The following is a 139347-nucleotide window of genomic DNA, read 5'->3' as shown; positions in this document are numbered from 1 at the left end:
GAAGGAAATGGCAACCCACTCCAGTGTTCTTGCCTGGAGAATCCCAGGGACGGGGGAGCCTGGTAGGCTGCCGTCTATGGGGTCGCACAGAGTTGGACACGACTGAAGTGACTTAGCAGTAGCAGCAGGAGCTAAGGTCAGTTTGCAAAAGATAATGACCAAGAAGCACACGAAAAGATACTCAAAGTTATTAGTCATTGTGTATATGCTCAGTCATGTCCGACTCTTTGTGGCCCCATGGGCTGTAGCCCGACAGGCTCCTCTGTCCGTGGAATTTTCTAGGCAAGAATACTGGAGTGGGTTGCCATTTCTTACTCCAGGGGATCTTTCCAACTTAGGGATGGAACCCATATCTCCTGCATTGGCAGGCGGGTTCTTTACCACTGTGTCATCTGGGAAGGTATTAGTCATTAGAGAAACGTGAAGTCGAAACCACAATGAGGTGCCCCTTCACCGTCATCAGTAGGGCTTTAATCAAAAAAATGGACAATACCAAATGATAGGAAGGATGTAGGGGAATGAGAAGTGGCTAAAATGGGGCCACCAGTATGGATGACAGTTTGCTGTTTCCTCCATCAGCCGCACCTGGAATTACTACAGGGTCACGCCCATGCGTATACCCAAAATAGTTGAAAACAGGCGTTCAGACCAGAATTTGTACATGAATGTTCCCAGCAGCTGTAGTCACTGCTGTTTTCACAGAGGTGAAAACAACCCAAATGTCCATCAACGGATGAAGGAATCAACAAAATGTGGTATACCCAATGGGAAATTATTCAGCCCCATAGAAGAGAATGGGTCCATGCTGCAACATGGAACCTTGGAAACAAGGCTGAGTGGGAGAAGCTAGATCTGAAAGATCACATATTGGATGAGCCCAGTTTTATGAACTGTCCAGAAGAGGCAAATCCACAGAGACAGAAAACAGATGAGCAGAGGTCAGGGGATGTGGGGAGGGGGGAATGGTGAGTGACAGCTACATGGGCACAGAGTTTCCTTTTGGGGTGAGGGGGGACTTCCCCGGTAGTCCAATGGTTAAGACTCCATGCTTCCAATGCAGGGGATCTGGGTTCGATCCAGGAACTAGATCCCACGTGCGGCAACTTAAGACCCAACAGAGTCAAAAAAAAAGAGATAGTGGTGATGGTACAACATTGTGAATGTACTTAATGCCACAGAATTATACATTTTAAATGGTGACCACAATCAATTTCATAATGCACAAATTTAAAATTTTTTTTAGATGATGAGAAAGCAGAGGTGTTAAGCACACGTGATTTAAAAAATAATACACATGAGGGGTTCCCTAGTTGCTCAGTGGTAAGAAATCTACCTGCCAATGCAGGAGACAAGGGTTCAGTCCCTGATCCAGGAAGATCCTGCATGCCCTGGAGCAGCTAAGCCCCCGAGCCGAAACTATTGAGCCTGTGCTCTGGAACCCGGGAGCCACAACCACTGAGCTCTCGAGCCTAGAGCCCATGCTCAGCAGCAAGAGAAGCCACCCCAGGGAGAAACCCGTGCACAACTAGAGAGTAACGTCTGCTCTCCTCAACTAGAGAGAACTCTCGCAGCGATGAAGACTCAGCACAGCCAAAGATAAATAATTTTTAAAAAACATACAGGTATTCTGTAATAACTTATATGCATGCTCAGTGGCTCCAGTCGTGTCCAGCTCTTTGCAACCCCGTGGACCCCACCAGGCTCCTCTGTCCATTGGATTTCCCAGGCAAGAGTACTGGAGTGGGTTACCATTTCCTTCTCCAGGGCATCTTCCCAACCCAGGGATCTGGACCCCCGTCTCTTATGTCTCCTGATGGGCAGGCAGCTTGTTTACCACTTGCACCACCTGGGAAACCCAACCTAAAGAATCTGAAAAATGGAGGGATATATGTATATGTATAACTGAACCACTTTGCTATACACCTGAAATGAACACAACATTGTAAATCAGCTACATCCCAATATAAAGTAAAAACTAAATTAAAAAATACACATGGCAATGTCCAAAAACAGTTAGGGAGGGACTGGTGGAGAGAAAGGCTGGAGGGAGATCTGGGGAGATGGCAGTGGAGTGAGACCCAGTCAAGGTCCCTGCTCTAAGGTTCCTGAGAGCCTAGGGTGGACCTCATGGAGATCTCACAGGTCTCTGGAGGATACAGACCCACCCCCAGGGTAGACAGGGCTGGTATGGAGGAAGCCCAGAGCAGGCACTCCACCACACAGCCTACAGTTCAGGAAGGCTTCCTGGAGGAGGAGAAGGATAAAGAGGGGTCTGATAGAAGAGACTGGATGGGGAGGAGTGTGGGTCTAGAGTAGAAAAGGAGCCTAGAATTTCTTCTTCTTTTTTTTAATTAATATTTATTTATTTGGCTGCACCAGGTCTTAGTTGGGACACATGGGATCTAGTTCCCTAACCAGGGATCAAACCCAGGTCCCTGCACTGGGAGCTGGGAGTCTTAGCCACTGGACCATCACGGAAGTCCTAGGAGCCTGGAATTCCTAAAGCACAGATCAGCCTTGACACTCCCCTGATGGAAACCCTCCCAGGGATCCTCAGGGCCCTTGGGTGAAAGTCCACACTCCAGAATTACCTGGCCTGCATTCATTCAGTACACCCTCTCTGAGCAGCTACTGTGAGCCCCTGCCCTGCACCAGTAATGCTGGGGAGGAGACAGGCCCCGCCTGCCTTCATGGGACTCAAACCGCCGCGGGGGAGACAGGTGTGAAACAAACCATTTCCCAGCCTGACCGGTGTTAGTCTGATGGCTGCTATGGGAGTGAACCCAGCCCCCAGGGGGTTCCCCACTTCTATTATTCCTGAGGGGCTATTTCACAGTTTTTACAGAGTATTGCCTCTGTTGTTTGTATCTTAAAGATCTGTTCTCTTATAAACAAGGTTCTCCTGTATAGCACGGGAAAGTATGTGCAATATCCTATGACAAAGCATAATGGAAATGAATGTGGAAAAGAACTTGAAAAAGAATGTCTAGGAGCGTCCCTGGGGGTGTGAAGAGTCCACCTGCCAATCCAGAAGACACGGGTTTCATCCCTGATCTGGGAGGATCCCACATACCTCGGGCAGCTGGGCCCATGTGCCACGACTGTTGAGCCTGTGCTCCAGAGCCAGGGAACCACAATTACTGAAGCCCATAACCAGAGAGAAGCCCTGGCAGCAACCACGACCCAGCACAGCCAAAAATTAAGAAATAAAATATTTTTTAAAACTCTTACAAAAAGAATGTCTATATACATATCACTGAATCACTTTGGTGTACAGTAGAAATCAGTATTGCTAAACCAACTCTACTTCAGTAAAATAAATTGTTAAAAATTTGTCCTTTCATTCAAGTCTTTTTTCTTCCTTTGATGGGTTTCCCTGGGGCTACCTTAGGCTCACACCAAGCTACAAAATTCATGAAGTCCAGTTACTATTTCCCCAACATGCATTACAATAAATCACCTGGAAATCATCCCTAATGCTACTTTGGGAACCTGGTGACCTGCACTCTGGAGATTAAGGGAAAACTTCCTGAAGGGAGCCCATTGTAAGCTAAGACTTGCAAGATAAATGGAGTTAGACAAGGGTGGAGGGGAGCAACAGGTGCAAAGGCCCAGAGGTGGCAGAGACAGGGAAAGAAGGCTGGTCAGGCTGCTGGCGTCTTGAGAGCTCAGCTGCATGAGGCTGAGGGACTGAGTGACCTTACACCGGAGGTTTCGAGTTTGATCTCAAAGGTCACACACAGTCATTGATGGGTTTGTTGTCATTGTCATTATTACTTGTAATTGCCAGGCAATTCACATACCATAAAACTCACTTGTTTAAAGTGATCCATTCCAAGGTGTTTTTTTTTTTTTAATAAGGACTTTAAAAAATTATTTATTTGTGTTTGACTGCACCAGGTCTTTGTTGCTTCAAGGGTTTTTCTCTTGCAGCCAGCAGGGGTTACCCTCTGGTTGCAGTGCTCAGGCTTATCACTGCAGTAGCTTCTTTACTTCCGGAGCACCGACTCTAGGGCACTGGGCTTCAGTAGTCGAAGCACATGGGCTCCAGGGTGCAGGCTCAGTAGCTGTGGCCCAAGGGTTTTGCTGCCCCGAGGTATGTGGGATCTTCCCCGACAAGGGATGGAACCGATGTCTCCCGCTTTGCAAGGCAGATTCTTAACCACTGGACCACCAGGGAAGCTGCTCCATGGTTTATTGTATATTCATTCACAGGCTTGCCCTACCATCACCACTATCTAGTTCCAGAACATTTCCATCATTCCAACAAGAAACCCTGTATCGTTAGCAGTTCCTTCCTATCCCCCACCCTCCCCACCAACCCTAAGCAACCACTAATCTGTTTTCTGTCTCTACCAATTTGTCCATTCTGGACCTCTCGTATAAATGAAATCCTGCCACATGTGGCCTCTGTGTCTGGCTTCTTTCACTTTGCATAATGTCTCTTTTTATTTTTTAGCTCTGCCTCATGGCTTATGGGAACTTAGTTCCCTGACCAGGGATTGAACCTGGAACCCTGGCAGTCAGAGTGCAGACTCCTAACCACTGGACCACCAGGGGATTCCCAGCATAACGTTTTCAAAGTTCATGTATGCTATAGTGTGAGTCAGAATTTCATTCCTTTCAATGGCTGAATAATATTCCACTGTAGGGCCTCCCAAGGTAATAGAAATAAAAGCAAAATAAACAAATGGGACCTAGTCAAACTCACAAGCTTTTGCACAACAAGGGAAACCATAAGCAAAATAAAAAGACAACCTATGGACTGGGTGGAGAAGGAACCTGCAACCTACTTCAGTATTCTTGCCTGGAAAATCCCATGGACAGAGGAGCCTGGTGCGCTATTACAGTCCATGGGGTCGAAAAAGAGCTGGACATGACTTAGCAACTAAACAACAACAACATGGATTGGGAGAAAATATTTGTAAATGATGCAACTGACAAGGGCTTAATTTCCAAAATATACGAACAGCTCATACAACTTGAAAACAAAAAAAATCAAACCTATCAAAAAATAGACAGAAGACCTACATAGCATTTCTCCAAAGAAGATACGGATGGCCAATAAGCAGATGAAAAGATGTTCAACATCGCCAAAAATTATCAGAGAAATCCAAATCAAACCTACATTGGGGTATCATCTCATGCCAGTTAGAATGGCCATCATTAAAAGTCTACAAATAATAAATGCTCGAGAGGGTGTGGAGAAAAAGAAACCCCCGCACATACACACTGTTGGTGGGAATATAAACTGGTGCGGCCACTATGGAGAACAGCATGGAGGTTCTTCAAAAAACTAAACACACACACACACACACAGAGAAACTAAAAATAGAGTTCCCTTATGATCCAGCAATCCTACTCCTGGGCCTATATCCGGAAAAAACTCTAATTTGAAAAGATGCATGTACCCCCATGTTCATAGCATCGCTATTGACAAGCAACCTAAGTGTCCATCCAGAGATGAATGGATAAAGAAGGGGTGGTACATGTATACAATGAAATAGTGTGCGCATGCTCGGCTGCTCAGGTGTGTCCAACTCTGCAACCTCATGGACTCTAGCCCGCCAGGCTTCTCTGTCCATGGGATTTCCCAGGCAAGAATACTGGAGTGGGTCGCCATTTCCTCCTCCAGAGGATCTTCCTGACCCAGGAATTGAACCCATGTCTTCTGCCTCTCCTGCATCAGCAGGCGGAATCTTTACTGCTGAGCCTCTTGGGAAACCCACAGTGGAATAGTACTTAGCTATAAAAAGAATTAAATAATGACATTTGCAGCAAAATAGTTGGACCTACAGATTATTATACTAAGTGGAGTAAGTCAGAGACAAACGGCAAATGACATCACTTATATGTGGAGTGTAAAGTGTATGATACAAAGGACCTTATTTACAAAACAGATTCACAGACGTAGAAAACAGACTCCTCCTTCCCCAAGGGAAAAGACAGGGAGGGATAATTAAGAGTTTGGGATTAGCAGATACAAACTACTATATATAAAATAGATAAACAACAAGGGCCTACTGTGTGGCCCAGAGAACTATATTAAATATCGTATAATAAACTATAATGGAAGGATACATATATATATAGAGAGAGAGAGAGAGACACACACACACACATATATATATGTGCATGCGTGCTAAGTTGCTTCAGTCATAGGGTGACTCTTTGCCACCCTATGGACTGTAGCCCGCCAGGCTCCTCTGTCCATGTGATTCTCCCTGCAAGAGTACTAGAGTGGGTTGCCATGCCCTCTTCCGGGGGATCTTCCTGACCCAGGGGTCGAATCTGTGTCTCTTATGTCTCCTGCATTGGCAGGCAGGTTCTTTACCACTAGCATCACTTGGGAAGCCTATATATATATACACACACACACACATATATAACTAAATCCCTGCTGTATATCTGAAACTAACACAACATTGTAAATCAACTTCATTTCAATTTAAAAAATTTCCACTATTGGCATATACCACCTTTGGTTTAGGACTTCCCTGGTAGCTCAGCTAGTAAAGAATCCACCTGTATTACAGGAGACCCCGGTTTGATTTCTGGGTCAGAAAGATCCGCTGGAGAAGGGATAGGCTACCCACTCCAGTATTCTTGGGCTTCCCTGGTGGCTCAGCCGTTAAAGAAGCCGCCTGCAACGCGGGAGGACTTGGGTTTGATCCCTGGGTCGAAAAGATCTGCTGGAGAGGGGAAAGACTATTTACTCCAGTATTCTGGCCTGGAGAATTCCATGGACTGTATAGTCCATGGAGTCAGAAAGAGTTGGACACGACTGAGCAACTTTCACTTCACCTTTGGTTTATCCATTCATCAATAGACAGATATTTAGGTTGTTTCTGCTTTTCGGCTGCTGTGAATAGTTCTGCTTTGAACCTTGGTGTATAAGGGTTTGTGTGGACATAGATTTTCCTGTCTCTTGGGTATCTACTGGGAGCGGGATGAATGGTTTGTTTTGCTGATATGTTTTTCACCAGATATAAGATCAAACAATGGAAGACAATCAAGAAGAGTGAAAAGAACTCCTCTTTCCTAGGTTTGTCAGTCAATAATATTTTGCCACATGTGTTTTATCTCTTTTCTGAGTATTTGAGAGTCAGTGGCAAACATCCTGTCCCTTGGTCCCTATAAATACTTCAGCATGGGGCTACAGAACAAAGACATTCTCTTCAGGAGCCCCAGAACAGTCATCAGCATCAGGAAATGTAACACTGATACAACAGTACGATTGTTTAATCCGCAAATTCAGATCTCTCGCCTCACTTCAATAACGCCCTTTATAGCCATGTTTTCCCCCAATTCAGGGTCCCATCCTGGATTGTGCAATGGACTGAGTCATGTCACCGAAAAATCTTAGGAAGGAAGGCATCTGATCCGCTTTACCCCTTCTTTGCCTCCTGTTGGCTGACTGGGGAGCAGAGATGGAGGGGTCAGCAGGGAATCTCGAAGACCAGGGAGAAGCTGGCGCTCACAGTGAGAGACAGAAATTCAGGCAACAGATGGATCTCAGTTCAAATCTTTGTCAGTCATTCGGTAACCGTGACCTTGGGCAACTGTGACCCTGAGGCAGTCTGAGCCTCAGTTGTCTCGTGGGGAAAAAGGAACTAAGCCCCTGGCTCCCTGGGAGGACTGGTGATGTACCAAGCACAGACCCAGCACATCAGGTGGAGTCAGTCCCCGACCCGGCTCCTGTCGTGGCCATTCAGCCCTGTCATCTCCAGGACCAGGGCAGCGCAAATGCTGCAGCTCTTCAGACGAGGTTGCTTTTCAGATCCTCACAACAAACACCCATCTAAGCAGATAGTTTTATCACTAACCTATAGAAGTGAGTCATTCTTGTTTTTTTTGTGGTCACGCTGTATGCAAGATCTTATTTCCCAGATCAGGGATCAAACCTGCACCCCCTGCAGTGGCAGCAAGGAGTTTTTTTTAACCACTGGACCACCAGGAAAGTCACAGAAGTGAGCAAGGTGTCATAGAAGACGCGTCTTAGGTCTGTCTAGGATGATGTAACAGCAGACCATAGACCAGGTAGCTTATAAACAACAGATTTTTTTTTTTTTCTTTTAGTTTTGCAGGCTGGGAAATCCAAGATCAAGGTGCTGGCTGACTCAGTGGCTGGTGAAGTCCTGCTCCCTGGCTCACAAACAGCCACCTTCCTGCCTCGTGCCCACGGGGCAGAAGGAGTAAGAGCAGCCTCTGGGGTCTCTTTTCTAAGGGAATTTATTTTATTCATGAGAACCCCCACTGTCATGACTTAATCACTTCCCAAAGGCCCTGTCTCCGTATAACATCACACTGGAGATTAGGTTTCAAGATATAGATCTGTGGGACGAAGGGGGAACATAAACATTCAGTCTACAGCAGAAGGAAACTGAGGCACAGAGCGGTAAAGTCAGTCCCCTCCGGTCACCCAGCTAGTTCACAGCAGAACCAAGATGAATACCCAGACACTGCAGCTCACCGTGCTGCCTGCTAAGTCTCTTTAGTCATGTCCGACCCTTTGTGACCCCATGGACTGTAGTCCACCAAGCTCCTCTGTCCATGGGATTCTCTAGGCAAGAAGACTACAGTGGTTTGCCATGCCGTCCTCCAGGGGATCTTCCCAACCCAGGGATCGAACCCGCATCTGCCGTGACCCTTACTTTGCAGGTGGATTCTTTACCACTGAGCCACGGGGGATGCCCAACCACTCACCACCCCCATACATATGATTGTTGTGAATCTAAGACAGGAGATAGTGGTGACACCTGGACCAGGGTGGAGGCTTCTAGAGACAGGAGGACTGACCCACAGGGAGGCAGAAGGGTGACCGCCTGGGGGGTGGGCTAAGAAAGTGGGAGGGGTGGACTGCTGGAGAAGAAACACTTCCTCACAGGAGATGGAAGAAATAAACAAGAAGCGGGGAAGCAGGAATCAGCTTGATCCTAAAGTAAGAGGGGCGTCATCAGTGATAATGGGGGGAGGTGAGGTTGGGGACTTGAGATAAAGCAGCCCTGAAAGAAATCAAAGGGACCCACAGAAAGAAGTGAAGATTGAAATCAGAAAACAGGAACGTGGGGCATATGAAGCAACTGGACAACGGGAATCAAACTTTCCCTGACCAATGGGAAAAGAAGCAAAAATAGGAAGGGACCACTCTTCTTTGATGCTGGGAAAGACTGAAGGCAAAAGAAGTGGGTGGCAGAGGATGAGATGGCATCCTGAGATGAGATGATGAGGTGGCATCACTGACTTGATGAACATGAATTTGAGCAAATTCCAGGAGATAGTGAAAGACAGGGAAGCCTGGTGTGCTGCCATCCATGGGGTCACAAAGAGATGAGAGAGTTGAACCATAAAGAAGGCTGAGCACCGAAGAATTGGTGCTTTCGAACTGTGGTGCTGGAGAAGACTCTTGAGAGACCCTTGGACAGCAAGGGGATCAAACTAGTCAATCCTCAAGGAAATCAACCCTGAATATTCATTGGAAGGACTAATGTTGAAACTCTGATACTTTGGCCACTTGATGCATAGAACTGACTCATTGGAAAAGACCACGATGCTGGGAAAGATTGAGGGCAGGAGAAGGTGACAGAGGATGAGATGATTGGATGGCCTCACTGACTCAAGGGACATGAGTTTGAGCAAAATATAGTGAAGGATGGGAAAGCCTGGCATGCTGCAGTCCATGGGGTCACAAACAGTCAGATATGACTGAGTAATTGAACAAAAACAGCAAACGCTTCTCTACTTTGAGGCTACCCTTCTTCATCCCTCCTGTATCCAGGCCCTTTGTCGTGCGCTTTTGCAGCTCCTCCCATCAAGAGACAGAGTTTTTTTCCCTATCCCCTGAACTGAAACATACAACTTGTTTTCATCAGTAGATTGCAGATTAAGCCTTAAGAGGCTCTGAGTATTTCTCTTCTCTCTCCTTGCTGTGAGAACATGCCTAGGCTAGCTTGCTGGAGGGATGCGAGGGAAAGGTAAAGAAGAAGTGAGTCATCCTAGCTGAAGTCATTTGAAACCAGCCAGCCTCCAGTTAACCTGCCAGAGGATGATGGCGGATTCATGAATGAGCTCAGCCAAGGTCAGTGGAGCCTGGCCCAGATTAGCAGAACTGGGTCCAGATGACCCAGATAACATATAAGAAGAAAAAAAAGTTGTTCTTTTAAGCCACTAAATTTCAAGATGATTTCTTACACAGCTGTAGCTAGCTGATACAGAGGAGAGGCTGAACACTAGGATAAACATGTGGGCATTCTCAATGAATATTCTAGTATTCATCGAAAGACAAAGGAAATCCAAAATTCTCTCTTATCTTTCCTTCAACAATTCCCCTTGAAACTTATTCCAAATCCAGCTCACAGCTTGCTACTAATAATAACAAAACATGCCTTTTCCAGGGATACGATGTTAACATTTTAAGAAGGAAAGAAAGACATGGCCAAAGAGTAACAGCTTTGGAACTGAGGCCGTGTATTAGCTGAGAACTACTTTTATCACTGAAGTTAAGAACAATGGCGTGGATTTCAGAGGGACTATGATCTTGTTGAATCTCGGGAAATGAGGTGAGAAATTCTAGTGGAAATGAGAGAAGAAGCCACCCATATCACCTGTGCAAAGATGACAAATTATTTTTTTTTACATCGTTTCTTCCTTTCTGGACTCCACTCAGAGAAACTGCAAGGACTTAGGTAAGGAAGGGATGGTATTTGTGAGCCTGGATTTTCCTGTTAGGAAAAATGGGTGCCTGGGTGGCTTCAGACATAGAACACACTTGGGTTTTAGTTCCTTCATGGAAAAAGCTACACTTGGGAATCCTGGAGCCTTGTGTCTCAAACGGATGTGGGGAGACAGAGCATGGACCCATCTGCCAGGCTGGGCTGGCGCTACTTGTGCTCAGAAAACCCATCTTGTGAAGGCTGGACAATTCTCATGTTTGAAAGAAAAAAAAAAAAAAAAAAGACAAAAATCCACCCCTAAAGAAGTTTAAGTAGAGGGAGCTGAGATAACCTGTAACACATTCCTAAATCCCCCACCCTCTTTCCTGCTCACCTCAACTCCCCACCCCACAGTCTTAACTCATTCAGTAGATTTTAACGGTAGCTTCTTTTTTTTTTAGGAGAATGTCATTACAGTCTTAAAAGATTTCTTCTTTTTTACTGAAGAGTAAGTTGATTCACAATGTTAGTTTCTGCTATACAGCAAAATGGTTCCATCATTTATACATTATTTTTATACTGCTTTTTCTTTATGAGTTATCTCAAGATATTGAATACCGTTCCCTGTGCTATCCAGTAGGACCTTGCTGTTTATCCAGTCTATATACCATAGTTGGCATCTGCTAACCCCCAACTCCCAAGCCTTCCCTTTCCCACTCCCCTCCCCTCGGCAACCACAAGTCTTTCTCCATGTCCACGAGTCTTTTTCCGTTTCATGGACAGGTTCACAAGTTCATTGCGCCCTATTTTAGATTCCACATGAAAGTGATATCACGTGGTATTCGTCTTTGTTTGACTTACTTCGCTTTTTTATGATACTCTCTAGATCCATCCATGGTGCTGCAAATGGCATTATTTTGTTCTTTTTTTTATGGCCGAGCTCATTGTGTATATTTACCCCATCTCCTTTATCCATTCATTCGTCAGTGGATATTTAGATTGCTTACTCGTCTTAGCTATTGTAAATAGTGCTGCTATGAGCATTAGGGTGCCCTTTCTTAAATTGTGGCTTTCTCCAAATATATGCCCAGGAGAGGTCATATGGCATTTCTAGCTTCAGTTTTTTGAGGACCCTCCATACTGTTTTCCACCATAGTGGCACTGCAGCTTCTTTCTGAAGTCAGAGAACATGACATTGAGGAGAGCAGGCTCTGGAATGAGGCCTCCAGGTTCATACCCCAGCTCTGCCACCTACTGGCTCTGCGTCTTGAGCAAGTTAGTTAGTCTCCTCTCTGTCCCTCAGGCTCCTCGTGGGTACAGTGGGCACAGCAGCAAACCCTCGCTCACCTGGGGAGTGAATGTGAAGGGCCTAGTACACTGGTGGAAAAAAAGGAAAATGAAAGTCTGTTTAAGTCGTATCCGACTGTTTGCTACCCCATGGACTGTAGCCCGCCAGGCTCCTCTGTCCATGGAATTTGCCAGGCCAGAATACTGGAGTGGGTTGCTATTTCCTTCTCCAGAATCTTCCCGACTCAGGGATAGAACTGGTGTCTCCTGCTTGGCAGGTGGATTCTTTACCACTGAGCCACCAGGGAAGCCCGGGTGCCTTTACATTATTACTAGAAGGTCCTGTTAGGTACTGAAGACCCAGTGACCAAAATCAGCATGGCCCCCATCCTCACAGAACGAGCAGAGGAGACACGTAGTCATTAGTTACACAGTGAGGGATTTTACTACAATTAAAGTCAGAGTCATCATTTTTCACCATCTCCATACCGACCACTTGAGTCCAGGCTGCGGTCATCTGTGACATGGTCAACTGCTGGGAAACATTTTTCCAGGAGAAGGGCAGAATCAGACACCAACATCCCTGGGGGAAGGTTGGTGGGAAGCAGGATGCTCACAGGGTCTCAAAGCATCACCTCTCAGACTGCTGGCTGCAAAGAAGTTGCCTTTACTACAGATTCTTCAGTTTACACCTTTAGGCAAGAGAGTAGTAGCTAAATCTGTCCGCACCCTTCTTCCCACGAAGAGTGGAGGGGTCCCATTTTCCTTTTAGAAAGGATTGCAGCAGCTGGTGTGGGATGAGATTGTGCAGGAAGAGGGAGAAGGAGGGGGAGAAGAATTAGAAGGGGGAGCAGTAGAATAACAGAAGCGGAATGATGAAGAACAGGATGGAACCCAGGGGTTGGGGGACTGGTAATGAATGGGAAGTTGCAGGGGCTTGTGCTCTGATACTGGGCAATGAAGAGGTTCCCAAATTATGGCTTCAATCTGCACAGGGAAGTGAGGGACGTGGCCACCAGCTGGATGAGAGGGCTAGGTGGGTGGGAGGCCTGAAAGGGAACAGGTGGAATTGCAATGGGACAGAAAGCCAGCTTGCCAGAGACACAGAGAGAACATCCTGCGCCCCCTTGAGGTCTGTGATTTCTCTGGTTCAGGTTAACCCTGCTGCACTGGCAGGGCAGTTTCCTCCTGCTACGTTGTTCAGCTGGCTTGGAGAAGGCAGATGCCTGGAGTTTGGCCAGGTGCGTACATCAGAGGATGAGAGGGGCAAGGGCTTCGAGAATGCTCGAAGGAAGTGAATTCAAGGGATGAATGTGAGGACAGGAAAGTGAGGAAGGCAGGAAGGAGAGATGTGTGGCCAGGGTGGACCTCTCACACCTTCTGCAGAGCATCTTGTTTTTAATATTTCTTTGTTTGGGTGTGCCAGGTCTTAGTTTCGACATGTGGGATCTTCCATCTTCCTTGCAACATGTGGGATCTTTAGTTGCAGTATCCAGTTCCCTGACTAGGGATCAAGCCCGCTGCCCCCCTCCACCCACCCCGTATTGGGAGCAAGGAATCTCAGTCACTGGACCACCAGGGCAGTCCTCGGAAAGCGTCTTTTCCCTTCACTTCACTGGGGCTTGATTTTTCATGGTTTTCCTTCCACTTCTCTGCTTCCTCTTTTTTTCAGCAATTTCACTGATCAACTTCTCCTCAAATGCCTGTACTTTTCTGAGTCCAAATCTAGGCACCCCTTCCCCACCTTGACCCTCCTTTTCTGCCCAGGCTTCCTAAGCATCTTCACACCTTCCAGAGGTTCAGTGACCAGCTAACATTTCTGATCCCAGTATCAGAAGCACTGTTGAGAACTGTTGAAAGGATCAGGTCGGTGGTCTTCATGCAAGTCAGGCAGTGGTGGCAGGTGGAGAGGACCACGGAGGCAGCTTTATCTATCAATGGCCAAGGAAGAACGTGATGAGGACTTGACTTTTTTAAAAAACATATTTATTTACTGAATATATTTGGCTGCCCTGGGTCTTAGTTGTAGTACGCAGAATCTGTAGTTGTGGCATGTCAACTTTTAGCTTCTGCATGTGGGATCTAGTTCTCTGACCGGCGACCAAACCTGGGCCCCCTGCATTGGGAACACAGAGTCTCAGCCACTGGACCACCAGGGACGTCCCAGGATTTGACTTCTGAGATGGGCAGGTTTTCCTACAGTCACAGTAGTGATTCCCAAACTTGGCTGCATACTGTGATCACCTAGGGAAGTTTTAAAACCGAACAACGACTGGATAATGGGCTTGTCAATTAATTCATAATCTCCAGGCATGAGATACTGCACTTACCATCATGTTTGGAACTGGTGTGTAAAACTGGGTCACACCAAGGGGAGAAATTATTGGAAGATGCTGTTTGCCACCCCTAAAAGGTTTATTCTTTGCAATTATGTGTGATCAACCTTGTTAGTCACTCAGTTGTCTGACTCTTTGCAACTCATGGACTGGAGCCCACCAGGCTCCTCTGTCCATGGAATTTTCCAGGCAAGAATACTAGAGTGGGTAGCCATTCCCTTCTCCAGGGAATCTTCCTGACCCAGGGATCGAACCTGGGTCTGCTGCATTTCAGGAAGATTCTTTCTCATCTGAGCCACCAGGGAAGCCCTTAGGACAACCTTAGGACAGCTCTAATTGTTACTTGGAATATTATTCATAATAATATTGCTAAGGTGAGAATTTGAAGGATTGGGAAATCTGAATATGGACTATATATTAGATTAAAATTGCTAAACAAATCAATGTTTTGTGGATTTCTCCTCTAGCCAAGCCTAACCCAGAACCATATATGGAAGGGAATTCCGAGAAATGTGGCTCCAGGTTAGCTAAAGTGTCACAATATGGAGCCGCTGCAGGCCCAGAGTGACACTTTTGTAAATGTCCATCCGACTGTGCCTCTCCCTGCAAATAAGACTGCAGTGGATTCTAACAATTTCACAGAATACCCAAACTTCTTCCCAGAGTCCCTCAGGCTCTGGGTGGACCTCATCTGCTTCTTTAACCTCATCAGTACCCCTGAGTTGCTTGCTGTGGCCACTCTAGTCCTCTCTGACAGTTTCTTTTTCGACTGCGTTTTGCAGCATATGGGATCTTAGTTCCCAGACTGGGGATGGAACCAGTGCCCTCTGCAGTGGGAGCACCAAGTCGTAACCACTGGACTGCTGGGAAGTCCTCTAGTCCTTTTTGAGCTCCTCAGCCCTCTACTTGGTATCATGACCTTTGTGCCTGACACTCCCTTTGCCTGGAAGTTTTGCTCTAGACCTCTCCTTGATCATCTGACTCTTAACTTTGAGGTCTCAATTCAAATGCCACCTCCTCCTAGAAGTCTTCCTGGATCATGCTAAGGCAGTGCTTCTCAAAATTCAAGGTGTACATGAATCCCATGGGAATTTTGCTATTAAATTCAAGACCTCCTGCCTTAGGAGGACTGGGATAGGGCCTGGTCATCTGCATTTCTAATGAACTGGTGGTGCTGCTGGTCTGGGGACCGTGCTTTGAAAATCCAGCTTCTCAAGCACCCAGATCCTCTCCGTCACATCAGTGTGTTCATTTCTTTCACAGCTCTCATCTCCCTTTGGAATTCACTTGTTATTTATTTATTAATCCATCTCTTCCCTTATTTTGGTACCTCTTTCAAAGCACAGCACCCAAAAGACTGTCAAGGATTGAGAGGAAATAAAAGGAATTACTTGAATTGTTCCAGAGCCCAAAATCTTGCTTCCACAGCTGCACCCCCAAATCTAAAAAAAATGTTGAGCTACAAATGCTTAAACATTTTACTATAGTTTAAAAATCAAATATATCTATATTATAAAGAATAAAATGAGTGGGCCCACCATAAGGGAAAAAAATCCATTTCCTCTGCACTTCCTTTACGGGCCCTTCTCCATCTCAATTCATTTCCCTCACCTCTCAGGAGTAACTACTTTGTTAAATTTTGTGTTTCTCTTTCCTTTGCTTTTAAAAAGCCCAATTTCACTTTATTTGTGTCCCTAAACTGTATATTGTGTATTTTGGCCTCTGTTTTGAAACTTTATAAGTAAGTGGAAGCACATCTGTATTGTAGTAATTAAAACTGTCACTGCTATAAAACATTCCATTGAATCACTATTCTATACCACAAGTTATTCAGAAGAACATTTTTTCTTTTTCCTAAACTTTTGATTTTGGAGTAATTTTAGATTGAAAAGATTTTTAAATTTACAAAATGTTGGAAAGACATACACCTCCATAGACCCCTCACCCAGATTTCTCTGTCAGCTCTGACGTTACCAGAGTACATTTGTCAGAAACATGAAATCAACCCTAATCCACTACTATTAACTGAATTTCAGTTTCTGAGATTTCACTAGCTTTTCTATTAATGTCCTTTTTCTGTTCCAGAAATCATCCAATCCAACCTGATTTTTTTGGTTATTACAGACATTACTGCGTATGACTATTCTTATGTCCATCTCGAATGCATATGAACAAGTTTCTCTACCGTCAATCCCTGCATTGCTGGGGCATGGGACACAGCACATCTTCAACATTTTTTTGGCTGTGTTGGGTCTTCGTTACTGCATGTGGGTTTTCTGTAGTTGGGGTGAGTGGGGGCTACTCTCTAGCTGCAGTGCGTGGACGTCTCATTGCAGAGCACCAGCTCTCGGTAGAAGGGCTTCAGTAGTTGCAATGCATAGGCTCAGTTGCTCTGCAGCACATGGGAGTTTCCTGGACCAAGAATCACACCTGTGTCCTCTGCATTGCAAGGAGAGATTCTTAACCACTGGAGCACAAGGAAAGCCCTATGTTTTAAATTTTATTCAGTATCTCCAACTTGTTATCCAATGTGACTACCAATTTTACCCATGACCAGTACTGTGCAAGTTCCCCTTGCTATGCCTGACAGAAAAAAAAGTTTAATTTTGCCAAACTGGTGGGTGTGACCTAATATCTGTGGCTTTAATTTGCATTAAACTCTTGCTATTGTTAGGTCATTTTTCCTATTTTTTCTCTTCTATGAAATGCCTCCACATACCTTTATTTATTGGGTTGTCACATTAATTTGCAGTCTTTTAAAATAATTTCTGAATGCTCTTTTTGGTGTTGTGTTACAAGGATCTTCTCTGGCCATAAATTGCTTGGTATTTGTCAAAGGACAGAAAAAATATCACTTTCATTCAGGACCTTAAGGCTTGTTCTTAAAACTCTCATCTACTCATCGACCAGGGTACTCGTTTTCTTCCATCAGGAGGAGAGATCATACTGCTGAAACTCAGTATCTTTTAATGTTTGCTAAGTAAACAAAGAAACTCTCTTAAAGGGAGATGCTTAATGCCTGTCTTTGCATAACCTACACGGTTCCACATGACCTGCCCCGAGTTTACTCTTTGCGTACATGGTTCAAACCACTGTGGTCTCTGAAGATGGCTCCCACATCTTCCTACCTCAGGGCCTTTGCACTTGCTCCTCCCCGCAGCTAGTTTGTCTGCACCATGCAGCATCCTGGATTTTGGTTCCCGACCAGTGATTGAACCTGGGCCCCCTGCCAGGGAAGCTCAGAATCTTAACCACTGGACCGCCAGGGAAGGTGTGTACTCCGGCCCGCGCCACCCCCCCGCCCCCCCCCGCTCCCTCCCCACCCCCCGACTCCTGTCCATATTTTTATAGCTCCCTTCCTTAACCGCCTTCCAGTTTCTGCTCAGTGTAACTTTGCCAGAGAGGCTTTTACTGACCTGTATAAAATAGCATCTTCTGACACACTGTAGTGTCCTTCCTTACATTAAAAAAAAAACAACCCTATAACTACATTGTATTCTAAATGTCTTTGCCTGCCCCCACTAAAGATATGCCTGCTGTTCGGTACGTAAGCCACACGTTTGGCTATATGGAACCCTTGAAACGTGGCTAGTCTTAATTGAGATGTCCCGTCAATGTAAAATATACGCCAGATTTTAAAGTCACCCCCAAGGTAAATTATCTTTTAAAACTTTTTGTACTGATTACATGTTGAAATAACATTTAGGGTTAAATTGTATTATTAATTTCCCACTTTTTTCTAACTTTGAAAACTATGGCCACCAGAAAACAGAAAGTTATGTGGCTGGCACTTAGTGCTCGTATTATATTTCTATCAGACGGTGCTTCTCAGGAACATAAGCCAGAGCAGGGCTGTTTGACTCATACACTGCAGTATATCAGAACAGAAGCTCAATAAATATTTGCTGAATGAAGGAATCCAAAGGTGGAATGTTAGTCCTTTTCCTCTCCTCTCTGTTCTACCTACCCCAGGGATCACATTTTTTAAAACATCAAAACTTTACTATAATTTACATGAAAGTCACCCATGTAAAGTGTACAACACAAGGATTTTTAATAAAGTCATCACGTTGTGCAGTCACCCCCTACAACCTACTTTCAAAATCCATCATCCCAAGCAGATCCTTAGAGTTTCGAAACTTAGTCTCCATCCCCATCCCCCCCCCCCCCCCCCCCCGCCGCGGCAACCACGAATCTGATGTCTCTCTAGGTTTTCAGCGCAGAATTTCTAAGGAATTAAATCCCTGTCTAAGTCGTTCCAGGGTTCAAAATTCTTGACCGATCATCAACCACCCCAACTCCCAAGCCACTGCTGCTGCCGGTTTCCTCCTCTTTCCCGGTCCGGAAACACAGCTCAGCTCAGAGCCCGATCTACAGACGGCTCAGGACTTGGCTTTAAAAAGGCAGAGGAGATCGTGTCCCGCTTCGTGCTTCTCCAGCCCCACGTCTTCCCAACCCCCTGGCAGGAAGAGCTCGGTGGCCCCAAGGGAGCACACGGGCTGCCTCGAGGGTCCCACGACGCTGCGAGGGGCCCTTACTCTCACACCGACGCCCCTCAAACACACACCCTCTGAGGCTGCAGCTTAGAGCGGCCCGCGGGAAGCCAGAGTTCCCCATACTGCGTTCTAACGCCGCTCTCCAGAAACAATGGCCGGAGACGCCCGACTCTCCGCCTCTGTGTGTGGGTCGTGGGGCGCCGGCCCCTCCCCCCGCGGTCTCCTTCCCTGAGCGCCTTCACATTCTCCCGCCTTCAACCGCCCTCCTCCCAAAATGGCGACCAACTGCCTCCTTTCCCGCCTGCCGCAGGTCACCTGACCGCGCCTGGCCACGCCCCCGTGGCCACGCCCCCTTGGCGACGGCCGAATAGCCGCCGAGACAGCGCGGCCGGGCGGCACGCGCTGGGAGCCCGGGCGGCGCGAGGCGCGCGCGAGGCCGCTCTGGGCGGCGCGAGGCGGCCGGCGGCCACGTACGCGGGACTCTCCAGGGGCGGGCCCGGCTGCGCGTGCGCGCCCGGCTTGCGGGCGGCGCGGGGCCAGACAGGGGGCCGCTGGGATGCCCGAGAGGCGCGAGGCCCGGCGCGCGAGCCCCCGGGGGCGGGTAAAACCCGGTTGCTGCTGCCCCTGCCCCCTCCCCTTCCTTTCTACCCCGCCCTTTCCCGCCCCTTCCTCATTCATCAACCCCTCCCCCTTTTAAAATCTAATTCGTTTTTATGTTTCTTTTTAGGGGGGCCCAGCTCGCTTTCGAGAGGCGCAGCAGGCGCGGCGAGCGCCCCCCCACCCCGCGTCACGCACGCACCTTCTGCACCCCAACAGCTCCGGGCCCCGCTGCATTCCCGCAGCCCCTTCCCCCTTGGAGAAGACTCTCCTCAGAGGCCCCTGGCTCGCTGCACCCCCTTTTCTTTCCTACCCCGCCCCCCAGGCCCCAACTGCCCCCTCGCAGCTCCCCAGCTCGCGCCGCGGGCCCTACCCGACCTCCGCACTTTCTGCATCTCGGCCTTGCATTTGCCCTCCGCTTTTCCAGGCCCTGGTGCTAAAAATCCGCTTTCCTCCCCAAATCCCCACTTTAGAGGACCCAGATTTGTTTCTATTTAGGATCTTCCAGCAAAACCAAGAAGCCCGCCTAGACGCCTTGAATTCGCCCCTCCCCCTCCTCTTAGGAACTTCCTCTAGCAAAAGAAAAATTTTTTTTTCTCCATTGAGGATCACTTTCCAGCAAAAATTCTTTCTTCCCATGAGTCCCCCTGTTTGGAATATCTTTCCACTGATAACAAACCAACTCAGTCCTTCCGTTTTCTCTCTTGTCTGATATTTTTCTTTCCAACTCTTCCCCATCCATCCCAACACAAACCCCTTTTCATCACCTGTTCCACCTCAGTTAGGCTTCTCCCAGCAAAGCTCTCCGGGTTCCTTTCCCAGGGGAGGAAAATAAGGAAAGAAAGAAAAAATAACTCCTTGAACATCAAAATCCGTTGTCTTACCTAGATCTCCCCAGTTTAGTATTGCTTTCTTCTTTTTTCCAAAAATTACCAGTCACCCCCAGTTTCACACCTGTGCCCTTGCTTCTTTGGGGACCCAACTTCTGACAGCACCTTCCTTTCCACAACCTGCTTTCAGGGCAGAAGAAGTTGAATAAGGGTCCTGAATTTACTATCCAGCGTTCCAGGAAGAAATAGCCAATGATCTGACTGTCACTGGAACCCCTTTCTCTGGGGCCTAAACTGGGCCCCCGGTTCCCTGGGGATTGATTCACTCACTCCTTCTCCTGGTGAGTTTCCTTTCTTTGCACTTGTTGGAGAATGTCTCCGTTTTCAGATGGACTCCTTTTTCTCAGAAGGGTTTCTGATCGGTCCAAGGGTCTCTGTATCACTGGTGAAACCATTACGGAAGTTGCTGCTTTAGGAGATCAGATAAGGAAAGGGATCACTTACTGTACATTTTGACTGATCTGGAGGATTGCAGACATTTATTAGATTGATGTAGGTTTCATTATTTACTGCAAAGGAATCTCTTTCTTCTTTAGCTCAGCAATGTAGATGCCTACCAGGGATGGGCAGGTAAAGGTCCAGAGTGTGGTGAAATAAAGATTGTGTTCCCCGTCTAGTGATGCCAGCCGGTGGAAATGGCCAAGTAGAAATGTCACAACAGAGTTGCCAGAAGTTTTTGTTTTTGAGAAGAAACCATAACGCTGTCTTTATGTGAAATCTTTTGATCGATAAATGTTGAGAACCAATTTAAAAAGTTTTTAAATTCAGTGTGGGGCCCTTGCGAAACGTGTTTGCTGGCCACCAGTTTGGAATTTGGGCTTTAGGTTAGATACACAGATATATATCTGTTTGGGCCATGCATATGTGCTGGACTTTTTCCCTTCAGAGCAGCAGTTCTCAAACTTTTTTGTCTTCAGAGCCCTTTAGACTTAAAAATTATTGAAGACCCCACCCAGGGTGTTTTTGTGCATGTGAACTGTGGTTGGTTTGTTGCTAAATTGTGTCCAGCATTTTGTGACCCTATGGACTGCAGCACACCGGGCTTTTGTGTCCTACACTATCTCCCAGAGTTTGCTCAAATGCATGTCCATTGAGTCATTGATGCCATCCAACCATCTCATCCTCTGCCACCCCTTTCTTTGCCTTCAATTTTTCCAGCATCACGGTCTTTTCCAATGAGTCGGCTCTTTGCGGCAGGTGGCTGAAGAATTTATATCTGCTGATATTTGCTGTATTAGGAATTTAATAAATTTTTAAAATATGAATTCATTTAAAAATAGCAATAGTAAACCCGTTATATGTTAACCTAATTGGCACTTTTATTTCAAAAAACAACATTTAGTGAGAAAAGTGGCATTGTTTTCCATTTTTAGAGTCATCTGGTGTCTTATATCTGCTTCTGCATGCAGCCTCTTGAGATAAATCCTCTAAAGTTTCACTGAGTGTAAGAAAAGCAGATAACATGTAAATATTATTATGAAAATAGTTTTGACCTCACAGACTCCCTGAAAGACGCTTGAGGACCCCAGGGGTCCTCTCATTGTCCTCACTGTGAAAATGTTCTAGATTTTAATGATTATTTGCATTTTCTGCTAGGATCAGCTTGTGGAGTGAGAAACTTTGACATCTCTTTTCTTCATTTAGTTAATTCTGTGTGAGAATTCACTCTGGCAAGTGCAGTCATAGCCTTCTGATTCCTCAGTGTCTTTCTCTTTTCCAATAAGTGATCAGTGGAAATGAGTTAACTTTATAGTTAAAATTATATTGGTTACATGGCTAGAGGAAGATTCTTTCTTGATTGTTCACCTTAAGAATGTAAGTGCAAAATATAGGGCAGGAGTCCCAGTGTCGAGTGTGGAATCACAGCACAGTGGAATGGTGAAGTGGGCTTTGAAGGGCTTTGGAGTCAGACATCCCGGGATTGAATCCTAACTTTGATTTGGTACAAGTTACTTAACTTCTCCGCACTTTTATTTACCTCATCCATAAAATAGGGTTAATAATATAGTTTATGCCTCTAGGGTCACTGTGGAAATTAAGTGATATATACGTGATTGCAGTAGAGCCTGGAACATGATAAATCTTCAGTAAATGTGTGCTACTGTTATTATTATTATAACGCAGATGATTATGGGGGCCAGGCAGGAAGATAAGTGAGGACCACGGGAACTGGAGGCCATCACCCAGTCCAGAGATGGCCATTGCCCCTCGTGTGTGCACGCACAGTCATTCAGTTGTGTCCAACTCTTGCCACCCCATGGACTGTAGCTCGCCAGGCTCCTCTGTGCATGGGATTCTCCAGGCAAGAATAGTGGAGTGGGTTGCCATTTCCTAGTCCAGGGGATCTTCCTGACCCAGGGATCTGACCCATGTCTCTTGTGTCTCCTGCATGGGCAGGTGGATTCTTTACCACTGAGTCACCTGGGAAGCCTCTTGTCCCTCACTCTATCCTATTGTTAACTAGCAGGGAATATCAAATCTAACCATCTTTAAGAGAAGCCAGAAATTCACATATCTAGTTGAGATATTCCTGATGAAACATAAAAAAAAATGTTGCTAATCTAATTTTTAAAAACACTGTGTAGGTCGAATAGAATAGGCCTAGAGTTTATAGCAGTGTTTGGTGTGGAAAAATTAAAAAGAATTGGTGTAGGTAGGGTAAAAGCTGGAAGTTTCTCCCATCTTCCAGCTCCCAACAACCTGATGTTACCCAGACATGCTCACTGTCTCCCTGGTGACCCTGACGCAGAGAGAGAAAGAGGAAGTGCCGCTTGGGTGGGGCAGGGGGAGAGAGGGAAAGCCGACACACTAGCAGGTTAGGACTTTTCAAAGGAGGCAAGAGGTGGCACAATGGAATCCTGTCACTCATCAAGGAAAGGGATGCTGAGAGCTCCTTTGATCAGCGTTCTGTGCCCGGCAAGATGCTGTGAGAAGTATCGATACATGAGGCAGAGTTGGAAGTCATGCTGGAGAAACTGAGAGAGAATTAAACTCTAAGGTCTTTTGAGTTAAATGTTAACTGGATTGTCAGACAATTGCTTATCAGAGTTCTGATGAGGGAGAAGTAATCTCTGACTTACTTATGTTGGGAGGATTCTTCAAAGTGGAGGGGCCGTTTCGGTCTGATTTTGAAGGGTTTCATTTGGTAAAGCTGAGTGGAGAGAAAGTGGTCAAGGGAAACTGCACAAGTCAACCATAATGCACAAGTCAACCATTATAAACTCAAGTGTCTTGGGACACCTGACTGGTCCACTGCCTGGTGGTCCAGTGGCTAAGACTCTGTGCTCCCAGTGCAGGGGGCCCAGGTTCAGCCCCTGGTCAGGGAACTAGATTCCACATGCTGTAACTAGGAGTTCAAAAGATCCTGTGTGCTGCAACTAAGACTCAGCACAACCAAACATAAATATTTTTTAAAATGCAGATGTCTTGCCAGGCCCTCTTTAGAGGAGCCTGGCAGGCAGGTAAATGAGTGAGGTGGGAGGCTGTGAGCGACCAGGGAGTGGAGGGGACTGGCAGACTGGCGAGTGTACTGTGTCTAAAGGCAGCTGTGAGGACTTCCCTGGTGGTCCAGTGGTTAAGACCGCACTCCCCCTGCAGGGGGCGTGGGTTCGAGCTCTGGTCGGGGAAACTAAAATCTCATATGCTGCATGGCACAGCGAAAAAAATAGAAAATAAATAGATAGAGAAACGCAGCTCCAGCCAGTTGTTGCTTTGTAGACTCAGTGTTGACAGAGCATCAGATTTTTTCCCCCAGGTTTTTAGGTAGAGGTTGGAAACATTCTCTTAATGCAGTGTCCCGTGTGACAGCCACTAGCCACTTGCTGCTGCTGCTGCTAAGTCACTTCAGTCATGTCCGACTCTGTGTGACCCCATAGATGGCAGCCCACCAGGTTCCCCCGTCCCTGGGATTCTCTAGGCAAGAACACTGGAGTGGGTTGCCATTTCCTTCTCCAATGCATGAAAGTGAAAAGTGAAAGTGAAGTCGCTCAGTCGTGTCCAACTCTTCGTGACCCCATGGACTGCAGCCCACCAGGCTCCTCTGTCCATGGGATTTTCCAGGCAAGAGTACTGGAGTGGGGTGCCATTGCCTTCTCCAGTCACTTGCAGCTAACTTAATTAAAATTAAGTAAATCTGTCAGTTGCACCAGCTACATTTCTAGCTGCTTGTGAGCTACATGTACCCAGGGCTTGTCACTGGACAGTGCAGATTTAGAACGTTGCTACCAGCGCAGACAGTTCTTTCAGACCATGATTATCTGCCCCAAAGAGAAATCTAGGTGACGCAGAGGTAAAGAACCCGCCTGTCAGTGCAGGAGACGCAAGTGATGCAGGTTCGATCCCTGGGTCAGGAAGATCCCCTGGAGAAGGAAATGGCAACCGCCTCCAGTATTCTTGCCTGGGGGAAATCCCATGGACAGAGGAGCCTGGTCAGGCTACAGTCCACGGGGTCGCGGAGTCAGACAGGACTGAGCACCAGCACATTTCACATTTCATTTTCACTCTGTCCGAAAGAACGCCGACAGATTTTTCAACCTGATAACTAATTGGAAAATAATGAAATTGACTGTGGACTAAATGAAACATCTTTGTAGCCAGGTAGATATTCAGATTGTTCCCTGCCTCCCTGCCAAGCAGAGCTGCTGTGGATTCTATTTACCTAGTGAGCTGTGGACTTATGGCTGCTGTCTGCAGTCTTATAGTGGGTTACTTTCCCCAGAGGTGGTCGTATTTCACAGGAGACTCCCTTTGTCTTTTTACCCCCACCAGTCGTGGAATGATGGGTCTTTTTAAAAGGCAAAACTTAAAATTGCCTTGGATCCCCAGTGTTGTTTTAAATTGTTGTTGTTGTTGTTGTTTTTAACTAATGAACAAAGGTTAAGTGATGATAAAGTGTACAAGTTCCTGAAGCTTGCAGCTCTTATGCCCCTGTAGAGCCAAAGTCAGCTTGCAAATTAAATACAAACAAAGCAACCAAACTAGGGTAACTCATATTACAAATGTTACTTTAATGAGAGGGATGCTATTTTGCCAAAACTTAGCTGCTTCCTTGAGACAAAGACTTTTACAGACTATCACACCGGGCCCTTGGGGGTTTAGCACACCCTGTGGTGTCTCAGATCCCCTATCCCTTTTCTCAGTTTCAACAGCAGCAAAACCTCCACTTGTCCCATGATGTCTGTTGGCTTTAGTTGAGCCCACAAGCGTTATCATGAGCCAAATCCACCTCTGTCCTCTTCTCATTAGCCTGCAGCAATTAAAGTTGTCCCATTGGGCATTACTGGTGTTGGTGCAATTATAAACCTACCCTGGGGCATTGAAACCAAATGGTAGTAGTACAGGTGATCGGGGGCTTCCGCAGTGGCACAGTGATAGAGAAGCCGTCTGTCAGTGCAGGAGATGCAGGTTCCATCTCTGGGTTGGGAAGATCCCCTGGAGGAGGAAATGGCAACCAGTATTCTTGCCTGGAAAATCCCATGGACAGAGGAGCCTGGGCAGGCTTCAGTCCATGGGGTTGCAAAGAGTTGGACATGACTGGGCACACTCTTGCGCACACCCTAGGTGATAAAGTAGTAATCCAGTAATCCATGTATAAAGATGCTCTTCTTTTAGGTTGTTCTCAAAACAAAAGCACAAAATATCAGAACTCTTGGAAAGAGTAGTTGGACGTTTGGGAATGTCTCCAAGGGACAAGACACACTGCTCTACAGGGCCTAGGAGGGAGCTCTCTGCCTAGCAGGTGCTAAAACTTGTTGAATTGAATTATCTGTTGACAGAGCAAGAGCAAGTTCAATATTGGTTGAGTGGGGGTTTGCTTTACTCTCTGGAAAAGGATGTAGATATCAAAGCATGGCCTTTGGACTTCTGGCATGCCTGCCCAAGGTTGCAGCCAGACCAGTTTGTGGCATGGAGTGTACCAGTATGTTGGAAGGCAAGTGACTGGGCACTGGGGAAGTCAGATGCAGCCTGTCTCCCGCCCCGCCCACACCCTGCACCTTTTGTGTTTTCTAGTATAATTGGTGCAGTGCCATCTAGAGTTTAGCTTACAGGGAATCAGTATTGTGTAGCAGGTAAGAACATAAGCTCTAAAGTCCAAACATCTGGGTTTAAGATCTGGTTCAACTCCCAGTTAGGTGTGTGACTTTTGACAAATGAGTTACTGGCTCAGAGTCCCTTTTCCTCTCTGTTAAATGGAGGTGGAAAAAAAAGGAGTCGGGGGAGTAATAATAGAACCGACCTCCGGGATGTTGTGGAGAGTGAATTCATAAATGTAGAACACTTAGTGTGATGTCTAACAAGGAGAAAACACTTACGATTTGACTTTGTAAGATATTGCTTTCTGTTTCTTTGAAATACTGGTTTATGTTTTGTATTATTTGCTCATTTTTTATTGATGGGAGGTGAAAGCAATGGTTTTTTTTCCTCCTTGTTGTGCTGAGAATACTTTATAGCAGCCCTGCAGAAGCAACTTTGGAACTGGCAGAGAAATCCCCTTTGTCCTGGAATATAAACCTCTGTAATCCACATTCTCTTGTCTGCAATTTAGAATCCCCAAAAGCTCTTGAGAACGCTGAGGTGGCTGCACCCTCATTTGGTGGCCATACCTGAACTCACACGTTGCTCTTCGCCGTCTTTATTTCATTTACTCTGAGTGGTCAGGGAGTAGGGGTGGTAGTTTAGTCACTAAGTCAGATCTGACTCTTGCGACCCCCTGGACTGTAGCCCGCCAGGCTCCTCTGTCCCTGGGATTCTCCAGGCAAGAATACTGGAGTGGGTTGCCATTTCCTTCTCCAGGGGATCTTCCTGACCCAGGGATCGAACCCGGGTCTCCTGCATTGCAGGCAGTTTCTTTACCAACTGAGCTACAAGGGAAGCCCGGTGGTCAAGGCATCGATGAGGAAAGAGTGATGTGGTCACCAGGTGCTCCCCGGGCCCCCGGGGGTTGCTCACCCCTGTGGCGTATGCATTGCTTTACCTTTCTAACCTCCCCCACCCCAGATTCTGAATTCTGAGACTCCCTTGGGCCCCTGAGTTCTGGTGCAGGATTTCTGACCTGCACTGAGCCTTAATTCGAGGGCCCTCAGTAGGCTACTTACACAGACACACAGGTGGACACGTAGTGTGACACTCAGATGCTGAGGGTGCAACCGTTCTGTTACATTGCATCATGAAAAGTTTAAAAACAGACACGGCCTAGGAAACTAGACCCAAACTCCAGTTTTTCTAGGATCCGGTCCATTTGTCATCAGTGAGTCATCAAGTGTTTATTAAATGTCTCACTATGGACAGAATTACTCTGGATAGCTCAGAACAACCCAAATACCCACCCACAGATGAACGGATGGAGAAAATCCGGACAGTGGAATAGTGTTCATCCATGAACGGGAATAAAGTGATGATTCATGCCCCAGGGGGGATCAACTTAAAAAATGCTCTGCTTAGTGAAAGAAGCCAGGGAGAAAAGGCTGCATATTATTTGGTGCCGTTTATAGGCAATAGATGCCCTTCTCCATACTTTGTTGGCATGTGTCCTAATTTTTTTGTTGAAAAACTGGACGTTTTGATCATTATAATGTATGTGGTGACTCTGGTAATCAGATCCCCCCATTCCAGGCTTTGCTGATGCCCACTGTGTGTTATAATTGTTTAGTGGCTTTTCTGGGCTATTTTTATAAGGACTGTACTTTTGGTTGTGTGTGGTCAGTGAAGTCTCTCTTCTGTTAGTTGAGAGTTGACAGAGATTCCCTTCAGTTGTCCAAAGGGAATACAACCAAACAAACCCCACCTCAGGCAGCTCGTAGCCTTTGCAGCTGGGCTCTGGGTGAGAGTTGAGACGGGCCTTTGACGTTCCGCAGGCAGTTCACAACTCTGCTCCCCACGTTAACTTCCTGCTTGCACAGAACCCAGGTCAGCCGGCAGTGACAGCTAGAGCCTTCTCAGGCCTTTGCTGAGCGCTGGCCCGCCCTGGGCATGCAGCCTTCGAGATTCCCTGGAACGTGGAATGTGTGAATGGTTTTGTTTTGTTTTCTTAAATCAGCAGAAGCGCCCGGTTTGTCCACTGCTTGTGTTGTGTAGCTCTGTAGGTTCTGACTGACATGTGATGTCGTGTATCTCCTGTTACAGTCCCCCGGAGAAGGAAATGGCAGCCCACTCCAGTGTTCTTGCCTGGAGAATCCCATGGACGGAGGAACCTGGTGGGCTACAGTCCACAGGTCCCAAAGAGTCAGACATGACTGAGCGACTTCACTTTCATTTTCACTCTGAAAATCCCTCCCCTGCTTCATCTCTTCTTCCCTCTCTTCTGCCCCCGAACCCTGGCCACCACAGATCATTGTAACGTCTCTTTATAGTTTTGCCTTTTCCAGAATATCATGTAGTTGGAATCATAGAATGTACTGTCTTTTCAGACTGGCTTCCTTCACTTAGCGATACGCATTTAAGCTGCTTTCTTCCATGTCTTTTTGTAGCTTACTCGCTCCTGGCTTTTTATTGGTGGATGACATCCCATTATATGACTAACCACAGTGTATCCACTCCCCTATTGAGAGACATCTTGGTTACTTCCTGTTTGGGGCAGTCATGAATAAAGATGCTCTTAAGTTTTTGGCTCATTGGAATGGATATCTAGGAGAGGGATGGCTGGATCGTATTGTGAGACCATGTTTTATGTTTAGCTTTCTAAGAAACTACCGGTGCAGAAGGACTTTCCTGGTGGCTCAGCGGTAAAGAGTCCACCTGCAGCGCAGGAGCCGCAGGAGACGTGGGCTCGATCCCGGGGTCAGGAAGATCCCCTGGAGAAGAGCATGGCAACCCTCTCCGGTGTTCTTGCCTGGAGAATCCCATGGACAGAGGAGCCTGGTGGGCTACAGTCCATGGGGTCACAAAGAGTCAGACGTGACTGCGGTAACTTAGCACACACGCCAGTGCAGAAGTCTTTCGAAGCCCTTTTCCCCCAGAGCATCTCACTCTCCTTTCCTCCTGGTCTCAGTAGTGTCTGTGGTCAGTCTCGGTTGAATATCCTGTGCCCCCGGCTGCAGTGTCTGGTTCCTTGCCTTGAGTGTTGTTGACAGACGCCTTCTCTGTTTCCACTCTTCTCTGAGCGAGTTCTGAGTTAGAACCTTGCGTTTCTAGAAGTTTCATTTCTTCCTTTTTAAAAGCACCCTTGCCCCTTGTGTCTTTTTCTTTTCTCTACTGGGTTTTGTTGTCTCTCATCCTGTTGTTAACTAGTTCTTGCAATGCCTCTCTAGACTAGTGCATCGGGTTTTTTTCTTTTAATTTATTTATTTTTCCTGCGAGTGGCTTGACTCTTTCAGGGCCTCAGCTCTTCCCTGTGAACTCAAGGACCTGTTTCCCCTTCCATCTGTCTGTTACAGCCTCCAGGATAGTGCTCTCTAATAGAAATATAATATGAGCCAGATAATGTAATTCAAAGCAATCTCATAACCATGTTAGGAAATAAAAATAGGTAGGTGAAATTAGTTTTAATATCATATTTAAGCCAGTAGATCCAAAATGCTTTCATTTCAATGTGTAATCAATATGAAGATGAGTTATTTTTGGTACTGAGTCTTCCAAATCCAGTATGTAAATTACACTCACCACAGGTCTCAGTTTGTGGCCACATTTTCAAGTGCTTCATCACCACCTGTCACTCACTGGTGGACGTCATATTGGAGGATAGCTCCAGGCCCCATATAGGAGACTGACTTCACCTTGGGCCCACTCGTGGGCCAACTCACACCTCTGGCTTTGGGTTTCTTCATTGTTGCTGGCACCTGGGGTCTTACCTGTCTCTTGAGCCTGGCTCCCTACTAAAAATTGTCTTGTATCTCATGAGTTTATGGTTGGAGAAAGAGATCAGTTCAGTCCACCATGTCGCCAAAACCTTTTTAATTTATTCCTTACAACAGTCTCATGATGGAGATATGCTTATGCTGAATTTAGAGATGAGGCAGCTAGGGCTCGTGGTGCTTGAGTGACTGCCCAAGGTCACATGGCTGCTGAGTGGCAGAGAACAGACTGCAGGACGCATCTGTGTGAATTCCAAGTCCACACTCTGTCCACCGTGCACTTTGGCTTCTCGTAACTGTGATTCTTCCTCGTTCGTTCTCAGGAATTAGATACTATCAAGGCCTGCTGTCTCCTCCCTGACTCTGCACACAGCCCTGCTTGTCTGGAGAGTCGCTCTTGGCTGAGCCCTGGTGGTGGAGAGCCATGGACCAGTACAGCCTGGAGGACGAGGGTGCCCTTCCCTCCGAGATGCACCTCTCTTCGTATCCGGAGGACCAGGTGCTCACCTGCAGCGACGCCGTCAACCGAGACCTGGGGCCTGGCACACGGGACCTGCTCTACGCTGGCCTGAGAGGTCTGGAGCTGGACCCCAGCTTCCCGGCACCCGACACACCCAGCGAGCCGCTGGAGGACAACCTGGACACCCTGTCCCTGTACTCAGGGAAGGACAGTGACTCCACGAAGCTGCTGGAGGAGTATGTAGATCCCGAGTCTCAGACTTCCTTACAAGGTGAGGTCGTGCCCCCGGGGCCCGGGCCTGGTGGGCTGTGGAGGTCCCTGGAGGTCTAGAGCCGGTGCCTTCTCCCTCCATCTAGACCTGGGGCTGGGCGCCCTCAAGGTGCCCAAAGAGGCGGAGGAAGGAGGCCGGGCCACGTCGGGGAGCGCGCGGAAAGGCAAGCGGCAGCACAGCTCCCCGCAGAACACGCTCCTGGACTGCAGCCTCTGCGGGAAGGTGTTCAGCAGCGCCAGCTCCCTGAGCAAGCACTACCTGACGCACAGCCAGGAGAGGAAGCACGTGTGCAAGATCTGCAGCAAGGCCTTCAAGCGACAGGACCACCTGTGCGTAGGGGCCGGGTCAGGACGTCTGCTCAGGGGGCTGGGGGCATGCCTGGGCCTCAGCACCCCTCCCATCAGCCCACACCCCGCCCTGTCGAGGCCCCCAGGGGTGTGCAACCTGTGCTCAGATGCAGACTGGTCTTGAGCTGCCAGGGTTCCTGGGGCCAGACCCACTCGGCCCCAGCCCCCAAATCCACTCCAGAGAGGAGAGTGCTGCTGCGCTTGGCAGACAGGACCCTTGTGGTTTAAAGACACACCCCAGGAGCAGTTTTGTCCTGGAGGGAATTGGGCCAACTCTGTGCAGAAAGATTTGGAGCAGGTGCCTGAAGAGAACAGATCTGTGCTCTGTGAGGGATATGCATCGGGATAAGAGGCTGTGAGAGGCTATGAAATGCTTGGAATGTTCACTCTCCCCCTCCTTTTTTTTTTTAAATTCTTGATTTTAAAAAGCAAGCCCAGTGTAAGAGCAGAATTACCTTTGTTCTTCATACCTTTGAAATGATAAGGTTTTCTTGTTACTGAGGAAGGAAAGACAGACTTTGAAACAGAAAGACTTGTAAGTGAGAAGGATGATCCGTCACCTTTGGTAGCATGCCCAGGCTTACCAGGAGAGACAGTGGTAAAGAATCCGCCTGCCAATGCAAGAGACATAGGTTCAGTCCCTGGGTCAGGAAGATCCCCTGGAGGAGGGAGTGGCTACCCACTCCAGCATTCTTGCTGGGAAAATCCTATGGACAGAGGAGCCTGGTGGGCTGTAGTCCATGGGGTCACAAATGGTCGGACACGACTGAGTGGCTGAGGAGCACAGCCTGCACAGAGTATCAGTGAATCCCACTTTCATTCTGTCCTCACTGCCTAACCCTCTGCCCCCCGCCAGGGATGGGAAGCAGTTTGCTCATGTCACAGGAAGGTAACAGTTAGGGCTAGGAAGTGGGCCTCTTGACCCCTTCTCTGCTGCTTCCGTCAGATGGAAGCTAAGGGTCCACCTTTGGGGGGAGAATTTTTTTATTTATTGTGCCACATTTATTAGAACCATCCAGAGTAGGGCTGCTGGGAACCCAGAGGGTGATTTACCCATTTGCTGATTTCTATAATTAATTAATGTAGATACAAGTGTGACATAAGACATTTGTATTCATTCATATTTGCAGAAATTATAGGCAAATTTGGCTGTTTTCTAGAGAGTCTTTGCTGACTGGGCATCTGTAATTTTTTTCTTTCTGTTTTGCAATGGGGGTCACAGGTGGTTCTCTAGAGGCATCCTATGGGAAGGCAGAGATTCCTTTGTTCAAAGAAGGAGCATCCCCAAGTTAACATTTCCTTGCGTGCATTCTCCGAACTCTGGTTCTCAGGGATGCTAAAAGGGGCTCTTTGAAAAAAAGTGATTCTGTGGGCAAATAACTTGGAGAGACATGGAAAGTTAAACAGGTTCGCTTTATCTACTCTATGGCTTTTCACTTTGCTACTATGAACATCCAAGAAGTAAACAGTGATTTTTTAAAACTCACTTGCCAGCTGAGCCCAAGTCCTCAGGGAGCAACCCTGGAGACTGGTGTTGCTTTGGGGAACTCTGACTTGGCTCCCTTGATTTTTTCTCTGATTAGGAGTTTGCTTAAGGGTGAGGGAAAGAGCCCCCGTTCCAGATGACTTTGAGTCAGGGGGAGTCTTTCCTTGCGGGGTCTGAGCCCATTTTCTGCCCTGCTGGCCCCTGGGGACGTGCTTGGGTTCCTGTGATGGGCGACCTGCGCCAAGACCCCCCATGACCCAGTCCTTGTGTGCTTCCAGGACCGGACACATGCTCACCCACCAGAAGACCAAGCCCTTTGTGTGCATCGAGCAGGGCTGCAGCAAGAGCTACTGCGACTACCGCTCGCTGCGCCGGCACTACGAGGTCCAGCACGGCCTATGCATCCTCAAGGAGGTGCCCCCGGAGGAGGAGGCCTGTGGGGACTCGCCCCACATGCACGAGGTGACAGGCCAGCCCACGCCATCCGGCCTGAGGTCGCCCGGTCCCCTCCTGCCCAACCGAGACCTTCTGCGCTGCCTCGTGAACAGCATCGTCCACCACAAGATCCCTTCCCCGGGGCCGGCTGGGCCTGCGGACAGCGGCGAGGGGAGGAACGTGGCCTGCTCCTGCCCGTCCTCGTCCGGGTCCTCCTGCTGCGGCCCAGCTGGTGCCCTGGGGACCCTGGGCCCTGATGTTCTCGAGGAGCCGAGGCCCCCACGGAAGGAGCCCGCCACTGATGTGTTCACGGCCATCCACTCACAGGCGGCGGAGAGCAGCAGCCCCGACCCGGCCGAGCTCGAGCCACTCCAGCTCTCGTCCTCCCTGGAGGGCTGGCCCGAGGGCGCCCCTCTGCCCTCCTGCCTGCCTCTGTTCCGTGGCCAGACAGTCCCCACCGCTGGTTCCCAGCCATCAGGCCACAGTTTCCAGTGGCTCCAGAACCTGTCAGGGTGCCCCAAGAGCAAAGGGAACAGTGTGTTTGTCGTCCATAAGCCGCCATCCCGGGAGGGCTCTGAGCCTGGCCCTGGGCTCAGCAGCGCCTCCCCAGTGGGGGAGCCCTCGGCCGGCCTGGGGCCTGGCCCAGAGGACGTGCCGCCCTTCCCTCCCGTGCTCCTGAAGGCTCCTGGGGAGGCCTCAGGGGACCCCAGATTTGCCAGTGCCAGCGGGGATGAAGACTGCTGGGCTCCCAAGAAGGGCAAGTTTGACTGCGACTCCTTCCGGTGGCCCGGGGACCCGGGCTTGCAGGACCCTGGCTCGAAGCCCAGCAGCCTCTTGTCGGACACCACGCCGCTCTTCCGGCAGCTCTTTCTGAAGTCACAGGAGTCCCTGGTGAGCCACGAGCAGATGCAGGTGTTCCAGATGATCACCAAGTCCCAGCGGATCTTCTCCCATGCCCAGGTGGCCTCCGCTTCCTCCCAGCTCCCCACTCCCGATGGCAAGCAGGGCCCCCTGAAGCCGCTGCAGGGGCCATGGCCACAGCAGCCCCCATCTCTGATGCCTGCTGTTGACTCTCTCCATGCTGGCCCCGTGAACCCTGAGCCAGAGGGCTCCCCAGCCCGCCGGAGAAAATCCACATCCACTTTCCCTAGGGAGGCCTCACCTGGCAGCATAAGCCGGGATGCAAAGGGCGGGCCAAAAGTGGCTGCCGCTCCACCAGCCCTCACAGCATCATCCCTGGACCCTTCCGGGAACCCAGACATCTCTTCTCTGGCCAAGCAGTTGAGATCCTCAAAAGGGACCTTGGACCTGGGCGATATCTTCTCTCCCGGGGGCCTACGTCAGACCCAGTTAGGAGGGGACGAGCCATCTGGAACCCACCTCCCAGGGAAGCAGGCCCAGGCCGAGAATGGCATGGCCTCCGGGGCCACGAAAGCCGAAAAGGGCCCGGCCTGCTCCCGGGGTGGAGGCTACAGGCTCTTCTCCGGCAACTCCAGAGCGCAGCGCTTTTCAGGCTTCCGGAAGGAGAAGGTGAAAATGGATATGTGCTGTGCGGCTTCCCCGAGCCAGGTGGCCATGGCCTCCTTCTTGTCGGCCGGGCCTCCAGCAGACCCCGCCAGGGACTCCAAGTCCAAACTGACGACATTCAACAGGATCCAGGTACCAGGGCCATCTCACGGACCTAACCATACTGGAGGCAGTCTGGTCCTTACCCATTTCTGGGCTTCTGACTTGTCCAGGCACCTTGTTTAACCTCAGCGATTCCTCAGATGCAGTTGTACAGAGAGGGGGAGGGAGGGTTCAGAGAAGAGGGGGCCCCTCCCATCATCCCCCACCCCGACCCCACCGCGCGCACGTGAAGCAGGGCTTTCGAGCTGGGAGAGACACTCGGTGCCGCGTTGCTTCACTGCCCGCTTTCTGTTTGCTTCCTCCCTCCCTCTCGCTTCCTTTTGGATTTGCCTCCTTCGCGTCTTCAGAGGATGTGAAGGTAGAGCTCCTCAGCCCTCGACCTTGCTGTGTGGAATGCCCTGTCTGGTCGTGGGTCACGGGTCACGGGTCTGACTTGGCCCCCCGCTGCTGGCGGTGTGCCGGTCCGCCCTCGTGGAGCGCTCAGGTCCTCCCGCGTGGCGCCCACGAGGTCCCAGAGTAGAGGGCTCGGCCTCACCTCCTGCCGGCATTCTGAGGTCCAGCGTCCTTCCTGTCAGGCCACAGCTATCTCATCCGCTTCTTTTTTTATTATTCTTGACAGCTTTAATATTTACATGCTGTCTCACCATTTTGTTTATTTTTTGAGATTAAGTTTTCAGTTTTATATTTGGTTATTTTATTTTGGCCACGAGGCATGTGGGATGTTAGCTCCCGACCAGGGGTTGCATCCATGCCCCCTACATTGGAAGCATGCAGTCTTAACCTCTGGACCACTAGCACATCCCTGACTCACCGTTTAAAAATGTGCCATCCATTGGCTTTTGAGCATGTTTACAAGGCTGTGCACCCTGTATTTCACTGCTCTTTGCCTAAATACTTTGCTCACCCCCGAAAGACACCCCACACCCTTAGCTGTCTGCTGCAGTCTCTCCGTCCCTCCCAGCCCCTGGCGACCAGGAGTCCACCTTCTGTTGCCATGGATTTGCCTGTCTTGGACACTTCCTGTGGTTGGAATCATACACTGTGTGGCCTTTTGTGTCGTTTGCTTCTTCCACTTAGTACGATGTTTTCAGAGTCCATCCGTATTGTAGCGTGGATCAGAACTTTTCCTTTGTATTGCTCAGTAATCGTCCGTTGTACGCATACACCGTGTGGTGTTTGTCCATTTATCAGCTGATGGGCATCTGGGTTGTGTTCACTTCTTGGCCATTGTGATAGTGCTGCCGTTAACATTTGTTATTGTTTAGACATATGTTTTCATTTCTCTTGGGAGGTAACACCAGAATTGCTGGATTATAGGGTAATCCTCTCTGTTTCAGAAACTGCCAGACTTTTCCAAAACCCGTCTTACCTTCCCACTCAGAGTCTGAGGGCCCCAGCTTCTCACCAACACTTGTTATTGTCCAGCTGTTTCCTTCTACTGCAGCCAACGTAGTGGGTGGGAAGCGATAACCTGATGATGGTGTGATTTGCATTTCCCTGATGGCTAACAGTCTTGAGCACGTTTTTATGTGCTTATTGGCTATTGATACATCCTCTTTGGTTAAGTGTCTGCTCAGAGACTTTGCCCATTTTTAAGTTGGTTTGTGTTATGACTCTTGAGCTGTGAGAATTCCTTATGTATTACAGATACGAGACCCTTACCAGATACATGATTTGCAACTCTTTTTCTCCCATTCTGCCTTTTCACTTAAAAAAAAATTTTAGTTTATATTATAATTGATATGCAACACAGTGTTGGTTTCAAGTGTACAGCAAAGTGATTCAGTCACACATGTACACATATCCATTACTTTTCAGATTCTTTCCCGTGTAGGTTATTGCAGGATGCTGAGTAGAGTTCTCTGTGCTGTACAGCAGGTCCTTGTTGGTTACCTGTCTTGTGTATAGTCGTGTGTTTCTGTTCATCCCAAACGCCCTCTCCCCACCTTTCCCCTTTGGTAACCATAAGTTTGTTTTTGAAGCCTGTGACTTTTCACTTCTTGATGCTATCCTGTGAAGCACAGAAGGTTTAAGTTTTTTTTTTTAAAGAAGGTTTACGTTTTGCTGGTTTGTTCTGTCTTTGGTTTTGAGTCACCAAGAGACTGCGGCCTGCTTCAGGGTCGCTAAGAATCACACCCGTGTTTCCACTAAGCGCCTCACAGCTTTCACTCCTGCACCTCATTTCTGAGCTGCTGGCTCAGGTGTGCTTTCATCTCCAGGGTGGAAATATCTACCGGCTCCCCCACCGGGTGAAGGAGGAGAACGTGGCCGCTGGCTGGTAAGTGCTGGAGCCCCTCCCTGCCCGGCCTGGGGAGCTCAGCACCCCCGGGAGTCCCCTGCTGGCTTTGACCTACTGCCCAGGGGGCGAGCTGTGGGTGCTGCCCTCCTGATGGGGCGAGCACCAGGCCGTGGGGGATCGGGGCATCGTCTCCATTCCTTCAGTTCACCTGGAGCTGTCAGGGTATCCAGGCTTGGGGATGGAGCCCCGTTCTCCCTCTCCTGCCTCCTGACACGTCTCCCCACAGTCACCAGCACAACAGGGGCCCCACAGACTGGGCAGAGCCAAGGAGCATGTACGTTTGCAAGAACTGCAGCCAGATGTTCTATACAGAGAAGGGGCTGAACAGCCACATGTGTTTTCACAGTGACCAGTGGCCGTCACCTCGAGGGAAGCAAGATCCACAGGTGAAGGGGCGTGAGGCTGCGTTCAGCTTGCCGGAGGTGGGGGGAGGTGGGGGCCTGGCTGGGGGCTGGGAGCCAGGGCGGTGCTCCTCTGGAGGGGCCCTTGCTCCCAACCTGCTCTCTCCCTTAAAGGGCTGTCTCTTTTCCGTGTGCAGGTGTTTGGCATGGAGTTTTGCAAGCCCTCAAGACAGGTGCTGAGGCCAGAAGGGGATGGGCAGAGTCCCCTGGGAGCCAGAAAGTGCCTGGACAACCCAACCACAGCCTCTTTGGGGGTCCCTGTGTCGGTGCCTGTGGCCCCAGCAAACTGTCCCCCAGGGAGCAAGGTGGGTGCTGATCAGTCCACCTCCATCCCGCCACTTTCCACCTGCCAGTGGGAGCTGTGAGAAAAGCCCCAAACTGCTGGCTCTGGAAGAGCTTAGTTTCAAATCCATTCATTCACTCACCCTCCGCTGGACTGTCTCTGTGTCTGACCCTGCGCTGGGGACACTGCAGCAACCACAGCAGCCTGTCTCCTGGGGCTCCCGGCCCAGTGGAGTGGAGAGCCCCCATCCCCAGACAGTGACACCCAGAGTGGGCTGGGCTGGGCTGGGAGGGGAGCCGAGGGAGCTGTGGGAGCCCCAAGGGGGCACCAGAGACCAGCTTGAGCAGGCCAGGGAGGACTTCCTGGAGGAGGGGTTGTTAGAGCTGAGATCTGGAAGACGAGAAGGAGTAAGATAGGGGTGGAGGGGCAGATTGCATGGAGGTGAAAGAGCATACTGAGTTGCGCGATCAGTGAGTTTCCAAAATGGTCTGAGGGAGGGCCTTTCCTTGCGGGTGTGGATGCACGAGAAGGCTCCAGCTTCGCACACTGCCCAGCTCAGGGTCTGGGGTCTGGCGCAGGTGTGGTGGCCCTGCCCGGCCTCTGCTGAGGGCTGTGGGCACGGTCAGGCCGGGCATGCATCTCTGTGGTCACTACCTGTCCCACTCTCCTGGTGCTCTTGAGGACTGAGCCTGGGGCAGGTGGCCTCAGGTGACCCCTCGGGGTTCTGAAACCTCTTCTTGTCCAGGGACAGGAGAAGGGCGGGGACGAGAGAAACAGCAAGGAGAACAGCCAGCACCGAAAGCGGAAGAAGCGCCCCCAGCCCAAGGCACTGTTTGTCCCTCCTCTGCCCCCCACGTTCGGGCAGCCAGGCCCGGGGGGGTGTCACCAGAGCCGCCTGCGCTCCCCCGTGTTCCTGGTGGACCGCCTCCTGAAGGGGCTGTTCCAGTGCTCACCCTACACGCCGCCGCCCATGCTCAGCCCCATCCGGGAGGGCTCGGGGCTCTATTTCAACACGCTCTGTTCCACATCCGCTCAGGCCAGCCCGGACAGGCTCATCAGCACCGTGCTCAGTGAGTGAGGCTGATCCCCACCCCCTCCAGCGGTCGCGGCAGGCCAGACCCACCCCTCCGGTAGCATGTGGTCCAGGCCTATGGCCGCATCGGTCTGGTGGTCCCGTTGCTGTTCAGAACTCTCCCAGGACCATCTGGGTCCAGCAGCCTTCTAGGTGCTTATAATTTTGTAGGCAGAAAGAAAACAGAGGCCATTTAACCTAGCCACCCTTCTTCTGCCTGGTCTATTGAGTAATTTTTAAACAGCTTTGCTGCTGCTGCTAAGTCACTTCAGTCATGTCCAACTCTGTGTGACCCCATAGATGGAAGCCCACCAGGCTCCCCAGTCCCTGGGATTTTCCAGGCAAGAACACTGGAGTGGGTTGCCATTTCCTTCTCCAAGGCATGGAAGTGAAAAGTGAAAGGGAAGCTGCTCAGTCATGTCCGCCTCTTTACTGAGATGTAATTCACAGATCACAGGAGACACCCGTTTAAAGTGCACAGTGTTTGTGAGAATATTCGTCGGGTTGTGCACCCGTCACACAGTCTGATCCTAAGCATGTTCATCTCCCCAGGAGATGGGCTATATCCATGAGCAGTTACACACAGGCCCCACCGCCCCCCAGCTCCTCAGCCCTGGGCACGGCTCACCTACCGGGCTACTTTCTCTCTCTATGGGTCTGCCTTCTCTAGACGTTTCGTAGAATTGGTGTCCTGTGACGCGTGACCGTCTGTGTCTGATTTATTCACTTGGAGTAACATCTGCAGGGTTCACCCCTGTTGTAGTATGCATCAGGGCTCCATTCTTTTTGTGGATGAATGACACTCCATTGTCTGGACAGGTGACCTTTTATTTATCCATTGGTCAGTTGATGAGCATTTGGGCTGTTTTTGTCCCTTGGCTGTTGCAAAGAGCACTGGTTAAGAACCCGTAGGCATCAGTTTTTGTTGTACCTAAGTTCTGATTTCTCTTGGGTGTATGCCTCAGAGTGGAATTGCTGGTCCATAGGGTAACTGTTTAAGGAACCGCCAGACTGTTTCCCAAACTGTCATTTGACACTTCCACGAGCTCTGTATGAGAGTTCCTTGTGCTGTTGTGTACCGCAGAATTTCCTTCGTGAAGGCTGAACAGTGCCCCATTGCAGGCACACACCCACTTCCTGCATGCGTGTAGGTGCCCGTCGGGACACTGTGGTTGTCTCCACATCGTGGCTACTGTGCATAGGGCTGGAGTGGACATGGGAGTTCAGGTGTCTTTTTGAGATCTTGACTGCAATTCTTTGGGATGAATACCCAGAAGTGGGATTGCTGGACCACATGATAGTTCTGCTTTTTGAGATAATTCCATACCGTGTAGTCTTTTTTTTTTTCTTCTAATTTTTTATTTTATATTGGAGTATTTTTTTTTAAATTGGAGTATATATTCAGTTCAGTTCAATTCAGTCACTCAGTCATGTCCGACTCTTTGAGACCCCATGAATTGCAGCACGCCAGGCTTCCCTGTCCATCACCAACTCCTGGAGTTCACTCAGACTCACGTCCATCGAGGCAGTGATGCCATCCAGCCATCTCATCCTCTGTCGTCCCCTTCTCCTCCTGCCCCCAATCCCTCCCAGCATCAGAGTCTTTTTCAATGAGTCAACTCTTCGCATGAGGTGGCGAAAGTATTAGAGTTTCAGCTTCAGCATCATTGCTTCCAAAGAAATCCCAGGGCTGATCTCCTTTAGAATGGACTGGTTGGATCTCCTTGCAGTCCAACGGACTCTCAAGAGTCTTCTCCAACACCACAGTTCAAACGCATCAATTCTTTGGCACTCAGTGTTCTTTATAGCCCAACTCTCACATCCACACATGACTACTGGAAAAACCATAGCCTTGACTAGACAGACCTTTGTTGGCAAAATAATGTCTCTGCTTTTGAATATGCCATCTAGGTTGGTCATAACTTTCCTTCCAAGGAGTAAGCGTCTTAATTTCATGGCTGCAATCACCATCTGCAGTAATTTTGGTGCCTAAAAAAATAAAGTCTGACACTGTTTCCACTGTTTGCCCATCTATTTCCCATGAAGTGATGGGACCGGATGCCATGATCTTCGTTTTCTGCATGTTGAGCTTTAAGCCAACTTTTTCACTCTCCTCTTTCACCTTCATCCAGAGGCTTTTGAGCTCCTCTTCACTTTCTGCCATCAGGGTGGTGCCATCTGCATATCTGAGGTGATTGATAGATTGGAGCATAATTATTTACCGTGTTGTTTTAGTTTCAGGTGTTCAGCAAGAGTGGTTTGGTTATCCACTTATCTATTCTTTTTCAGATTCTTCTCCCATAGAGAAGCTCATTGAGTATGGTTCTCTGTGCTGTCCAGTTGGTCCTTGGCTTTCTTTGGTTCTGTTCTGTTTGTTGGGCTGCCCTGGGCCTTCCTTGCCGCGTGCGGGCTTTCTCTAGAGGCGCGCGGGGTCTGCTCTGTCATTGTGGTGTGCAGGCTTCTCACTGCGGTGGTTTCTCTCATTGCGGAGCACGGCCCCGGGGCGCATGCACTTCAGAAGTTGCAACATGCTGGCTCAGTAGTTGCGGCACACGTGGCATCTGGGATCTTCCCAGATCAGGGATTGAACCCGTGTCTGCTGCATTGCAAGGTGGATTCTTAACCACTGGGTCACCAGGGAAGTCCAGTAGGTCCTTGTTGATTATCTATTTTATATACAGTAGTGCGTCTATACCATGAAATCTTAAAGAACCTGCTTTTAGCTGCTCCAGAAAGGCACTCAGAAAGGGCCTCACGGGTCAGTTGTAGCCAGCCTTTTTGAGGCTCTTCTTTACGTGTTTTCCAGATCCCCTGGATGGCTCTTTCGGCATCTGTGTGGTAAAGGATGACACCAGGACCAGCATTGAACCGTGAGTTGGGACAGACTTAGAACCTGAGGGTCCTTCCAAAATGGGGACGCTCTTACCCTCTGCGCATTCCTGTGTGGCTCTGTCAGCACCTTCATCCCGGGGAAACCAGGTCTAGGAGAGAAGTGCTGGGCTTCTCCGGCTGTTCCCCCAGCATTCCGTCTGTCCAGACATACCATAGTCGGCTCCCTGAGGACAGAAGGCCCAGAACACGGGGTTCTGGGTAGAACTGCCGGTGGCACAGTGAGACACGCGTGCAGAGCCGTGGACTGTGGCTAGATGAAGGGGGCCTTGGGTGTAGGAGCAGGCCAGGTATCAGCACACACCTCCCCTGTCCTAGACCCCAGACAGCTGAGGCTAGAAACCTGGCGATGAAATCGGAGGAAGGAATTGAGCCTCCCTCAGGAGGCTTCTGGAACGCCTGTGTGTGTCTGTCGGGGTAACGGACACTCTGTGTGTCTGAAAGACGGCAGAGGGCATCCACAGAGCAGGGCCGTGGCCCAAGAGCAGGGCTCATGGAGCGTCTCTGCTTTACTTCCCACCTTGGTCGCGCACTGTACGTAAGTCTTGTGTGTAAGTCTTGTACACCTGTGGGCGTGTCCTCGTTTCAGACACATCAACATAGGAAGCCGGTTTCAGGCTGAAATTCCAGAGCTCCAGGACAGCTCTTTGGCTGGGATTGATGAGCACGTTGCTTCTCTGGTCTGGAAGCCGTGGGGAGATGTGATGAGCAACCCAGAAACGCAGGACAGAGGTGGCCGAGACCTTGGGGCCAGGGTCCCAAGGGCCCTCCTCTATCTCCAGAGATTTCTCCTCCCAGTTCCCACCCTGACCAAGCAGCAGTGTGCGGGGGTGGGGGTTGGAGGGTGGAGAGGCGGCCTTCAGCACAGCGCTGCTCCCGCGGCGGTCCCTGGCCCACGTCCCCTCGCTCCCGGTAGCCGGCGGGCTGCACAGAGCAGGTGCCCGGAGCAGAGTGGAGCCCTCCTCCAGGCCCTCCCTCCCCTCAGCCTGCCTTTACTAGAGGGAGGGGATGACAAGGAGCCTCTCCCACCCTAACGGTGCCCTCAGGGAGGCCTCTTCCCTGGCTTGCCCCGACCCTCTGTGTCTCCGCCCCCTCCCCTCCTGGAAACAGTGACCGAGCTTTGCAATGTGGCCTGCTCCAGCGTGATGCCCGGCGGGGGCACTAACCTGGAGCTGGCGCTGCACTGCCTGCACGAAGCCCAGGGCGATGTCCAGGTGAGGCGCAGGCGCAGGGCGGTGAGCAGGTGGGCTGGCTCGGCGTGGCCCTGGGGTGGGCGTGGCTTTAGGGCAGGCTGCCTGGTTTTTCCAAATGAATGAAGGGATGAAGGTGGGCCTCCACCTCCCGTGCCCCCTGTTCCAGGTTGCGCTGGAGACCCTCTTACTCAGAGGACCCCAGAAGCCGCGAACTCACCCTCTCGCCAGCTACCGCTACACAGGTGAGTGGAGCACGACTGCTGGCGTGGCGGGGCCTGGCTGAGGCCCCCGAGGGCCAGTCAGTGTCCACGGCAGAGCGGTGTTGTCTCAGGGTCTCACCTGCCTCCCCAGGAGGGCCTGTCCTCTCTCCGGGGGACTCCATGGGCGCCGTTCTCTAGCTGGTTCCTACCTGCTGTCCACTCATTTCCTTCTGGGCTCTGCCTGGCCGGGAAGAGGGTGCCAGGGAGGGCTGGGCGCAGGCACTCCAGCCCCGGAGTCCTCCTGCCCTTGGGCGAGTCACTTAACCAGTGGATGCCTCAGTTGTGGCATCTGTCAAGTGGGGATGGTAGTAGCCCCTACCTGCTAAGGTTTCGTGAGGATTGTAGGAGACCAAGCAAGAAAGGGGCTTAGCAGAGACCCTGGCATCTGATCGGTACCGGGTCACGGCAGCCTGAAGAAGGAGGGGCCGTGACTGTGGTCCCAGAAGAAATGCCCCCCGGCTGTTTCTTGCTAGGTTCAGACATCTGGACCCCCATGGAGAAGAGGCTCTTTAAGAAGGCATTCTGTGCCCACAAGAAGGACTTTAACTTGATACACAAGACGGTAAGCGCACACGGCAGGCTGGCATAGAGGAGGTTCCCTCACCGAGCCGAGGGCCTAGAGCCGCAGGGCCTATCGGGAGTGACTCTCCGCTCCTGCTGTGAACGACTGACAACTTTAAAAAGCCATCACTGAGAACAGCCCCAAACGGTACAGAAAAGAAGCCTGTGTTCAAAACAAAGCCCTCCAGGCCCCAGCCCACTGTCCACTGACTGTAACCTGACAGGCATTTACTGGCTGTACAGTTTACACACATATGTACACGTTCTCAAAAAATGATGAGCGTGTATATTTGATATCCTGCTGATTATCTTGCTCTTTTTAAAAAAACTGATCCACAAAACTGCACATAATTGAAGTGTAAGATTCAGTGTTTTGACGTACCTATCCCCGGTGGCTCAGCAGGTAAAGAACCTGTCTGCCAGTGCAGGAGACACAGGAAACGCAGGTTCGATTCCTGAGTCGGGAAAATCCCGTGGAGAAGGGAATGGCAGCCACTCCAGTATACTCACCTGAAAAATCCCATGGACAGAGAAGCCTGGCGGGCTGCAGGCCATGGGGTCGAAGTTCCCTCCTGCGCCTTTGTAACCTCTCCTTCCTGCCATCAACTCCTGTCTGCTTCCTGCCACTGTGAATTAGTTTGCATTTTATAGAGCTTTATAGAAATGGAGTAATCACGCAGCACGTGCTCTGCTTTGGCTTCTTCCAGTCTGCATGACGGTTTTGCGCCTCATCCACACTGTCGTGTGTGCCAGTAATTCATCAGTTTGCTGAGGAGTATTCCATTGCGTGTCCCCTTCTCTTTTTCAAAACCTTCATTCCGGGCTGCACAGGGTCTTCCTTGTGTGGGGGCTTTCTCCAGGTGCAGTCTGTGGGCTTCTCAGAGGGGTTTCTCTCGTTGTAGAGCTAGGGCTCTAGGGTGTGAGGGCTTAGCTGCTCCCCAGCATGTGGAATCTTCCCAGACCAGGGATCAAACCTGTATCCCCTGCGTTGGCAGGCAGATTCTTAACCACTGGATCACTAAGGAGGTCCCATCATGTGTCCTCTTGTGGGCCTCTTCCCTCAGTACTTACTGTAGGGCCCTGCCCAAGTGTCGCAGAGGCCATGAGGTACCCACTGCATGAGGGTGCTCTGCTTTAATTAGTCCTGATACATAGACACACGGCTCCACATGGTGTCACAGCGAATGCGTACCTCCGTGTGCATATCCCTGGAGGGAAGGGTTCCTGGGCCGGCCGTGTTGCTCAGAGTGTGCAGAGCTTAGCTGGTGTGGGCTCTGGTGGTTTCCTCTCTGAGCCCCTCACCCCTCGGAAGGAGTCTGTGATTCTCTGCCCCTTTAGCAAAGGGGCCCGCCAGGCCATAGCAGGAGAGAGTTCAGGAGGGCTTTCAAAAAGTGGCAGCTGGCCCCCTGAGGGGGAGGGGCTCTAGGGCATCGAGGCCCCACTCACTACTGCTCCTGAGGCGCTATCCATAGCCGCCTTCTGTCTTCCCCGATCAGATCCAGACAAAGACCGTAGCCCAGTGTGTCGAGTATTACTATATCTGGAAAAAAATGATCAAGTTTGACTGCGGCCGAGCCCCAGGGCCAGAAAAGAGAGTCAGGAGGGAGCCAGATGAAATAGACAGGGCGGAAGCCAAGGTAGGGGGTCTCGGGGCAGGGGGTCTGGAGTTCAGCCCGATCCGGAAGCCTGGTGCCTATCCATGCTGGGCAGGGGTGGGGGTGCTCCCAGCAGGAGGGGCTTTCCATGGGCGATGTTCCCATGGGCTCTGGGTCCATGCTGGTCCCTTAGCAGGGTGAGGGTGTGGCTCAGCACCCTTTTGTCACCACTGCCCACCCCTGCAGGTCACTTGCAGTCCTCGGGAGAGACCCAGCCACCGTCCAACCCCCGAACTAAAGATAAAGACCAAGAGTTACAGGAGGGAGTCCATCCTCAACTCCAGCCCAAGCGCTGGCACCAAGCGGAGCCCCGAGGCACCCGGGAGCGTGGAGGGCCAGGGCGCCTTTCCCTGCCGGGAGTGTGAGAGGTACTTGGCTCCCTGGAGGCACCTGCACCGCCTGCCCTCAGCCCCACTCCATCCTCTCAGGGTCCCCCCACCCACCTCCCCCTGCTCTGATCCCCATGTTCTCTGGTGCCTCTGCAGGGTGTTCGATAAGATCAAGAGTCGAAATGCCCACATGAAGCGGCACCGGCTGCAGGACCACGTGGAGCCCATCGTCAGGGTCAAGTGGCCGGTGAAGCCCTTCCAGCTGAAGGAGGAGGAGGAGGAGGAGGAGCTGGGGGCTGACATCGGGCCCCTGCAGTGGTGATTCAGGGCGGGGTGGCAGCGGGGACGAAGCAGCAAGTCTCCCCAAGGTGCCCCTCTGCCTCCCCAACCCGTCCCTGTTGCCAGGGGCCAGCCCAGCTTGCAGACACGGCGGGCACTGGGTCACGAGCCGGGGACACACGGTCATCTGACCACCGTGAAGGCCCTGCCGCTGTATCGGAGGCTCCATTCTCTTAGGTTCATAGTCTCTCCCCTTCTGTCAGTTCGCCTCTTCCTGGAGCAGTGAGGCTTGGGGAGGGAACAGGTTAGGTCTGGGTAACTCTTCAGTCTTAGCCTCCGTTTCAGGCTTTGGTTACGTTTATTCAGTAGGCCAAGATGTAGAGAATCAGTGGGAATTACCATCAGATCTCCACCACACCAAGGCCCCTCGCGGAGGGTCTCTCTGCATTCTAGATTCTGCCCCTAGTCTTGACGTGACTTGTACATTGTTAGGTTTGGTTTTTCTTTTTTTGTACGTGTCGACTTGTAAGTCTTATTAAATTGGGTTCTTAAGCAGCTCTCTTCTGGCTTCCTCGCCTATTGATCCCTTGAAGGCTTGAGTCCCTGCCCCTCCAGGAACCACAGAGACAAGTAAGCTGAGTCCCTGCCAGCATTTATTAAGCACCTGCTGTGGTTAGGCCAGACAGTGCCCAGGCCATACAATGGGGACATGGTGACCCGGAGGGACAGGGCCCCTCTCCTCACAGAGCTCACAGTTTAGGAGCGGAAGGTAGCAGTGATAAGTCAGCAAAGAGGCCAGTTTAGATATCGATCGCGGATGTGGCTCTGGCCACAGTAACAGAGGAGTCGGCCTAGGTTTACGCTCTCAGGACATGTGGTAGTGGTGTGAGCAGCGCTCTTGTGAAGGTCAGGCCTGCCAGCGGTGACCAGCGTTGGCAAGAGCAGGGACCCCCTCCTCCTCCACCAGCACCCCAGCCTTCAGAGGGCACAGGGCAGACCGCACGTCCCTCCCGGCCTTGCTTCCCTTCTTTAGAGGGAGGAAAGCTTGTGGTGGGGCTTCCCAGGGACATTAGGACATTGTCAGGTGGTGCTAGTGGTAAAGAACCCACCTGCCAGTGCAGAAGACGCGGGAGAGGCGACTTTGATCCTTGAGTTGGGAAGATCCCTGGAGAAGGAAATGGCAACCCACTCCAGTATTCTTACCTGGGAAATCCATGGACAGAGGAGCCTGGCGGGTCCATGGGGTACAGTCCATGGGGTCACAAAGAGTCAGACATGACTGAAAACACACGCACACACACACAGAAGCCCCTTGTAGCAGTGCCCAGCAGAACTCGCCTCATACCCCCTTGGCCAGGACTGTAGCCTGTGTTCTTTCTAAACTGATCCCTGGCAGCAGGAAAGGAAATGGCCAGTTATCCTGGACACGGGATCTGTCTCCAGGCCTGCAGAAAAAACAGTGTTTGCCTCAAGTTCGTTGTCACCCAATCAAAACTGGAATCCTGTTTGCCAGGAAAAGAAGAGGAAGCAGGAATGGCTCCTGTGGAGTCAGACCTTGTGTCCACCCCAAAGTGACACAAGGAAAGGGGCCAAGTCCGAGGGAGTGGCAGGGTGTGGCGGGCGCTGGTGAGTGGACGGGGAGGTGGGGTGCGCAGAGGACACCACTGAGGCTGAGACCTGGCTTCCGGGCCAGAGCGTGAAGCACAGACTGCCCTAGGAACCGGGGGAGGTGGTTCAGAGCTCCAGCTGCTATGTGGAGGTTGTGGTGGGCAAGTTGGGAAGCCAGAAGGCTCTAGGGTGAGATGATGGCCTGGGCTGGGGTAGCAGTGAAGAGAGCCAGGAACACAGGCATTAAGGATCGGGTTAGAAGCAGACTCAGACTTGGTGACGGGTCACACATCACATGGACAGCTGGTAAGGAAAAGGACAGACCAAGGCTGGCACGACAGGTTTGGGGGTTGAGCAGCTGAGTAGACGCTGTCAACTGAGATGGGGAAGAGGGACCCATCAGAGGATTGACGGCTTCAGGCATGACTGTGTCTGCTGCCTTCTGAGGGACTAGCTGGGGGAACAGGGTAAAGGGTAGTGTCAGGAGACTTCTTGGTGGCTCAGATGGTAAAGAATCTGCCCCCAGTTCAGGACACCCAGGTTCAGTCCCTGGATAGGGAAGATCCTCTGGAGTAGGAAATGACAACCCATTCCAGTATTCTTGCCTGGAGAGTTTCACGGACAGAGTCTGGCGGGCTACAGTCCGTGGGATCACAAAGAGTCGGACATGAGTGACGAACACACACACAAGGAGACTTCACAGCTCAGTAAATCTGCAAAGAGGGGGAGGGAGGAGAGCAGAGGAGGAAGCTGAGTTTGAAGCAGTGTGGATACTGCAGTTAAGGGAAAGGACCCCGGCATCAGGTGATCCGGGATTGACAGCCTGGCTCCCTGTGCCTCTGCCACCTTGGGCAAATTTCACCTCCCGTTTGGGTCTCAGTCATCTCCTTCCGTAACTGGGAAATGCCCACCCCCAAGTATCTGTGGATGAGAAATTGGAAATCAGGTATTGGCAGGTGCCTGGTGTGACCTGAGCAGCTGCCACCCATCGAGCGCAGGTGCTGTCGCTGTCATTGTGTGGGTCCCACCTTCTCAAGTGTGGCCCACTGACTGGAAATGAAAGTGGCTGGCTTCCTGGTCTGGTGGTATGTTAGGTATCTATTGCTGTGTAACAAATTAAGCTGAAACTTAATGGCTTAAAACAAATGGAAACTTTTATAGTTGTGCTGCTTAGAGGGGCAGGTAACCCAAACTGCTTGTGGTTATCCAGATTCGGCACCCCCCTCCAAATCTTATCTGTGGTCAGAATGCAGTGGCAACCGCAAGTGGTGGTCCCAAAGAGACTCTGAACTTCAGGAGAGAGCTGGGCAAGGTTTCCTGTGTGTTACCTCCCCTCAGCCAAACTCCACCCTCAGAAAAGGTTTCTCAAGCCTGAATTATCTCCATCCTGATCATTTGGGGGTCCTGGAAAAAATGCACATTCTTATGCCCTACCACAGACTTTCATAATCTGAATCGTTGGCAGTAGGGCCCTGGGACTTAAAAATTTTTTAAAGATGCTTTCTTAGTAGAGCAGTTTTTAGATTTACATGAACATTGGGAAAATGCTACAGAGAATTATCATATACCCCACACCCAATTTCCCCTCTTATTTAAACTTTTTATTAATTTATCTTTGGCTATGCTGGGTCTTCATTGCTGCAACGGCTTTCTTTAGTTGCAGTGCAAGGGCTTTGTTGCCTCTCAGCATGTGGAATTTTCCCAGACCAGGGATTGAACTCGGGTCCCTTCACTGGCAGGCAGGTTCTTAACCACTGGACCAGCAGAGGAGTCCTCCCTTACATTTATCTGACATTAGTGTATGGCATGTTTGTTACAGTTAATGAGCCAGTATTGCTATGTTTTTATTAACTAAAATCTATTCTTTATTCAGATTTCATTAGTCTTTACCCAAGGTCCCTCTTCTGTGCAAGGATGCTCCCTAGACAGGACACCACATTTAGGTTCCTCTCGGTTGTGACAGCTTCTCAGACTTGCTTTGTTTTTGATGACAGTTATGAGGAGTTGTAGTCAGGTATTTTGGAGAGTGTGCCTCAACTAGAGTTAGTCTGATGCTTTTCTCCTGATCAGAGAGTGAGGGAGACAGCAGAGGTGAAGCGCCACTGTCATCACACGTTATTAAGAGTACATAGCATCAGTGTGACTTGTCACTGTTACTGTTAACCTCCGTCACCTGGTTGACAACGTTTGTCAGGCTTCTACACTGTAAATGTAGCGCCTCCGCCCCCAGCACCGTCCTCTGCAGAAGAAAGTCTCTGTGCACAGTCTACATGAAGGAGTGGAGTCATGTTCCATCGTGAGAATGGAATATCCACATAAATTATTTGGAATTATGCACAGAATATTTGCTTATTCTCCACCATTTATTTTTCAGTCATTTATATCAGCGTGAGCTCATGGAGATTTTATAGACTGGGTTATAATCAGGTGCTACTTTGTTGTTCAAATTGTTGCAGCTTTGACTATTGGGAACTCTGAGCTCATGGAGATTTTATAGACTGGGTTATAATCCAGGGCTGCTTGTTGCTCAGATTGTTCCATCTTTGACATTGGGAGCTCTTTCGGTTGGCTCTTGTCTCTTTGATATACCTCATCGTGTGTGTGTGTGTGTGTGTGTGTGTGTGTGAGAGAGAGAGAGAGGGAAGGAGGGAGGGAGAAGGAGATTCATGGTGTGTGGGGGGGTGTGGGGGTGTGTGTGGGAGGGTGGAGGCAGAGAAATAAAGAGATGGAGGCCAGGAGACTTCCCTTCTGGAACTACAAGACGTTCCAGGCTCATCCTGTGCAATGTCCTAGAACCAGCCTTTTATCCAAGGAGCTCTCGTTCCTTTTGTTGGAGAACAAAGAGTATTAAAAACTAAGATCTGGGCGCTAGATATAATTGAACCTAAATTTTTAACAGTTTCACTAGCTTTTTTTTTTTTTAATGAAACCAGCGTTAGACAACCTCTGCTCCCCTGTGCATACCTCTAAGACATTGCAGGTTCAGTTCATAAATAATGCCAGTCACATGACTTTCCCTTTGTTTCCCAGTGCATGTAAGTTATGTTTATACTATGTGTGTATGTGTGTCAGTCGCTCAGTTGCATCCGACTCTTTGAGACCCCATGAACTGTAGCCGGCCAGGCTCCTCTGTCCATGTAACTCACCAGGAAAGACTACTTCAGTCCATTAAGGGTGCAGCAGCATTATTTTAGAAATGTATAATTTAAAAATATTTTATTGCAAAAAAATGCTAATCATTATCTGAGCCAGTCTTAATAATAACATCAAAGGTCACCAATCACAGGTCATCCTAACAAGAGTAACAAAAAACTTTAAAATATTCTGAGAATTATTAAACGTGGCATTGAGACACTAAATGAGCCAATGCTGTTTGGGAAACCGCACAGCTCTGAGAGAACTGCTTAATGCAGGATTGCCACAAACCTTCAATTTGTTTTTTTTAAAGTGTATCTTGGAAGGGCAAGAAAGCAAAGCACAATAAAATGAGATATGCAGCCTTCTCTGGTCTTCCCAAACCAATTTCAGCACAGGTCGACAGAGGGCGCAACAAAACGGAGACCGCTTTCCTTCTAACCCACTGACGCCTTTCCAAGTGAAAGAGACCTTCAGGAGGTAATGAGAGGAGGCGGGGACTAAGCTCTGCGCAAAAGAGCTGTCAAACCCAGTCTTCCGGCATGGAGCTATCACGTGACGATTAGGGAATCAGCTGACTAGGGTCTAAATTCCGCAGGGAAGTCAGACGGAGCCAAAGGCTGAAGTTGATTGGTGGAGCAGGAACACGCCCAGGAGGCGGGTCCTTGGCGGTGAGGGCTACGATTGGCTTGTGCGGAATCACGTGGGTTATCAACCAGCGCACCAGGTACCCTAAGACAGATACATGCGCATGCGTTAAAAATTGGATCGCTGATTGGAGGCCGTGAATCACGGGGCGGCGTGCCTCGGATGGAGAGGGCGTGGCCTGCGGTGCGCACGCCGCGCTACGAGGCCGTTGGTTGGCCAGCTCGAATCACGTGGTTCCTGGCCGCAGGAGGCGCGCGCCGGTGCGACGTCAACGCAGCCCACTAAGCTCCCCCGACCTGTCTCCTGCGACCCGGTCGTATCTGAGTTCTCCGAGGGCAGGGCTCCGGCGGTTTCCTGAGTACTTTTGCGGCCGCTATGGACAACTCCGGGAAGGAGGCGGAGGCGATGGCGCTGCTGGCCGAGGCGGAGCGCAAAGTGAAGAACTCGCAGTCTTTCTTCTCGGGCCTCTTTGGGTAAGAACCGCGCGCAGGGGTCGGCCGGGACCTCGGCTGAGAGGACGGAGGAGTCATGCTCTGGGGCGGCGGTAGAGGCGAAGGACTCGAGCCTAGAGGACGCGGGGGTTTGCGGGCTTACGGACATTTTCTGAGGCAGCAGAGGGTACAAGCCATGGCCAGGACGCCGGACTGTGGCACTGACAGCATGATTCGAGGAAAGACTGTCCGAGACTGTGGCAGGGCCGTGGGCTGAGTACACCCGGGCCGAGGCGAAACCATCTGGAGGCAGGAAGGGGCCCCAGGCTGGAAACGGGCCAAAGGGCCAGGGGAATACAGCCTCAGGCCTTGAAGGGAATGTGGCCTGCGGGGACCGAGGGAGCCTGGAGGGAAGCCAGGCTAGGAAGCCTTTTGGAGCTCAAGGAGAGCCTGTTTGAAAGATCCCAGACGGGAGTCTTGGGGCCTGAGACTGAGGACTTATGCCTGAGGGCGTCCCTTTTCCGAGACCTGGGGTGATGGACTTATGTGAACTCTGGCCCGGGCGTCAGGGCTAAGATGATCCTACGATTGATGAACCCAGTCTGAGTTGCGTGAAGTGTCTCAGGTGAATATGGCCCAGGTCACAGGTGACTAGTGTAAAGAGACCTGACTGCCAAGTGAGATCTGAACAGAGGAAGCTCTGGGGTGATGGAGTGAAGGCCGAAGAGGGCTGGGAGGCTGGAGACTAAGTGGGAGTGAAGCTTGGTTTAGGAACTGGTGGGATAAAAACGAGAGATGAGGGAGATAAGAAAACCTAAGGGGCCGGAGGCCTGCTGTGTGATCTTTGAGTAAAGATGGGGCATGCAGTGTGAGCAGGATGAGACTGGCATGCCCAGGTTAGGGCTGAAGGGGGCTGGGAAACAGAATCAACACCTAATGCTTGTGGCAGACATTTCACATGAGTTCATGTTGGCTTATAAGAGTTGTTCTGATGACTGTCGTTTGAGGAATTTTAGTGGCTGAGGAGGATCAAAAGCTCAGGTCAGAAGCCTAGGCTCTGCCATTTCTTGACCTTGGGCAAGCTGTTTAACTTCCCTTATTATGGGGGAGTGGTGTCTCAGAGAAACCTGTCTCAGGCATTTGCCACTAGTATTGAACTAGGCCACGTGTAAAGGGTGTAGAATTGAGCCTGGGACATGGTTATCACTCTGAAAGTGTTAGCTACCATCAGTGTCATTTCCAGGAAAGAAACAGGTATGGAGCCTGTTTGGGACTGATGGGGATCAAGGTGGGGGTTTGATGGGCGGGACTGATGGGGATCAAGGTGGGGGTTTGATGGGAGAAGTGGGGTGGGGGCTGTCAGAGCAGGGAGAGACGGTGTGATGAGTAAGGAGTTGAAAGGGGTTGGGGAAGGAATTCCGGCCATGGGGACTTGATAGGGTTAGGGGAGGGGGCTTGAGACCTCCGGTGGAGAGAGAGCCAGGGAGGACTGAGGAACGTTGTGTTGCTCTTGAGACTGGGAGGAGAGCTGCAGGGGAACAGGCGGGTGTGTAGAGTTAGGAGGAACTGTGAGGAGGGGCCATGGAACCTGGCAGCAGAGAGGCCAAGGCTGGGGAAGGGGTTTGCGGGGGAAGACTGGGGCTTTAGGAGAGACGGTGTTAGGAGGTTGGTAAGAAATGAGGAGGAGGGTTCTTCCCCGGAGAGGAGATGGGAACCGCTCATTGTTACAAGTGGTGGATAATGTTTACTTATCCACCGCAAGAACTTGAGTAACTTGGCTGAGACCTCGCTAGTGTGGAAAAACATCCGGGGCTGATGGACTGTATTGATTAGGTGAGGAATGTTTTCTTTCAGAGGCTGAGAGTGGGGAGAGCGTGTCTGTGTTTCTTCTTCCTTCACAAGGGGAGAAATTCAAGTGCAGTGCTTTGTGGTGGGGCCAAGAGCTCAGTTTTCAGTCAGGTCATGGTTTTACTGGGTGGCTTTTGGTGTCTGGTCCCTGGGGATTAGTGTACTGTTGGGCCATGCTTGGAAGGAGCAGCCAAGTCAGGGCCTGAAACACTTTGTCGCCTGGCTGGGAAGGCAAGATGAAGACTTGCTAGCACACTAGTAAAGCAGAATTGTCACATGTGATTCAGGGCTGTATTTTATCATTGGTGGGAGGTTCCTGAACTGAGAGGAAGCTGCATGAGCTTAAGGAATTCCTTGGTGAGGAATGAGCTGGGCCCCTGGGAACCCTGGGACATGCCACAGGAGTGGAGACTGGAAAGGGTGTTCCAGGCAGTGGGAATTGTCTGAACAGAGGTCTAGGGTGAGGGGAGGTTTGTCCAGAAATGATGGGGAACTGAGATCCAGAGAGACCAGGGCTGGCTCCCTGTGGGGAGAAGCCTCCACCTGGGAGGATGAGCAGGAGTTCCGGGGGTGCTCTCTGGTGGGAGAGCACAGCTCCCAACAGAGGAGGCAGCTTGAGCAAGGCCCAGATGTGTGAAGGTCAGCGTCTGAAGGTTTACTGCAGGGGGTTCTGTGTCAGCCCGTAAAGGTAGAACAGGCAGAAGGGGATGAGACTAAACAAGAACCAGGCCCCATCCCAGAGGGCTTTTTGAGAAAAGGCTTAGATTTGCGGAGGTGCTGGAGAGCACTGAGGATTTTAGTGGCCTTTTTAGGCTGTTCAGACTGCTGTAACAAAATACCATCAGCTCAGTACCTTATAACCATCAGAAACGTATTTCTCACATTTTTGGATGCAAGAAGTTCAAGGTTGTGGTGCTGACAGGTCTGGTTCCTGGCGAGGGCCTGCTGCCTCCCAGACGGCTGTTGTTTCACTGTGTCCTGGTGTCTTTTGTTAGGGCACTAATTCCAGTCATGAGGGCCCCACCCTCATGACCTAGTCACCTCCCAAAGGCCCCACCCACCTCCTCATATCATCACCCTGGAGCTTAGGATTTCCACACACAAGTTTTGGCAGGGGACACAAGAATTCAGTTCACTGGAAGGCCAGTGCTGAAGACCTCCTGTTTAGAAAGGACTCCAGCAGCTAGAGTGGGGGAGAGTGAAGGCAGTGACGGGAATAGTACCTGATAACATTTATTAAGGGCTCACTCTGACTCTGACTCAGGCCTGGGCCCGGCACTTGCTGTGCATCCTCTCGTGTGGTCCTCACAACGCCCTTCTGGAGGTGGATGTGTAGGGGTTAGAGTTGTGGATCCTTGTGCCCAGTCTTCCACTGAGTGGGCATTGGTGTTCATACCCAGGCCTGTCTCATCCCAAAGCCCTCTTGCTGCCATCCAGAGTTTTTCTTTGAGGCTCAGGCCCATTTCTGGGCACTCCGTTTAGGAGGATGCTGGCAAACTAGGCGTCTCAGGGAGTTTCTTTCCCCTGATTTCCCCGTCTTCCCCACCCACATGGCAGTTTTCTCCAAATGTCTGAAAGAAAGACGAGCAGGAGTGTTCACCCCAGAGCCTTCAGCTCCAAGAGCACTTACAGTGGTGCAGGGTTGCAGACGGAGACTGAGACCAGCATGCTGGAGCCTGTCTGCCCGAAAGGCCAGCCCAGGAGGACGTGCCTTGCGGGCAGGAACCGCTTCTGACACTTGGCCTCTGGAGCTGGGGTTGCTTGGCTTCCACGTTTGACAAGCCCCCTTTCCGGGAATGCAGGAGGGAGTGTCAGGGCTCAGCTCATCCCTCCAGCACCCACTTCCCCTTTCAGGAACCTCAGTGATGGCAGCATTCCAGTTTGAAAGGTCTCTGCTCAGATCAAAGGGCCAGGCAGGGTCGCGTCTGCCTGGGATCCAGGGCAGCCTGGTTGCCTGGGATGTTAAGCCCTTTGCCCTTTGTTGTTTCAGGGCTGCCAGACACTAGCGGGCTTTGGCGCACCAGCAGCCTGGAGGGGAGGCGGTACCAGCCGGCTCTCAGATCCAAGCTGCTTCTGTTCCTTCCTTCCTGCTGCCTTCCCCTCCCTTAGCCCCCAGACAGGGCTCAGGAGATGGGAGAGCAGCCCCAACTTCTGCCCTGGAAGCAGAAAGGTGGTGATTTCCCAAACACAGTGGAAGTGTGGAAAAGGAGAGAGGACAGGGAAAAAGCAAGATGCGCTTTTTCTTCCTTCCAGCTCCCGGTGGACCCAGACTTCCTTGCTCTGCCCCTTGGAGATTTCAGACAGTGCTTCTGTTCTCCCGGGCTTTCCCCTCCCTGACATCTCCCCCTGACTCCTGCTCCCACATCCAAAATAAAAACTTCCTTCCACTCAGATACCAGTGTGTTTAGCAAGTTTCTTCATGTGTGAAATGAAAGTCGGAGAGATACATACTCTCTCGGGTTGTTGTAAGGAGAGACTGAGGTTATGCATGTAAAGTGCTGCGATCCTGGTGGGTGCTTATTAAGTGCTTGCTGCTGTTATTAATATTAATATTAGGTATTGTGTTTAGAAGTTTAGCCTGAAGCCTTGGAGAGCTAGAGATAACAGGGTGCCATGTTGTGTGTACGGACAGCAGCCAGGAGATCATGGTGGCACGGTTCCTGCTTGAACTGTCCTTGGGCACCAGCAACCCTCAGGAGCCCTGGAGGCTGGCTTCCCTGAGACCTGCCTGACCAGAGACGGGCCAAGGTCTGGGTGGGTGTCCCCCGGGCCCTTGGTGCGCCTGGGTTGGGAATGATGGCTTCCAGACCGTTCTCCACCTGTAGAGCATGCAGAACCTCTGATGCCGGTGAATTGGGCACTGACTCACCAATCCCTGCCAACTGCCAGGATCCCCGACTCAGCATTCGGTGGCTCTTGCCCAGGTTCAGAGTGGAGGCTTTCCTGAAGGGACCCAAGGTTTCCGAGGAACCCGGCCCTTATGTCTTTGCAGTCTGGGGGTTCTGCCTCTCTTGTTGGAGGTGGTCACACAGAGGTATGGATGCTCTTGTTTAGGCTGGGGCTACTAAGAGGCAAGGGCTTCCCTTGTGGCTCAGCTGGTAAAGAATCCACCTGCAGTGCAGGAGACCTGGGTTCGATCCCTCGGTTGGGAAGATCCCCTGGAGAAGGCAAAGGCTACCCACTCCAGTATTCTGGCCTGGAGAATTCCATGGACTGTATAGTCCATGGGGTCACAAAGAGCTGGACATGACTGAGTGACTTTCACTTCACTAAGCGGCATAAACAGTTTGTTGTTTTTTTTAAGTAAATATTAGTTCTGGTTTCTTCCTTGCTGTGTGGGGTTTTCTCTAGTTGCAGCGAGCAGGGACTACTCGCCTGTTGTAGGGCACGAGCTCTCAGTGGGTGTGGCTCCTGGGCTCTAGAGCACAGGCTTAATTGTCTTGGCCTGACCCATGGCCGAGTTGCTCTGCGGCATGTGGGATCTTCCTGGATCAGGGGTCAAATCCGAATCTCCTGCATTGGCAGGTGGACTCTTTACCACTGAGGCCCCAGGGAAGCCCCAGAAACATCTTTTAAGAACGAGAACCATTGGGCTCTCTGGCTGGGATGAAGGAAACCTGTTGGGGTGCAGAGGGGATCAGCGTAAGAACCGCAGGAAGGCACCTGGCCCCTGCCTTTGAGCTCATGGTCAGGAGGGCGCTGGGATGTGCTGGGGGTGGGGTAGGTGGGAGGCCCCGGGCTCTCTGGAAAGTGGGGGAGGGGTGCCCCTTGGCTAAGCTGGGGGTGGGGAGATGAAACCCATGCCAAGATGCAGTAGGAAGTGAACAGTAGGAATCTGCGCTCTCCCCCAGCCTGGTGAGGGTGACGCTCTCGTTGGCTCAGCACCTGCTGTGTCGTGGGCACTCTCCTGGGTGCCTCCTGTGGGGTTCCTTGTGCCTCCAGCAGGCCTCCAGAGGTGGAGTCTTCTCCCCGCTTCCCGATGAGGAAGCAGAAGGAAGCAGGGGCTGGGGCACCACAAGCCGGCCCTGGAATCCAGGCCTGCCTGACCGCGCTCCCCAGATTTTCTACCGACCCCAAGCGACTCTAGACTTCCTGCTGCCGCCGGCAGCCCTTGGAGCGTCTCTCTCCTCCTTCCTATAACAGCGTCCAGTCGTGCACATGCTCCGAGCCCCGCTCTGTGCTGTGCACCAGGTATTGCGTCTCTGTTGTCTCTGAGCCTCACAGAGACACCTCCCAGGTCGGGCTCATTGTCTTCATTTTACAGATAAAGAAACTGAGGCACAGGGCTCGCTCGCCCAAGTCACGCAGCTTGCAGAGTGCCCGGGGCTGATTTCAGCCCAGGTCTCTGGGCCCCCAAGTCCATTCTCTCTCTCCCCCTTGCCCAGCCAGGCATTTCAGAGCTGGGCAGTTAGCGTGAGACACTGGCTTTTTCCCTCCCCCTGGGGCCTATGCAGTCACGGTGGGGCCAGGCCCTGCTCTGCGGGATCTTGGCACACTGCAGAGCCAGTGAGGGGCTTAGGGCGCATGGGCGGAGATGCTGAGGGATGACGGGAGACTCTGTGGCTCAGGCTCTGGACAGCCCTGTGCAGTCAGCAGTGGGGCAAGGCTGGGACCGCCTGCTGCTCCTTGGCCAGGGGGTGCCTTCTCTGTTGTCTGATGTTTCTTCACCTGCTGCACTGCAAGGAGGGCTCGGGCTCTGGGGTGTGGGGAGGGGATTGACTTAGTGAATCCCTTCCCATTAAAAAGCAGAGATATCACTTTGCTGACAAAGGTCCATATAGTCAAAACTGTTTTTCTAGTAGTCATGTATGGATGTGAGAGTTGGACCACAAGAAGGCCGAAGAATTGATGCTTTTGAACTGTGGTGCTGGAGAAGACTCTTGAGAGTCCCTTGGACAGCAGAGAGATCAAACCAGTCAATCATAAAGGAAATCAACCCTGAATATTCATTGGAAGAACTGATGCTGAAGCCCCAATACTTTGGCCACCTGATGTGAAGAGCTGGCTCCCTGGAAAAGCCCCTTATGCTGGGAAAGACTGAAGGTGGGAGGAGAAGGGGGCAGCAGGATGAGCTGGCTGGATGGCATCACCGATTCAATGGACATGAGTTTGAGCAAGCTCTAGGAGTTGGTGGTAGACAGGAAAGCCTGGCGTGCTGCCGTCTGTGGGGTTGCAAAGAGTTGAACATGACTGAGCAACTGACCAACCCCAGGCAACAGCAGCATCTACTCCTCAGGTGAGGGGGACCTGAGCAGTGCTGGCTGTTTAATCAAGAGGCGAGGCCAGAGCAGGTAGGGGCCTTGCCCCCTGCTCTTTCGAAAGACTCTCAGTCATGGAAAGGAGGCCCCTGGATTGCCGAGTGAGCGAGAGGCTTGGGCCTTGGGCCAGCCCCCGAGCTTCTGTGAGCCCCCGCCGCCTCTGTCTCCAGGCTCAGACCTGGGGGGTGACTGGGGATCACTGTGCTGTTTCAGGCAGTGCCCAGCTGGCCGCTGTACGGAGTTGTGAGGATGGACAGTGGAGAAGGAGGGGAGGGCTGGACTGACCCACCCGGGCAGTGGCTGAGAATCAAGGTGGGGACCTCCAGGCTGAGGAAAGGACCCAGGGAAGGTGGCTTGGGCACCACAAAAGGACAGGTCTTCCTTGGTGGCTCAGCTGGTAAAGATTCCTTCTGCAATGCGGGAGACCTGGGTTTGATCCCTGGGTTAGGAAGATCCCCTGGAGAAGGGAACGGCTACTCACTCCAGTATTCTGTCCTGGAGAATTTCACGGACTGTATAGTCAGTCCATGGAATCACAGAGTCGGACGTGACTGAGCGAGGACTTCAAGTGGGAGTGACTCCATCTGCATTGCCTTCTGAGGACCCCCAGAGACTGCGGGTGGGTGGGTTGTGACGTGTGACATGTTTCTGGGCTCCAGGACGTGCCCAGGGGACCGAGGAAGGAAGGAGGGAGGCTGAGAAGTTGCCCTGCGGACCCCCTGGCCCGGGTCCCACCGGGCCGTCTGTGCATTCCTGGCATGGTTCCCTCCCTCCATATGGCGGTCGCGGAGGCTGGTGGCCGTGCCTGGGAGACCTGAGACCGCTTCCTCCGCCTTGGGAGGGGGGAGAAGGCAAAGCCGAGTGGGGGTAATTATAGACCGCCCTGCTCCAGGCCGGCCCAAACCGGTTCTGTCTATTCCTGGCGTGGCTCAGAGGAGCCGTGGGATGGGAGGCGCGGAGCACAGGCGGCTTGGGGGGTTGTAGGGGGAGAGAGAGCCAGCTGCCACAGGCGCCGCCCCCTGGGCTCGTCAGTGACGCAGGACCAGCCAGCTGCTCTGGCAGTTGGGCAGGGGTCCGAGGGAGGCCTGCTTTCCTTCCCTCAGGGAATTGGTGGGTTTTGTCGGGGAGGCCGCCCTTGGATAAGTGACATGAAGTGGCCTGACCTGACTCTTGACAGCCTAGCTCCTCAGGAGAGGAGTCCTATAGTGAGTCACACAGATTTGTCACGAGGGAAGGCAGCTTGGAGAAGCAGATGAGCTGGGGTCTTCTTCTGCCCCTCCTTTCCTTTCCAGAACCCTCCTTGTTACAGGGCCCGGACCCTTCTCCTGGCTGCCAGCCTGGGGTCCCCCGCCTGCCTTTTCAGCCTTGTGGCCCGCCACTGCCTGCAGCTTAGGCGGCCCGGCCCCCTTCTCTTCCTTGACCTGGTTGGAGTTGTTCATGTCTCGGGGCCTTTGCACATGCTGTGGCTTCTGCCTGCCATGCCCTTCCCTCTTCACATGGGTGCTCCTGAGTCATCTTTGAGGACTAAGCTGAAAATCTCAATGGTCACAGAGCCTTTCTCTGACCTGCCCATTCAAGAAGCCCTCACCCCGTCCCCTCTGGCAGGGTCTTGCTGCTGTCCTGTTTACCAAGGTCAGGGCGTTCCCCTTCGTGTGCTGCTGTCCCCGCAGTGCCTGGCACATCCTCAGCGCAGAGATGTGTGTCCCCCCGGTGAACAAACGGCCTCTCCTCCGGAGTCTGCCAGGGACCTGAGGCAAAACGACCTTTGCCTTCTGTGTCTCCACTTCCACGAGGCTGGCGCTCCAGAGAGCCTCCTGTCATTGCCTAGCCAGGAACCTGGCCAGGGCCCAAGTGCAGAGGAGGCCGGCCCGGAGGCCTGAGCAGATGTTAATCCCTCTGGCTCTGCCACCCCACGGTTAGAATGACTGACCCAGCATGGAGTCGGCCCAGCTCAGCCTGGGATCATAGAATTTCAGCCCAGCAGCCAACAGACTCTGTGTCTGAGTCTGCTCCGTCCCACCGAGCCGCGGGGAGCCGCCCGGGGCTGACTCTGCTCGTGGCTGATCATCCGGCTTCGAGCCTCGCTGGGGTGGGACGGGCCATTCCTACTCATCCGGGAGCCTGAGGTTTCTCCGAGGACAGTGGGGTCTGGACGGGACTTCACTGCACCCACTGAGAAAGGAAGGGTGCCCTCAGGGATCCGTGGGAGGGGGCAGGCCTGAGAGCACGGTCAGGGAGTGCACCTGGTTCTTCCAAGAGAACCTTCCAGGGATGGTCCCCCAGGAGACCCTTCTGAAATCTCTTCTGCCTGAAGCTGGTCAGAGTTCATCGCCTTTCCAAGGCCAGAAGTGGGTTCTGAGGAAGTCACTCCACACGGGCCCCAGGCCCCCAGTGTGTTGTGCAGCTGAGGGGGAAGACAGTGGGACCCAGCAGGGCGAGTGTGGGGGAGCACGTCCTGGGGACCGCATAGGGTGGATGCAGTGTCTGTCCAGCCCCAGAGGGCAGAGGGGAGACATTTCAGCTAAAGAAGACCCTTAGCTGGTGCGACTTGGATCCAGGGGGCCAGGATACCGGTCCCGGCCAGCCCACCCTGGAGCTGTCGCGTTCTGACATCACCTGACAGGACAGGTCACTGGTGACTGCTTCCCAAGTGGTCAGTCTGGGTCAGCTTCTTTCTTCCCACACTTGCCTGATCGGCTGAGTCATCTGGGGTCATCCCTGCAAATCCTGAGTCCAGGCCCCAGCCCAGGCCTCCTGAGTGGAGTCTCCAGGTAGGGTGGCTCCGGCTTGATTATTGCAGCAGACATCTGACATGAGTCCAAAGTTATGGGCGGCTGGCCCCACTGCACTAGCAGTGATGCTCCCTGCACAGCACCCAGGATCACCCCAGACACCCTCGCCGTCTGTGGCTGGAGTCAGCAAGGTTCCAGGGCCAGTTGACAACAGATGAGGGGTGGGAGAGTGAAGACGATTTTGTGTCGTCTCATCAAAAAATACCCACCTGTTCTCTTCAAAACGCAACACTGCTTGATGTCAAGGAGGAGCGAATGTAAAATTCATTTGTTGGGACTCCTGAGCCTGTGCGTTTCATTCTCCTGAGTTACATGGGCGGTGGGCGTTGGAACACGGACACTCACACCTCGTGGGCTCAGCCTGGCTGGATTATGGAAGCTGAAACAACAGAAGGACAAGGCGGGGCCTTGCGGGTGAGGTACTAACAAAGGGCCCCCCAGTTCAGGAAGAGGTTCGTCTGTACTGCTTGGAGGTCAGAAAGCTGGGTAAAAACTGCCCATACAGGGAGCTTTATTTTTTTTCAAAAATATACCTCCCCTGAACCTTCCAGGTTACTACTGTTTCACAGTAAGTTGTTTGAAGGTTATTACTTTCCCGTTTTATTTATTTACTTATGACCTCGCCACACGGCATGCAGGATCTTAGCTCCCCAACCAGAGACTGAATCCCAGCCACGGCAGCGGAGCACCGAGTTCTGGCCACTGGGCTGCCAGGGAATCCCCATGGTTTTGCCACTTTCAACAGTCTTGTTTTGAGCATCCTTGTACCTTAGTTTCTTGGGATAAATTGCTAGCAGTGTAATTCACTCCCGGACCACGGGACCCAGTGCAAACCTTAATACTTAAATACATGCACTTTTTTTCTCAAATAGGTAAAATATGTAGATGCTTTCAAAATTCAGACAGTACTAAAAAGGAATATAAGTTTGTCCCCTACACCTGGTACCCAGTTCTACAGACCCGACCTTAGGGAAAAATATGGTAAATGTGTTCTGTGTGTGTTTTTCCAGTAATATGCTGTTGACATGTATATTTCTGGTCTCACTTTTTTTTTTTTTTAACACAAGTGGGAATTTTCAGTGTACTTACTTAAAAACAATATTTCTTACTGTGTGTGTATTATTACATACCTGCCAAGTAATGAATGGGCGATGACGTGCTTTTAGGGTTGAGAGGCCTTCACTGAAAAGCTGCAGGGTGCAAGGCACAGGGTTAAGACTGAGGAAGGGACCCAGCATCCACGGCTGGACCCCTCTCCCAGAATGCTTTGCAGTCTCATGGGGAAAAGGATTTGCAGAAAGCACGGGAGCCCCCGAGCATCTGAGCAGAAAGTGGAGGAGACTGTCGGAGGAGGGGCTTCGGGAGGTGGTCAGGAAGGGTCCCCGCCATGAGGGTGCAGCCCGGCCTGGCCCACGGAGGGCCTGGACAAACTGAGATGGGGTGGGGGCTGTCAGCTCTGTCTCCCTTGAGCCCACGTGGAGGCCCGACCTGCAGCTGGACTCGCAAAGCTGCCTTCACAGGGACGTGGGGGCCACCTTCCAGATAAGATCTTTTCCTTATCTTTTTGTCCTTTCCTTTTTCCCAGAGGCTCATCCAAAATAGAGGAAGCATGCGAAATCTACGCCAGAGCAGCGAACATGTTCAAAATGGCCAAAAACTGGAGTGGTACGTGATCCCTGCTAGAGCCCCTGCGTGGCTCTGTCTCCTCCTTCCCCTCGGCTCCCTATCCCAAAGGCCTGTCTGAGGGGTCAGCCTTGCAGGCCCCGTTCTCTAACGCCATCGCCGGCTCTACAGACCCGCTAGCTTGCTGTCTGGTCGTTTTGAGCTGGGCTATTTTATAGCTTGGGTCCCAGGGCCCGGGAGAGCAGACTTAGATGATAAGGATCAACAATAGATTATTGAATTCAGATAGACCCATGTGGATTGGTGAACTCTTTAAGGGGTTTCTTCTTAAATTCAGAATGTCAGTTTTCCAACAAGGATTGACTGGGCAGCACAGGGATCTATACTCACGATTTCATAATAGCATATAATGGAAAAGAATCAGAAAAGGCATACATATATAAGTGAGCCACTTTGCTGTACACCTGAAACTAAGACAGTATTATAAATCATACACACATCTACTTAAAAAATAGAAAAGAATTTCAGGTTTCCCCGGAAGCAGTTCTCTAATTCTTCCATCAGAGTCTGAATTCTGAGCTGAGGGACATTCAGGTGGTCCCGCAATAACATTAAACACGGCTTCATTTACTGAGCACTCCCCTGAGCACCAAGCAGGCGTTGTTTAATTCAACCGTCACAGGAGCACCATGAGGGTCAGTACCATCCGCATTTCACAGACTTGAAAACTGAGGCTCAGCCCAGCCCTTTGCCCAGCACACCAACACGAGTGAGTGGCTGAAGTAATTCAGAAGCCAGAACTCCGGCTCTGGAGCCTGAACAGCTCCCTGTGGCTTCCTGACCTTTGGCATCCCAAGTGACTGGCATTTGTGTCCCAACTCAGACTGGGGCCAGGTGACCCTGGGGAAGTTACTGGACTCTCCTCGGAGGGCAGCAGGGAAGGTAACAGTCCTGACCCCGCGGGGCCGTGGTGTGGGCTCAGCTGTCCCCACGCAGGGCGGCCGGCCCGGCATGGCAGCAGCTCCACTCCTCACTCGTGGCAGCAGCACCCCTCCCTCTGGAGGGGGAGGGAAAGCCCTTTGAGGACTCCGGTCAGCAGATTGGCAAACTGCAGGAGCGCTGACCGGTCCCCGGCCATCTGTGCGCTCACTCCAGCTGGAGCAGGACACCCGCACACTCGGACAGCATCATAAGGGCCTCTGCCCGGAAGAGGGCATCCCAGACCCCTGCGGCTCCAGAGACTCTCAGGCCCGTGTTGGTGGGCGGAGTAGCCCTTCTGATTCGGCCAGGAAGATTGCGGTCAGACCCTGGCAAGGCTGCGGCTTGAGCCGTGTCCCCCGAGGAGAGGCGGGGAGGGGCTCCTTGAGGTCTGAGGGGCCAGAGATCTGTTTGGGAACTACCTGAGGGTCTGGAGGAGAGGTTCGGAAAGCCAGTGCTGAGCCCTTCCGGGGCTAGTGTCATAACAAGGCTTCAGACGTCGGCAAGATCGTAACCAGTAAGGACCTACCGTGCAGCACAGGGAACTCTACACAGCACTCTAATGGTCTGTATGGGAAAAGGATCTAAGAAAAGTGTGTGTGTGTGTGGTGTGTGGTGTGTGGTGGGTGTGTGTGGTGTGTGTGTGTGTGTGTGGTGGGTGGGTGTGTGTGTGGTGTGTGTGTGTGTGGTGGGTGGTGGGTGTGTGTGTGTGTGTGTGTGTGTGCTCCGATACTTTGAGTGTGTGTGTGTGTGTGTGTGTGGTGTGTGTGGTGTGTGTGCACGCGCTGAAGCTCCGATACTTTGGCCACCTGATGTGAAGAGCCAACTCATTGGACAAGACCCTGATGCTGGGAAAGATTGTGGGCAGGAGGAGAAGGGGGCGACAGAGAATGAGATGGTTAGGTAGCATCATCAATTCGATGGATGTGAATTTGAACAGACTTCGGGAGATAGTGAAGGACAGGGAAGCTTTGCGTGCTGAAGTCCATGGGGTGGCAAAGAGTCGGACACAACTGAGCGCCTGAAAAACAATAATATGTATATGTAATATGTATCACTGATCCACTTTGTTGTATACCTGAAACAAACATAACATCACAACATCGTAAATCAACTATACTCCAATTAAAAAAGAAACAGCAAGATTGGATCAAGAAAATCAAGCAAAGACAGTGCTGAAACCCAGGGAGGAACTTCTGGCTTCAGACTGCAAAGGAGACCTGGCACGGGGCTACAGAGGCGGCTGTGGAGGCAGTGGGCAAAACGGGCTCTCCTCCTCTGAGAGTATTTTGGTTTCCTGAATATCAGAAGAGTTTCTCCTGAGCTTTCAGAGCATACACTGCGCCTGGAGCCAGATTCTGTGTGTATTTTTATGCTCACCCCAAAAACAAAATACCGTTAAAAGATTTCTTTTTCAATCACGTGGATGTTGCTTTACTTCTAAAATTTGTCATCTCTCTCCCTCCCCCAAATAGTCAAACAAAAATCTTAAGCCATTTCTTCCCCCTAATGATACTACCTTTCTGGAAATTCTGCACTCAAGTTTGGAGCACTTAAAAATAGGAAAGAAATCAGACAGTGAAAACCTGGGTGGCTGAGTTTAGTTTCCTGCTCTAAAGGTAGAGTATAGGGCCGGGCCCTCTTGTCCTCCTCCAAGTCAGGAATTCCATGATTTGGGCTCAGCTGGAGGAAGAGGAAGGGCAGGGGCTTCAGGACGGAGCTGGACGTGGCCATTGGAGCTCCCACTTAGCACAGGTCCCACCCCTGGAAGAGGAGGGCTCCCTCTGTCTCCCTCGAGTCACATTAGGAGATGGAGACACGGGAACAGACCTGTGGAAGGTGACAGGGTGGCTGAGTACAGGACGGCCCGGGCTTCAGGTGTGGTCGCCGCAGCTGCCCTCCACCCGTGGGCATTGTCCCCATGCACTCAAGTTCATAGGGGCTTCCCAGCCGGCTCAGGGGTTAAGAATCCACCTGCCAGTGCAGGAGACGCAGGACACATGGGTTCGATCTCTGGGTCGGGAGGATCCTCCTGGAGAAGGACGTGGCAACCCTCTCCAGCATTCTTGCCTGGAGAATCCCATGGACAGAGAAACCCGGTGGGCGACCGTCCATGGGGTGGCAAAGAGTCAGACTGAGGAGCTGAGAACCCATGTACACACTCAAGTTCACGGCGTCCACATCCCCTTTCCCTTTCTAGATGTGAACCTCCTGGGGGCCGGGACCCTGTGAGTTCTCCCCAGGGAAGACTGGAATGTGGACAGAGGAGCTAGGGAGTTAGACCAGAAGGGCTGGGAGCCGTGATGGGAGGTGAAGTCAGACTTGGAAAGGGGAGGTGGTGGGGGTGTGGTGCAGCTGGGTCTTGATTGCCACTCTCTTCCCCAGCACCCTCACCTGGCCCCAGCCCATGATGCAGTCTGGAATGCTGGTTCCAAGCTCCCGGGGCTGGGCGACAGCTTCCGGGTGGAGGTGGGGGGCACCGCTGGGATCAGGTGGCCTGAGGTCCAGGCCTGCGCTTTGGTTCCCCCAGGTCAGTCTCCTCTCTCGGGCTCACGAGAGCTCAGCCCCCTCCGCAGGCGTCATCTGAGTGGCTTCCAGAGCCTGGAGCCCCGCTCTGAGGCAGGGCCCACCCTCTTCTGTTCCAGCTGCCGGAAGCGCCTTCTGCCAGGCGGCCCAGCTGCACCTGCAACTGCAGAGCAAGCACGACGCGGCCACCTGCTTCGTGGACGCCGGCAACGCGTTCAAGAAGGCCGACCCCCAAGGTGAGGGCCTCTGTGGACCCCGAGCACCAGCTGAGCCCCTCCAGAGAAGGCCTCAGGTTTCCGCCGCACCACACCGGGTGGCACTCGCACTGTAGCTCGAGCGCTGGCTGCCTTCCGCCTGGCGTCCGTCGGCCTCTCTCTGGCTCCCAGCCCCCGCCTCCCCCTCCCGCTCTGTGCCTGCAGCTGGTGGCGCCCCTCCCGGAGCCCGGGAGCATGTGGGAGTGGGAGTTAGAGCCCAGGCCCGCCGCGTGCCCAGGAGAGAGGAAAATCTGTTCTGCTGTCAGAATTAACACGCGGAGGGGGCGGGAGGGGGTTCTGAGACCAGCCAGGTAGGAGTCTCTGCCAAAAAAGGAGCGGAAATTATCCTGACCTGGCTTCCCTTACCCCCAGAGTGGGGGGATCGGAGAGAACCTAGCAGAGGTGCGGTTGCCAGAGAGTAAGTTCCTTCAGATGAGAGCGTGTTGGGGACCGAAGCCCAGTTTGGGGCTGACTCACTGTGAGGAAACCATGTTTGTCCCCCACTGGGCTCATTTAAAGTAGATGCACAGCCCAGTGGGTACCAGACTGTTGGATCTGGGGGGCTGGAATTTTAGTTTTTCCTTTTTAATTTTGGGGCCAGACATGGGTTGCCAACTTTTAATTTTAACAAGCAAAAGGCTTTTTTTTTTTTAATGACCATCTATTGTCACTGTCCACTCACAAGAAAATGGGAAATAGGCGAATATTAATTAAAAAAAAAATAGGGAGATGCATCATCTTGGAATAAAGGCTTGTCCTTCCCAAGAGAGGGCAGTTTGCACCAGTGCCCAGGGTCTCTCCAAGGATCTGTGAGCCCCAGTTCACATGCCAGCTCGGGGGACATTGGTGGCGAATTTGTCATCGCCACCGCGACGTTTTGGTTCCCAGTCGAGGGTTTGGTGTCTGTGAGGGCCAAGTACCTGTTCTCTGTCCCCAGTCTTGCTGGGCCACTCCTCTGTAGCCGGGTGTCTCTCAGATGTTGGCCTCGATGGTCACGTGGCGCGCTCAGCCCGGCTTGAACAGAGGGGAAACCTCACGACCGGGTGTGTCCTGTTGACTCTGCCCAAAGCTCAGCGCACCTGACTGGTTAGCGCTGAGCTGCAGCAGGCCACGTGGTGATGTGGCGATGAGCCAGGGTTCAGGTCACACGGTGATGACCGTAGGTTTGTTTTCAGCTTGAATCACCCCAGAAAGTCTGTGCATCCCTCTCAGAGGGTCCCGCCCCTGCCCCAGCCTGCCTTCTTTCTGGGGAACTGGTCGACCTGGAAATGCTGCCCAGGTACCCGTGACAGACGTTGGGCCACCGCACCCGAGTGACTGGAAGGACAGGTTCCTGGGTTGGAAGCTGAGGCCGGGCTTTCAGCAAGTGCATAGGGCAGATTTGCTGTTTAAACAAGCCCCAGCGCTTCTGGTGGACAGGCCCCAGCGGGTACTAGCATGTGGCATCCTTTCCCAGCTTTTGAGCTGAGGCTTTTCAGCTAACAGCAGGCTCTGCAGCGTGTGTGGGGGGGGCACTAGGGCCCAGGTTGGGTTGTGACTCGTGCCTGGCCTCCAGAAGCACAGAGGATGGCTGAGTTGTCTAGTAGGCAGGTGGCAGTGGTTTCGTGTGACATGCCCATCGTGGGGCACAGAGGGCGACTTGGTTTGTCTCAGCGTCAGCCAGCCTGCTTCTCTGCCCTGGATGCTGAGGCCGGTAGGGGCCGGGTTTGGCACTAGGGGCAGCTCTCAGGGAACGGAAGGCCCCATGGCGCAGGGGAGAGCCTCATGGGCAGGGCCGGGGTCGGAGGTTCTTTTCGCTGAGCAGGGGGCGATGTTGGAGGGGCTCCCAGCACCTCTGCGTCATAACTGACCACCCCCCCACTCAAGGAGGGTGGGACTCACTGGTCTCCGAGGCCCATGGGAGCCTGTTCCCCTGTGACCTGGGGCCATCAGCAACGTCTTTTGGGTCTCCCCTCCCTGGTCAGGGAAAGCAGAGACCACGTGTGAGCTAAAGCACAGACGGGCCGAGCCCTACACCAGCGTGAGATAAATGTCTGGAAGGGGTGGCCCCGGCCCTTGTCAGGTGGGGTTCTGGCCTGGCCGCTCGCCTTGGGAATCAGAGCCAGAGGGCCCATGTGGATCCCTGCCGGGCTCCCCACGCAGGCCGCCGGCTCTCGGGCCCTGCTGGCCTCACCTGCCTCAGAGCCCTCCGCCTGCGTCAGCGCTTCTGCAGGGGTCCCGGAAGCCCCCCACCCGCCCCCGGACAGGCAGCTGAGCCTGTGCCTCAGGGCCGCCAGGGCCGCCAGCGGGATTCGGCGCCTGCCTTCGCGCTCCCTCTGGAGTCCGCCCTGAGCGTGGGCCGGGGTGGCCTGCCACCCCCGCGGTGGCTGGGGTGGGGAGGTGCCGTCCTAGCTGTCACTGGTCCCCGAGTTGCCCAGCCGGTTCCGGCGGCCGCTGTGAGTAGACTTGGGCCGGGGAGGCCCCTTGGCCGCCCGCTGGTAGCCAGGCGCAGGGGTGTGCACGCCCCTCGCCCTCTCCTGTCTGCTCCCCTCAGCTCCCTGCCACTCCCTGGTGTCTGCTGTGTAGCAGGCAGGTGGCATCTTCTTTCACCCATTCCACTGCTTCATGGGGTTCTGCGATTTGCCCCTCTTTTACTAAGAAGTCCCATCTCCCTGAGGCCAGTGCCTTCCCCTGTCTGGGCCTGAGCACTGCCCTCACCCCACCTGCCTCCCGGGCTCCAGGTTTCCGCAGGTGGATGGTGGGGGTCAGGTTGCTGGGGTTTGCCATGCTTGTCCAGGGCTGTGTGGGGCTGTCCACGGCTGGGGTCCCAGAGACTGGAGATAAGCTGGTTGTAGCCGGGTGTCAGCAGCTTGTCCGCTAGCGCGCCAGCTGGGGTGTCAGCTGGTAGCCTGCGCTTCCAGAGACAGCTGTCCTGGAGCGAGGGGCCTCAACCCTGTGTGAAGCCACACTGCTGGCTGCGCCTAAGCCATCCTCCCCCACAGCAGGGGCCTTTTGGCCGACAGCACTCAGGCCAGCGCCAGCGGGCCCTGGGCGGCCGCTGTGGTGGTGGCGGCGGGGCAGGGGTTCCTGTCTTGCCTGGGAGCTTCCAGCCTCTCTGCGTCCAGGGCTCTGACCTCGGCAGGGGCAGCCTTTGCCCCCTCGGCCTGCGGAGACCAAGCTGTGCGCCCCAGCATTCTGGGAGCGGGAGCCCCCAGTCGCATCCAGCCCCCCGGGGTGGGGGACGAGGCAGGACGCGGTGTGCAGACCCCGTGCGCTGCAGCCCTGCCGCCTGGCTTTTAGCATCCTCACCACTGCGCTGTTAGCTCATCAGTTGCTTCGGGAAATGCTCTGTCACAGAGCGTGTGAGAGTGTGTGTGTGTGAGAGACAGTAACACTGCTTCCTCCAGCTGTATTTGTCTGCGGCGTCCTCTCCTTTTTCTCCTTTCCTGCCCCTTTTGCCTCTTCCCTACTGCCCCAGGCTTCCACCTGTCAGCCTCACGACCTTCACCCTGTGGTGTGCATTCTCTGAATCTTTTGGGGGTCCCCCGAGGCCTTGCACCCAACCTCCCAAGCCTCCATCCCCCGGATAGTCCCCCAGCATAGCTCTCAGACACCCCTTTTTGGCCTCTGAGTTGGAGGGTGGGACTTGTGGACTCCCTGAAGGACCAGCCACAGGTCTGAGGCTAAGAGCCCCTGCTGATGCGTCTCCCTGGGCAGTGAGACCTTGAGCCCCCCTGAAACCAGGCACCGGGCCTGGGCCTTCCTGGTGGCATCTCAGCCCAGTGGGCCCTGCTGACGTTGAAGCCCTAGCGGCAGGCCAGGAGCCTTCTCGATGCCCCGGGCTGCATGAACGCTCAGCCATGCCCCAGCTCAGAGCCCACCCACCATGGTCTGTCCAGGCTCTCTGTCCTCCTCCCACCTCCCCCAACGCCCTATCCTCCCGAGACGCATTAAAATGACGTTTAAAAAACATCCACCGAGAGCTCATCTCACTCTGCTAGAAGATGCCTCCCACTCATGCTTCTCTCTCCTCCAAATAACTTGTCAAAAAAAGAGCACCTTTCTCAAAGTTCCAAATTAACGCCGCGTGAGAGGGTACGACAGAGGCGCCCCGGCGCTTCCTCCCGAGCGCCACCCACTGTGTGTGTTGTCGGCGACACCTGTGGTCTGAGGAGCTGGCAGGCAGCGGTGCCGGGGATACGGCGGAGACCCCACGGCGGGGGCCTCAGGGCACGGCACCCCGCCGCCTCCTGCCACGGTGGAGGCCAGGCAGGGACAGGCCACACGGCTGCTTCAGGGTCCCGCCATGGAAGGGTGATGGAAGGACCTTGGCTGCGGCTACCCTCTGTCCCACGGTCACTGGGAAGGTGGTGACATTGTGGTGACCCTGGGGCAGAGGGCAGCCGTATGGACAGGGCTCCCCTGAAAGCACGTGCCCAGCAGGTCACAGCCAGCAGCATGAATGAGTCAGGCCAAGTTTCCCAGGGCTCGGGGGCCCCCTGCCCGCCGTGCGTACTGAGCCCTCCACGGCGGCCCCGCGCCTCGCTTCTCTCCTCGGCCTCTGCTGAAACGACTTCACCTTCGCGTTCCTCCTCCTCACCGCCCTTGTTCTCTCTCCAGAGGCCATCAACTGCTTGATGCGAGCAATTGAGATCTACACAGACATGGTAAGGGCCGCCGCGTGTCCTGGCTCCCTCCCCTTACCCCCTTCAAGCCTGCCTATTGCCTGCCCCCCTTCCCTCGCGTCCCCTGGCCCCAGAGCAGGCGAGAGACGGGAGACGGGAGGGGAGGCAGAGGGGGGCAGGGGACTGTCACCGGCACCGGGCTGGGCTGGCTGGGTCCTCACACAGCTCCGTGCCAACCTGGCTCCTGGTGGCAGCTCCCAGCACATGAGAGGGCCGGAGGTCCTGTCTCCAGCCTCCCATAGGCCATCATTGTCCTCACTTGAAGGCATTACTGCTGTTGGGGCCCTCACGTGTCCATGGAGTTTCCCCTTCCCCAGCCTCCCCTGGCCCAGAGTAAGCTCGGCCCCCGCCGGCCCCGGGGAGCGTCCTCATCGACAGATGAGGCCCGGCTGCTGGTCCGAGCCCGGAGAGCCAGCCTGAGGCGCCAAGCCAGGCCCCATCCACGTCACGTCCACGAGGGCCGATCGCCCGTCCTGCCCCGGCGGGTCCTGCGATGCTGTGACCGTGTCGCCATCCCCGCCGGGTGCTGCAGGAGACACTGCGCTGGGCGGTTCGGTCTCCGGAGCGGCAGGCACGCTGACTGCCGCTGGGTGGAGGCGGGCAGGAGGTGCTCAACCGCTCTGGGAGCCGGCCGCCTTGGGGAAGGCCCTGGGCACCTGCGGGGGAAGCTGCAGTGCAGGTGGGGAGAAGGGCCATCTGACCACACGGGAGGGGAGGTCGGGAGGCAGGCTGTCTCTGGGGCAGTGGGGACTCTTGGCGTTTGGCCCAGAGTCCAGGGCTGTTCCTCCCGCCTCTCTGGACCAGTCACATGTGCCGCCGGGCCAGGGCCTCTGGCCAGTCCCGGTGCCCGTATTTCCCATGTCGCCCCATCTGCTGTGCCCCCATGGAGGCTGGGTGTGGGGGGGCATGCCCGCGGCCACCCAGTCAGGGCAGCACTCAGACCCGGGCCTGTCAGGCAAGAGCCTCCCTCGCAAGCCTCATGCCTCTTGGGACCCTCCTTGGCGGACCCCCATCCCATGAGTAGCCGAGGGCTGAGAATCCAGTTTCAGGGGACCGGGGGCCGAGGCGGGGGGCATGTGGTTGAGCTGGGCAGAGCACTCGGGACCCCCTCATCGCTGACGGCCCCTTCTCATGTCTCACCCAGGGCCGCTTCACCATCGCGGCCAAGCACCACATCTCCATCGCCGAGATCTACGAGACGGAGCTGGTGGACATTGAGAAGGTGGGCGGCAGGGGGCCCAGCCTGGCCAGTGGCGGGGAGGGCTGCTGCTGCCAGTCCTCTGGGACCAGTCTGGGGGCCTGGGGCGTGGCAGAGCTGCCGGACCCTCAGGCGACGAAGGCCGCCTGAGCCCCTCGCCCTCTCCCCCACCCCATGTGCCCCAGGCCATCGCCCACTACGAGCAGTCTGCAGACTACTACAAAGGCGAGGAGTCCAACAGGTACCCGGGCGCCCCCTGCCCGCTCCCGTCCCTGGCGAGGGCCCCGGGCCCCGCCACCACTGACCCCCTGCCCCTCTTTGCCCCTCTCAGCTCGGCCAACAAGTGTCTGCTGAAGGTGGCCGGCTATGCGGCGCAGCTGGAGCAGTACCAGAAGGCCATCGACATCTACGAGCAGGTGGGGACAGCAGGGTCTGAGCCCCACTCTGGGTCAGGCACTGCACCCCACCCTGCTGGCCGGTGCCCCTTCTCCCCACCTCCCACCCTCCCCCGACTTCTGTGCAGCACTCTTGGTCATCCCCACACCCTCAGCTTGGACTTGGCCTGGCTGAGCACCCTCCACGCATGACCCCTTGTGGCGTCATCGCGCTCTCCCTAGACGAGTCCTTCCCACACTGCTCACCAGGGCCTCCCGGGCAGAGCGAGGCCGACTCCCAAATGGGGAGAGAGCGGAAAGAATCCCGAGGCCCAGGATGGCTGGTAGCAGCTGAGGAGCCTGCAGAGAGGGCAGGAGGGGGCGTCCCCTGGGTATGCATGCTCCCTCCTGGGCGGGGCCCGGCCCCCTGGTGGGCTCAGTCTGGCCGGGAGACAGGCAGGCAGGTGGCCTCGGAGGAGTGCGGGGCGGGCGCCGCCTCTCATGTTCCGCAGCCTGCCGCCCCTCTGCCCACCGGCATGCCAGCCTCCTGTCAGCCCGACAGCGGGGCCACCGCCCCCATCACCCGCTTGGGTGCCTCTGGGAGCCCACGGACAGCTGGCCTCGGCCCTGGGGCCACACGCCCACCCCCAGCATGCCCCGGTCCTGGGTCTCTCAGACTGGACGCACACTTTCCCGGGGCTGGTCTCTGGCTTCCTTGCCCTCAAGGTCCTGGGTTCACAGGGCGTCACTGGGCATGGACCTAGTTCCCAGCTGTCCACCAAGTGCCTGGCAGTGATCCAGCCCTCTGGCTGCCCACTGCCTTGTGCCTACAGGTGGGGACCAACGCCATGGACAGCCCGCTCCTCAAGTATAGCGCCAAGGACTACTTTTTCAAGGCTGCCCTCTGCCACTTCTGCATCGACATGCTGAACGCCAAGGTGAGCCCAGGCCCCCAGAGTTACATACACACAGAGTTACATGCACACAGGGTGAACAACAGGCCCCGGGGGCCCCCAGAGTTATCCCCACATGGGGTGAAACGCCAAGGTGAGCCCAGGCCCCGGGGCCCCCCAGAGTTACCCACATACACACGGTGAACGGCAGGCCCCGGGCCCCCCAGAGTTACCCACACGGGGTGACCACTCCTGGAGCATTGTGTCTGTCACTACGCCAAGTCACCTCTCTGCCTCTCGGGGGGCAGGTCCCTCGCTCCCCTCTGGCCCTGGCAGCGCCTTCGGGCAGGAAATGCTTGTTCTCACCGCGTTTCTATCCTTTGCGTTTCCAACTCCCGGCTTGCTTGGTGCCAGGCATTTTCTTTTGTGGGAGCATTTTTGGAGTCCTTACTGTAACCCACGAGGTTGGCACCATGGTCATCCCATTTCACAGAGGAAGATACTGAGGCTGAGACACAGAGTCTCTCGTTCAAGGCCACGTGGCTAGTAAATTGCCCCAAGAGTCCAGACCTTTCTGACTGCTGATGTTTGAACCAGAGCCTGCCTCCCTGCCCCACCCGTCCTCAGGGCCTCTCAGCACGAGCCAGGTCAGGGTTTCCTGGGGTCTCCAGCTGCCTGCCCTCACCTACATGGTGTGCCTGAGCCCCACCCTCACTCACTCTGCGGGCCTCTGCTGGGGCAGGTGATAGCTTGGGCTTTGGAGTCAGGCCGGTTCAGATCCCCAACACGTGTCCTGAGCCCTGTGCAGGTCACTGCCATCTCTGGGTCTGTTTCCCACTTGCAGAATGGAGTCACCGTCGTTTGACCCTCCTTGGGTCCTCATGAGGGTTAGACATGAGGCGTCAGGCATGGCATGAAGTGTGTGCACCTACCCTGGGCGGGGCTGGGTGCAGGGGGAGGCCCTGAGCACCGGCCTGGGGAAGCCGCCTCCCTCCCCGGGCCCCTGTCCGCTGCCTGCCACCCTCCACCACAGCTGTCTGAAGCCAGGCTGGCGCTGATCTCAGCTCTGGGAAGCCTCTCCACCAGACACAGAGCCCCGTGTCTCTGGAGGCTGGGGTGGGCATGCAGACAGCTGACTTAGGGCTGGAGCAGCCCCAGGTCCCTGCCACTGCCGGGGGATCTTCATCAGCTTGTTCCCCTTTTGCCTTCCCTGCGTCCTCGCTGACCCTCAGCTCGCCGTTCAGAAGTACGAGGAGCTGTTCCCCGCGTTCTCTGACTCTCGGGAGTGCAAGCTGATGAAAGTGAGTGTGTGTTGCGGGGGCCTTGAGCCACTCCTCTCCCATGTCGGGGGCTTCGGCTCCAGTTAGCACAGTCATAGATCTGTACAGTGTTTCTCAGGGGGCTTATCCCCCCCCCAATCTCATCTGCCATCTGGGTCCCCATTTTCTGGATGAGACAAGACTCAAGCGTTGATGGAGCCGGGGCAGAGTGGGGAGGCTGTGGGTTCTCACGCGCACACGGGCACCCATGCGTGGGTGCTGCTCCATGTCAGTGACTTTACAAGCTGAGGGTAGGTTGGAGCACAGCCCCTTCCTCCCGCTCAGCCTGGGTACCCCTGCCTCTCACCCACGCAGATACTGTGTATGGAGCTCCTCTGGGTCAGGCCGAGGCCTGCCTGGCTCCTGAGCCCAACCCCCTGTTGTTTCGCAGAAGCTGTTAGAAGCCCACGAGGAGCAGAACGTGGACAGCTACACCGAGGCGGTGAGTGGCCGCGGGGCTGGCGGCCCTTGTCAGACGTGGTCCTGTGAATTTCCTCCTTTTTGTCTCTGGCCCTAGCCCCTGGCTGTGGATTCTTTCCTCCCGTCACCCCAGAATCCTCCCAAGTAGCCCCAAGAGGTGCAGGGAGTGGTCTCCCCGTCTTAGAGATGAGCTGGGATTCAAACTCGCGTCTGTCTGCTCCTGAAGGCCAAGGCCTCTGCACCCCTCAGAGTCCCCTGGATGAGCATTGCAGGGAGTCTCACAGCGGGCACTCTGGGTGACCCTGGGAGTGCAGGGAGGGAGTCATGTCGTGCCCCTTCCCTCGCCTCCCGGAAGGCTGGAGGCAGGTGGCCCTGGGGTGCGGGAGAGGTGGCCGTGGGAGGCCCCACTTCCAGCGGCTTCTCTGATAACAGTCTCCCCACAGAGATGCTCTCCCTGTCTTTACCTTGTTGCGAGGCATTCTGGAATTGGTAACGCAGCCTGGGTGGATCTGGATCTGTCCAGTATGACTCTCCCTGGGCGCCCCTCACGAATCATGGACCCCTGAATGATGCCAGGGACCAAGCTCGGCCGGTCCATCTCTCCCCAGACAGCTGCCCGGGGGCGGATGGCAGGAAGCTCCGCAGCAGAGCACAGAAGATGGGAGAGGGGCGAGCCCGCCAGGCGGGGGTTCTCTCTGCCCACCCCCCTCCCACCTGCCCGCAGCGCTCAGAACAGGCCTGTGCCACGTTTCCAGGCCTCAGTTTCCCATCCTTAGAACAAGAAAGCTGGACCTTCTGTTTTTCCAGCTGTAAAATCTTTTTTCCCCCCGCGGGAGCCCTCGTGTGAGCCAGTAAAGATGGAAGGGAGAGGCTCTGGCCAGGGTCAGGGCTACGCATCCCCTCGCCCCTGTTCAGGGAGGGGGTGCTGACAGGGCCGTCTAGAGGATCCTGAGCAGAGCCCGTTGGGCTGGGAGCGGGGACAGGGTGGGAGGCGAGGCGGGGCTCAGGGCGGCCGCTCACCCCCAGCCCGTCGCCCGGCGCGCAGGTGAAAGAGTACGACTCCATCTCCCGGCTGGACCAGTGGCTCACCACCATGCTGCTGCGCGTCAAGAAGACCATCCAGGGTGACGAGGAGGACCTGCGCTAAGCCCCGCGGGCCCCAGCGCCCGTCTCCCCGCCCTGCCCGCTCTCCCCCGGCCAGGCCCTCCAGCGAGGATCGCCGTGTGAGCCCAGAGCCGGGGGGTCCCGAGACCCTGGCTGCGAGACCTTCCCTCCTCCCACCGAGGACTCTGCAGCATCCCCGCGGGCTCAGCACTGCTTCGGGGGCCCGCTGGCCAGTCACCCTCTGTTCTCGCTGCATCCCTCGCCCCCTGCCCTTTATTTAAACCCCCAGAGCTGCCCTTTTCCACCCGACACACAGGCTCTCTGGCGCAGGCCTGTTCGCTGTGGGTGCTGCCGGGGGTTGGAGTCGGCATTCGGCCCCCCCCTCCTAGCCAGCTGAATGGTGGAGTCAGTGTCTCATGTCTCATCTCCACCTTCTTCCCTGGCTGAGCTCTGGGCCCGCTTAGCCACCGTGATTCGCTCTCACCGCTGGGAAGGGGGTGGCTGGTGGCTCCTTTCCCCCGCCCCACACCGGGAGCCCCCGCCTCCTGCAGCCCCGGCCTCTCAGGATGGACCCAGCCCTGGAGCTGCGAGGGTCGTCCCCACGCCCACCCCTCCGTCTCCTCCCCGCGCTTCCAGGTGTTGGTGGGAAGCCGCAGCTGCCCGAGGAAGGAAATAAAAGACAACACTTGTGCTCGAGTTTCCTTCTCCTCACCTTTCTCCCCCTCGCCCTCAGTCCTCTGTCCCGTCTTTCTGGCCCTCCTGACCACCCCCTCGTCAGCCCTCTTGGGCTCTGGGCACCCTTTGCAGGCAACAAGAGGGCAGGCTTGCCTGGCAAGACGCGCTGGGTCAGAGCCTCCCAGAGGGGAGCCCCAGCATGGTGCGTCTGGGGAGGGGCCACGGGCTTGTGGTCTTGAGGCCCGGGCCCTCTGGACCCTGGCTTCAGCTGGGGTGATGGATGGCAGTGCCCCCTCCAACCCAGAGCTGGCAGGAGGATGTGTGCAACATACAGAGGGGTGGAGGGACTTCCACCCATCGTGGTCCAGTGGTTAGAATCCACTTTTTAATGCAGGGGCCACTGGTTCAATCCCTGATCGGCGAAGAGATCACACAGGCTGTGGGACAGCTAAGCCCAGGAGCTGTAACAAAGATCACGCATGGCATGACTAAGACCTGATGCAGCCATGTGTTCTTTAAAAACAAAGAGTGGAGGCGTCTTCCCAGGTGGTCCGTTGGTTAAGAATTCATGCTTTCATTGCAGAGAACATGGATTCAGTCCCTGGTTGGGGAACTAAGATCCTGTAGTCTATGAGGTATGTAGGTGTGTATGTGAGTCACTCAGTCGCTACCAGGGCCTCTCTGCGACCCCATGGGCTATAGCCCCCCAGGCTCCTCTGTCCATGGGATTTCCCAGGCAAAAATACTGGAGTGGGCTGCCATTTCCTTCTCCAGGGGATCTTCCCAACCCAGGGATCGAACCCCAGTCTCCCGTATTGCAGACAGATTCTTTACCACCTGAGCCACCAGGGAAGCCAAGGCCAAAAAATAAATGGTGGAGGAGGCACACCAAGTCTCCCAGCCTCACGGCCCACGTCCATGCTTCCCTGGAGGGAAGGCCAGAAGCCCCAGAGGCACTGTTCCATCTGTCAGAGGCAGGGGAGGGAGCGGCCTTGGCAGGTGGAGCACAAGGACAGGTGGGTGTGGGGAGGGGGAGCGCAAACAGCAGGAACCCTTTGCCCAGGAAAGGAGGGCAGAGCCCAGCCACCTCCTCCTCCTGATCCAGCACGTGGACCTCTGTCAGTGGGCGGTCTGGTGTGCGTGTGCTTCCAGCCGGCCCTGGGCCAGGCCAGTCCCCACTGGGGGTGGGAGGACAGCCAGAGGAGGGCCAGTGCCAGAAGGCGGACTCAGTGTCACTGGCATGACATCAGGATGTGAACCGGGGCTGCCTGGAAAACCAGGGCAGGCTCCCCGGAGAGCTGCTCCAGCTTCGAGCCTAGAAGGAGCTCGGGAGAGGTTCAGGGTCACCCTGTGTCGAGAGTGGCCTCTGTGTGACACTCTGCCCTGCTCCTCTGTCCCCCTCCGCTTCTCCCACTGCTGCTGCTGCTAAGTCGCTTCAGTCGTGTCCGACTCTTTGCTACCCCATAGATGACAGCACACCAGGCTCCCCCGTCCCTGGGATTCTCCAGGCAAGAACACTGGAGTGTGTTGCCATTTCCTTCTCCAATGCATGAAAGGGAAATGTGAAAGTGAAGTCGCCCAGTCATGTCCAACTGTTAGCAACCCCATGGACTGCAGCCTACCAGGCTCCTCTGTCCATGGGATTTTCCAGGCAAGAGTACTGGAGTGGGGTGCCATTGCCTTCTCCGGCTTCTCCCACAGCTCTAATCAATTGATGATGGCTGCCTCGAGCTCAGTTAAGACTCCTGAGACCTCAGATTGATTACCAATGTCTGCCATGGCACTTGCAGAAGGCTAAGTAGTGTAGTGATTTTCAACCCTGGGTGTGCTTTAAAATCATATTAAAAGTGCTCAAGGGACTTCCTTGGTGCAGTGGTTAACAGTCTGCCTTCCAAAGCAGGAGACACAGCTTAGAACCCTGGTGGGGGAACTAGATCCCACATGCTGCAATTAAGACCTGGCACAGCCAAATAATTTTTTAAAGCCTGAAGAACACATTCTTTAGAAGTGGAAGAAGACACCCCTCCTTCCATCTAATCCCCGGGTATCTGTTAAGCACCTACTGTGTGCCATGTCCTGGCGCAGTCCCTGGAGTTACAGCATTAACCAACATAGCTAGACCTGTGTTTGACACAAACTCCTTTCTTTTCATCACCTTCCAGATCGAATCTGCCTTGGAGAACTCTTCTCATGCTTCTTAGGCAACAGTGTCCCAGGTGCTTGGCAAAGGGTCTGGTACATAGCTTGGGGATCTTAACATATTTACTAAATGGTCACTTCATGAAAAACCTTGTGGTCCAGGTATTGGCAATTTGACTGTGAACAAAGGAGATCCAGTCACTGCCTTCATGAGTTTTGCAGTCTGCACGTGCATGTGTGTATGTCCTCTTTTTGCCTGGAAGCAGGTGACAGAATATTATTCAAGGTGGCCAGGACAGCTGGCCAATTCATGTCTTCTGGAAATACCATACACAGAGTCCCCACACCGTTGATGCTCTTCTAAGGACAAACATGTATATACATGAATCCCAGAAGACATCATCCTTTCTCCAGCACTTACTATCACATCAGTCAAGGAATTTATTCTCCCCCAGCCTCCATTTCGTTTTCTATAAATTGGGGTAATAAACTTCTTTCCAGGGTTGTTGCAAGAGTTTATTGAGATAAATTCATAAAGGATATCTTGGCACAGAGTAAGTGCTCAATACATGTTGAATAAATGAAGGCAGGGAAACAAGAATAGGGTAGCTGTGAGGATTCAATGAGATCATCAGCCAACATGACTAGCATAAAGTCAGCTTTCAGTAAAGAAAGAAAAAGTGAAATGTTAGTCACTCAGTCCTGTCTGATTCTCTGGGACCCAATGGACTGTAGCCCGCCAGGTTCCTCTGTCCATGGAATTCTCCAGGCAAGAATACTGGAGTGGGTAGCCATTCCTTTCTCCAGGGGATCTTGACCAAGAGGTCAAACCCGGGTCTCTGGCATTGTAGACAAATTCTTTACCATCTGAGCCACCAAGCCTTTTTCAGTAGATAAGGTGAAGGTTATTTGCCAGGACAGATAGCTAGAACTGTTTCCTTGGGGTAAGCAGAATGCATTTCACCACTTTAAAGGTGATGGGAGAGAATCCCCTGGTGGTCCAGTGGTTAGGACTAGCACTTTCACTGCCTAGGGTCTGGTTCAATGCCTGATGGGGGAACTAAGATCCCATAAGCAGCACTATGAGGCAAAAAAAAAAAAAAAAAGTTTTAAGTGATGTGATTAAAATAATAAACTATGGCGCTATCTTGTTTGGGTTCCAACACTGCGGCTTCTAACTGATCTTAGACAAATTTCTTTGTGCCTCAATTTCTTGATTGGTCAAACATACTATGTACCTCTGTCTGCTGCTGTTGCTGCTAAGTCACTTCAGTCGTGTCCGACTCTGTGTGACCTCATAGACGGCAGCCCACCAGGCTCCCCCGTCCCTGGGATTCTCCAGGCAAGAACACTGGAGTGGGTTGCCATTTCCTTCTCCAATGCATGAAAGTGAGAAGTGAAAGTGAAGTCGCTCAGTCGTGTCCGACTCTTCGCGACCCCATGGACCTCTTAATTTGCAAATCGCAGTCGCCTCGGCCCTGAAAAGGACCAAGCAGGAGCGCGCAAGCGCGTTGAAGCAAAGTCTGGAGGGCAGCCCGGCTGGCGGCCATCTTTGTAAAGGGCAGCGACCGCAGCTTCTTCACGTAATCGGTCTGCGCGCCCCGCGGACGCCCGGCGATCCACGGGTAGAGCGGGCCGCTGTGGGGGCTCTGGGAATGAGTGGTTGAGGGACATGATGGGGGAGGCGGCCATGGCCGCAGGGCCTTGCCCGCTGCGCGAGGACAGCTTCACACGCTTCTCGTCGCAGAGCAATGTGTATGGGCTAGCAGGCGGCGCGGGCGGGCGCGGGGAACTGCTGGCCGCCACCCTTAAAGGCAAGGTGCTAGGCTTCCGCTACCAAGACCTCCGACAGAAAATCCGGCCCGTGGCCAAGGAGCTGCAGTTCAATTACATTCCCGGTGCGTGGCGCCGTCGGGCTGGGGGCTCGGAACGGAGTGTTGAGAAGGTTTCTGAGGCTCTGTCTTGGGTCAGGTCACCATGATGGGCGAACGGGATCAGGGTGATGGTGATTGAAGGGGGTCAGAGCTGGTAATCTGGAGGCACTGGGGTCAGAAGACAGGGATAAATAGGGGCCTGAAGTAGTTCGGGTTCAGGATGACTCAGAAACCAGGATTACACCTACCCTGGTGATGGTGAACAGGACCCACTGGGACCCAACAGTCATAATTTGTGGTGGTGAGAGATGACTGAGCTGTAGAGGTCAAGGGTCACCGTGGTTGGAAATATTGGGGTCACGGGCCTGCCTGAAATGTGAACTTTGAACTCTCCTCTCCCAGTGGATGCAGAGATTGTCTCCATTGACACCTTCAACAAGTCACCCCCAAAGCGGGGTCTGGTTGTGGGGATCACGTTCATTAAGGTACCCAGAGCCCATCCATCTATCCATTTTCTCCTCCTTACTGAGTCTTCCCCAAATCCCTCTTGCTGCTTCTGCCTTCCTCTGAGGCCAGTCTCCTCTCCCAGGATTCTGGGGACAAGGGCAGCCCCTTCCTTAACATTTACTGTGACTACGAGCCTGGCTCTGAGTACAACCTCGACTCCATTGCTCGTAAGTGTGGCCTGGAGGGAAAGAGGGATGAGGAGAGGGTGGGGGATGCAGTCCCATCCCCGGCACCTAACTGCCTCCGCTCCCCCTGCAGAGAGCTGCCTGAATCTGGAGCTCCAGTTCACTCCTTTCCAACTATGCCACGCAGAGTAAGTAAATCACAGGCTTGATACATTAGGGAGTGTATGTGTGCACGTGTGTGTGTGTGTGTGTATGTTGAGAGAGCAGAGGCTGTAGCATACTGAAGACCACAAACCCACCTATAAACAATCAGACTCGTTTGTTTTTTAGAGCATAGTGCATTTAAAGTAGCCATGGGCCATACTCAGCTAATGGGCTACCATTTTGCAATCCCTGAACTAGATGGTGTTAGTCACTAAGTCGTGTCCAACTCTTTGCGACCCCATGGACTGTAGCCCTCAGGGCTCCTCTGTTCGTGGAATTCTCCAGACAAGAATACTGGAGTAGGTAGCCATTCTCTTCTCCAGGGGACCTTCCTGACTCAGGGATCGAACCTGCATCTCCTGCATTGCAAGCAGATTCTTTACTGTCTGAGCCACCAGGGAACCCCCTGAACTAGATAATTTGAGAGTTAATTGAGTGCTTCATTTCCAGACCTGTAGAACTCTCAAGTTTTGATATTCTAGATTAGGGCATTCCAAGATCCAGAAATGCTTTTTTTTTCCTTGAGTTATTAGCTCTGAGATTCCAAGATCTGAAAGATCTACAGTTTGATGATTCTGAGATACTGTAATATTAAGGTCCTGGATTGGGGGCAGGAGGAGAAGGGGACGACAGAGGTTGAGATGGCTGGATGGCATCACGGACTCGACGGACGTGAGTCTGAGTGAACTCCGGGAGATGGTGATGGACAGGGAGGCCTGGCGTGCTGCGATTCATGGGGTCGCAAAGAGTCGGACACGACTGAGCGACTGAACTGAACTGAACTGAACATTATCATATCTCAAGGAGAGAGAATACAGACCATGAAGAGTACTGATGTGCTAGGATCCCAAAGTATAAGAATTCCATTCTGGAACGCCAGTGTTCTAGCACAGGAGTTGCCAAACATTTTCTATTTAGTCTGTCTCACAGCCGCTCAGGTCGGCCACTGTAACAAGAAGGCAGCCATGGACACTGTATGAATGAATATGTGTGGCTGTGTTCCAATAAAACTTTATTTACAAATCAGGGGAGGGACTCCCCTGGTGGTCCCTTGGTTAAGATTGCACTCCCACAGCCGGGGGCATGGGTTCGATCCCTGGTCAGGGAGCTAAGACCGTGCAAGCCATGTGGCATGGCCAAACAAAACAGGGAGTGAGATTTAGCCTGCAGGTCATAATTGGCCAACCTCAGGTCTATCAGATGAGAGTTTGAGAAACTGAAGTTTCTAACCCACTAATATTCTGGGTTCTATGATCTGGATAGTCTACCAATTCTCAGTCTGAATACCATGATGGCAATTTCCAAAAGTTCTAGTGTCTTGAAGGAGACAGAAAACAGAACTTCTAGAACACTGGGGTTCTAGGGTAAAGAGGTACTAGTGTTCTGAGGTTCTGCAGCCCATTCTCAGAGCTCCGTGTTCATTCCTGAACCCACATCCAGAATGAAGATTCTAGCAGGTGAGGGCTCTAGAAACAGAAGGTTCTGACATGCTGAGTTTCTGAGATTGGAAAGCTGTACCATCCTGTGATTCTTCAAGGGTCAGTTTCTACAGTTCTGCATCTTCACTGTGGATCCAGTGTTTGAAGCCTAGAATGACAGGGTTCTCGCAAGCAAGAGTTTTTTCAAGAGGAGGGTTTTAAAACTGACGAACTCTACTACACTCAAGGTCCACCATACTGGTGTTCTAGAGTTTTTTGCTTTCAGGGTTCAGGTCGGGGATCAACTAGAGACCGTGTTTCTCCTGAGTGGGAATGACCCAGCCATTCATCTGTACAAGGAGGTGAGGCGGAGGAGGCGTGGTGAGCAGAGCCCTGCTGGGGCCACCGTGGACTGGGGTCGGGGGGTCGGGGGTGGAGGGCGGTGTGTGAGACCAGCCACTGACTCCAAGCGGGTGGCGGGTCTCGGTTCCCCCAGAACGAGGGACTGCATCAGTTTGAAGAACAGCCTGTGGAAAACCTCTTCCCAGAGCTCACAAACCTGACCAGTAGGTAGGCGAGCCCCCGACAGGCCAGCAGGGACCGGGGCAGGCGGGCTCCGAGAAATCTGGGTGGTGAGAATTGAGCCCTAGGGAAATCAAGCCCAGCGGAGGCCCAAGGCTCTTCTAGGGGGAGGGGTGGGGTGGATGCTTGTAGGGAGGCGGAGATAGAGGGTGGGGGCTGGGACCTGGTGACGGCCCGAGGGCCCCTCTGTCCACCTGTCCACCCCCAGCGTCTTGTGGCTTGACGTGCACAACCTGCCCGGCACATCCCGGCGACTCTCAGCTCTGGGCTGTCAGAGCGGTTACGTTCGCGTCGCCCACGTGGACCAGCAGAGTCGAGGTGATCATGGGGCGGGGTTCGGACATGGTTAGGGGCGGGGCCTTGGGGGCGGGGCGGGCGCTCTGGGCTTGGGGCGGGGCTGGCAGTGCAGGCTGGGGGCGGGTTTGGGCGGGGCTTGGGCGAGGCTTGGGCGAGGCTTGGGCGGGGCCCGGGGCGCTCAGGGCTGGGGGTGGGTCCCGGGAAGGGGGCTCGCACTCAGTGCTGAAGGCGGGGCCCTGAGTCCTCGCCCTCCACACAGAGGTCCTGCAGACGTGGACCATCCTTCAGGACGGCCCCATTTCTCGAGTGATCGTGTTCAGCCTTTCGGCCCCCGAGGGTGAGTTCTGGGCGTGGGCTCGGCTCCCCCCACCCACGTTTGTACCCCTCTCCCTAAACGTCCTGCTCCCATCGTTCCTTCCTCCCGTCCTCCTGGGTGCCCCACTCCGACGCAGGACTTACCCTGCCCCATCTCTCCGCACACGCTCCTGAATTTCACTCCCAGCAACTTGGCCCGGTTGGTGGTCTAACCTTTAACCTGACCTTTTACCCTGAGTTGAACTTCCGCCTTCCCCTTGGTGTCTCTAACCTTCACCCCTCACTGTGCCACTTCCCCTGACCCCCGTCTCGGCCTCAGGACTTGTCATTCTGTGTCTTGCTGCCATTCAGACCCAAATTCTTCTCATGAACTCAGCACTGGCCCCGGACTCGCGGTCTCTCCTTTCCCCCCATGTGTTGATCTGTTCCTCTTATTCTGGTCTGTCCTCTCGTGTTTTTCTTTTTCTTTCTTTATTTGGCTGCGTTGGGTCTTAGTTGTGGCATGCAGGATCTTTCCTTGCTACGCACAAACCCCTCTAGTTGCGGCGCTCGGACTTGACTGCTCTGTGGCGTGTGGGATCTCAGTTCCCCAACTTGCGTCTCTTTTATTGCAAGTCAGATCCTTAACCACAGGGCCACCAGAGAAGTCCTTGGTGTTTCTCTTGGTCTGACCTCTGTGGTCTGTCTTCCATCCCTCCTCCTGTGGTTTACCCCTGATACCCCTACAGTGATCTGAGGACTTTCATATTCTCATCTAACCATGTTCTCATCTAACCTGGTGGTCTAACCTTGAATTTTGTCTTGACTTTGAGCCTCATGGCATGTGGGATCTTAGTTCTTAGTTCCCCAACCAGGATCAAACCTGCATCCGCTGCACTGGAAGCACAGTCTTAATTCCTGGGCCACCAGGGAAGTCCCCTAACCTTGGGCTTTTTAAACTGTTATCCAACACCTATTCCTCCTCCTGACCTCTGACCTCCATCCTCCTCTCGTGGTCTAACCTCTAACCCTCCACCTGTAACCAACCCATCGTCAAGGCTTCCTGCTGCTGCTGCTAAGTCGCTTCAGTTGTGTCCAACTCTAGGAGTCTAACCTGTGTTCCTCTCAGGTATGGAGGGGTGGGGAGGAGGGACCTGGGACCTGTCCGCTCACACCTCCTCGTGTCCGACTCTAGGAGTCTAACCTGTGTTCCTCTCAGGTATGGAGGGGTGGGGAGGAGGGACCTGGGACCTGTCCGCTCACACCTCCCCCACCTCTGTCCCTTCTCCAGAGATGGAGGACAGACCACAGCAGGAGGAGTACAGCGTGCTGGTGGCCAGCATGTTGGAGCCGGCGGTGGTGTACCGGTGAGGGGCACGTGGAGGCGGGCGGGCCCTGTGCCTTTGCACCACGGCCTAACCTGTTCATTCTCCACAGAAAGTAAAGTTTTGGGTGTGGTGGTTCAGGCCTGGGTGGGTAAAGGTGTCCGTGTCCCAGGGAGAGAAGCACCGAGTGTTTTAATCTAGAACTTGTAGGAGATGTGCTGAGACCTCGGGGTGGGAACTGAGATGTCCGGCCCCGCTGGGCTGGGTGTGTGCTAGGTTATTCGGTCCGACTCTTTGCGATCCCCATGGACCGCAGCCTGCCAGGCTCCTCTGTCCATGGGATTCTCCGGGCAACAGAATTGGAATGGGTTGCCATGCCCTCTTTCAGGGGAATCTTACCACCCCAGGGGTCGAACCTGCATTGGCAGGTGGGTTCTTTTGCCTCTGCCACCACCTGGAAAGCTCCTTGGGGTGCGGAACATGTTGCAGGTAGTTAACCGCTGGCTCTGTGTGGGAGAAAGCCCTGGTTTGTAACGTCTGCCCACGTCAGTGCTCTCACCACGGTGGGATTTCGAGTCACTGACACAATGCCAGCACGCTCTCAGGGTTTCTGAAAATGTCCTAGTCAGCTCCTGTGAGCCAGTGCAAGCCAGCTGTGCACACCTGGTGGGCCGTGAAGGTGTCCAGTATTGGGTCCAGGCTCCAGAGGACTACACATGTGTCCAGACTGGAGGCGACAGGGTCCCCAGAAGGAATGGTGTGGGTTTCCACATGGGACTGAGATGATCCCACCTTCAGGGGACCGTGTGAGTGTCCGGATCGGAGATGCCTTGAGCACCTCTGGGTGGATAGGAGGATGGCCAGCTTGGAGACGAGGGTGTCCAGGCTTCAGCAGGAACAGAGCCTCCAGACCTGACACGTGAGGATCCGGTGCTCGGGGTGGCGGGCACTGCACTTGACCCCAGTCTTCCTGCTGTGTTCTGACCCCCAGCGACCTGCTGAGCCGGGGGCTCGAAGACCAGCTTCTCCTGCCAGGCAGTGACCAGTTTGACAGTGTCCTCTGTGGCCTGGTCACCGACATCGATCTGGATGGGCGGCCAGAAGTACTGGTGGCCACCTATGGACAGGTGGGGCCAAGGGGCGGGACTGTCACAGCCCATGCCCTGTGCCGCTTGCCTTCCCCCGTGGGACCCCAACCCCGCCATGTGACCCCAACCCCTCCATGTGACCTTGAGCCCTATGTGACCCTGACCCCCCTGTGTGACCTTGACCCCCATGTGACCCCATCCTCCTGTGTGACCCTGATCCCCTAGTGACCCCAATGCCCACCGTGTGACCCTGACCACCCCATGTGACCTCAACCCCGTGTGACTCTGATCCCCCGTGTGACTCTGATCCCCCGTGTGACTCCGATCCCCCCATGTGACTCCAGTCCCCCCATGTGACTCCAGTCCCCCCATGTGACTCCAGTCCCCCTGTGTGACCCTGGTTCCCACCCCCATGACCCCACGCCCACCGTGTGACCCTGACCTCCCACCCCTGCAGGAGCTGCTCTGTTACAAGTACTGCGGCCCCGGGCGAGGGCTCCCCGGGGCCCCGTGTGGCTTCCGCTTGCTGTGGCGGCGGGGCTTCTCCAGCCCCCTGCTGGCCATGGCACACGTGGACCTGACCGGGGACGGGCTGCGCGAGCTGGCCGTGGTCTCCCTGAAGGGCGTGCACATCCTGCAGGTAGCCAGGGGCCCTGAGGCGGGACTTCTCACCCACCTTAGTGAGGGCGTGTCCTCAGGGGAGAGGGAGCTCTGGGGCCTGAGCCCACCTTCAGGCAAGGGGGGCAGTCTTGGCTGCAGGCCTCCTCCTGGGTGTGGAGGGCGGGGTGTGACTCCTGTTGGCCCAGGAGAAGGGGCTGCGGCCTCATAGCGAGGGGCGAAGGGGGCTTGGCTGCGCCATCCGTCACCCCCGTCCCCCGGGCCTCCCTCAGCCCCCCGCGCTTCTGTCCTTCCGTCCCCCCGCTCTGTCTGACTCTGCCCCTTCCCCAGCCTGGATCCGTCTGTGAGCTATTTGCACCCTCCCACTGCCCCCTGACTGACCTCGGCCCTCCCCCTGCAGCCACCCCCTCCTCCTCATGTGTGACCCGCTTCACCCTGCCCGGGGATCTCACTTCCAGCCTGTCTCCAGCTTTCTGCCACAGTCTAACCTCAAGCCCTTCCACTCTGGTCTAACCTCTGAACTTTCCACTGCGGTCATGCCCTTGACCTGCTGTCAAATGGCCAGCCTTCTCCTGAACTTTGACCTCTCACCCTCCCACATCAGCTTCACTGCCCTTATGGTTTAACATCCAACCCATTCCCGAGGTCCAAGGTCCAGCCTGCAACCATCCCTTTCTACTTAACCTCCAACGAACATAGATGAGATTTCCCCAGTGGCTCAGCAGGTAAAGAATTCGTCTGCAGCTCAGGAGACCCAGGCTTGATCCCTGGCCTGGGAAGATCCCCTGGAGGAGGAAATGGCTACCCACTCCAGTATCCTTGCCTAAAAATCCCATCGACAGAGTAGCCTAGCAGGCTACAGTCCAGGGGGTTGCAAAGAGTTGGACACAACTGAGCTACTAAGCACACTGTAGTATAACCTCTGACCTGCTCCCTGTGGCCTGACACCCACCCTTCAGCTATGAGGTATCTCTGTCTCCTTATCTGCTGTTTCCCTTCCCCCTGCCTCTGGCCTGAGTCCAGGCTCCTTCCCCACGTGGTCTCACCTGAGTGCTTGAACTGCCTCCTCTGAAGGTTCTGCTGGGGCCTCTTCCTTCAGCCTAGCCATCAGGGGAATGGTCCAGATTAGACCACATAGAGATAGAGGCTGGGCCCCAGGGAAAAGGCGTGAGGTTGAATCACGGTGCATGGGATGAAGGGTGGGCCCCCGGGTAGACCAGGATGAGGAGGGGTCTGAGGCTGGGCCAGAGTGGGAGGGGCTTCCCCTCCACCTTGCTCTCACGCACTAGCATCTCTTGCCGTCCTCTGTCAAGCTGTTGCGCAGTGACCTCCCCACTCTGACCCTCCAGCCTGGGTCTGGCTCCGTCCCTTGTGTGGTGACATATTCCTCTCTTGTCCACTGTGGTCTGCTCCTTCTCGGGCCTGTGGGCCTAACCTTTTCTGCCAGGGTCTCACCTTTGTCCCCGTCTGCCGTGGTCTAACCTCAGCCTCTGTTCAGTGGTCAGTCCTTGCTCCCGTGTACCTCGAGCTCCCCTTCGTCTTGATTCTTCCCCTTCCCCTCCGTCCCAAGTTCTAACCTCAAACCCGCACATCTGGGGCTGGGCTTTGTTCCTCCCGCTAGAAATTGACGGAAGGCCATGGCCCTGAGTCTGAGCTTCACCGCATCACAGAGACCCGTTCCCTCCGCCCATGTGGTGGTCCTCTCTCCAACCTCCGGTCGTGGCTAAGCTTCCAGCTTTGAGGGGGGCGGTGTAACCCTCACCCCTCCAGCTCCATCCCAGCTCTGCCCGCCTCCTTCCTCCTCCTCTCGTTCCCCACAGCACAGCCTGATCCAGGCCTCGGAGCTAGTGCTGACCCGGCTTCGGCGTCAAGTGGAGCAGAGGAGACGTCAGCTACAGAAGCTGGGGGACAGGGTGGGTTCCGGGCCTGCTGAGACCCTGGCTTCCTGAGTACCCACTCGCTGCCCACCCCAGGTCTGCGGTAGTGCCTTGGGGCACTCGCCTTCATGGTGGGGGAAACATCCTGAAGGAGGGGCTGGTCCCCCGAGACCCACCCTCGGGGTGATGGAGCCGTGGGTCCTGCTCTGACCCTGCCCCCGCGTGCCCGTGACTCGCACTCCCCTCTCTGTGCCTCAGTGTTCCCATCTGAAAATGGGATGATCTCACCCTCCATGAGAATTGGTCAGTGGCGATGATTTCTATATCCAAAGGAACCAAACTCACACTCGTCTCCATCGTTTTGTTTGGCAAGCGTTTGACAAGGGCTCACGATGTGCCAGGCTGAATGTTGGGAGCCGGATTTCCCCGGAAGAACTGAGGGAGGGGACTCTGGGGACTGGGGATCCAAAGTCAGACCCAGGAGTGGGACTGAAGTGGAATCTCAGTGTAGATTTCAGAGAAAAGAAAGGAAGTTAGGCCCTCCGAGGAAGACTGAAGTTCATCCTCCAAGGGAAGACTTCGGGGTTAGATGTTTGCACGTAAGCTCAGGTTAGACCCCAGTGGGAAACTCTGGATCTTGGGTGAGGGCTCAGTGGGATGATAAGGAAATTGAGCCTCAGAGGAAAGGAGGTGGCTGGAAAGGACTGTCGTGGGAGACTTCCCTGGTGGTCCAGTGGCTAAGACTCCATGCTTCTGATGCAGGGGGGAAAGTGAGAGTGAAGTCGCTCCGTTGTGTCCGACTCCTTGCGACCCCATGGACTGTAGCCTACCAGGCTCCTCCGTCCATGGGATTTCCCAGGCAAGAATACTGGAGTGGGGTGCCAGTTCCTTCTCCAGGGGATCTTCCCCACCCAGGGATTGAAACTGGGTCTCCCGCATTGTAGGCAGACGCTTTACTGTCTGAGCCACCAGGGAACCCATGTTCAATCACTGGTCAGGGAACTAGATCTGGCATTCTATAACTAAAAAGATCTCGTATGCTGCAACTAAGACAGCCCAGCCAAATGAATAAATAAGTATTTTAAAAAAGAAAAGACTCATGGGGAAGCCACAAGTTGTAACAGAGGGCCTGCGGTCAGACGCCCTGTGAATAATGCTGGAGTTGGACACTAGCAATTTACTGTGGTTAGACCTCACACCTTCCCTGGTGGCTCAGACAGTAGGAATCTGCCTGCAATGCAGGAGATACAGGTTTGATCCCTGGGTCAGGAAGATTCCCCTGGAGAAGGGAATGGTTGCCCACTCCAGTATTCTTGCCTGGAGAATCCCATGGGCAGAGAAGCCTGGTGAGTTACAGGCCATAGGGTCACGAGAGTTAGACACGACTGAGTGACTAACACTTTCACTACTTTCATACCTTACACCAGGGGTCAAAGTTAACACCCTACAGAAAGTGATTGAATTTAGCTCCCCACAGGGGAGTGCTGAGACGAGCCCCAGGAAGACAGGACCCAGGCTATACTGTGCTGGAAAGGACTAAAGGTAGTCCTAATTGAAAAGCCCGAGAATAGGAGGGGGCACCTCGCCTGGTGGCCCAGTGGTTAAGAATCTGCCTGCCAGGGGACATGGGTTCGATCCCTGGTCCAGGGACTAAGATGCCACGACTACTGAGCTTATGTACTCGAGCCCATGCTTGGCAACGAGAGTTTGTGCACCGCAATGAAGACTCAGCATAGCCAAAAACATATAACAAAGAAAAGCCCAGGGGATTACGGGACCCCATGGCTGTAGGAATTGTCCTTTCTGTGGCTGCTTCCATGGCACCAGAGAAGGAATCCAGGCCTCCATCACAGGGACCAGAGGAGGGCAGGGGTGACAGGAGAAATATTGCCAGGAATAGAACCCTGTCCAGAGGGTTGGGGACCCATTCCCGAGCAGGGGAGGGGAGAGGGGGGTCCAGGTTGGTTGGGGATGGGGCGCTGCTTCCTCCCTGGCAGTTGGGGAGGGGAGGGGAGACTCTTGCTTCCTGGTGGGGAGGGGCAGGCACTACGGTCATTCTGGCCATCTGTCCACCTCCTGCCGTGGAAGTCCACACGTCAGTCTGACCATCTGCACCGCCAGTGAAGACCAGGCTGTCTACCAGTGCCCCGCAGTGGGTCTTCAGGAGGCTGGAGCCCACCAATTCTTGGCTACCCCAGACCTCCTCACCTCCTGGAGCCCAAGCCCAAGCGTGGGAAATCGCACGCAGCTGGAGCTGGGTCGTCTCTCTCCCTCCTGGCAGCGAGCCTGAGGGTGTCCAGCCAGGACGGGTGGCGGTGGGCATGGGCCACTGGCCAGAGCAGGGTCTTCCTCCTGGTGCCTGTCTGCAGAGGAGAAATCCTCTATCACCTCCTGTCCTGGGTAGGAGTGGACCCTAAGGTGGGATTGGGGGCTTTTAACTAGTGATGTTGTGGGTTCGTGAAGCCTGTGCATGGGTGTGGACGTGTGCATGTGTGTGTGTCTGTTCTCCATTTCAGGATTTGTGAGTTTGGGTTCCCGGTGCTGCCACTGTGTTCCCAATCCTTTGCAACTCACTTCCTGACTTCTTGCCAGCCCCTGAGTCTGGGACCACGTGTGGTGTAGCAATGAAGGGTAGAAACTGAAGGAGCACTTTACCATTTTGTGCCTCAGTTTCCCTATCTGTAGAATGGGATGAGTAGCATTTCCTTCACAGGGTCTTCAGGCGGGTCCGTTATGTCAACACGTGTCAAGCACTTACTAAACATGTAACAATGTCTGGCACGCGATAAGGGCTGCACTGTTATTATTATTAATGGCTGCCTTTGTGGTTGTTTCTGGCTGGCTCTGTGAGGCTCTGTCTGCAGGCCCGGCATGTGAATTTGGATCTTGACTCTGGCTAAAAACATTTTTGCCCTCCCCCTCCAGTTCTGGGAGCCTGGAACTATTTGTAGCTCTTTCGCCTCTTTGGTCCTTGTATGGATCAGAGACTGTGTTGGTGGGGGGCGGGGGCATCGTGGACGATGCTGCTGAATGACCCCCAGAACCCCGCCCCCCCAGACACACACACACAGACACACACACACACACAGACACACAGACACACACACACACACACACACACGCCCTCCGCCGCTGTCCATTGCCTGTGGTGCTGAAGGCAGAGGGTGGGTGGGAGGCTTGGGCTGCCTCATCCCCCCCTTCCCCACCCCTCCTCTCTGTAGGCCCCTCCCCTGCCTCCCGCGCCGGCCTCCCTCTCCCCGCCTCCTCCTCCTCCCCGGCTCCGCCTCCGCCCTCCCGGCTCTCCCCCGGCCCCCCTCCTCCCTCTCCAGCCGACTCCCCCTCCCCCGTGTCCCTCCCCCCTCCTCCTCGCCTCTCCTCCTTCTATCCCCTCTCCCTCCCCTCCTCCCTAGCTCTCCCTCTCAGTCTCCAGCTCTTCTCCCTCTTGCTCTCACTCTCTCTCCCTCTCTCTCTCTCTCTATCGGGCGGAGTCGCCCACCACTGCCAATCCAGTGCTGAGGGAACCTGCTCTAGGCTGTAGCCGCAGGTAAGAGACCCCCAGTGAGAGGAGGGAGGGCTGGGGGGAAGGATGAGCTACCCCAGGTGGGTGGAGGGGGGCGTTCGAGGAGCCGCTTTTCCCTGGGCTCCGTGATGGAGAGTAGGGGGCTGCATATCCTGGACTGCGGGTACCAGGGCCCGAACGCGGAGTCGGGGGCCACCACCAGCAGCCAACATCCTCAGCCCCTCCTGCGCTTCGGGGAGCGTGGCGGGCCGGGGAGGGGTGCCTCCTGGGCACTGAGGGGGTGCGAACACCCCCGCCCCGTCTGGGGCAGCCCCCCTCCTCGCGTTCTCCGCCTCCGCCCCCGCCCTCCTGTGTCTGGGTCTCGCCTTTCTGTGCCTCCACACCTCTCAGGGTTCTCGGTCCTGCCGAGTCTGCCTGTCTCTCTGAGTCCCTGACTCCCTCCGTCTCACTCTCTCCTTGCCTGGGTCTGGTCCAGCTTTCTGTGTCAGTCCTGGGTCTCTCTCCCTGCCTTCCTCTTTCGCCATCTCTGTGTGTTTCCCTGGGTCTCTGGTCTCTACGCTCGCAGCCTTCCTCTCTGTCTCTCTCCATCTCCGCATGGGTCTTCCTGTCGCTCCCCTTCCTCTCTCATCTCCATCTCTGTCTCCAGGCACCTGCTCCCTGTTCCTCTCTCTTTCCTCCCCTCTTCCTCTCCCTGGTTAACTCTGCCTCCTACACACCTTTGTCTCCGCCCCTGGCCAGGGGAGACCTGGAGGAAGAAGATCCCCCACCTCCCCCCCCCCCCACCGCCTCAGAGTGGGCTCGCCCGGGAGGCACGGAGTCCCCCAAACTCTGCTCCCTTCCTCCTCCGAGCTCCCCCACCCCATCCTCCCAGTTGGCACCCGCCCATCCCTCCCCTGAGCTCAGAGCTCCTCTGCTCGCCCCTGCCTGATTTCTGGCATCCCGAGGCATTCTCGCAGTCTAACCGTGCCCTCTGTAGTGGAGACCGAACTGGTCCTGTCTTCAGTCTGCCCTCCCATTCCTCTTCCTATTGACGGGACCCCGTCCCTCTTGCCGTCTCACTCCTGTACCTCTTTTGCCGTCTGTCCATTTCGTGACTCATTCATTCTTTGGACAATTACTGAGCCCCTTTCACTGCTCCAGGCAGAGCAATAATAGGTCCTGGGTTGGGCCAGGCCAGTCCTTCCTGCAGTCTTGCCTCCATCTCTCTCCTAGTGTGCCAGCCCCAGACCTGTCTTCCAGAGGGAGTGGAACTCAGAAGCTTCTCCGCTGCCCCTTGAGGGCTCTGGAAAGGGCCCTTCTGAGTCTTGAGGTCCCTCTTCTTTCCTGTTGGGAAGGGGGGCCCCAGAGGAGGTGGGCGAGATGAGAGGTGTGGGGCTGAGCCTGTAGCCCACACTGATGGGGTGAGGCCCTCTAGTGAGTGCCCATGAGGGGCTCTGGGTGGGTTAAATCAAGCACAGGTTAGGAGCCCCGGGCCTCTGTCCTGCCCATGACTTGAAGCTTCTCGACTTGACCAAGCCCTTTGCCCCTCCCGGTGTCAGTTTACCGATGGATGTATCACAGCCTGAACACCAAGACTGCGTGTGTCTGTGTGGGATCCCCTGGTGGGGACACCATGTGCAGGGCTGGGGGTGGGGGGACCTGGCTTGCTCAGGGGCAGGAAGCGGGCGTGTTTAGAAGGCTGTGTCCCCACCGAGGGGCAGGCAGCAGGCACCCCCTGCCCCTTCCCTGAGCGCTGCTTACCGACAAGAGGGGGTCCTACCTGGCCTGCCAGCCTGACCTCCCCACCCCGCTCAAGCTTGCAGTCCCCATCCTACAGATGAGGTGTCTGAGGCCCCCAGATGGGGGCGAGGCAGAACTAGGGCACTCCCCACTGACCCAGCTGGCCACCGGCCCAGGAGGGTGGGGAGAGACAGCCCCAGGGGACAGATGATGCCCGCCATCTGCCCTCCGGAGTCCCACCCTGGCCTCCACCTGATCCTTTTGCCCCTGGATACCCAGCTTAGGTTTCAGGGCAGCTGGGGAAACGAGAGAGGCGGAGGCAGGAGTCTCAAGCAGAAGCAGCCCCGCTGTCCCCAGTGACAGGGCTCTGACCTCTTGGTGGCTCAGCACACAAGTGTTTGTCCAGCGCTCTTCTCTCCCTGACTGCTCTTCTCCTGAGGCTGCAGGGAGAGGAGACCAGCTGTTGCAGGAGAAAAAGCCACTGAACCAGGCTGCTTTGCCCAGCTTCGGGGCAAGGAGGGCGGGTGTCAGAACACCCACTGGCTGACCCTGGTTTCCCCTGAGGACCGAGGCGGAAGGGACAGGTGGTTGGATGCGAGGCGGAACTTCCCAGGCCGAGGCCCTTCCCTGAGTGAGGGGGTGAGAGGCTATGGATGAATTCCTGACTCCCAGGTGGCCCTGGGTTCTCCTGAAAGCTAGGGGCTGATGAGGAGGGAGGGAGGAGAGAGAGTGAGTCTTTGCTTTGGATCCTGGTGGGTCTGTAATTATGCCTAAGTCGTTGCTAATTAAGGGGCTGCTAATTAGATGTATCATTAGGGGCCTTGCTGAGGGGGTAATTGTGCGGTGGCCCTTTAAGAATCACCCCTCTACCCTGCCTACACACACACACACACACACACACACACACACTCACTCACTCACTCCTTCTCAGGGAAGTTCTGCCAACATTCTGCCTCCCTCCCCCGGCTCTCAGTCGTGAGGACACCAGTGTGCGTTGGGGGCAGGCTGTGGGCTAGACTCTGAGAAGAACTTTCTCAGACAGAAATGGATGTTATGGGAGAAATGAGGCTGGTGGCCAGGAGAGGGGTCAGGGAGCAAGCGGCCCTGAGGACCCCTCCCTTCCTTTCTGAGGCCTGTTTTATAGGCTACTGGGTTACCACAGCAACACAAGTTTGGGGTGGGGGAGTTGGAAGTCAGGACCACTCTTGGAGAGAGACACTGGGAGCCACAGAATGGCTGCTGGGGGTCACTGGACAAGTTACTAAGCCTATCTGAGCCTTGGTCGGCTCATCTGTGAGATGGCTGGGGACTCCCCAAAGTTGGGAGGTGTCATTCCAAACAGTGTGGTCAGGGAAGGTGACCTCTTAGTGGAGAGCTGAAGGAGGAGAGGGAGAGGATATGCTGGGAAGAGTGTCCCAGGTAGGAGGAACAGCAGGTGCAAAGGCCCTGAGGCAAGAACTTGTCCAAAGAGCAGGGAAGAGGCAGTGTGGCTGAGGCCAAGTGAGGGAGGGAGAGAGGGAGAGAAATGAGACTGGAAAGAGAACGAGGGGACCAGATTGTGCGAGACCTTGGACTTCAGTGTTTGGAGAGAGACCGGAGCCATGGGGGGCGTGTGGCGGTTGTGGTTCTGATCGGATAGAAAGATGTGAAATGATTTGCATTTTTAAAGGACACCTAGACACACAGACATAGCCACTCAAGCCCAGGACCAGAGGCAGGAAGATAAGGACTGACCCCACACCCACAAATGGGGCAAAAAACCAACCTGGGGGTCACAATGTCACGGCTTCTAAGGAATCTCTCACTTCCCAGAGGCCCAGGTATACTGGAGAGGGACACGTGCTAGCATTGCGGGGCAGAATGTGAGTGAGAGGCCCGCCAGCAGCCCCTCCCCAGCCCTACCTGAGACAGGAAGAACAAAGAAGCACCTATACAGCCCAAATCCCAAGCAGGAGCCCTCCGAGCACCAAATTGGGAAGCACAGGAATCACCGAATGAGTTGAGGGCCCCCCCCAGCCCCTTGCCTCACCCACAGACTTATTCATTCTGCGTCCTTCTGTGCCTAGCTTCCCCCTTCCTTGATATGTCTGTGAGATGCATCTGCGATGTTGGCTGTATCAGTTGTGCACCCCCTTTTCGGTGCTGTATAACATTCCACCGTGTGCCTCTTCTGCCCTGTACCTCTCTGTGTTCTTACCAATAGGCATCCAGCTTGTTTCAAGCTTTATTATCAATGAAGCTGCTGTAAACACTTGTGTATGGGTCTTTCGTTGAACCCTTGACTTATTTCCCTGGGTACATTCCTGGGAGTGGAATTGCTGAGTCCTGGGATACGTGATGTCAACTGTAGTTTCTCATAGAGGCTACATGTCCATCAGCAGCGCATGGTGCCTTTATCTTTCTATGTCTTTCTTGGCCTCTGCCTAGCACAGAGAGAGTGTCTCTTTGTGTCCCTGCCTCTGAATCTCTGTCTCTCTGTCTCTCCTGGTCTCTCTCCTCCCTCTGTTAGTCCCCAGCTTCTCCCCCATTCTCCGCCTGCAACAAGCCCTGACTCCTGAGCAAGAGGGAGGAGGGGTTTGCTCCCCTCACCCAGACTTCCTCCTCCTCCCTCACAGGACCCTGCCCCCCTCCATGGCTCCCCTGGCCTTGGTGGGGTTTGCACTCCTCCTGGGGACTCCGCCATGCTCAGGGGCGGCCACCCCGACCCCCTCCCTGCCACCTCCCCCGGCCAATGACAGCGATGCCAGCAGTACAGGGGGCTGCCAGGGCTCCAACCGCTGCCAGCCAGGGGTCCTGCTGCCCGTCTGGGAGCCCGATGACCCGTCGCTGGGGGACAAGGCAGCCCGGGCCGTGGTCTACTTTGTGGCCATGGTCTACATGTTCCTGGGTGTGTCCATCATCGCCGACCGCTTCATGGCCTCCATCGAGGTCATCACGTCCAAGGAGAAGGAGATCACCATCACCAAGGCCAACGGCGAGACCAGCGTGGGCACCGTCCGCATCTGGAACGAGACAGTGTCCAACCTCACCCTCATGGCCCTCGGCTCCTCAGCCCCAGAGATCCTGCTGTCCGTCATTGAGGTCTGCGGCCACAACTTCCAGGCGGGTGAGCTGGGCCCGGGCACCATCGTGGGCAGCGCTGCCTTCAACATGTTTGTGGTCATTGCCGTGTGCATCTATGTCATCCCGGCCGGTGAGAGCCGCAAGATCAAGCACCTGAGGGTCTTCTTTGTCACCGCCTCTTGGAGCATCTTCGCCTACGTCTGGCTTTATCTCATCCTGGCCGTCTTCTCCCCGGGTGTGGTCCAGGTGAGCAAGGATGCACGGACATCTCCTGGGTGCATGTGTGTCTGCACAGTCCAGAGGGGTGGCCTCCTGGGGTTGGAGAGTCAATGCCTCTGTTTGCAGAAACGCATGCTCACATCACCCACTCCAGTGTTCTTGCCTGGAGAACCCCAGGGATGGGGGAGCCTGGTGGGCTTCTGTCTGTGGGGTTGCACAGAGTCAGACACGACTGAAGTGACTTAGCATAGCATATGCTCACATCGGAGAGGGCCACCGGGTACGGTTGTCCAGGTCGTGCATTGCACAAAGGCATTGGGCCAGAGAGAGCAAATTGGGGCTGGAGTCTGGTGGGTATTCCCTAAGCCAGGTCTGGATGGCATTGCAAACTCTGGAAAGAGCTCATCCATGCAGAACCAGATGCCATTTTGTAATATGCCCATCTGGAAATGGGATCTTTGAACTCTCACAAGGGTGCCATGTGTGCTAACAGAGTCCTAGTGATCCGTGTAAGGCATGTGACAGTCTAGTCAGGTATTTGCCAGGTATGGTCACGTGTTTTCCTATACTCCCTGCCTTTTGCATAATTTATTTCCACTTTTGCAATTAGACATCCCCCATTTGCATAATTCATTTTACAGTTGCAGAATCCAGCCCTGTGTTTTCTGACAGTGCTAATTGATTTGAGTAACTTGGTGCAATTTGCATAGTTTGCCCATGGACTTTGTATCTGCATAATCTAGCTTTGTGTTTGCCAGATATGCAGTCGTGGTTTGCATAGTTCATTCATTATTAATAATTGATTGCTGACGTTGAGATAATTTATACCACTTCACTGTAATTCATACCCATATTGAGTCCAACCTAGGCATACACCCAGCCCACTGAAAAGACCACTTTGCATAATTTATTCCAATAGTGGGAAAAAATTTAGAACCACAGCTGCATAATTCACACCCGCATTCACATAATCACTTGCCTCTCATTTATCCAGTGTCTTAACGGGCCTATTGCTTAGTCTCCTTTAAAACGTTCGCCTAATTTATTTCCCACAGCCCCACGATTGCCACCTACATTTGCATAATTTATTCATGGGCCTGGCTTAATTCTCTCACACACATGCATAATTTATTTGAGGCTACCCAGGATTCCTTTATCCAAGTGTATAATCTACTCAGACATATCTGTCAAGTTTTGCCAGCTATAGTTTCTTTCCAGGAAAGATGTAAAGTTAGAGGTATAAATATTCTTTGCAGATGTTATCTAGGCAGGAGGAAGGAAGAAACCACAGTGAGGAAAAGAGGGAGGTGGAGCACCAGAAGACAGGGATGAGGGAGGAAGGGAGACGGTTACTGTGACTGACTCCTGACTGTGGTGCTGAGTTTCCTGGCTGCCAAGGTGAAAAGTACAGACGATGCTTCCCACGGTCTCAGGCACTATTTTAAAAAGGATGCTATCCTGACTCGGGTTGTCCCAAGTGATCCGTGACAAGGATTTACACCAAAACTGTGAAATGGATTTTAGACACTGTGGGGAGGAGGTGGGATCGGGAGGGAGGAGGTTTCTCCTGAGAAGGAGCTGGCTCCATCACAGGGAAGACAGTGTGAAATGCCGCAGGTCTGGGTGCAGAAGTGGTTCTGGAGGATCCCTTCTGGAGTAACACGGAGACCAGACTTCTGGAATGCTTTCACGAAATAACCGAAAGAATGGGCATGAGATCAAGATGATGCCAGTCCCTCCTAGATGCTTTGAACGGGGGCAGGGAGGAGATGGGTCTGGCTTAGGGTTTTCTCCGGAAGTGCTGTGTGACCTCAGGCAAAGCCCATAACCTCTGGGCCTCGGTTTACACATCTGAACCATAGAAGGGGTTGGACTAGACCATTGGTACTTCTTCTTTTAAACAGTTTTATGTATTGGCTGCACTGGGCCTTCTTTGCTGCGAGGGCTTTTCTTTAACTGCACAGAAATGGGGGCTCCTCTCTAGTTGGGCTTCTCAATGCGGTGGCCCCTCTTGTTGCAGAGCACAGCCTCCAGAGCACAGCTTCAACAGCTGTGGTGCATGGGCCTAGTCGCTGCGAGGCATGTGGGGTCTTCCCGGACCAGGGATCGAACCCATGTCTCCTGCATTGGCAGGCAGATTCTTTACCACAGAGGCATCAGGGAAGCCCTTCTTCTTTACATGAGGTCCTCTTTTTTCATTTCTGATTTTAGCGAGGCTCTCTTTTTTTTTCAATCCATTAATTTGACTGCAGCACTCGGGATCTTTAGTCGCAGCATGCAAACTCTTAGTTGTGGTATATGGGCTCTAGTTCCTTGAACTGGAATTGAACCCAGACCCCTCTGCATTGGGAGTGCAGTCTTAGCCCCTGGACCACCAGTGGGTGCCCTCACAGGCAGATATGAATCTATTAGAATCACCTTTTGTTTACCTGCAGGGAAGAAAACAGATCTCAGGTGTTGGAGATCTCGCTTCTGATTAAGAGAGAATCGCCCACAGCGTAGACACTGGCCAGTTCAATGAGCACAAGGCAAGAGCTCATTTTACAGCTTGCGTGGAAAATTCAGTTTCTTTTCACAAACCTGCCGGTGGCTTTGTGTGGTTGTACTATTTCCAAGTCCAATTTTTTTCTGAACCAGTAAACACAGCAACAAGGGGCTGTGAAATGAGAGCTTAAAGATATTTTCCCTACCAGGCTCATTTTAAAGATACCTCTGGGGCCATCCGATTTGTAAATGCTCTTTAATCTTCTCTTCCTTATCTTTAATGAGAAAGGTGACATATGCATCTTTACATGAATATTTCAAGGAGAACTGTCAGGTATTGGTGGATGTTTCCTGTATGTGCCTTCTGCCAGACTATGGGCAGCCTGAGCCGCAGAGTGCAAAGAGCTCAAGATAATAGTAATATGGTGACGGCACTATAAAAGTAGAGATAATGCATGTGGGCTTGGCCGTGTCTGAGTCTTTGTAACCCTGTGGATTGTAGCCGGCCAGGCTCCTCTGGCCATGGGACTCTCCAGGCAAGAATACTGGGGTGGGTTGCCATGGCCTCCTCCAGGGGATCTTCCTGAGCTAGGGATCGAACCCAGGTCTCCTGCATTGGCAGGCAGATTCTTTACCACCGAGTCACCTGGGAAGCCCACTAGTAATAACGATCACATTAATTTCACATTTTGTCTATCTTCCACGTATCAGTAACTGACAAGGCTGAGTGCTAGGAGTGCGTGAGCTCATTCAGTCTTGGAACGTCCTCATTTTACACATAAGAGCCTGGGCCAGGCATCCCTCTTCTAGAACCGGCGTCTAAACTCAGCCTTGCCCTGTCTCTCTGGGGAGGTAGCATGTAAACATGAGAACTTGCTTTATGAGGCTGTCAGACGATGAGCCAAACTTGTGCCTCTTTTAGAGTCAGAGTCCAATCCCTAAGGGCCAAACAAATCCTAAGGAAGGAGAATCTGGCAAAGGCTGTATTCACTGGGGGAGGGGGGAGGAGTTGGAGGAAAGGAAGAGGGCAGACCCTGGGTGATGGGTGGAGTTTGGAGAAGTGGAGGCATCTCGGGTGAGGAGGGGCGGAGGGGCAATGAGGCGGGAGAAAAAGATGGAGAGAGAGACCAGCACTGCCCCTGGACAGGGGCTGGGACCACAGGGTGGGGCGTGTCCCTGACTTGGTGGTGGCTGAGGATGTCTGTGTTCTTTGCACTTGAGCAGCGTGACAAACGGTGGATGGATGGCTGGATGCGACCAAGGGAGAGAAAAAAAGGGTGAGGGCAGGAGAGACATAAAGACATAAAGAGAGAAGCCGGGGGTACAGGGAAGAATCTCATAGGAGAGAGAGGTAGGCATCTAAAAAAGATATAAAAGACAACGGAGACAAGGAGACAGGGGCCACCAGAAAGGAAGAAACAGAGGAGGAAAGAGAGACAACCAACTGACATAAGGACTTCTCCGGCGGTCCAATGGCTAAGACGCGGAGCGCTGCGGTGCAGGTGGCGTGGGTTTGACCCCTGTCAGGGAATCAGATCCCGCATGCTGCGACTAAGACCCGGTGCAGCCAAATAAATAAATAAATATTAGTTATAAATAAATAAATACCTTTACAGCTTAAACAAACAAACAAACAACAAGCCAGCTGACATAGAGAATGAGAGGCAGGGAGAAATAGAGGCAGGGAGAAAAAGAGATAAGGACCAACCTAGCCAGAAAGATGGGGAAAGGCAAGGAGAAGCAGAGACGAGAGCCAGAGAGAGGGAGAGACACAGATGGAGGGAGAGACAGAGACACAGAGAAACGGGGAGAGGCTGAGATGAAGAGAGACAGGAGCGAGACAGAGGGAGGAGGCAGAGACAGCAAGAAGGCCGGATGGGGAGAGATTCAGAAGAGGAGCTCGGGTGAGGGCAGGGACCCGGCGCTGGGGAGGTTGGCGGCGGGCGGGCGGCGAGCGCGCCCCCTGCCGGCGCGGCGATCCTGACCCGCGCGGCCGCCCGCAGGTGTGGGAGGCGCTGCTGACCCTCGTCTTCTTCCCGGTGTGCGTGGTGTTCGCCTGGATGGCCGACAAGCGGCTGCTCTTCTACAAGTACGTGTACAAGCGCTACCGCACCGACCCGCGCAGCGGCATCATCATCGGCGCCGAGGGCGACCCCCCCAAGAGCATCGAGCTGGACGGCACGTTCGTGGGCGCCGAGGCGCCGGGCGAGGTGGGCGGCCTGGGCCCGGGCCCCGCCGAGGCCCGCGAGCTGGACGCCAGCCGCCGCGAGGTCATCCAGATCCTCAAGGACTTGAAGCAGAAGCACCCGGACAAGGAGCTGGAGCAGCTGGTGGGCATCGCCAACTACTACGCGCTGCTCCACCAGCAGAAGAGCCGCGCCTTCTACCGCATCCAGGCCACGCGGCTGATGACCGGCGCGGGCAACGTGCTGCGGCGACACGCGGTGGACGCCTCGCGCAGGGCCACGCCGGCCGACGGCCCCGGCGAGGACGAGGACGACGGCGCCAGCCGCATCTTCTTCGAGCCCAGCCTCTACCACTGCCTGGAGAACTGCGGCTCCGTGCTGCTGTCGGTCACCTGCCAGGGCGGCGAGGGCAACAGCACCTTCTACGTGGACTACCGCACGGAGGACGGCTCCGCCAAGGCCGGCTCGGACTATGAGTACAGGTGGGTCGCCTGGTGGCGGGTGGGCAGGGAGGGCTGGCGGTCCGCGGGTCACAGGCTCCGCCGTCCGGCAGCCTCCAGGCTCCTCTGTCTCCTGGCTGCGTCTGGCACCCATCCTTACTTTGCCATGGGCCGACTTGCTGGATCCATTCATTCATTCATTGCTGAGACTCTACTTTGAACCAGGTACTATTCTAGACATTTGGCACAGGATGCTGGACAAGACGGACAGCGTGGCTGTCCACTGACCACCGTGGGCGGCTGCTCCCAGGTCCATGATACATCTGTGCCGTCCTGTGCTTGACGCTGCTCTGCGTTCCTTATTATAGCTCCATACCACGCCACTATTAAAGTAAAAAAATATTTTTTTTTAATGAGGTTTTTTTTTTGGCTGCGCTTGGCCTTTGTTGCTTTTGCAGGCACTTTCTCTAGTTGCGGCTTGCAGGAGCTACTCCTGGATGCGGTGTACGGGCTTCTCCTTGCGGTGGCTTCTCTTCTTGTGGAGCACAGGCTCTACGCGCTCAGGGTTCAGTAGTTGCAGCTCGAAGGCTCAGTGGTTGTGGCACATAGGCTTGGTTGCTCTGGGGCATGTGGAATCTTCTTGGAGGGATGAAACTCATGTCCCCGGCCTTGGCAGGTGCATTCTTACCCACTGCGCCACCAGGGAAGTCCTAAAAAAGTTTATCAATCACCTACTACATGTGCCAGGGGTATACCTCTGTGAACAAGATGGCTAAGGTCCCTACCTTCAAGTTGCAATAAAGTTATACACTATGAAACATACAAAACCATCAGGTGATGGCAAGTGCTGTGGGGGAAAACGAAGTGGGGTCAAGAGGAGAGACGGTGTCCGCACTGCCTCTGGGTCTTTGGTTCCACCATCAACCCACCCACCTTCTGAGCCCTCCTGTGTCTCCCTGCCAGTCCCTCTCCTCACCCCTCTTTGAGCAGAACTGACCTTAGCCAGCTATTCCTACTGTGCACCTACTAGGTGCCAGAGGTTTTTTAAAATTTTTGGTTGAAATGTAGACTTACAATATTGTGTTCATTTCCACTGTACAGCAACGTGACTCAGTTATCCATATATATATTCTTTTTTCATATGCTTTCCATTATGGTTATCACAGGACATTGAATATAGTTCCCTATGCTATACAGGAGGACCTTGTTTTTTATTCATCTGCCATTCAGATTTTTTTTAAGGGTTCAACATAGACAAGTAAACAAGGTAATAACTTCTGTGTCCTCATGGACCACAAAATTCTTTATGTATTTGTGCAATAGATCTGTCTATACCACACTCTTTCAAGAATTATAGGTTTACAGTATGTTTTGTTAACTGATGTGCAAGTCTCCCATGCAGTTCAGTTCAGTTCAGTCACTCAGTCACATCCAACTCTTTGAGACTCCATGGACTATAGCACTCCAGGCCTCCCTGTCCATCACCAACCCCTGGAGTTTACTCAAACTCATGTCCATTGAGTCAGTGATGCCATCCAACCATCTCAGCCTCTGTTGCCCCCTTCTCCTTCTGCCCTCAGTCTTCCCCAGCATCAGGGCCTTTTCAAATAAGTCAGTTTTTCCCATCAGGTGGCCAAAGTATTAGAGCTTCAGCTTCAGCATCAGTCCTTCCAATGAATATTCAGGGTTGATTTCCTTTAGGACTGACTGGTTTGATCTCCTTGCAGTCAAGGGATTCTCAAGAGTCTTCTCCAACACCACAGTTCAAAAGCATCAGTTCTTCGGTGCTCAGATTTCTTTATAGTCCAACTCTCTCACATCCATACATGACTGCTGGAAAAACAATACATTTGACTAGACAGACCTTTGTTGGCAAAGTAATTTCTCTGCTTTTAATATGCTGTCTAGGTTGGCCATAACTTTTCTTCCAGGGAGCAAGCGTCTTTTAATTTCATGGCTGCAGTCACCATCTGCAGTGATTTTGGAGCCCCCCAAAATAAAGTTTCTCACTGTTTCCATTGTTTCCCCATCTGTTTGCCATGAAGTGATGGGACCAGATGCCATGATCTTAGTTTTCTGAATGTTGAGTTTTAAGCCAACTTTTTCACTCTCCTCTTCCACTTTCATCAATAGGCTCTTTAGTTCTTCACTTTCTGCCATAAAGGTGGTGTCATCTGCATATCTGAGGTTATTGATATTTCTCCCAGCAATCTTGATTCCAGCTTGTGCTTCATCCAGCCCAGCTCTTGTGGTTTCCTATAGTAATAACATGTACCATGTGTCTTTTCTGTGCCAGCAACGAACCTGGGCAATGGAGACCAGCAATAAATGAAAGACGTAGAAATCCCTGCCTGTTCTAACACAGCTGACACTCTCTTAGGAAAGACAGGTCATTAGAAAGTGCACCTTCAGTGTCTTAAAATATCAGTGGTGTGAAGAGTAAAGAAAAATACAGCAGGATACAGGAGAGAGCGCTGATGGCTGATCTTCTCATAAGTTTCACTTACTAAGTTGAAACTGAACTGCTCACATCTTTGTTCTGTCATCCCCTAGCATGGGACCCCTTTGGCCACCCATGACCTCCTCCCTCCATCCTTTCCCCTCATCCCACATCTCTACCCTCCTTCGACTGAAGAGAAGGCATTCACCATGTGAGGGCCTGCCGTCAGTCCGCCTCTTCATCCTTCCACTCCAACCCACACCTCTGGTCCGCACTGCCCTCGTCAAAACCCCAAGCCTTTGCAAAAGGAAGTGAGTACAGGTATCACTTGCTGGGATCAGAGGCTGCCTTCTCACCTGCAAATGACCTCGGGAAGGAGATGTTTGAAGTGAAGGAGTAAATGCTGCTCAGTGGTGGAGCCAGAGCTAGGAAGAGTTGACACCTTTCCCTATGTCTCTGCTCTCCCAACCCAGTTGATAGTCACAGGCCTGGCACCACTTATCAAGGCAGCTTAGGTCTAGGGCTGGGAGGGAGGACACGTAAGTTCCAGCCCCAGCTTAGCCCTGCCCCCTGTTCCTGGGGTAAGTTCCTGCCTCAGTCTGGGCAGGTAAGGCTGTCACGTACAGTTGTTGAGGTTGTGCACTGCAAAAGAGCAACATGTCTAAGGAAGTGCTATTCACATAGTGGACACTGTAGAGTTCTGTGTCTATGGCGACAGTTCCAGATTCATGGAAAGAGTGTCTTGAAGAAGGGATACCTTTTTCTAACTTGCCCGCAGGCATCACTAGGCTAGGGTGGTTCTGTGGGGTTTTAGTGTCTCCAAATTAATAATGACCTCTATGACCCTCAAATGGCACAGCTCTTCCAAGATTCTGAGATTTAAGCCTCTATAATCCTAACACACTAAGGGTCAAAGGTTTTAAGATTCCAGGATTCCAAGGTTTTAGTATTCTAATCTGTACCCCAGCCCATCTCTGATCTGATGGTTCTAAGATTTTTCATCTTCTCAGATTTTGTGCATCCACAAAATGAGTCCTGGGAACCTAGCCTTCTATGATTCTGATACCTGGTTTCTAAAATCCCCATGTTCTTTTTCTCCCCAGCTTTTTATTTTGAAAAATTTCACACCTGCAGAAGGGCTGCAAATATATAGCCTGGCGAACCCTTATATAACCTCCACACAGATATTCACCAATTGTGCCTATTTTGTCCTGTGGGCATTCACGCTTTTCAATACATAATAATAGATTTTTTGAGGTGCTACTTTACTTTTTAAATTTTTTTGAGTATAGTTGATTTACAGTGTTGTGTTAGTTGTGGCTGTACAGCAAAGTGATTCAGTTATACATATGCATATATCCATTCTCTTTCAGATTCTTTTCCCATGTAAGTGATTACAGAATATTGAATTCCCTGGGCTATACAGTAGGTCCTTGTTGATTATCTCTTTTATATATAGTAGTGTGTCTACATTGATCCCAAATTCCTAATTTATCCCTCCACCTACCCCCCACCTTTCTCCTTTGGTAACCATAAATTTGTTTTTGAAAAAAAAAAAATAATGGCGGCACTTTATTAGGGTGAGGTGCAGGCAGCATGACCATTCACCCATCAACAGAAGCATGCATCTCCTAAGAATAATGACATACTCCCACATCATCCCAACACAGTGGTCACACACAGGACGTTTAAGATTGAGTCCGTATTATGGCCCAGTCTACAGTCCATGCTTGCATGTCCCCAGTTGCCCTTGTCTAGCCCTTTATAGCTGTGTTTTCACCCCTCCCTCTCTTCCTATCTGATCCAGAAACCACTTGGCATACTTGGTTGTCATGTCTCTCTCGCCTTCTTCAATCTGGATCACTCCCTCGGTCTTTCCGTGACTTTGCTGACGCCAACACTTTGGTCTGAATTTTTCTTTTGGCTGTGCCACATGGCATGTGGGATCTTAGTTCCCCAACCAGGGATCGAACCCACGCCCCCTGCACTGGAAGCATCGAGTCTTAACTATTGGACCGCCAGGGAAGTCCCACTCTGATACTTTGGCAAACAATAGGCCACTTACTCGAACAATCTTCAGTGTGGCTTTGTCTGATATTTCCTCATGATTAGATTCAGGTGATGCACGTTGGCAGGAATCCAAATGTCCTCAGGGCATCATGCCAGAAGGCACATGACGCCCGTGTGCCCCTTTACGGACAATGTCCAGTTCCCCTGTACTAACTCAATCCTTATAACACTACCACGAGGAAGACAGGGTTACTAACTCCATTTTACAGATGAGGAAACCGAGGCTCCGAGGGCTGCTGAGTCCTAACTGCCCAAGACCACACAGCTGGCTCAGGCAGCTCGGAGGAGGTTGGCCTGCCTTAGCCACCATGGACAGCGCCCTCTGAGCTGAGGGCTGCAGCCACAGGAAGCTCTTATTGCCTCCATCCAGGTCTTGTCATACAGTTCTACCCCTGCCAGAACCCTGGGGTCTCTCTACCTCCCCCACAGAGGAAGGGAGGGGTAAATGACAGATTTTTGACATTCGTTAACACCCCAGAGTCATTACTGTCCCGCCCAAGTTTCACCCTGATGAATGTCTTGGCCTCATTCCCTCCTCCAGCCCATTATAGAGCATCTCGCTTGTGCTTTAGCAGCTTACGAAGCCAACACTCTTTTAAACCTAAGCCAGTTGATGTCCTTCCTCTCCTCGGAGGCCTCCATGGCTCTCCTCTCACTGGAGTAAAAGCCAAAGTCTTCACCGTGGCTCACCAAGACCCCATGACATCTCCCCCTGGTCCCTCAGTCACCCCATCTCCCACCCTCTCCCTCTCTGCTCCCTTGGATGCGGCCACACTGGCATCCCTGACCTTCCTCAAGCACTCCTGCCCACTGCCGCCTCAGGACATTTGCACTGGCTGTTCCCTGTACAGGAACAGTCTTCCCCAGATCTCCTCCACGTGGCTCCCTCCCTCAGGCCTCTGCTCAGATGGCACCCCTGCCCCCAGACAAGCTTTCCCTGACCACTTTCACACAGCTCCTTCTCTGCACTCTCTACCCTTGTTCCTTTAATTTCTCCACATAGCATCATCACCACCTGACTTTATATGTTTTATTACTCGTCTCCCGCCCTGGAACAGAAGCTCCACCAGGCCAGAGATTCTTCCCTGATCTGGTTTTGCTGCTGTTTCGCCAACACTACGAACAGTGCCTGGCACACAGCAGATGCTCACTACCTGTCTCTTGAGTGAATGGACTGTAATTAAGCCCTGAGATGTATAAGTGCCACTGTGATGTGGCTGTGCCATGGGGCTCTTCCATTGTTCCCAGCACCGCTGTTCCCATGTTCCCACACTGAAAGCATGTGTCGAATGACTGAATGATGTCAAGTTAAAGACCGTGGATTTTCTCCTGGGGATATCTGGAGCACAGAATGGTTTTTATGGGAAGTATGGCAATGTCAGTTGTGGGCCCTATGTCCCTGTTACTCCAAGTATGGTCCATGTTGCAGAATCATTAGGGTCCTTTGGGCGCTAAGTAGAAATACACAGCCTTGAAGCCCCGGAGCTACTGAACCACAGTCTGCATTTTCACAAGATGCCCCAGGGAATTCCTGTGGACACTGAGAGTCAAGAAGCATGGCTGTGAAACACTGCAACCTCCCTCTCCACCCTAAGATTTTGCATGTACTGTTCCCTCTGCCGGGAGGTCTCCTGCCCACTAAATCTTCTCCCATGAAGCCTGCCGTGATCTCACCTTCATCACCTGTTTAATGCCCCTCCCCTGCCACTACTCCTGATGAGTTCCATGGTGGGAGGGAACCCCTCCATGGTTCTTGTTCTCCCTCTGCATCTCCTGCTCGGGAAAAGCCCACCTTCATTCACCCTCGGTATTGTTTGTTTCACGTCTGTCCACCATTATACTTGTTCTTCGGGTGGTGCGGCCCCCTCCTCCAGGAAGCCCACCCTGAACCCTCCCCCCACCACCTCCCCGGCCCACAGCCCTGAGAGCGACTTCACCCCTTTCTCTCCCCGCTCCTCCACCGCAGCGAGGGCACGCTGGTGTTCAAGCCGGGCGAGACGCAGAAGGAGCTGCGGATCGGCATCATCGACGACGACATCTTCGAGGAGGACGAGCACTTCTTCGTGCGGCTGCTGAACCTGCGCGTGGGCGACGCGCAGGGCATGTTCGAGCCCGACGGCGGCGGGCGGCCCAAGGGGCGGCTGGTGTCGCCGCTGCTGGCCACCGTCACCATCCTGGACGACGACCACGCGGGCATCTTCTCCTTCCAGGACCGCCTGCTGCACGTGAGCGAGTGCATGGGCACCGTGGACGTGCGCGTCGTGCGCAGCTCGGGCGCGCGCGGCACGGTGCGCCTCCCCTACCGCACGGTGGACGGCACGGCGCGCGGCGGCGGCGTGCACTACGAGGACGCGTGCGGCGAGCTCGAGTTCGGCGACGACGAGACCATGTGAGCGCGCGAGCCCGCCGGCCCCTCGCGGGGGAGACAAGGCGCCCGCGAGCGGGGCGGGGCCAGGCCGGGACGCGGTCCGAACGGGGGCGGGGCCTGGAAGTGGGCGCGGTCGAGAGTTGGCGTGGCCCGAACGCCGGGGTAGGCCTCCGAGTGGGAGGCTCTCGGAGAGGCGTAGTTTTGGAAAGGGCTTCCCTGGTGGCTCAGATGGTAAAGACTCTGCCCTCAATGCGGGATACCGGGGTTCGATCTCTGAGTCGGGAAGATGCCCTGGAGAAGGGAATGGCAACCCACTCCAGTATTCTTGCCTGGAGAATCCCATGGCGAGAGGAGCCTGGAGGGCTAGAGTTCATGGGGTCGCAAAGAGTCGGACACGACTGAGCGACTAACACACACTCAGTCTTGGAACAGGGTGGAGATTTGATGGAGCCCTGGAAATGGGGAGGCCTGGGGAGGCGGTAGAGTCCAGAAAAGGGGTGGGACGAAGGAGAGAAGGGAGGTGACTGGAGTGAGGAGTGGGGTCAAGATGTTGGGACGAGATGTGGGCGGGTCCTGCGCGAACTGTGCTGGTTTGGGGAGAAGAGAGTGTGACACCGGGAAGAATGGCCAAATGAGGAGAGAGGAGAGGAATTAGGGTGGGGCCTGGGCAGAGGGATATGGCGAGCTTAACCGGTAGAATGGAGGAGTGTGCCCTGAGGTCCCTTTCGATTCTGTGGAACAGAGAAGGGGCAGGGCCCAAGGACCTAGGTGGGGTCTGAGTGGTGGTTGTTCAGTCGCTCAGTCGTGTCCGACTCTGAGACCCCATGGACTGCAGCTTGCCAGGCTTCCTGTCCTTCACTGTCTCCCGGAGTTTGGTCGAAGTCGTGTCAATTGAGTCGATGATGCCATCCAGCCATCTCATCCTCTGTCACCCTCTTCTCCTCCTGCCCTCAATCTTTCCCAGCATCAGGATCTTTTCCAATAAGTTGACTCTTCGCATCAGGTGGCCAGAGTATTGGAGCTTCAGCATCAGTCCTTCCAATGAATATTCAGGACTGATTTCCTTTAGGATTGACTGGTTGGATCTCATTGCAGTGCAGGAGATTCTCAAGAGTCTTCTCCAACGCCACAGTTCAAAAGCATCAGTTCTTCAGCGCTCAGCCTTCTTTATGGTCCAAATCTCACATCCTGTACATGACTATTGGAAAAACCATAGCTTTGACTGTACAGACATTTGTCAGCCAAAGTAATGTCTCTGATTTTTAATATGCTGTCTAGCTTTGTCATAGCTTTTCTTCTGAGTAGCAATCGTCTTTTAATTTCATGGCTAGGACGCAAGACCAAGGCTGAGGACAACGGAAGAGGGCGAGCGCTAAAGGAGGTGGGCAGGGGGAAGGAGTGGAGCTCTTGGGTAGGGGGAATGTGGGCGAGGCTTTGGGGAAAGCCGGAGCAGGAATATGGGGGCCTAGGGAGAGACACGGGAGAGGAGGGCTGGGATGTGGGAGACCGAGTCTCCGGAGAGGAGCTGGCTAAGTGCGTATGTAGACAGACAGACAGAACCAACAGGCGCGCCGGGCACATGCAGACACGCAAAGTCACGGACACAGAGTCAGGACTGTTCTCAAGCCCAGACACCCGGCCACCCCCTTGCGCAGATGCCCGAGTCCCCCGGTGCGTGTGCCGGCAGCCTCACATCCCGGCTCCCGCCCGCTCCCTGCCGCCCCCGCAAGCCCGTCTGTCTCCCTCCTCCCGCCGCCCACGCTCACCCCACCGAGCAGAGTCCCCACCGCGCCCCCTCCCTCTCCCCATCCCAGCCTCTGTGGCTCGGCCTCCCAGCGCAGCTGCTCAGTGCTCACCCTGCCTCTTCTCGCTGTGCGTCTCTGCGTCTCTCGCTCTCGGGAGAGTTTGCATCCATCTCTGGATTTCTGTCCCCAGGATTTACTCACAGACTCTCCACACCTTTCCATCTCTCTCTGTTCTGACTTGGGTTGAGGGCCCAGAGCACCATTCCAGGCCCCATCTCTCACACCCAAGAGGCAGAGGGCGTGGAGGGAGTTGTCTTTCTGCTCGCCCCAGTCCTGCTTGTAGTCTAATCAACTTTTCGCCTGCGGCCGCGGGCTTCCACAGGGCTTCTCCTCCCCCCGCCGCCCCCACGGCTTCCCCAGGCTGGGACACCCTCTGCCCTCCGCCCCCGCCCAGGCTTCCAGCTGTGGTTTCAGGAGACAGAGAGCAGGAGGCTAATTAGCGTTCAGGGAAACACATCCTTTCTCTGATGGGCAAGCGCTAATTAGAGATGCTTGGAGAAACAGCCAGGCTGGAGGACTGACCCCAGGCAGGATCAACACGGAGATGGAAGAGAGACGCCCAGAGATATGGGGTAGAAGGGAGAGAGAGAGGCAACCAGATGGGTGAAAGACAGGGAGACGGGAGAGACCCAGTGAAAGAGAGCCAGCGTCGTGGAGAGTGAGAAAGAGAGAGGGCAGGAGCGAGACAGAAAGACGCAGACCTAGAGACAGGTGCCACGAGAGATGTAAGCTGAGAGGGGGAAAGAGGGATTTCCCCGGTGGTCCAGTGGCTAAGACTCTGCCCTCCCAATGCAGGGGCCACAGGTTCAATCGCTGGTGGGGGAACTAAGATCCCTCCTGTCACCTGGTGAGGCCAGAACAAAGAGGGAAATAGGGATTGGAGACTGAGACGGAAGAAGATGAAAGGAACAGAAGTGCGGGGAGGTAAAGAGAGACATTCTTCTCTCTGAGAGGAACCCAGGCGGATTCAGGGGAGGAAAAGTCCTGCTGATGCTACAGAGAGAGGAGTTCAGGTCAGCACGAGAGAATGGGAGATAGGATGAGAAAGAGACTGGGTGTGAAATCAGAGCCTGTGAGGGGTGGGAAAGTGGAGTTTCCAGTGAACAAGGAGGCCGTGAGGATGGCAGAATGTCAGGCTGGGGAGGAAGGCTGTTTCCTTTTTTAAAAATGATCAATTTTAACTGAACTATAGTTGATTTACAATATTGTGATCATTTCAGATGTACAGCTAAGTGGTTCAGCCATATATATATATGTATCAGAGGAGGCAATGGCAACCCACTCCAGTACTCTTGCCTGGAAAATCCCATGGACGGAGGAGCCTGCTAGGCTGCAGTCCATGGGGTCGTGAAGAGTCAGACACGACTGAGCGACTTCACTTTCACTTTTCACTTTCATACATTGGAGAAGGAAATGGCAACCTACTCCAGTGTTCTTGCCTGGAGAATCCCAGGGACGGGGGAGCCTGGTGGGCTGCTGTCTATGGGGTTGCACAGAGTCGGACACGACTGAAGCGACTTAGCAGCAGCAGCAGCATATATATATATTCTTTTCCAGATTCTTTTCCATTATGGGTTATTACGAGATATTGAATATAGTTCCCTGTGCCATACAGTAAATCCTTGTTGCTTATCTATTTTCTATATAATGGTGTGTATCTGTTAATTCCATACTCCTAAAGCTGCTTCCTTTGACCTCAGGAAGCCCTACCCTCATCTAGCTCCAGTTCCTCTTGCTGTCTCCTGCCAATTGGGTTTCTCCTCCTTTTGGGTCCCGTGAGGACACACTTGTCAGAGTGCCAACTGGTGCGCGTTGTCACTGGGTGTCAGGGGACCACGGCATGTCTGCAAGCAAATGAGTGTCAGAGGTGTGTGTATCACCTTGTCAGTGTTTCAGTGTGTCAGCAGCTGTCTACGTGTGTCAGAGTCTGTGAGGAGCAAGTGTCAGGAGACGACTCCACCTGGCTGCAGTGTTTCAGTACCATGGACAGCTCCCAACCCACTCCTAAGTTGGGCGCGGGGGCCTGCCATTCTTTCAACCAACAGAAACTTTTAAATGTCTTGAAACCGAGAGTGGGTGAAGGTGGAGGTGCACGTATGCCCCCTCGTGACTGTCTTGTGTGTCCATCTTTGGGTGTCACTGTGTCCTGGGTGTTCATGTGTTTAGATATGTCTGCATGGTTGAGACCCTTTTGCTTAGATTGTGTCAAGTTTGGCTGTTCCATTCAGTCTCTCCGACACTGAGAGATGGAGATGGGGAGGGGAGAACACGGAGAGAAAGGCAGAGAGCTGGGGAGAGACTGAATAAACGGAGACGCCAGGAGGCATAAAGAGTGAGGTATAAGCAAGGAGACTCTACATGGAATCACAGCAGGGGTCTTACAGGTTGGCATTGTTGCCCAGGCTGTGGTGGGGGTGTTGTGCTAATTGGCGTCTGGTTCCGTGCGATTTTGCCACTGCATGGGGAATGGCTGCGGGTATGATGGTGTGTGGGTGTGGGCGGTGTGATTGGCTATGCTTCCTCTGCTAGGTGACTGTGTGGGCTGGGTGTTTGTGTTTCTGGGTTCTGGGGCCAAGCCTTGTGGTTCCTGCAGCTGAGATAGCTGCTAGTGGCAGAGCTGTGGGTTATTGTGGGGTGGTGGGTCTTCATACTTGAGGGGGGGCCTTGGTGTACCTGAAGGGGATGGATAACTTCTGGCTGTTTCTCCCCTCCCATTCCCTGGTTACTATGGCAGCCAGGATGCTGAGAAAATCAGTTAGTGCTCAGTTACCCCTGCAAATGAAGACAAGGGGCAGGAAGTTGAGGGTCTTCCAGGCTGAAGAATTTGAGTTAACAGCTGTCTATGGAGGTCACACTATATGCCAGGCACTATTCTGGGCATTGGGGATACAGCAAAGAACATAAATGAACAAAGATTGCTGCCTTGGAGGGTGAGGGGAGAGGGATGAGAGGCCAGGAAGGGAATGAGGGCCAGATTTCAGGGGGCCTTGTGAGCCATTCTCGGGACTTCAGCTTTTATTCTCTGTGAGATGGGAACCATGTGAATGTTGTTTTCTTTTAGCGGGGTTTTCTTGCTGTTGGGTTTTTTTTTGTTGTTTTTTTGGTGGTGCTGGGTCATCGTTGTTGCACAAAGGCTCAGTTCCCCGTGGCATGTGGAATCCTCTCAGGTCAGGGGCAAAGCCCATGTTCCCTGCATTGGCAGGCAGACTCTTAACCATTGGACCACCAGGGAAGTCTGTGTGAATGTTTTGAGCAGAGGAAGCACCCAGTCTAACTTTGGTTTTATCAGGATCCCTCAGGTTGATACTTATTTTGAGTTTTTTAATTTGCTTTTTTTGTTTTGGCCACACCACACCACATGTGGGATCTTAGTTCCCAACTAGGGATTGAACCCATGCCCCTGCATTGGAAGTGCAGAATCTCAACCACTGGACCATGAGGGAGGTCCTCAGGTCAATATCCAATACAAACTCGGCAAAGATACGACTCATTGGAAAAGATCCTTTTGCTGGAAAGATTGAGGACAAGAGAAGGGGGCGACAGAGGATGGGATGATTGGATGGCATCATTGACTCGATGGACATGAGTTTGAGCAAACTCTGGGAGACGGTGAAGGACAGGGAAGCTGGCATGCTACAGTCCGTGGGTCACAGAGTCGGACTCAACTGAGCAACTGGACAATAATAGCAGCTTCTTCAGATGTTTCTGAGCTTGTCTCTGTCAAATAGGGATAAGCAGAGAACCTTCCCCCCAGGGTGGCTGTGAGGATGGAATGAGATTACAGAGCCTGAGATGGAGCGAGTGCCCGAGAAACCAATTGGCTAATGGGAGAGTTATTGGTGAGTCACGGGGAGGGGGCCTTATGCTGGGGATTCTGCCTCTCCCTTCAGGAAAACTCTTCAGGTGAAGATAGTTGATGACGAGGAATATGAGAAAAAGGATAATTTCTTCATCGAGCTGGGCCAGCCACAGTGGCTTAAACGAGGGATTTCAGGTGAGGGGTGATGGGTGGGCTGTGGGAGAGGTAAGGGGTCCAGGGTTGGGGGACCTTTGGAGATTCAGTTGTGGCCCCTTCAAGTTCATGGATCTGAGCTTCCCAGAGAAGATCTCACCTTCTCCCTGTCTCTGTCTCTCCCCAGCTCTGCTACTCAACCAAGGTGAGTGGACTTACTTCTGGGCTTTGGGAGCGGGGTCACTGGAGGGAGGGTCTTGGGGGTGGGTCAGGCCTCAAGCTCCGCTCCAGATCAGGTTTGAGGCAGATTGCAGGTGCGATCAATTTGGTGGGACCAGTGTGAAATTGGGGTGACAGAGGCTTAAAGGCCAAGATCATGTTTTGTTTATAGTTAAGATGGGGAAGAAAGTCCGTCATAGCATCTGCTGTGGGTTTGTGGTGGCATCAGAGGGAATCAGGTTTGGGGTTGAATAGAACTGGGTTGGGGTTGGGATCTGGGATCAGTATTAGGACCGGGTCAAATCCCAGGGACGGGGGAGCCTGGTGGGCTGCCGTCTATGGAGTCGCACAGAGTCGGACAAGACTGAAGCGACTTAGCAGCAGCAGCAAAGCTAAAATTAAAACGGATATTGGCTTCTGAGTTTGTGATGGGATCTGATTAGAACTGGGGCCAGACTGAGGTCAAAGCTCAGTATGGAATTTGAGGTGAGTTTGAAGGATTTGAAGGTAGAGCTGAGGCCAAGGTCAGAAATTTGAGGTGAGAGTTGGGACTAGGGTCAGGGGCTTGGCGATAGTGACCGAGTAGTTTTGGAGTTGAGATCAGAATTGAGGTTGGGGGTTAAGATTAGGGAGAGGCTGAAGATTGTATTAGTTAGGGTAAGTAATACAAGCTGCTGTAAGAAGTAAGCCCACAAATCCCAATAGCTTAACACAATCAAAGTCACTTCTCACTCAAGCATAGTTTTGAGAATGTTCTTGGTTGGTGGGTGGCTTTCTTTTGAGACCTAGGATTGGGTCAGTGCTGGGCTTGGAGCAAAGGATCAGTATAATCTATTTATGTATATATAAGCTATTTAATCTATGTAATCAATATAAATCTATTTTATATATCAATATAAATTTATATAGATAGATAATATATTTTCTATTATATATCATTATATAAAACCTCTTCCACAGGGTGGTAATGGTGATGGCAGTGATCATAATAAACTAACATTTTTAAATTATTGTGTGCCAGGCATTGTTCTAAGCCCTTCACATGAATTAACTTCTTTAACTCTCATAACCACCTTATGAGATCGGTAGTTATTGTACCCATTTTGTAGATATGAACACTGAGGCACAGTGAGACTAAGGCACTGCCCATGGTCACACAGCCCCTCTACTATATGAACCTCAGAGTCCACCAACCGAACTTCACGGACCAGCATGTGGGAGCTGGGCCTCTGGTTGGGGAAAGTGGTGGTCAGATGGGAGGTAGGGACAGGCTGAGGAAGCCTTACCAAAGAGGCATCCCAGAGAAGAGCGGTGTTTTCTTTATGGACGGGAAGAGGTAGTGAAGGCATCGCAGGTGCCCTGGAGTCTAACTCCCGCCCCTCATGCTGCAGGGGACGGGGACAGGAAACTGACGGCTGAGGAGGAAGAGGCTCGGAGGATAGCAGAAATGGGCAAGCCGGTTCTCGGGGAAAACTGTCGACTGGAAGTCATCATTGAGGAGTCATATGATTTTAAGGTGATTTTCCGGGGGCCCACTTTTCTGGAGTCTTGCCTGGATCATTTCTTTGGGGATAGTCCAAGAGGGGATCAACTATGAGGGTCACAGGGAGGGGCACCCAAGGTCTGAGGGCACCCTCCACATCCCTCTGTTAGCACCATGGACAGCACACGCCTCCCTTGTCCCTTCTTGCTAGTAGAACCCAGCTATGGAAAGTTGGGGACCCCTGAGCATGGGGTGTGAGCCTCCATCCCCAGGACCCCTCATGGAGCTGCCCAAAGGTGGTCATGGACCATGGTCTCTCCCTACCCTCTCATCCCCAGAATACGGTGGATAAACTCATCAAGAAAACGAACTTGGCTTTGGTGATTGGGACTCATTCGTGGAGAGAGCAGTTTTTAGAGGCAATTACGGTGAGCGCAGGTAAGTGGGGAGGGAGGAGAGAGGAAGAAGAGAGGGATGAAGAGACAGAGAGAGACATAAAAAGGAGAAGGGAAGAGGGACAAGGAGAAAAGATCAGAGAGAAGACAAGAGAGACACAGGGAAATGCAAAGAGAAAGACCAAGACACAGAGAGACAAAGGAGAAGGCAGGGAACGGATGCAAATAGGAGAGACAGACAAATAGGACAGACAGACACACAGAAAAGCACACAGAATCCCGAGCAAGGACAGAGATGCAGAGACATCTTTCAGATACATGAAAGATGTAGAGAATGAGGAGGCAGAAGGCCAGAGAAGCAGAAAGTTGGTGGACACAGGATCAGAGGTGGAGCGCTGTGGGAAGGAGGGGTCCCAGCCTGGGCTTTCTCCTGGCATTCAGGCAATTGGAGGGTAGAAACAGGTTAAATGATGCGGCCTCCCCTACTGGGCCTGGGCTCCTCTGTTACCATGGAGACAGTCACCAGGGCACCCAACTCTCCCACCCCAGTGGTTCTCACCCCTTAGGCCTCAGAAGGCCCACACTGCCCCCAGGTGGCCAGATGTATGATGACATGGATTCACAGGCTATCTTGGAGACCCTTTTTGATAGAGATTGGGAAAACTGAGGCCCAGAGACATAGGAGGGACTGGCCTGAAGTCCCACAGGGAATCGAGAAAAGGCCAGGGTGGAACTCAGTACTTCTGTCCCTTGCAAGCATCAGGTTTTCTTCAGAGAGGCCAACCGTGGTGGAAAATAAACACACACAAGGAACCGTGGTTAGAAAGAAACTGGTTGATGGGATCAGAAGAGGCCAGGTATCAGGGGTGGAAAAGTACCAGGTAGTGGGCCCAGAGACACCAGATTGGAAGCCTAATAGAAGGGAAGGGGCATCCCCTCTGGAGCCACATTCTTCTTTCAACATCTACTTCTTTTATATATATGTATCATCCATGCATTTATTTTATTGTACATTTATTTGCATTAGAATCAATCAGCCTTGAGTACCTAAATAGTACACTTGTTTTTGTCGTTGCTGTTCAGTTGCTAAGTCGTGTCCGGCTGTTTGCAACCCCATGGACTGTAGCCCGCCAGGCTCCTCTATCCATTGGGTTTTCCAGGCAAGAATACTGGAGTGGGTTGCCATTTCCTTCTCCAGGGGATCTTCCCGACTCAGGGACTGAACCCATGTCTCTTAGGCCTCCTCCATCGGCAGGCAGGCTTTTTACTAGCACCACCTGTGAAGGGATTCTCTGACCCCAGTCTGATGTAGGGACATTGCTGGAGACAAAGAAATGCTCATGACAGCTTGGGCCCTGTTCTCACAGAGCTCACTGTCCAGTGGGGGACACAGACCTGTCACAAGAGAATGATGAGCCAGAGTGCACAGGCCTGGGTTGGGAGAGCCCAGACCAGGTGTCTGACCCAGCTTGAAGGTCAAGGAGGGCTTCCTGGAGGAGGAGGCGTCTGATCTGAGTTTTCAGATAGGAATAGGAGTTGGCCAGGAAGAGAGTGCCAGGTGGAGGGAAGTGATGCGTATGGAAATGTCGGAGATTATGGCACATTTGGGGACGGTGATTGGTTTCAGGCATGAAGAAGAGAACTGGGATGAGGTTGGAGGTAGCAGGGTCCAGACCCCAAAGGCCTTAGAGGCCACAGGAGGGGGCTGGGGTGTCATCTTAGATGCAGTGGGGAGCCATGGAATGTTTTAAATGAGGGAAGCTTCTGGAGAGAGAGAGCCTATAGAAGGAAGTGGGAGAGGGTGGGAGGGGTTATGAGCTGAGGCTGTCAAAACTGGCAGGAGAGACTTCCCTGGAGGTCCAGTGGTTAAGACTCCGGGCTCCCAATGCAGGGGGCACGGGTTCCATCCCTGGTTGGGGAACTAAGATCCCATATGCAGCACGATCAAATAAATAAGTAAATAAAAAAACTGGCAGGAGGTGGGTCAGGCAAGGTTTCAGAAGATGTGGCAAGCAATTTGAGCTTCAAGAACAGTGGGAAGCCAGAACAATGTCTGTAGGGACGTAGTGAACCTAAGAAGGTTCATAAAACTGAAACTGTGGATATGAGATGGTGGTCATGGAGGCCACAGGTCTATAGAAAGCAGGTGATTAGAGGAAATAGTGATAATAATAACAGTAACAATAATCACTATGATGATGATAATGATGAAGATGGGTTGAGTGTCAGGCAGCTTTGAAGTCCATTTCCTGTGGGAACTCATTTAATGAGTGTCCCCAGAGTATCCGGGTTGGGGATTGAGCCTTTTGTACTTTGTTCTGCAAATGGCTTTTGGTTCCCCATGTGAACACAAAGCGTTCTGGTTCTCGCTTCCTTAGGGGATGAATCGTGTCCCACCTTGCGCGTAGAGGAGCTTTTGTATTTCCTTTACCTCCCATTCTCGGTGGGATGTTCTTTGCAGGCTGGACTTGGTTTTGAGCATCTCTGAATCCCCCCAGGCACTGGAAAAGGCCTTCAACAGCAATGGCCAGAACAATAGCAATCTCAGTGGAGGTGTGCCAGGTCCCAGGGAGACCGCATCACAGGGCCTGACTCATGCAATCATCACAGCCTTCTCGAGGCAGGTCCAATTATTGCTTCCATTTCTCAAATAGCTATTTGGAGGCTCAGGGAGGTTAAGACACTGATTCAGGATCACACAGCAGATCCAGCATTTGATACCAAAACGTCAGATCCAGAACCACAGCATACTCATAAAGCTCCCTCTAGATGAGGGGTGCTGGAGAAGTAAGCGGAGGCCAGAGCCTGTGGGTACTGGAGGTGTGGGACTGTGGGCCTGGGTCTGAGAGCAATGGAGAGCTAAGGCAGGATTTGGAACAGGGAAGAGGGAAGCCCCAAGAGATGCAATGATAGCAGCCCCCTCCTTCCTAAGAGTGTGTCCTTCCTGCTCCAGCCTGAGCCATGTGGTCAGTTAGGGATTCATTCAGTGACAGACAACAGAAAAGTTGACCATAAGTGGCTTAAGCACACTAGTTTATCTCTCACATGGAACAAAAAAAAATCTGTAGGGGGCAATAAAAAGTTAGCAGCAGCCTAGCAATGTTCATTCAAGGCCCAGGCTCCTTCTTTATTTCTCTTTCCCATTCTCAGCTGTTGCCCTCATGCTTGCAAGATGACTGCTGTACCTCCAGGTCACAAGTCCCTATTCCAGACAGGGAAAGAAAAAAAAAAAAGAGGCAAGGAAACAGGAAGGAACAGAGTGCCTGTTGCATTTGCGTTTGCAGTTTTAATTCCCAATTCCATTGTACTTATTTTATTTAAGCCAAGTGGCTGTGTGAGCTGGAAAAGTAGGAAAGGGATGTGTGAGGCAAATCTACCAGTCTCTGTCTGTCTCCATGGCCACCAGCTGTCCTCTGCTCCTTGACAGTCCAAGGAGCCAGTGGGTGAGACCATGGAAAGTGGCTTCATCATTTGGTGGCTGGTCTTTTATTCCCTCGCTCTGAGCTGCTGGTCAGGGGTTACAGTGTTTCTTATCAGTACCCCTCCAGATATAATTCTTGGCACACTCAAGTGTGTTCATTGCTTCTCATTCATTGCTTTCTGCTTATCTGTTTCGGGTGAGGGTAGGAAAACATTTCATTTGCACTTTCCCATTACACAAATCACTGCAGGTCAAAAGTGGGTTAAATTTGATCACCATAGGTGACACAAACAAATCTAAGGATGAGGCATCCTTTACAAAACTCAGAAAACACACCCATGATAACAGTACCCCTATCGGGAAAGCTAGAGCTTTCCAAAACCCTCTGTTTATGTCTCTTGGCCAGACTGGGTCACATGGCCCCTGCTGCAAGGGATTCTGGGAAGGAAGTGTTTAGCTGAGGACATGACTGCTGCTGGCTGCATGGAATTCTGGGAACGTGAATATTTATAGCCGAGGACAGCACTGTTGATAGCCTCAAGGGATTCTGGGGCAGTGACTAATGTTAGCTGGGTAAGGGGTTCTCTCTAGGTGCAGAGGATTCTGGGAAAGTGAACATGTTTAGCTGAGCATGTGGCTACCATCAGCTGCGATGAATCAGAGGAAGTGAATATTTCCAGGTGCAGACATGACTGCCAGTGACCATAAAAGCTTCTGGGAAAAGCCATGTCTTTACCTGGGGATCTGGCCACCCCTAGCAGAAGGGATCCTGGGAAACTGGATATTTTTAGCTGGACACGCGGCCTCCTCTAGCTTCAGATGATTCTGGGAAAGTGAATATTTTTACCTGGGCCCAGACAGTCTCCTAGATGAAAGGGATTCTGGGAAAGTAATTCGTCTGGGAGTGAGACTGTCTGGAAGTTGAACAGAAGGGGGGCTCTGTAGGCGAGGAAGGAGGCACGGGCGTGTGCCCCAGCTGGGTTGTGTGCCCACAGGGGATGAGGAGGAGGAGGAAGACGGGTCCCGGGAGGAGCGGCTGCCTTCGTGCTTTGACTACGTCATGCACTTCCTGACGGTGTTCTGGAAGGTTCTGTTTGCCTGCGTGCCCCCCACCGAGTACTGCCATGGCTGGGCCTGCTTCGGTGTCTGCATCCTGGTCATCGGGCTGCTCACCGCCCTCATCGGGGACCTCGCTTCCCACTTCGGCTGCACTGTTGGCCTCAAGGACTCTGTCAACGCTGTTGTCTTCGTGGCCCTGGGCACCTCCATCCCCGGTAACCTCTTGGGAGACCACTTGTTGGGGGAGGGTCTCAGAGAAGCTAGGCAGGTGGAGGAGCCTCGGAGAAAGGCCCTGCAGAAATAAGGTGGTAGAATCACACAGAACCAAGTCTGGTGGGTCCCTTAGAAATAGGAAGCTGGGTATAATGGAATCTAGGCAGGGGGAGCCCATGGATTCAATTTGTTGTTGTTATTTAGGCACTAAGTTGAGTCTCACTTTTTGTGAACCCATGGACTATAGCCCGCCAGGCTCCTCTGTCTATGGGATTTCCCAGGCAAGAATACTGGAGTGGGTTGCCATTACCTTCTCCAGGGGATCGTCCTGGCCCATTGAATCCACATCTCATGCACTGGCAGGTGGATTTTTTTTTTTTTAACCCCTGAGCCATGTGACGTGAATTCTCCCTGAAAGCAACCAGGTGGAATGTCCCATAGAAGTAAGGTGATAGGAAATGGTAGAAACCAGATGATGGATTTTATCAGAAGAAAGTGGCAGGACACTGAAGAGATGGTGTTGGAAGGGGAGGGGCATAGAAAGAAGGTGGGGACTTCGTAGAAACCATGCAGTGAGTTCCACAGAAACAAGATATTAATATTCACCTCCCCTCCCCCTGCCAAGGAACCAGATGGGAGAGTCCATGGACCTCTGTTCCTGGGCATGATCTGAACCAGGCCACCAGGCTTTAACCCCACCAGTTAAAGCTTCAACTAAGATAAGGGGCAGAGCAGAAACCAGATATGGGAGGAAATGCCATAGAAAGAAGACTCAGAGATGGCAGCATATATTCTACTGAATCACCATGGCCAGGAATCTCTTCTTTTCCCCAAGTCTGAGGCAGGGTCCCTGAGAAACCAGGCGGCGCAGACAGAAATTCTTACAGGAGAGAGAAGACTAAGCTCGGAGCCTGACACCTTTGTTTTCCTCCTCATCAAAGGCATTCACCAGCCAGGTGGTGGCGCTGTAGGCCCAGAAAGCAGGTGATGGGGCCTGCAGAAAGCCACCAAGGTGAACAGTTCTGAGGCCTGCCCTCCACTCTAGAGACCTGCGAACTTAGCAAGATACCTAGAAATGGATGGAGGCCAGAGCAGCGAAGCTGTAGGCTTGACAGAAGCCAAGCAGGGAACTGATGGGCAAGAGGTGCCATGTGGGTGGGGCCTGACATTTGTCCAGGCAGGGGGCAATGGGGTGACCGGGCCTGTGGAAACAGGCAGGAGGAGGTTCATGGGAAACAGGTAGTGATTCCCATCGAAAGCAGGCAGCGAGTCCCAGAGAAGGTAGGCAGCGGGCCCCATAGAATAGAGTGGTTTCCACAACAATATAGAAGTGTGTCCCACTCGAAGTAGACTGAGTTCTACAGAAGGCAGGCAACAAATCCCACAGAAAGCAGGCAGCAAATGCCACAGAAAGCAGGCAGCAAGCACCATACAGAGCAAGCAGCAGAGCCCATAGAGATGGAGACTGTGGTGGGGAATAATAGAAAGTAGGCAGGGGACCCCACTGATGCAATGTGTCCACGGAATCCTCGCCCCAAGGCAACTAGTGAGATGTCCCATAGAGGTGGTGGGAAATGGTAAAAACCAGACGATAGATTCCATACAAAGAACGTGGCTGGCCATTGAAGAGACAGGTGATGGGAGAGGGTTTCATAGACTACGGTGAGGACTTGACAGAAATCACACAGCAGGTCCCATAGAAGCGCTGAGTTCCAGACAGCGGGTAGTGGATCCAGACATTGCATGCAGACCAGTCCCTTAGAAAGCAGGCAGTGGGTCCCCTAGAGACAGGTGATGAGTTCCAGAGAGCAGGTAGTGTACTCCATCGGATGTAGACACCTTCCATAACAAAGCAGGCAGCCGGGCCTGTGGCCAGCAGGCACAGGTCTAGCAACTGACTGGCTTTTCCTGGTGGCTCAGATGGTAAACAATCTGCCCTCAGTGCGGCAGACCCACTTTCAATCCCTGGGTGGAGAAGATCCCCTGGAGAAGGAAATGGCAATCTACTCCAGTTTTCTTACCTGGAGAATCCCACGGGCAAGAGGAGCCTGGCGGGCTACAGTCCATGGGGGTTGCAAAGAGGCAGCCCCACATGACTGAGTGACTAACACTTTCGCTTTGCCCCCTGGGTGGGATCAAGGGCCCAGACCTCCAGAAGGGGAAATCGTCTGGTTTCTACCATTTCCCACCGCGTTAGTTCTATGGGACATCCCACTGGTGGCTTTGGGGGCAAGGATTCAGTTGACATATTGAATCCATGGGGCGCTCTGCTGGAGCTCTGACCACGCTGGATCCTCGGGGTCAGCAGGGTGCTGGTGGGCCTATCTGGGAACCAGGTGACTGACCGATGCTTGCGATGGGGGGAGGGTGTCCCCCGCTGAGCCCTCTCTGACCCTCGGTGTCCCCGCCCCGCAGACACGTTCGCCAGCAAGGTGGCGGCGCTGCAGGACCAGTGCGCCGACGCGTCCATCGGCAACGTGACGGGCTCCAACGCCGTGAACGTGTTCCTGGGCCTGGGCGTGGCCTGGTCGGTGGCCGCCGTGTACTGGGCGGTGCAGGGCCGCCCCTTCGAGGTGCGCACTGGCACGCTGGCCTTCTCCGTCACGCTCTTCACCGTCTTCGCCTTCGTGGGCATCGCCGTGCTGCTCTACCGCCGCCGGCCGCACATCGGCGGCGAGCTGGGCGGCCCGCGGGGCCCCAAGCTCGCCACCACTGCGCTCTTCCTGGGCCTCTGGTTCCTCTACATCCTCTTCGCCAGCCTCGAGGCTTACTGCCACATCCGGGGCTTCTAGGGGCCTCCGCAGGGACTCGGCCTCCAGCCTCGAGACCGCTGCATCCGTGCTGGGCTGCATCTCCCTGGTCCTCCGGAGACGCAACCTCCTCTCCGGGGACTCGGCCCCCCGTCCCCCAGGGACGCGATCGCCGCCCCCCGCCCGCCACCGCCCGCACCCCGTCCTCCGTCCCCACTAACAGCCTTCACTCTTCCCCTGCGGAGCCTCCCCAGGTCCTCCTGCAAAGAACAGCTCCTCCAGTTACCTGCAGCTCCTGCCCATCCCTGTTAGTTACTGGCTATGTTCCTGGAGGCCCCTCCCCCGAGAACCCTCCCCAATCTGTGACCCTCTCCATCTCTCCCTTGAGACTGCCAGCCTTGCTCTATCCCATAAGTCCCCGGGCCTCAAGAGGAACACCCCCACCTCCTTCCAGGAACCTGTGCCCCAGGACCTCAGAACTTAGCCCTCCCTGAGGGGCCCTTGACGGAGGCCTATCCATCCTAGGATGTCACGGATCTCAGGCCTTCCCCCAACCCTCAGGGAGCTTCGTCGGCCTGGGGGGTAGGGGGACAGGTGGGTGCGTGCATGGGGGAGGGGACACACCTCCCTCCTCCCCCACCTCCGATTTCTCCACTCAGGCCCTTGGGAGGACGCTAATTCTCTAATTCTCGAGGCTTGGAGAAGGGAGGGAAGGGGAGACGTTTGGGGTTTCAGAGCTGGAGGAGGCGCACTTTGGACCTGTCACTTCTCACATTCCAGAGTCCCCACTTGCCTCCACTACCTCTGAGAGCCCAGCCATGCCTTGGAGGGGAGGGGGCCTGTGTGTGTATATAGTGTGTTTGGGGGAGGGGGGATGCGGGAGGGTGCATGACTTGGGGAAAGGGGGGGATGACAGACTTCTTTTGAGAGGGCAGCAGACACCCCCAGCCGTGAGAAGCGGCTTTGGGGAGGAGGCCGGGGATCCACGGGAGTATAGCCAATCTCCCCCGACAATCTAGAAGGCTCAATTTGCCCTCAGTGCCAGCCAATTCGGGCAGGACCCTCGAAGAGGAGACCGAGGGTCCCAGAGGACCAATGCTACAAGCCAGCAAATGCTGCCACATCTCTGCCTGATGGGGAGCAGGGGTGGGTGGGAGGGAGGGACGGGGGTCGGGGGGGTCTGGGCGGGCGTTTTTAACTTTGGAGGCCACCTATCTGCTGGCTGGCCATGTACATTTTCTTACTGTTGATGCTTCCTGCCCAAAGGACATACTTGGGGTGTGAGGAGTGCTGTCTACTTCTTGGGACCCTGAGGATGACCCTGCGACCCCCATAACACCCTGCTTCCCACCGGTTTTTAGCGTCCTATCCTCCTGTTGTGCATCACCGCCAACATTCCAGACCTGTTGCCTACTCCCTTCTCTACACCCAGCTCATCAGCACTAGTCGCTGTCTCTGTGATTTCTGTAAAAGTTGCCATAAAACTGAAATTTTGCCTGGAAAAACGGCCTCCCCGTGGGAGGTTGGAATTCACGACAAGAGAACTAATGAAGTCTTTAAGATTTGGGCAACTGGAAAATACACGAAGTAACCTGGGTTTTTCCATGTTCCCAGCATCCTCTGCAGGACACGCCCGCTTGCACCAGCCACTCTGAAGGTCCGCCCAGAGCTTCCCTTCGCCACGCCCCCACTTATTACCGGGGAGCTTCACTAGCCACGCCCCCATCCGTCACCCAAGAGCTTCCCTGGCCACGCCCCCTCCACACAAGAGCTTCCCTGGCCACGCCCCCACCCATCACCCAAGCGCTTCCCTGGCCACGGCCCCACGCCACCCAGAAACTTTCCATAGCCATGCCCCCATTCCCTCCGCCACAAACTTCTATGTCATCGGGTATCCTGGGAACACAAAAGAGGATCCTGCGTTGCCTGAGGAAGAGAGCTGGGGTTGATGGGTTTCCTAAAGAAATCAGGTAACTTTCTCAGAGAATTTGTGTGTGTGTGTGTATGTGTGTGTGTGTCCTGATAAAGGGCACGGCCTGTTTAAAAGTGTGTGTGTGTGTGTGTGTGTGTGTGTGTGTCCTGATAAAGGGCACGGCCTGTTTAAAAGTGTCCAGCCTTGTGAGTTAATGACTGGTTGTCTTGCAAGTGGTTGGATCCTACAGGCAAGAATGGAGTGTCGACACGTGGGGAGTGGATCTGGGAGGGAGGGACTGGGCAGTGTGAAGAATTTCCAGCCCGGAGAGTGAGGGCTTGGAGACCCAAGTGGGGATAAGTACAAAGGACAGGCTTAGAGGATTCAGGTGAGTTCATGCCGAACGTGAGATGCCTGTGAGACATCTAGAGTGTGAAGAGACATGGGGGGGGTGGGGAGCGGGGAAACACCTTGAGCTCAGCCCAGGGAGCTGCACTTGAGAGAAATTCAGGATTTGTTGGCAAGGAGGTGTCACCAAGCCACCGGAGGGGGTGGGGCTGCCCTGGGGCCTGGGTAGCAGGAGAAGAAAGCAGTGGCCTTGAGGACCCCTAACATCTAAGGGCCACATGGAAGGTGGGAGACCTGTCGAGGAGAAGAAGCCAGAGAAGCTGATGGGAAACCAAGTTCCTGGGTGGCGTGGGGCCGTGGCCAGGGAAGCGCTTGGGTGATGCCAAGAGAAGTTTCTAGAATGAGGGCATGGTCAGCAGGACCCAAGGCTGTGAAGAAGTGGAGGAAGATGAGAGCTTAGAGGCTCCCCTTGGGTTCAGATCTCGATGTAAGCAGCTGAGGGGAGAATGTGGGCGCAGAAGGCAGACTGAAGTAGAGTGAGGAGTGGGTAGAAGGTGGGGAAGCTGACTCAGAGCATGTAGATCAGAGTTGCGAGAATCTTGAGAGAGAGTTTCTAGAGGGAGTTATGGGCCTGAGAGGGCTTTTCCGGCAAGGTGGGAAGAGGAGTGGGGCAAGAGGGCACTGAAGGCAAGGGGTCTGAAGCTGGTGAGAACAGTGCCAACAGTGGCGGGCACTAAGGAGGGCCATGACGCTGGCACTGTGCTGGGCTCATCCTTACGTGGTCTGCCATCAGTCCTGAGTCAATTCCTTCTACTGAGGCAACTGAGGCTCAGAGAGAGGAAGCAACTTGCCCACAGTCCCACAGCGAGGAAGGGCAGAGATGACGTCCAGGGTGCAGAGCGGGAGCAGGACACCTCTAATTCTACCAGACGTGAACCAGGACAGTGGGGACAGAGGCAGGGAAAGGTGTGAGCCTGGGGACAGGAAAAGGAGTGAGGTCTCTGCTTCAAACAGGGGCGTTTCCGGGGCTTGGGATGTGGACACAAAAGAGCATCACAGATGCCAGTTCACCCCACCAGCAACGCCATGTTCCTTGCCTGGATACAAGGGGTTCCCAGGGGCAGCTTGGGAGCAGTTTGAATTCTTTGTCATAGGAAATGACAGAGCATAATGCTTTACTGTCTCAGTTCCTTCATCTGGAAAATGGGGATAATAGAATAATAAGATGGGGCTTCCCTGATGGCTCAGATGGTAAAGAATCTGCATGCAGTGGGGGAGACTTGGATGCAGTCCCTGGGTCAGGAAGATCTCCTGAAGAAGGGAATGGCTACCCACTCTGGTATTCTCGCCTGGGAAATCCCATGGACAGAGGAGCCTGGCGGGCTACAGTCCATGGGGTCACAGAGTTGGAGACGACTGAGCGACTTTAACAGTTTCACTTTCAATAATGATAGGAACTAATAGTGCCTAATAATAAGAAGAACTAATAAGAAGAAGTCCCTGTTTCACAGGATTATTGTATTGTATTTAATTGTATGATTATTGTATTAAATATACATATATATTTTTAGACTAATACCTAACAACAGTAAGAGCTTAGGCAAGAAGGTAAGGGGGCTACAGAAGATGAGATGGTTGGATGGCATCACTGACTCAATGGACATTAAGTTTGAGCAAACTCTGGGAGATAGTAAAGGACAGGGAAGCCTGGTGTGCTGCAGTTCATGGGGTCCCAGAGACTCGGATACGACTTAGTGAGTGAACAACAAAGCAAGAGCTTAGGAGGTGGGAATAGTTATACTTTCCAGTTTATTTGCTCATTTGCACACATACACCCCATCCAGGAACAACTAGCCTCAAAAGGACAGAGAAATGCAAGACTTCCCATGACCTGCTTTGTCACCTGAGTCCCAGTTGTTCAATCATCAAGCCCAGGGGACAAGAAATAGACAGGGGGAGTATGCCTTCCTCTCCCTGCAGACCCTGGGATTCTTTCATCCTCTTGTCCAGTGGGTGCTTTCCTGTGTCTGGCACTGTGCATGGGACACTGCAGTGACCAAAATGTCGCTGGGCCCTGTTCTTCCCAGGCTGACAGTGTGGTGGAGGGGACAGATGCCCAACAGGGTGCCAGAGGGACTTGCCAGGGTGCCACAAGAGGGCAAGGACTCTGTAGTAAGACACCGCAGGACGCCCATGTCACCGAACTGGGTGACTTAGGCAAGGGTTAAAAAGGAGATATTAACAATGCTGTGCACAGTATAGGGAAACAGACAAGGGATGGTGGGCAGTCTGGGGCTAGAAGAGAAGATGTTCCCACTCCTATCCTGCCGGGCTGGTTTCTGGAATCTGGAGAGGTGCTCTATGTAAGCCCTCTTAAGTGTAAAATGTTAGTCGCTCAGTCGTGTCCAACTCTGCGACCCCATGGACTGTAGCCCACCATGTTCCTCTGTCCATGGAATCCTCCAGGCAAGAATACTGGAATGGGTTCCCATTTCCTTCTCCAGGGGATCTTCCCAACCCAGGGATCAAACCTAGGTCTCCCGCATTTGCAGGCAGATTCTTTACCCTTTGAGCCACCAGGGGAGCCCCGTAAGAGCTCCTTATTCATATTTTTATTAATAGCAATTAGGTATGAGTTTAGATGTGACTAGCAGGGATCCAAAATAGTAGTGGTTTAAATAAAATTAGAATTTACTTCTCTCTTGTGTAACAGTTACAGCTGGGTCTGCAGCTCTATTTCAGGAAAGTGAACGTGTTAGTCGCTCAGTCCTGTCCGACTCTTTGCAACCCCAGGGACTGTAGCTCTTCTGCCCATGGGATTTCCCAGGCAAGAATACTGGAGTGGGTTGCCATTCCCTTTTTCAGGGGATCTTCCTGACCCAGGGATCGAACCCAGGTCTCCTGCACTGCAGGCGGAGTCCTTCCTGTCTGAGCTGCCAGGGAAGCAGCAAAGCAGCTGCTCTACTAGTCACTCTGACAGAGCTGGTCTATGACCCTCAGCTACGTGGTCCAAGATGGCGCACCTCCGTGACGTCATCGTGCCTCCAGAAGGAGGGAGAGGGGAGGAGAGGTCCCGGATCCACCATCCTCTGCAAGGCTTTGACCCAGGAGTTCCACGTATCGCTTCCTTCGACATCTTAGTGTCCAGGTCTGAACCATCTGGCTTCACTGAGCTGGAAGAGGAGCTAGGGAAAATATCGTTTTAGTTCTGAGTCATCTTGCTAAAAGTCAGAGGATTTTTAAAGAAAGACGAGAGATTGGATGTTGAGGAGCAAGGGACAGTCTCTTCTGCAGAAAGCTTTGCAGAAACTCATAGAGTTGATGCTCTGAAAAGCAATCAGATTCTAGGTATGAAATCACCACTGAAATTAATGCCAAAGAGCCCCAGATTCTTTGTATCGCCCGCTCTTTAAACCTTCTCATTTTGTATTGGGGTATGGCCGATTAACAATGTTGTGATAGTTTCAGGTGAACAGCGAAGAAACTCAGCCATACATGTACGTGTATCCATTCTCCCCCAAACTCCCCTCCCATCCAGGCTGCCACACAACACTGAGCTGAGTTCCACATGCTATACAGTAGGTCCTTGTTGGTTATGCATTGTAAATATAGCCATGTGTACATGTCCATCCCAAACTCTCAACTATCCTTTCCCCGATCCTTCCCCCGCTCTGGCACCCATCAGCTTGTTGTCTAAGTCTGTGCATCACCTGTTCTGAGATTAAGGTCTTCATCTGGATCCAGTCCTGATCCTCTAACGTTCCCAGACTCTGAAATGCGCATTTCCTCTGCTTCATCTGTCTTAACAGTTCCCCAAGTCCTTAATCTATTTCATCCAAATAAATCTTCAGCCTAAAACCTCCCCTTAATCCCTCAATTTCCTCACCCACCTTTCTGTGACACTCCAAGCATCTCATCCTGGGTACGTGTTGTTACCTAACAACCACCCCAAACTTAGCGACTTAAAAATGACAAGTCATTATCTCTTGTGGTCTTGTGGTTGGCCCCAGTTCACTTAGCCTCTCTGGGTGGACTTGGGGTCTCTCACAATTGTGATCAGCTTTCAGATGAGACTACAGTTATGAAGGCAACCCACTAACTCCTAAGATAACTTCCTGCGTGGCTGACAGTTGATGCTGACTGTCAGCTGAAAGCTGAGCTGGGGCTGTTGACCGGAGCCCGTGTCTTTCTTGACAATTTCTGTTTCCCTTTCTTTTGTATCTTGTCTGTGCACTGCTGTCCCCCTCCCCACCACCCTGTCTGTCTCTTTCCAGAGGTCTCTGTCTCTCTTTGATGCTGTCTCCTCCATTTCCTTAATTTCCCCTCTGTGTGTCTCTGCTTTGCTTTCTCGATTGTGTCTTCATGCCTTCCCTCTTTCTCTCTCTCTTTCCAAGTGTCAGTCTCCCCCCGCCCCCCACCTCCCCCGTGTCTGTGTCTCTCTGTGTGTAACAGTTATCTATGACTGAGCAGCAAACCATACTGAAACTTGGTGGCTTAAAACAATGATCCTCACAATTCTGTGTGTTGCTGCTGGTGGTGGCTGAGGTCACCGTGTGGCTGCGTTCATCTTGGAGCTTGGCTGGGGTTCGAACGTGCAAGGTGCCTTCATCTGTGGCTGGCAGTGGGTACTATCCATGGGCTGGGCCACTTCAGCTCTCCCTGGAGCCCCCTTGGCTAAGTGAACTCTTTAGGGCATGGTGTCTGAATTCCAAGAGAGCTGCTTTGAAAGCTGTAAGCCCATGTCTGCCATATCCCCTGGGTCAAAGGAAGTCACAGGATTCAAGGGGCGGGGTAATAGACACCACCTCTCAGTGGGTGGAGAGGGTGCCTGGAAGAAGGGGAGGAGTTGTTGATAGACGCCCCACCCCACTCCAACCCTGCAAGAAGATATCCACGTCCTGATTTCTGGAGACTGTGAATGTGTTCACTCATGTGACAAAACAGGATTTTTCAGGTGTGATTCCGTTAAGGATCTTGAGATGGGAAGATGATCCGGGATCAGCCTGGATCAGCGTGGATCCTCAGAAGGGGGAGACAGACAGGAGACAGTGCCACGCACAGAGGAGGAGGCCGTGTGGAGATGGGGCAGAGATTTGAAGATGCTGGCCTTGAAGATTGGAGCAATGTGGCCACAAGCCAGGGAATGCTGCAGCCCCCAGAAGCTGGAAGAAGCAAGGAACTGATTGTCCCCTGGAACCTCCAGAGGGGTTGTAGCCCTGCTTGACTTTGGCCCATGGGGACTGATTTTGGACTTTCAGCTTCTGGAACTGTGACAGAATAAAGCTGTGCTGTTCTAAGCCATTGACGTTGGGCTGGTTTGTTACAGCAGCAACTACGCCGTGTCTGGAGTTAATTCACCACTGCCACTTGTCTGTGAGTTTCTATAGATCTCTATATCTTGAACTCTTTTTTAAAAAATTATGATGAAATACACTTCACACGCTTATAATTGAGGCTTCCCTGGTGGCTCAGGTGGTAAAGAATCTGCCAGCAATGCAGGAGACCTGGGTTGGGAAGATCCCCTGGAGGAGGAAATGGCAACCCACTCCAGTATTCTTGCCTGGAGAATCCCACAGACAGAGGAGCCTGGTGGGCTCTCATCCATGGGTTTACAAACAGCTGGAACACGACTCAGTGACTAAATGACAAGAACACTTCACATAAAATGTACTGTTACAGCCGTTTTCAAGGGCACGTTGTGGAGCCGCTATCACTGCCTAGTTCCAGATCTTTCTCATCACACCCCACCCTCGAGCAAACCCCCAAACCCAGCCACCCCCGATTCGCCCCTCCACCCCTGCCCCAGGCAGCCACTAATCTTCCTCCTGTCTCTATGGATTTGCCTATTCTGGATATTTCATGTAAATGGCATCCTGCGATATGTGGGGTTTTGTTTCAATGTTTGAATTTTCTTCGTGTATGCATCTTTGCCTGTGCTGGGTCTTCGTTGCTGCAAGTGGTGGCTACCCTCTAGCTGGGGTGCACAGTTTTCTCACGGCGGTGACTTCTCCTGTTGCAGGGCACAGGCTTCAGTAGTTGTGGCACCTGGGCTTACTTGCTCCACGGCTCGCGGGATCTTCCCGCACCGGGGATCGAACCTGCGTCCCCTGCATTAGCAGGCGGACCCTCAGCCACTGAACCACCAGGGAAGTCCAATACGTGGTCTTTTGCGACTGACTTCTTTCACTCAGCATGAGTAACGTTTTCGAGGTCCATCCACGTGGTAGCATGAGAAACTGAACCGACAGGATGCATGGGTAAATAGGTAATAAAAGATTTATTTTAAATCATTGGCTTATGCGATTGTAAAGGCTGAAAAGTCCAAAATCAGTGGAACTCGGGGAAGCACCGAGGTTGCAGCTCAAATCTGAAGACAGTCTGGAAGCAGAATTCCCCTTTGCTTGGGGAACCTCAGTCTGGTTTTCTTTAAGGCATTCAACGGATTGGGTGAGGCCCACCCACATTATGGAGGGTAATCTCCTTAACTCTGGGCACGATAGCTTAGTCGAATGAACGTATACAGTTAACCATCACAGCCGAGGGTGGGGATTCCCTTCTCCTTTTACCCCCTTTCTGCTCATCCACCATGTCCCTGGCTGGCCACTGTCCCAGGCTTGTTTGTAAGGTGATCCCAGGAAATGCTGGAGGAGAGACAGGGAAGGAAGGCATTAAAGGGTGTGTTGATGAACGGGTCACCCACTTCCTATGGGCAGTGAGGTCCACTGGGGATTCTAGAACCCTCTTTGGGAGCCCAACCTGGAGCAAAGAAGTTGGGGTCTTTATTAACTTCCGGCTGATGAAAGGGAGGGCTGCTTCATTCAGTGGGGAGTCACAAGTGCCAGCGTTGGGGGCTGCTGTTGGGTCAGAGGGGTGTGAATGGGGCTTCCCTCTTCCCCCAGGAAAATGCATGTTAGTTGCTCAGTTGTGTCCAACTCTGTGATCCTATGGACTGTCGCCGGCCAGGTTCCTCTATCCATGGGAGTCTCCAGGCAGGAAAACTGGAGTGGGTTGCCATTCCCTTCTCCAGGGGATCTTCCCAACCCAGGGATCGAACCCGTGTCTCCCGCGCTGCAGGCAGATATTTTACCATCTGAGCCACCATGGAAGTTCCTTAGGCACCAAGGAATGAGGGGGGCACAATTGTGCCCAGGTCTCCTCCCTCCCCTGGCCCCACACCCCAGCTCCCTCCTCAGCACTCAGCTTCTGCAATCCCAGCAACAGGGATGGGCTTGCTCCCAGCATCTCCTCTGTGTCCTCCCCTCCCCCTGAGGACTGAAGTCAGACTCTCAGGAGGACTTCCAGACAACTCAAGACTAGGGGGCCGGAGCGGGGCAGGGGGAGAAGGCCTCCAGGGGCTCCCAGGGCGCCTGCCAACTAGCTCCTCCCCGCTTGTCCTCTCCCTGCAATTTCCTCTCCCTAAGGTGGAGGGAAGGAAATGTCAAGGATGATGGATTGAAAGGGGGCAGCTGGGGTCAGGAGAGGAGGGACCGCAGGGTGGAGGGGAAGGGGAACACACAAGAGGCAGGGGGGAGGGAGCAGGGAAGGGAGAGGGCTCAGAACAAAACACCATCGGGCGTGGGGAGGCTAACAGAGAAAGACGAGGAGACAGAGAACGGGGACCAGGAGAGGGAAACCAGAGCCCTAACACGCAGCGCTGAGGACGATGGGAGAGGCTGAGAGATTCCGGCAGGGATGGCCCCAGGTTGAATGGAATCCTCCGGCCTCTTACCCAGCACACAAAGCCAAAGAGAGGCCACCACTTGGAGATGCACAGAAGAAAACCAGAGACTGAGAGATGGAGAGACCGGACCTGAGCAGGGCAAGGCGGGGAAAGGGAGAAATGGAGAGATACAGACAGAGGGAGTTAGAGAGAGACGGAGGCAGAGAGTTACAGAGAGACCCAGGGGCAGAGACAGAGACAAACAGTCCCCAGGGACCCAGGGTTGGGGCACAGAGGTGGAGACAGGGAGAGAGAAAGAGATGGAGAGACAGAGGTCCCCAGAGACAGAGACGGGGCTGGGGGTGGGGGTGGGGAGACAGAAAAAGAGATGGAAAGTGAAAGAGAGAATGTGTGAGAGAAATGGAGATAGAGACACACACACAGAGAAAAAGATGCAGAGACAGATGGGCAGACGGACAGACAGATACACAGCCAAGCACACAGTGAAAGAGGAAGGGAAGAGGAGGGGGACGAGGATAATGGAGTGAAGCGGGAGACTCAGAAAGGAGACAGGAGGCAGATTCGGAGAAAAAGGCCAGAGAGACGGGAAGGGGGCTGGGGCGGGGGGGGGGGGGAGTCGCGGCCTGTGCCCCTCCCCCGCCCGGGTCAGGCCCGGTCCGCCCCGTGGCCTCTGCCGAGCCATGGCTAATGGTATGATTGCTTGGCGGGGCGGCAGGCAGCGGGTGACAAATGAGCCGCCGGAGTCACCAGCTCTGGTGATGGATGGCCTGGCGGCGGGCAGGAGGGGCGGGCGTGGGCTGGGGCGGGGGGCGCCCATCAAGATAAATGTTTCCTTCTCCTGGAGCCGGGCCAGGCACAGGGGGAGGAACTGGCGAGGAGTCTACGAGAGGCCTGGGCAGCGAGGTGCAGGAAGGCAGAAACTCGAGGACCGGGGTAGGGGTGCAGAGAGGTGCAGAGACAAAGGCCAGAGACACGGGTCCCCAGAGATGACGGAGTTGGGGCGGCGGCGGGAGAGAAAGAGACAAGGAGAGATTGGGAGCAGGAGAGAGAGATGGAGACACGGAGAGATTGTCCAGAGAAAGAGAGACAGAGATAGGAAAGTAGAGCGAGAGACACGCGAGGCAGGTGGCTGGAAAGACAGACACCCAAGACAGACACACAGCCACAGGGGGCCCCTGACTCAGGACCCTGTCTTCCCCTACCTCTGAGATACAGACCCTCGGAGAGAGACCAGGAGTGGGGGAGGGGGGCAAGGGGGACATAGCTGATGACAAAAGGGGGAAACTGAGGCAGGGAGCGGGCAGGCTCAAGAGAGAAGATGCGGGAGTGCTGAGCGGCTACTGGCAGGGTTCCTCCCCAACACCCACTGACAGCTTGGATGCCACGCTGGAGGAACCGGGGCTGGGGAGACCTGGGAGGTCCCCCAGATCAACAGCGGGGGTCTAAGGCCTGGGATGAGGTTAGGGGTTGAGATCCCTCCTAAGGCTGGTGTTCACGTGGGAGTCTGTGCCTCTGCTGAGATGCACTCACACGCACACACATCCAGATGAAGAAACACATCCAGACACACACATCCAGAGTGTGTTACTTGCTTAGTTGTGTCCGACTCTTTGCGGCCCCGTGGACTGTAGCCCACCAGCCTCCTGTGTCCATGGGGATTCTTCAGGCAAGAATACTAGAGCGGGTTGCCATGCCCTCCTCCAAGGGTCCTTCCCCACCCAGGAACTGAACCCAGGTCTCCCTTATTGCAGGCAGATTCTTTTACCATTTGGGCCACGAGGGAAGCCCAAATCCACATCCAGAGAGAAAGGCATGAGAGCAGGTAAGAGGCTTCCAGATACCTGCACACCGGGGCCCACACAGCACCTCACGGATGCGGAGAGCCAGCAGACACTGGCACCCTCCCCTGCCTGGGACTAAGGGTCCAAGGATCCAGCCAAGAACCATTGAAGGGAGACAGCTCTGCAGAGAGTTGGGCTGGTGTTTGTGTGTGTGTGTGTGTGTGTGTGTGTGTGTGTGTGTGTGTGTGTGTCCGGGTGAGACAGACTGGGGCAGAGGGAGTGAGAGAGCCAGCCTCCCTTCTCGTCCCCTCTCCAGCCTCTGGCCTTTCCCATCAGTTTCTCTCCCAGACATTCCTATTTTCCCCCTGCTCTTCTCTTTAATTAAAAAGATTTATGCTCCAGAGTCCGAGCCCCTCCTCCTTGCTTGGGGGCTGAGCTCAGAGCGATGAGAGGAATAACTCTGGTCTCTGTCTCTCTGTGCGTCCCTCCCTTCCTCTCTCTCCTCGGTCTCTCCCCCTCCTCTCTCCTGTCTCCGCATCGCTCTGGGACTCGGGCTGACCCCCTTTCCTTCTTTCTCTCTTTCCGCTGCTCTGTTTTCACCTCTCCTCGAGCCACTCAGCCCCCCAAATTGGCCTCACCCAGACCCCCACCCAGTTAAGACACAACTGCTTCCTTCCTTCCATCCACTCCCCCCACCCCCAACCCCATCACAATCAGATGGGCCATCCTTCTTGTCCTCAGGACCAGCTTGGGCCTGGGGACCTCAGCACGCCCCTCCAGATCCAAAGCAAAGCTGGGGGCCTAGATCCCAGACTCCCCCACCTTAAGCCTCGACTGAGGGCTGTAGGGGGAGGGGAGAGGGGGGCGCACCCAGAAGAGCTTTGCATCTTTAATTAAAAAGTGATTTAAATTAATTTTCTGCTCCAAAACCCCTATCTGGGGGGCGGGGTGCGTGTGGCAGTGATTAAAGGCTCTTCTCTACCCCTCTGCCTTCCTTAAAGGGCCAGTGTCACCGAGGAACAAGGCCTGGGAGAGTTTCAGGGGGAGCATCCATTGGGATGAGGACCCCAGACTCAGTCAAGGTGCCTGGAGTCTGGGTGTCCCGGCACCTTCCAGTTTAACCATTAGCCATCACTCACTCCGTCGGGCCCCTGTCTCATTCAGCTGACAGGGAAATTGAGGCTTAGAAAAGAAAGAGCTGATCTAAGGTGTGTCTGGATCCCAGATCCTTGGAGGTGGCCAGGGAGGAAGGCTGATGGTGTGCCGAGGCGGGGGGGCGGTGTCAGAGGACAAGAGTCAGGGACACAGAGAAAGACAGGGACAGTCCTCCTGGATGAGACAGAGGCAAGGGGGTGGGTCGTGTGGATGTGAAGCTGAGCCCTGGGTAGATGAGAGGGGCCTTCCTGGGAGGCTGGAGGGCCGGGCCATCACCCTCGCCTTCCCGCTCTGGGAAGTGCTGCTGCTGTCCTGACCTCAGTCCTGCTTGCTGTAACTCCAGCGGTCTCACCCTCTTCCCCGAGGCCTAGGTGGTTTCCTTTAATTTCCACAAGACAGGAGGAGGAGGGAGCAGCAGGGTGTGGCAGAGATGGAGCTGTTTATGAGGGTCATAAAAATATCCTTAGAGAGCCCAGCAGGGGTGGGGGTATGGTCTCCAGCCAGCCCTCTCAGCCCCTTTCTCTCTCTCAGACTTCGTCTGCCCACCTCTGCCCCTCCTTTCCCTGGGTCTTCGTCTCCTCCAACTTCTGTCCCCTTCTCTCTGGATCTCTGCCTCATTTCTTTTTTAGAGTTCTTCCTCTGGGGTGATGGTTTCTAGCTGTTGGGGTCAAAC

The 139347-nt window shown here is 53.4% G+C and overlaps 4 protein-coding genes across 7 annotated transcripts; all 4 read left to right on the top strand.

Moving 5' to 3' along the window:
* Positions 1 to 30470: 30470 nt before the first annotated feature.
* On the top strand, positions 30471 to 45938 carry ZNF541 (zinc finger protein 541). Its single transcript, XM_068993427.1, has 15 exons — positions 30471 to 30777; positions 30863 to 31106; positions 32889 to 34704; positions 36894 to 36952; positions 37200 to 37359; positions 37512 to 37685; positions 38403 to 38727; positions 41536 to 41599; positions 42208 to 42350; positions 42729 to 42832; positions 42978 to 43053; positions 43545 to 43633; positions 45129 to 45269; positions 45474 to 45655; positions 45773 to 45938. The coding sequence occupies exons 1-15, from the start codon at positions 30471 to 30473 to the stop codon at positions 45936 to 45938; spliced, it is 4050 nt and encodes a 1349-aa protein (XP_068849528.1).
* A 5610-nt stretch (positions 45939 to 51548) lies between these two features.
* Positions 51549 to 77647, top strand: NAPA (NSF attachment protein alpha). Of its 2 annotated transcripts, XM_068992014.1 has the most exons (11): positions 51549 to 51759; positions 63201 to 63280; positions 66862 to 66978; positions 71596 to 71642; positions 72805 to 72882; positions 73044 to 73099; positions 73190 to 73274; positions 74066 to 74170; positions 75358 to 75426; positions 75836 to 75886; positions 76910 to 77647. In XM_068992014.1, the coding sequence occupies exons 1-11, from the start codon at positions 51662 to 51664 to the stop codon at positions 77009 to 77011; spliced, it is 888 nt and encodes a 295-aa protein (XP_068848115.1). In that variant the 5' UTR covers positions 51549 to 51661; the 3' UTR covers positions 77012 to 77647. The 2 variants fall into 2 exon arrangements, with proteins under 2 accessions (XP_068848115.1, XP_068848116.1); XM_068992015.1 differs by lacking the exon at positions 66862 to 66978.
* Positions 77648 to 81408: 3761 nt separating this feature from the next.
* Positions 81409 to 90261, top strand: KPTN (kaptin, actin binding protein). Of its 2 annotated transcripts, XM_068992578.1 has the most exons (12): positions 81409 to 81680; positions 82059 to 82141; positions 82246 to 82330; positions 82422 to 82476; positions 84197 to 84272; positions 84407 to 84480; positions 84701 to 84810; positions 85049 to 85126; positions 86375 to 86450; positions 87400 to 87535; positions 87954 to 88136; positions 89935 to 90261. In XM_068992578.1, the coding sequence occupies exons 1-12, from the start codon at positions 81455 to 81457 to the stop codon at positions 90061 to 90063; spliced, it is 1311 nt and encodes a 436-aa protein (XP_068848679.1). In that variant the 5' UTR covers positions 81409 to 81454; the 3' UTR covers positions 90064 to 90261. The 2 variants fall into 2 exon arrangements, with proteins under 2 accessions (XP_068848679.1, XP_068848680.1); XM_068992579.1 differs by lacking the exons at positions 82059 to 82141; positions 82246 to 82330.
* A 7600-nt stretch (positions 90262 to 97861) lies between these two features.
* SLC8A2 (solute carrier family 8 member A2) lies at positions 97862 to 125839 on the top strand. Of its 2 annotated transcripts, XM_068992253.1 has the most exons (9): positions 97862 to 98539; positions 103000 to 103664; positions 110099 to 110521; positions 116196 to 116299; positions 116445 to 116462; positions 117868 to 117992; positions 118298 to 118397; positions 122771 to 123049; positions 125463 to 125839. In XM_068992253.1, the coding sequence occupies exons 1-9, from the start codon at positions 97862 to 97864 to the stop codon at positions 125837 to 125839; spliced, it is 2769 nt and encodes a 922-aa protein (XP_068848354.1). The 2 variants fall into 2 exon arrangements, with proteins under 2 accessions (XP_068848354.1, XP_068848355.1); XM_068992254.1 differs by lacking the exon at positions 116445 to 116462.
* The last annotated feature ends 13508 nt before the right edge of the window (positions 125840 to 139347 follow it).

Source organism: Capricornis sumatraensis, chromosome 20, assembly GCF_032405125.1.
Source record: "Capricornis sumatraensis isolate serow.1 chromosome 20, serow.2, whole genome shotgun sequence".
Lineage (NCBI taxonomy): Eukaryota > Metazoa > Chordata > Mammalia > Artiodactyla > Bovidae > Capricornis > Capricornis sumatraensis.
This window is presented reverse-complemented; position numbering and strand designations above follow the sequence as displayed.

Excerpts from the sequence above, each read along its gene's own strand:
- ZNF541 (XM_068993427.1), top strand. The coding sequence starts at position 30,471 with ATGGACCAGTACAGCCTGGAGGACGAGGGTGCCCTTCCCTCCGAGATG. Across the intron at positions 30,778-30,862 it reads GTCTCAGACTTCCTTACAAG|ACCTGGGGCTGGGCGCCCTC; the intron begins GTGAGGTCGTGC and ends CCCTCCATCTAG. Across the intron at positions 43,054-43,544 it reads CGCCAGCTACCGCTACACAG|GTTCAGACATCTGGACCCCC; the intron begins GTGAGTGGAGCA and ends GTTTCTTGCTAG.
- NAPA (XM_068992014.1), top strand. The coding sequence starts at position 51,662 with ATGGACAACTCCGGGAAGGAGGCGGAGGCGATGGCGCTGCTGGCCGAG. Across the intron at positions 73,275-74,065 it reads CCATCGACATCTACGAGCAG|GTGGGGACCAACGCCATGGA; the intron begins GTGGGGACAGCA and ends TTGTGCCTACAG. Across the intron at positions 74,171-75,357 it reads TCGACATGCTGAACGCCAAG|CTCGCCGTTCAGAAGTACGA; the intron begins GTGAGCCCAGGC and ends GCTGACCCTCAG.
- KPTN (XM_068992578.1), top strand. The coding sequence starts at position 81,455 with ATGATGGGGGAGGCGGCCATGGCCGCAGGGCCTTGCCCGCTGCGCGAG. Across the intron at positions 82,331-82,421 it reads CAACCTCGACTCCATTGCTC|AGAGCTGCCTGAATCTGGAG; the intron begins GTAAGTGTGGCC and ends CTCCCCCTGCAG. Across the intron at positions 86,451-87,399 it reads GAGCCGGCGGTGGTGTACCG|CGACCTGCTGAGCCGGGGGC; the intron begins GTGAGGGGCACG and ends TCTGACCCCCAG.
- SLC8A2 (XM_068992253.1), top strand. The coding sequence starts at position 97,862 with ATGGCTCCCCTGGCCTTGGTGGGGTTTGCACTCCTCCTGGGGACTCCG. Across the intron at positions 110,522-116,195 it reads TTCGGCGACGACGAGACCAT|GAAAACTCTTCAGGTGAAGA; the intron begins GTGAGCGCGCGA and ends CTCTCCCTTCAG. Across the intron at positions 123,050-125,462 it reads CCTGGGCACCTCCATCCCCG|ACACGTTCGCCAGCAAGGTG; the intron begins GTAACCTCTTGG and ends CCCGCCCCGCAG.